This window comes from Pelecanus crispus, chromosome Z, assembly GCF_030463565.1.
Source record: "Pelecanus crispus isolate bPelCri1 chromosome Z, bPelCri1.pri, whole genome shotgun sequence".
In the NCBI taxonomy this organism is placed as follows: Eukaryota; Metazoa; Chordata; class Aves; order Pelecaniformes; family Pelecanidae; genus Pelecanus; species Pelecanus crispus.
The window spans coordinates 30,549,261-30,691,673 of NC_134676.1; the positions used below are offsets into that span (position 1 = coordinate 30,549,261).

Below are 142,413 nucleotides of genomic sequence, written 5' to 3' on the forward strand. Positions count from 1 at the left end.
CGGCTCCCACGCCTCGCCTTTTCAAAACGAACCAGAGCGCTAAATTCGCTTCCAGCCAGGGGAGCAGCCCCGCAGCTGGGGCGGGCGGGGGGCCCGGGGCTGCCCGGGGCGGGGGGCGGCGGGGCCGGGGCCGGGGCCGGGGCCGGGGCCGGCCGGGGCTGCGCGGCTGCGGGCGGCTCTTCCTTACGGGGTGGAGAAGCGGAGAGCCGGGAGGGAGGCAGGGCTTCGCCGTCTGACACATGAAGCTGGGGCAGCCATACGTGGCTGGAAAATTTGGAGTGTGGGGGCCAGAGGCATGTGGCTAATTCAGGTAACCGGAAAGCTGGCTTTTATTATTCCTCCAGCTCATAACTCGCAGCAGTTGTTTTTCCCTTTTCTTTTCTTCTCTTTTTTTTTTTTTTTGTTTCCTTCCCCCCCCCCCCCCCACCCTCAAGTGGGATGGGAGGAGCAGGTTGTATAGCAGCACTGCGTATAAATACTCAGCCCAAGGAAGCCCAGCAGATCTGGTGAAGTTTTATTTAAATTGCTTTGGCGACAGGCGAGTCCTGTGTCTGGAGGGCAGCGGGGTTTTCCTGACGTGCGAGGCGACAGTCCCCCTCAGTGGTGGGATTCGGGACCTGGCTGGAAGGGGGTCCTGCTGCCTGTCTTGGTGCTGGGGGCTTCACGCAGTTTAAAATGAAAGAGCAGAGGTGCTGGTGGAAGTAACATGAGCTGAAGCGAGGGCGAAGCGGTATCGCTGCTCTTGCGGCAGTTCCCAAAGCCGTAAAACAGCTGCAGGTCTGTGTAAAGTCTAATGGCATCGGTTGCGTAAGGAGCGGGGTCAGAGTTCCCATCGCCTGCTCCAATGCACCCTCTAGAGAAGTCAGTCTCCAGATGATCCGTGCGGTACGTTGTCATCCTGTGGTCTTTACGTGACAGTGTAGCGCGTGTGAAGGCTTGGTGTGACATGGGAAGGCTGGAGGGATTCGGGGAAGGACGGCTTTGAGCTACTAGCTGTGCCACTTCTGTGCCCCTTTGTTAACAGACGTTATCCGTGTGTGTGCATGTGTGCACATCGACGTGGGTATGCGCTTCTCAGCATTTGAAAACCTACTGATTAACTTTTTAAAAGTTAATCGGGATTTAGTGTTGAGGGTCAGTCAGCGGAAAGCTGGTCTGCTCGCTGAGCTGCAGCAGCAGTTTCTGCTTCCGGCGTGCTGTGAGCACCCATCTTTCTGCGCTTGTGTTTCAGCGCGTAGTTTACTGAGGCATAGCTCCTTTTCCAGTGCTGATTTTGTTTTTTCTTTTCCAGAAAAAGAGGAAGTTATCATAAATGGAGAAGATGAAAAAGAACGGAAAGACCCCTATTTTGTGGAAACACCTTACGGCTACCAGCTCGACTTGGATTTTCTGAAGTACGTGGATGATATACAAAAGGGGAATACCATTAAGAAACTGAACATCCGAAAGAAGAGGAAAGCCGTGCCAGCCTCGGCGGGTACCAAGAACTCTGGTGGCCAGTGCAGTGGCTGGACCTCCACAGAGTCTCTCTCTTCGTCCAACAGTGATGAGAACAAGCAGTCTTGTCTGGCAGCGAGGAGTCAAGTAGCCTCATCCATTGCTGCGAGACCTTCGGTTTCCTTTGAAGCATCTCCTTCCTACTTAACTGTCCCTGAGACCAGGCAGCTTCCTCCTCCCTCCCCGCAGCCTCCTCGGCACAACCTCCATGTAACAAAAACCCTCATGGAAACGCGGAGGCGACTCGAGCAGGAGAGGATGATGCAGGTCACACCTGGAGATGTCCGCAGGCCCCGGCTTTCCAGCTTTGGAGGCATGGGCTCCACCAGCTCCCTCCCCTCTTTCGTGGGATCCAGCGGGTACGGTCACATGTCTCAGCAGCTGCAGAACGGGTATCAGGGGAACGGCGACTACGGTGCCTGCTTCAGCCCCTCCTTGGGCAGTTCCATTCGTCACAGCCCCATGAGCTCGGGGATATCCACACCGGTCACCAACGTGAGCCCGGTGCATCTGCAGCACATCAGGGAGCAAATGGCCGTTGCCCTCAAGCGTCTCAAGGAGCTCGAGGAGCAAGTCAAGACCATTCCCGTGCTGCAGGTCAAAATTTCAGTGTTACAGGAGGAGAAGAGGCACATGATGGCTGAACTCAAAAACCAGAGGAAAGCCACTCAAAATGACACGTACGGTTTCAGAAAGCGATCCTACAGTGCGGGAAACGCAGAGCAGTGGGAACACATGTCTCAGGTGAGAAGAGGCGGGGAACTGTATATAGATTGTGAGGAAGAGGTGGAGAGCGTGGAGCAGAGCTCTCAGAGGATAGAGGAGTTCAGGCAGCTGACTGCTGAGATGCAAGCCCTGGAGAAAAAAATCCAGGATAGCAACTATGACAGTCCAGCAAACCTCCGGGTAAACAGAGAAAGCCTGACAAAAGAAACCAGATCTGTTGCTGTAGGTGCTGATGAGAACATGAACGATGTGATTATATACAACAGATCTGCAAGGCAACACAGAGAAGTAGCTGTGGGGACGGAGAAAGAAGTGAGAGAGGCTGGGGTTGGGGTGACAGAAGCCATGCTTGGCTTGTCTACGGAGGTTGAGAAGGAGATAGAGCTTCAGCAGCAGACCATCGAAGCCCTTAAGGAGAAGATTTACAGGCTAGAGGTTCAGTTAAAGGAAACAACCCATGACAGGGAAATGACCAAATTAAAACAGGAGCTGCAGGCGGCTGGTTCTAGGAAAAAAGTGGATAAAGCCGTGATGGCTCAGCCCCATGTCATCAGCAGGATGGTGGAGGCTGTCGTGCAAATGAGAGACCAAATGGTGGGAGACCATGTGGATGTTGCCGATTCGTCGGTGGGAAACCACCTGCAGACGAGCAGCGTCGGCACCTCCTGCAGACCTGCGGTGCAGAGCGCGGCGGCAGGCCCCGAGCTGCTGATGAGCCGGTGGCTGGTGAGGGAGCGGGCGGAGGTGCGAGACCAGGGCACGGGGCGCTCTGTTGAGCTGCGCAACAAGGCGGTGGGCGCAGCGACGAGCGTCTGTGAGACAGGCGTCAACACGGAGGAGCCGGCAGGCGCTGCCAGCCCCGCCCGGGCGGCGCAGGCGGTCGGAGCGGTGCGGTCTGTGGGCTGTGGAGATTGCTCGGTGGATGTGGTGGTTTGCACCCCCAAGGCGTGCGTGTCCCGTGAGACGGCCACGGAGGCTGTGCCCAGGGCAGAGGCGACGGTGATGGCCGTGCCTTCTATGGCTAGCCGGCAAACCAGCACCGCTTTGGAGATGGTGAGCCAGTGCACCGGCACGGAGATGCCCTCCCTGGCAGAGTGTGGGACGAACACTTGTCTGAGCAGCTGCGACAAACAGACCAACACGGAGAGCGTGGAGACGCGGAGCGTGGCGGTGGGAGATGGCCGGGTGAAGGACGTACACACGGCTGCTAAAACACGCTCGGTTGGAGTGGGCACCTTGCTCTCCAGCCACCCTGGCTTTGAAAAGCCCTCGGCAATAAAAACCAAAGACTGTGGCGTTGGGCAGATAGACGTTCATGAGAACTACCTGGTTGGTCTTAAAATGAGGAGCATTGCCTGCGGACCCCCTCCGTTGCCGGTTGTGCCGGCTGGCACCAGGAGCATCGGTGTTGGTGGAGAGTCTGTGTGCGAGCCGGTGAGTGGTCTTTTGGAGAGCCCTCTGCCTCCGCCGGAGCTGAGGACGGGCTTGGATCACTACATCGAGCGTGTGCAGAAGCTGCTGCAGGAACAGCAGACGCTGCTTGCTGAAAATTACAGTGAATTGGCAGAAGCCTTTGGGGAGCCCCACTCCCAGATTGGATCTCTCAATTCGCAGCTCATCAGCACCCTCACCTCCATCAACTCTGTCATGAAGTACGCCAGCACGGAGGAGCTGCGGAGCCTGGACCTTCAGAAGCCGTGCGTGGAGAGAAGCGCGGCGTCAGGTAAGCCCAGCGTCCGGGCACGCGTGCGGTCCGCTCCCTGCCAGCACCGCGGGTCAGTCCCCTGCTAGGCTCTCGCTTAGTCGGGAAGCAAGCGCGTAATGCTCCCCGGCCACACGCGGAACGTGACGTTGTTGCTGGACGTGCCCGCTGGGTATTCCCTCCAGCCCACCTCTGGTAACTGAAGAACCAGAGGTGGTTTTACCTCTCCCAGTCCAGCAGCCTCTGAAGGGCGTGATGGTGGTGACTGACCATGCAAGAGGGGTATCGAAAAGTATGCAGGGTTTGAGCACCGTGCAAGGTGTTGACTCCATTTTATAACTTCAAGAGTATTCAAGGTTAATGCCTGTGGGTTTGGAATTTTGTCCTTCCTTTAAACTTGGCATGCAATTTTTAAAAACTTCAGCGTCAGATTTGACAGAGTTGAAGGTCACATTCAACGTCTGTATCAAACTGACTTACCTCCACAGCCGTTTCCCTGGATTTTGTAGTGTTTCTTCCACTGCCTTCGTTACTTGTGCCTCTCCCCATTCCAGCAGGGCTGATGGCTTTATAATAGACAACTCCAGAGCGCTTCACAGAAACCACATCTTGCATCTTCTCTGTTCCAATAACTGTTTGTCCTAATCCCTAATTACAGCCTCATGTTTGAAAGGCATAAGCTGTAATTACCGCTGGAGGTTTTGGTGACACTCAGGAAAGGCAAGAATTGAGATTTAAATACTCCTTGCATCTTATTTATTAATTTTAAAGTCTATACAATTAATTTGAGGGATTTCTTTATTCCCTGGGGTAAAGTTGCTTACTTTTTTATTATGATTATTATTATTATTCTTGGGTGTCTGATAGTCTAGTTTAAAACATAGCCATTTTTTCCAATGCCTTATTGGTGAATCCAACCCCATTACTATTAAATTTGTAAACGTTGGCTTACTGGAAACCAATATGTAATGCCTAGCAGTGACTGTTAGATACCGTATTCTTGGTCCTGCCATGCAGTGACTGAAACAAGAGGTTAAGGAAATGGGAAGAACTTGTGCAAATTCTTCTGTATCGTGGGTGCTGAATTGGAAAAAAAAAAATCCTAAGTAAATACCATTTTATGTCAGGATAATATTATTGGCTAATGCACTGCTATATAAAGCTCTTGCAGCTTATTTACTCTCTTAAAATTTACCTATTTTTGTTAAAAGGCAGCTTGGTAAATCTGATTCTCTTCAATGTTCATGCACTAAATGGAACCATCCATTAAATGAGCTGAAGTAAAAATTTTAGCTTCCCATAGTAAAGCAATAAGCAACATTTATGTAGTGGTAAAGAAAACGTATGATATCCTGTCTGCATACATGCAATATGATACTATATATGCAATATTGCTGTCTTTCTCATATGCACTTTATATTTTGGGCTTCTTATAAATAATGATACTATAATAATAAGAGTATCTAGCAGACACCAGAAGTGTCCTTAAAACAGTGAACCAGAATTTTTACTAGCTGTAAATCCTCAATTCCTTTTCCTGCTTTCACTGCACAGTATCAGATGTGTAGTCTAGAGACTTGAAAGTATTTAGACACAGGTGGAGCAATGGATCATGTTTTGCTCAAGATGTTCTTACTCGGATTCAGATTTCACATTCTTGATAAAATCATTTTGGAATAATTTTATTTTAACTTGTAATGCCATTATCTTTAGCTGTGCATGCTGAGTGTAAAATCTCTTTATTTTTAGTCCCTGGTGAGAACTACATGCCAGGACTGTGTGCATAAACCAGGCTCTGGGCTATAACAGTTTAGACCCGTGGAGACTTGGAGTGGGAAGGAGGTCATAAGCCTGAGATGTTTCCTCTTCTTTTTCTATTAATTTTGAAAATATTGTCTTTACTACATTTATCTGCTGGTCTTGCTGCCTGTTCCTGTGGTTTTACAGATCATGTGTTACTTTTTTCTGTAAAAGGATTTTTGCTGAATGAAGCACGAACTTAAATAATTCTGTAGGCACTGGAACAAATAAAGCCTTTTTTTTTTCCATGCATCAGCATCTCATGATAGCTTGTGAGCTCTTAGTAAATCTTTCCTCACATTTAGGTCTCTTGGATGTAGCTTTTCGGGTGTGTTGTGTGTGAACTCAACCAGCACCCCTTTATCCAAGCCTGGCATCTCAGCCTGATTTCTCTAAAGCTTGTATAAATATAAAAATCCTTCAGAGCACTGAGTCTCTAGGCCGGTTTGGTTAAAATGAGCAATTGGGTTTAAGTTACGGAAAGAAGCATGACCTTGCAAGCCTTGGTTTCTTAGAAAAAACAGGCTGAAAATAGAGGCAGAAGCGTCTGGTTTCAGATTAGCAGCAGTAGTGTCATCTTTAATATTTTATTCAAAGAGCATCCTTAGGAAACGCCTCTTAGAGGCCAGGTCCTTTTAGGGCAAAAACGCCTGAGCTGGCTTTGTGGCCTGTGATTTGGGTACCAGTTTGCCACGTTCAAGGGTTGGCGGTCCGTACTGCCTCTGATAGCTGAGGTAGCACATCAGTCAAACTCTCAGCTTCACAGATTTTTCTCCCTGGGGGGATGGTGGCGTGCTGCAGGGGTGCCTGCCCTCGGACAGCCCCGACACGGCTTGTGCCGGCGATGGAGACGCAGGCGTGCGAGCCGGAGCCAGCCGAGCGGGACGCGGGCCGGCTCTGCAGCTGGCATCCCGAGGCGCACGCCAAGCGGGCGCCTGAGATGATTGCTGAACCGGGTCTGTTAGCAAATAGTATTGCTTGTTGCAAAATAAACACCTTCGCTTCCGTAACTCAGCAGCTCCTATTCACATACGCACTGTCTTTCAGAAGCCCTACTCGTCTCAGGGAGATCAAACCCGCTGGCCAGACAAGCCAATTTCCACTCTGCAAGGTCATGTCAGGCAGCATTGGCACCCTGTCTGTGGCCAGCTGGATTGTATGGATGTGGGCTGCAAACTTAGATGGTAACAGATCCTTATTCTTCGACCAGACAGCATATACAAGGACTAAGAGAGGGGAGCGCGTTCAGGTTCTCTGTTTATTGTCTCAGAATTTTTGAGAAGTTTCGGGAAGTTACATTTGAGTGCGGGTGTGATGCGTTTTGCAAAATATCAGCCGGAAGCCTGCTGTCACTTGTAGGGGTTTTAATTACATGGGCTTTTCACGAGTCTGGTAGATGGATGGATTTCACAGGCAAGGAGTTTGCAAGGGTGGTATTTAAAAAAACCTGCCCTACCATTGCCCTGAAAAATTAACGGAGCACATTTGACCTGAAAATGCATGGTTATTTTGCCTCAGTGATCTTTGGAGTACCAGTTTTATGGTCTATTTTTGGACCAATCCTGAGTGAGCACCCCAGTGGAAGCATTATGCTAATCATCATGAAGAAGGAGGCAACTTCTTGAATTTTGACTTGAGGGAGCGAAAGGAAGTAGGAAGCAAGTGGTGTCGGAAAGTCTCAGGGGTTAGGAAAACATGATGTGCCATCTGGTGGAAAGATCTTTCAAGGTTTTCAACCCTAGCTTTCACCCAGAGCTGGGGAGGCAGGCTGAGAGACCATGGGAAGACCGAAGGATTGATGGTGGTGCGAGAAGCCTCTGGTTGCCCAAAGCTGGTATGTAGGACTAATGAGGTGTCGTGACCATGGTTGTCTCTCTTTGTCATCATTAGTAATGCAAAACCAGCAGGGAGCTGGAGAAAGGTGATTTCATTTTACAGCTCTTCTGTTTGACAAAGTTTGTAGCCTTTTCTCTCAAAGACTGTGTAGCTCGATGGGTTGGTAGCCCCCGTCCTGGCAGCATGGACCATGCTAGCGTGGCTGGAAGACCTGAGGCTTGCCTGAGGCTCAGAAGCCAGTGCTGTTTGAGGCGCAGGCAGGCGTGTCAGTGGACCCTGCAAAGCTGTGCGCCGCTACAAATCGCACTGGTTGTCTACATCTAGGCAAGTGAATGAAGCCCTCAGCTTCCACTCTGCTGCAGATGCACGCCTTAATCACCAGGTTAAGTTTCTGTACAGATGTGCTTGTTTGTGTAACACACAGGATCCATCCGTCTCTCTGCTGGGGAGAGGGTGACTGAAACGTTTTTAATATTCCCTGGAAGGTAGTGTGATGCAAAACAGCCATGCAGATGGTCCCATCTGTGTGCCAGTTGAGTACCATTTATTCATTTGTATCTGGCTGGCATGTCAAAGAATACGGTGCCTCTTCTGTGTTTTTCGTGTGGCAGGTGGTATCTATTGACCTGCTAGTTGTGACAACATAAAGCTCAAATGCCTGTCATTCAAAAATGGTAGCGACCTCTGTAGTAGGAGCTGAGGCGTTCAGCTGAGGTTTTTTCTGTTTTAAATACCCACTGAGTTCTATCAGAAGAGAAGCAGAGACTGGGTCAGTAATTGTCCTATAAAGACATTACTCAAGTGAAAATCCATAAACCTCTTTAAAGAGGTTTGACGTACCTTCCTTGGCTATGCGTTAACACAAGGTTATTAGAAGGAACTATTACCATTATTACCATTATTATCATTAGACTATTTGCTGTTTTCATTCTGTGGCAGCACTACATGGAGTGTTTGAACTTGAAAGCTGCTGTATCTCCTCATTTCTGCTTCAGTTTAAAAACAGTGCAATTTGCCACAGTAAAAATATTTTTTTCTTTCAAATCTATTGCTGCTTAAAGAGCAATAGGCTTGCTAGCCTGCCTGAGTGACTTTGGTAAAACCCCAGTTCCCTCCCTGCACTGTGGCACAGGGACATGATGTTCAGGCACTGAGCTTTGTTCAGAGTTCAACTCCCATGGTAACAGGCACGCCTATGAATATTTAATGGCAGGAGATTCCCATTTTTCCAAGGAAGTGTTGCCTTATTTCAGCAACAGTAAAGCATCAGCTGAGAAGATCAGCTCCTCATAAATGAGAAATAAGAACAGCTCTGAGATCACCTTCGTGCTGTGCCCAGCATCATGAGACGCTTTGATCCACCACTCATCAGGGAAATTAAGGATGGCTTTCACCAAGCTTCACACGCAGTTGTCTTGGAAAAGAGAGCATTTCATAAATAAGATGATTAGCTGCTTCACAGACATGTAATTTTTTGTGTTCAGTCTTGTTCAATTAAAGGAATTGGTTTTGACTTCCAGTTTCAGCAGACTGGCTTCACAGTCTAGTTTGGGGATGGAAAGCAGCTTCTCAACACAGAGAAAATGGTTAAAGCGAGAGTGAAAATGAAATTTAGATTGTTCTTGCAATCCTATTAATGGCGCCGTCCTGTTAGAAGGAGGATTTTCCCTGAAGCCAAATGGTAGTTGCAACATTTACCTATGCCTGGGCCCCAAGTGAATCTGGCTTCTGTTGGTTTATCATATAAAAAATTCATCTGTGGCAATTTTTTGTTCTGAAATTTTAAATTCACTGACTTTTAACCTGGGATGGCGCAAAAGTACCTTTTAAGATGGAACTACGCTTAGTCTTCTGAAGGTAACACATTTATCAGGTGTATTGGTTAATATCAGTCATTGTAAATGTTTAAACGTAGCATGTTTGCTCATCACTGCTTTTTTATTTACCTTAGTGGAATGAGTTTTTTTCTCTTCAGTAGTTCTGATGTGTAGACCAAATGGAAAGTGGATTAAAAACTATTTATATTAAAAAATAACTTTTTAAGGATAAAGCAAGTTAGTAAGATTTAAGACCACTGGAGAAGACTTTGTGTTCTTCAGTTACCGTAATTTCGTAGGGAGCTTATTGCTACTGTGAAGAAATTGTGCAGTGTGAAAGTGAAGTATTTCCTTGCTGTACATGCTCCAGACAACATTTATGCGCTGTCTTTAACAGGGAGTATGTAAGTTGTATCATTGGCTGTTATAAACATATTGTGCAAAAAAATGCTTGCACTGCTCAACAGGTTAAAAATAAAATCTCTGTGCAGCTACCACACAGGCAGCAAGCTTGTGCCCTTTTTTTAGCTAGAAGCCTGTGATGTTCCAGCCAGAGAGCTAGGTTCTCATCCTGATGGTATTTAATTCCCCTGGCCTCATTTGCACTTCTCTTGATTTCCAGTGGTATAAAAGTATTGTCAGGCTAAATCGTTTTTATAGTAATACTTAGGCTTGCTTCTATCAGACTAAATGGAATTTTTCAAAAGCAGGTGAAGAATAGACTTCCATTACCATGAGTTCAGCACAAATTCAGGGGAAAAAGTACTGTTCAAGACTCACCCAGTGAGTTCCCTGAACCAGCTTACTACATGACTACTCATGCTCTCATAAATGGGAGGGAAGGCCTGCAGTTAGGAAAGCAAGTAGCATCTTAATAACAATAAATGGATTTTATAGGTGCAAGAAATTGCATGGGTAGTGTGCTGCTGACATATAGTAGGTTTGCTGTAACCCTGGTTTAAATTGGTGAGATTTTCAAAAAGAAGCGCAAGTGATTTAGGAGAGGAGGTTCCTTCTAAAAAGTTAAAAACAGGTGCCCTCATTCCCTCAAACCACTGAGGCTAAATGACTGAAGATGCTTCAGTCGCTTGTTTCCCTCTGAAATTGATGAGAGTACCTTTCTGCATAAGGGTTCATGAACAGTTGAAGTCTGTAAGTTTTTTGTTTTGTCTTATCATACCTTCAGAAATTCCTGGCAGCTCCATGCTGTGGTTAGCTGTGCCATATCAGTACACAGAAGCACACATCAAGTTTGTGTTATTTGCCTGCAGCTGACAAAACTAACAAAAATCAGCAGGGTGCATCTACCCGAGTGGCTCTGTCGGGAGGCAGCGGCTGGCTAAGTGCGGAACCTGCTGGCTGATTCACTGTCAGTGTTGTGCGCCGCAGCCCGGTGTCACTGAGAGGAATTCTGTGCAAGCATACTTGAGATCTGGGAGAGGTGAGGTGAAGAGTCTATTTTAAGGTCTGTGTAGACTGGTGGTGATCTTCAGCCAGGGTTTCGGTTCCACGCTTGAGAAGCACGCGGTGCCTCCTGACAGCCCCGCAGCCTCGTTGGAGGAAGAGGGAACTGGTCTCATCCAGCTTTTTGGTTTAGGCAGCAGTTGATTGATCTGTTAAACCATTGACCATAGTCAATGGCTAGCACAGCTGCTTCCGTCATCCATTTTTCGAAGTGATTTGCACTAGGTTGCTGCTGTCCAAGCAGCTTTATGTTGGCTGTCTTGTGAAGGGGAAGGCCTGAGAGTTGATGTTAGGTGCTAATTAATGGCTTGAAGCGTTAATGCTGTGTTGGGTCCAAAGCTGCCTTTCCTTGAACCTTGGGTACCGTAGACGCAGTAAGTGTAAACATCTCACAGCTGTGTTGGGAGAATGAGCGTACCGGCCAGTTTGTCTAATGCACGCTGCTTTGTTGCGTGCTTGACCTCGAGCCTTGATGTCATCGTCTTTTGTCAGGTGCTGGGGGGTGAGCAGGACGCTTCGTCTGAAGGCACGGACAACATGCCCCAGATCCTGAACTCAGTGTGGTGCTTCTCAGCCACTGAGGGATGAACCAGAAGAGGGAACCTCCTGAGATCTTGTTGCGTGGGTGGCAGGTTTAGCTGGGGGAGAGGCTGTGAGGCAGGGGAGAAGAGTCTGCTGCCGTCCTCCTTTCTCTTTGTCCTGCCCTGCAGCTCCCTGCCCAGTGTCGTGGTTCAGCCCCAGCCAGCAGCTAAGCACCACGCAGCCGCTCGCTCACTGCCCCTGTCCCGATGGGATGGGGGAAAGAATCGGAGGAGTAAGAGTGAGAAACACTCCTGGGTTGAGATAAGAACAGTTTCATAATTGAAATAAAATAAAGCTGAACATGAGCCAGCAGTGTGCCCGGGTGGCCAAGAAGGCCAACAGCATCCTGGCTTGTATCAGGAACAGTGTGGCCAGCAGGAGCAGGGAGGTGATTGTCCCCCTGTACTCGGTGCTGGTGAGGCCGCACCTGGAATACTGTGTCCAGTGTTGGGCCCCTCAATACAAGAAAGACATTGAGGTGCTGGAGTGTGTCCACAGAAGGGCAACAAGGCTGGTGAAGGGTCTGGAGCACCGGCCTTATGAGGAGCAGCTGAGGGAACTGGGGTTGTTTAGCCTGGAAAAGAGGAGGCTGAGGGGAGCCCTTATCGCTCTCTACAACTACCTGACAGGAGGTTGTAGTGAGGTGGGTGTTGGTCTCTTCTCCCAAATAACAAGTGATAGGATGAGAGGAAATGGGCTCAAGCTGTGTCAGGGGAGGTTTAGGTTGGAAATTAGGAAAAAATTTCTTTACGGAAAGGGTGGTCAAGCATTGGAACAGGCTGCCCAGAGAGGTGGTGGAGTCAGCATCCCTGGAAGTGTTCAAAAAACGGGTAGACGTGGCACTCTGGGACATGGTTTAGTCTGGTCTACCCTTGATTGGTTTAGAGTAGACTTGGTAGTGTAGGTTAATGGTTGGACTGGATGATCTTAAAGGTCTTTTCCAACCTAAACGATTCTATGATTCTATGATTCTAAAATAATAATAATAACAATATAATAATAATAGTAATAATAATATACAAAGCAAGTGATGCACAATGAAATTGCTCACCACCCGCTGACCGATACCCAGACAGTTCCCGAGCAGCGATCGCTGCTCCCCAGCCAACCCCCCCCAGTTTCTATACTGAGCATGACGTCACATGGTATGGAATAGCCCTTTGGCCAGTTTGGGTCAACTATTCTGGCTGTGCCCCCTCCCAGTTTCTTGTGCACCTGGCAGAGCATGGGAAGCTGAAAAGTCCTTGACTAGCACAAGCAGTACTCAGCAAGAACTAAAACATCAGTGTGTTATCAACACTCCTCTCCTAAATCCAAAACACAGCACTGTGCCTGCTACTAGGAAGAAAATTAAGTCTGTCCCAGCCAAAACCAGGACAGCCAGCCATGTCCCAGGGCAGAAGGGAGACACCTGAGGGAGTGCAGAGTCTGGCTTGGGGGGGCTGTGCGTTGCTGAGGGGGGATGACGGGCCGCACCGAGGTGCCCTTGGTTCACGTCAGGCAGGACCCCCGCTCTGCCCTGCCGGCTCTCCTCAGCCCTGCGCGCACAGGCCCACCCCCGTCCCCAGGACGCGCTGCGGCTGTCGCAGCTGCCTTCGGAGGAGGACTGTGAAGAGACAGAGAGCCTTCAGCTGACGGTGGAGCCGGGCAGCTTTGGGGGCCTTGCACATCTCCACCGCTTCACAGCAGGCCCCCTCCGCTCCCTCCCCATGGCCGGGGTGGTGGGGCTGGAGCAGAAGGGGTGGCCTGGTGCAACCAGCTGAGGCAGCCACCGCCAGCTGCAGATGGAAGTGGTTACTCCGCTCGGTACTCTCTAATTGTAGCAGTCACCGCTCCAAGCAAGTGGAGGGAGAGGCTGTTTCCCTGTTTTTCAGCTAAGGGAGTTTAAAAATCACTGGTTTTGGCTCAGCAGTCCATCGCCTTGGCAGCCCTCTTCTCCTTGGCTGGCAGATGGGGGACGGTGCTCGCTGCCGGGAGGAAACCCGACCGAAGTCGGTCACCGCTGCGAAGCAGTCAGAGGTGGGGGAGCGAGGGCAGCGCTTCCCTGTTGATTTGCACGGGTGCCCATTTCGTCCTGAGCGCACAGGCCTGTCTCTAGGAGGGGTGCTCCTGTACGGGGAGCAGTGGGGTGGCTGCTGCCGTCACCCCACACGCGCTTCCCTGGGAGGGCAGAAGCTTTTCGGCTATACCTGTAGCGACGTGTCTGCCAGTACACTGCTGCGTGCCATTCCCAGCAGGTGGCTTCCCCCGGCAGCTTGGAGAAACTATAAGCACTGGTGGAAGTGGGCAGTAGGTCTCATTGCTGGAGAAGGTGCCTTCAAAATGCGCGTGGGGTGAGGCTCGGCTGGCAGCTCGGAGCCTTGGGTGGCAACAGGAGCAAAGAGGAGGAAGCTGCTAGGAAGTGACAATGTTTGGAAAAATCAGCTTCATTACGTCCTGTTATAGGAAAAAAAAAAAAAAAAACAAAACTGAGGTGAGGTAAGAAGGGGGATAAGGCAGTCTAGGAAGAGCAATAAAGATGTCAGCTGTATTTCTAAAATTGAATATTTGGACTTTACGTTACCACAGTATGTCAGCATCCTGTGCAATGGCACTCATCTATTTGAATGAGGAGGCTGTGGTTTAATTTTTGATAAATACAAAGGAAAAAAAAACCTGTGGAGGCAGAACTGATTGAAGCAAGCTTTGAAAGAAAGAAGTGATAGTGTTTAAAGTAAATTAAACACTATCTTTTTTTTTCCTTTAAATGCTAGCAAGATTACTTAAGGAAGAATGTGTGTTTAAAAAACCAGTGCGTTCCACAAACAAAAGCATTTGTGCAGCTTTGTATAACAGTCGTAATAGCACAGCTGGAGGAACTCCAGGGGAATCTGTAAAAGTCTGTGCGTAATTAGCTCTGCCTTTTAAACACACAAAGGGAAAAAATGAGTGGATGCCAGCAAATCAGGAAAAAAAAATGTGTAACCCAAACATTTGGAATTTGATTTGAGTACAACTACTAGTTTGGTACCATCCTGAAAAGGGAAAAAAATAGGAAGAAATGCAGTGGGTGGGAGTTTATTGCAGTTGTCTCAGTAACTGGATAAAGTATGTAACTTTCAGAATTAGCGGCGTGATGGCAAAAAGGAAAGTTTCCTGAAAAGTTTCTGCTTTCATGGAAAATGCCATTTCTCAAAAAAAGGTAAGATAAGAAGGGCACCGCTGTCGCAGAAGGAACCTGTGGAGTTCATGAAGGTGCTCTTCAGGCATGTCAGCAAGGAGCAGCTCAGCAGGTCCGCCCTGGGCCAGGGTGGCGGAGCTGGGGTCGCTGTGCGTACTGAAAGAGAAGGAAAAGGAAGGAGCACTCCTTTCATCCCTTTTAAAGCCAGTATAGTTATACTTCGTATTGTATTGTTTTCATGGAAACAAAAACTCACAGCTGTTTTTTTTCGTATTTTTTGGAAGCGATCACACCCTTTTCCTATTGGATCCTCAGAAAAGAGTATTGCAGAGCACAAGTGTTGCCCTTTTTTTTTCCAATTTGTTTTTTTCCCCCCTGTCCATCACAGTGTTGACGGAAGTGTTTTGGTCTGACTCCTCCGTGATGCCTACTGTCTCCTCTGGCAGGTGCTACTTTGGAGTACATCCCTCACGGTCAACTTGCAAACGCCCACTTAACTTCAAATTTGCGAACGCTGAAATTGGAGCAAGACATTGTGCCTGCTCAGGAGGAGAGGAAGACTCCCCTGGTGGAAGCTGTTCGGGGAAGGAAGTCCTTTTCTTCTCAGGACAAAACTCTCGCTCCAATTAACCTGACAGATGACCAGCTTGCCTCTGGCCTCTATGGTAATAACTGGCTCACATTCGCCTTTCATCGTGCAGATGGAGTTTGAATACGAAATACAGTTAAAGGAGGTTTTCAGGGTTCTCAAAATTGTGAAAGCAGGGAAAGATGCCGCTACAGGGAAAGCCACAGTGTGAGACCCTGTGTCTGCAGATAGGGGTTAGTTTTTAAATGGCAGATTGTAGCACATCGGTGAAATGCCATTTAGTGTCTTCATAAGAAAAATGTATGGTGAGAGAAAGGGTTAGTAATTTTTTTTTTTTTAAACTTAAATTTGTATGAATGTTTTACCTGTCTTATGCCTCGAGATTGGTTTGAAAGTTGTTTCAGTGAATACTAAAATCTAAAGAAACAGCCTCGATTGAACCTCCCCACCCTGTTGAATAGGTTATTGTTAAATGCGCTGTCTGTAATAATGTGTTAGTTCTGGCAAATGACCTGCTGTCATCTGACGCCAAGATTTAGATTTTTCTTAACAGAGCAGAGTAACCCATTTCAATGTTAGAAGTCTTTCACAAATAGCAAAGAAAAAAAAAAAAAGAGTGTCTTTTCTTAAAGTTTTCTAAAGCATCATAAAGATTAGCAGCGTGTTGGAAGATGGGAAAGTTAGGCTAAACTAGTTTTCTGTTTCCAGAGTAATTTTTGGAAGTGTTCTTCGATATTTCCAGTGGGCATCTCACACCATGACTGTATGTATAAAAAGATTAGAAAGCCCAGCTTCAGTTGGTAAATTAAACAGAAAGGTGTTTGTTTGTTTTGAAGAATTGTCTAAAGCTGCTGCAGTTGAAGCTGGCCACAGCTTTGTACTGATACGTGTGCTTTTGTCTCCCTTTTCAACAGTATGTACTAATAATGAAAACACACTCAAATCTATCATGAAGAAAAGGGACGGGAAAAAGGATTTGAGCAACACCAAGAAGAACCTGCAGTTTGTTGGCATTAATGGCGGGTAAGAGACCTGTCTCCAAAAATTCTGTCACTGTAGCACTGTCACAATGGGAAGGAAAGGAGGAGCCCAGGAGCTTATGCGTAGCTTTGGCCTGTCCTTCAGGCTGAGGTGCGTCTGCTGAGTTTAAGGGTCAGAGGGAAGAACAAAACAGCTGAGCTCATCTTAATCCTCTGTAAACCGTTTGTGCTTGCAAGTCATACGTGGCATCAGTCTCAAGTACCTGTAGATTAGATTGCTGCCAAATTTAACACAGGAAAATGAAACAAAGAGCCATGGGAAAGTTTCTCAGGCAATACTTTAGTAAGGAAAATTTCAATATGTATTTGGCAGCTGACAAGCGCAGCATTGTGTTATTGAACAATACAGCAAGAGATGGCATTGCCTAAAAATTAACTTTTCTGGCTTTGCGCTAGATAAATACATAAACTTTGCTACACAAATACAGAAAACAGTATGGAAAATTCTTTTCTTTTAAAATATTACTTACCCTTGCAGAATGTTGCAAAGATCTTCAAAATGGTTTCACCAAGTTGTTTTTATATAGGTTTTCTAGCCCTTTCCTCAGATAGTTTTTCTTTAGTACAAATGCCTTGTGCAGTATGTAGCCTAAATATCGCAGTTAACTTCATTTCATACACATTGGCTAAAAGTGTTATTACTTATAGTGGGGGAATGTTATCACTCATAAATCACTGTTGTACATTAGAAGAATAGGCTTAGTATATTAATTCGTCAGCTGTTGAGGTGACGTAATAGTTCATTACAATCAGCATTATAATTGTCCAGATCACTTATATTTCACCTAAAATAGCAAAATGTTTTGGATTGTCACAGGAAAAAATGTTAAAATTGTGGCTGTTGTCTTTAGATAGCTTTGTTAGCTTCCCTGCTTATATCTGCCTAGTAAGGTAACAATGCAGTTTACTCTGAACAAAGTAATATCATTTTGGGGCTAAGGCAAGGTCTGACAGAGTGTTAAGACTTCTGTTTAAAAAAGGTCATTCTTCTTCCATTACACCCTGTACACATAATAATCACAGTGTCAGTTGGCAGTGACACTGAGTTCAGTGAGTAGAAGAGGTCTCTGAGTAGACGAAGGAGGACTAAGCCTTTGCAAGACATTTTTCAACTTGCAGCAGTGCAGACAGGTACTGACTGCTGCTGAATGGCACTGAGCAAGCACTCCTGCCCTTGCCCCTGCCCGTTCTCCCCCCAGGTATGAGACGACATCCAGCGACGACTCCAGCTCTGAGGAGAGCTCCTCCTCAGATTCGGAGGAGGAGTGCGAGGGCCATGAGTACCCCGGTGGCCAGTGCACGGAGGAGGGGCAGCCCTTGCCCTGTGCCCCGGAGGTCTGCGCCGTGGGGGCCGAGAAGGACAGCAACCCGTTGGACTGCGAGGCTGAGGAGGTGGAAATCAGAGAGAGGTAGGCTGCTCGCCCTCTCCCGAGCACCTCTGAGGAGGTTACCACCGCCTTGTTGCATGCTCTGAGCCTCAGGCGTGCCCGTGCTGGTGGAGAAAGCGCCAGCCCCCATTGCTGTTTGACTGCTGCCCGCTTCCCTCCTCCTTGAGTGGGTAACCAGAGGCGGTTTCATGGCAAAATGACTGTGTGTGAGCAGGGAGGAGGTCTTGGAGGGTGTCCTTTCCAGTGGCTGACCCCAGCGGCTTTAAATGGTCCATTTATAGTGAGACCCAGGTGGCTCCCCGCCAGCAGAGGCTCTACCAGGTCACAAACAGCACTTGTTTGGGAGCAGGCAATGCCTTGTTAACAACCTGGTCTGTAGAACAGTAAGTAAGCAAGCAAATGAGTCTTGAACCATGCACACCACGTCAGCAGCCTGCTGGGAGCACATCTTCCATTTGCACCTTCCACAGCATCTTGGCCATGGCTGGTACTCCTTGGTAACATGATAGGATACAGCAGCAAGGAGGTCATCCAGCTTCATATGCATCATACACTATCATATACTTTAAGGCTGCCATCATGCACTTGTTCAGCATTTCATGTTGAAGTTACTCTTCCAATTGCTGGTAATGAGCTGTGTAAGGTAGCATTTGACAGGCAAGGCTTGGTTTTTTTGGCACACAGAAAGCAGTAGTGTGGTGAGTTTTTACTGATTCTTGATTAGTGAATGGACAAAAGGAACTATAAACATAGATAGTGAAGGGATATTTTACAGATACTGGGTTTGGCAGATGTTTACAAGCGTGCTAGCTTGGAAAGTTGTGTAAGTTGAATAATAACAGTAAAAGAGCTAAGACAGAATTATTATGTCATGTTTCACTGGAGATATAGCTTAGCATCAAACTTACCTGTAATTATCAACTGCTAAATAAAAGAGATGCAGAAAGTCATAATTAAGGGCTATTCGTAGCCCTTGGAGATGGGAGTTTTAAAGTGCCGTGAGCTTTATTTATACGGTACTGTAGCCTGTTATTTCACAGGTTGCACAAAACGACGGGCAGTTTCTCAAAGGAGCTCTCTAATTTATACTTACCCTAGCAAGGGGTGATGGTGAAGAGGGGCAGCAGAACAGCTTAGGTAGCCATGTGGACTTGAGGAGCATGTTCTTTGCAAGCTGGCTGCCGTGGCAGTGCCCTTCAAGGGGAGGGGCAGGGCACATGGCCACACGGGACCGAGCGTGGTCCCTGTGATGGTAGAGCATTTCATTGCTCTGGAAGCACCAGTAGCTGGCTTGTAGCCCTGAAGGGCTAAAATGCCTACCTTACACACATGAGGCTGCTAGCCTCTCTGCTTTTTTGGAGATTTTTCCTGGGAAATTGCCATTATCCTCTGTGGCAGGTTGTAGGCAGAGATGGTTGGCCACAGCCTGGTGTGCCATGTGGCACGGGCATGGGCCTTCTTATTTTCAGCTGTTCCCTGAGTTTTGAAATTTTTGATGGAAAGGGGGCAGAAGTGAAATCATGAAGGGGGACTGGAGAAAGAGAGTAAATTTCCAGAGTGGACGGGATGAGAAAGTTTGGTTCTGGTGAGCAGGATAAAACAGGAGCCGGCAGGGAGGCACCGCCTGTGCCCTTCCCCACCCATTAACTCCGCTTCCGTCAACAACTATCGGCATTTCCTCTTGTTAATCAAGTAATCAAAGCACGGAGTGTGTGATACATGCTCTGCAGTCGTACAGCAGTAGGTGAGATTTTCCACTGGAAGGGTTGCCAAGTCTAAAGCACAGAAGTGATGCATCGCCTGCTCTCCGATCCCGCTGCTCCTCCCGCGTACATCTGGGAAACACATTTTCCTCCTTGCGGAGGTCCACAGCCCCACCAGTGGCTCTGCTTGCCGTGGAGGGAGTCCCCGCAGAGAAGAGCTGCCAAAGCGGCTTCTGTGTTGCAGCAGCTGATGGCTTGCCTGGAAACGTTCATTCTCGCACGACTTTCAGAAAGGTAAATGTTTCTGTGCTGGAACATTGAGAGAAAAATTTAAATGTGCCATGTATTCTGCTGTCTCCCTTAGATACGAACTAAGTGAAAAGATGCTTTCTGCCTGTCACCTGCTGAGAAACAACATTGATGACCCCAAGGCATTGACCAACAAAGATGTGGTAAGCAATGCAGGGCAAAATTCTCTCCGAGCTGCAACAGAAGAACTTCAGGGAGGGATAACTTCTGGTTTTGCACGACCAGCACCGCAGTGGCTAGGCAAAAGTGGATTTCGTCTTTCCTGGAAGAGTCACAAAGTGCTTTTTCTATCAGGAGACTTCTGTTCAGAGCATGTACTTGTGCTTTGTGTGCTGGGGTGTTGTCGTCCCCAGGCACACGCATAAAAATAGTAACATGAAAGCGCAGTTTCAACGCATCCATGCATTCCTGTGTTATTTTTGTAAGTGTTGCTTTAGCACTGCTGTGAACGTCTCTCAGGCCTCACATTAAGAGACCGCAGGGGGTGAGGAGCCTGTTTCTTTCCATGACAAAAGCTCAGAGTCTGTTCTGAAACTGAATGTGCTCTGCCTCCTTCTAAGCGTAGGGATACTGCTGCTGCCTCGCTTACGGTGCTGGTAGCTTTTATCAGTGCAGCAGGGAGTAAGGAAGATTCATTGTTAATACTCAGTCTCAGGAGATAAGGTTGTATTTGCTTCATATAGGAATTGCCTATATTCCTCATAAAAGACTTGCCTATGCTACTTTGTGGGGGCAATCTGAAGGCAAAGGAACACTGCTTAGTGATACAAAATTGAATTTTGTGTTTGTTACAGTTATGTGGTGATGTAAAAGGCAACAGTCCAGTGCCAGTCTCCTCCACTGTAGAGCATCTGCAGCTTCTTAAAGACAGTAATGTTGTCTGTAAGACACAGACACAAATATTGTCTGTGTTCAGTTCTGACATTTTGTGGTCCAGGGAATGTTTTGAAAGGTTGTTCAATACAGTTGTGACGGGTAGTTTTTAATCCTGTGTCAGTCCTTCAGGAGTAGTTTAGGCATTCAAACAACAAATGCTTCAGGCTCAGTCAGGGTTGTAAGTGTCAAAAATGGCATAGCCAGGTGATAATCTCTGCCTTGGAAGTGTAATTTGAATTTACATGTTTCTTTCTCATGCTTGAAGTGTTTGCCAGCACAAGTGGTGCTTTGTATCTGGAAACTGCAGACTAATCAGCTCTTGTTCTCTGTCTGTCTGCTGATAAAGAAGTCTTGTCCAAAAAGGGTAAACTTCAGTACAGCTAGGGATCCATATAAATTATCCCAACCTCTTCCAACATACTCCGATCTTGTAGCTGCTGTTTATGCCAGAAACAGCTGCGGACTGCTCCTTTTGGGATGTGATGGATTACTTGAATAAAAAAAGTTGTACCATTCACTTAATAATTCATGTGAATGTAAAAATAATTTGTTAGTGGTATTTGCACTCAGTAGTGGCTAAAATAAAAAAAAATACTTACATTGTGTCACTTTATGACCGCTTTTGTGTTTCAACTCTGTATGTTCACAATACATGTGATCTCTTAACTCAAAAGGTTGGACCTTGTAAGTTTTTATTATGGTAGTACTGATGTAGAATATCGTGTATATATGTGTATGTAGTACAGATATATACGTAGTACTGACGTGTGTAGAATATTCCCCCTTAACCAGACATGGGCCCTGTCTGGAACTGCTGGTACAGGTCCTCTGTGTTTTCCCTCGAGGCTAGAGAAGTGTGCTGTGTGTCTTCTCTGCAAAACTGGCCTTGAACTTACTGGCCACCGTGCAGGTGGGGGTTTATGAGAAGAGAAGAGATGAAGGACATGGTAGTCCTTCCAGGTTAGAGAAATTGTCTCAGAAAGTCAGAGCTGGTGGTGATGGCAGGAGCCTCAGCTCACAGCTAGATCTGCCCTGCCTGCACTGTTCCCAACAGACAGTTATCTGGCCTAAGAGGCTCCTACCCCTCCACCCTCAGTCCATACCGATGGGAAAGTTTATCCTGAATGTCTAACCTGCATCTTCTCATTGCAGCTAAAATCCCTTACTGCTACAGCCATCCATCCTGCAGGTGAAGAACAGGGTCTTTTCTTTCTCACTGCAACAGCCTTTTGCACTGTGAAAATGTTATGGTGTTCCTTTCCCCAGCTGTTCTTTGGGCAGTCCGGTCCTTCAAGTCTGTCCCATAGGTCAGATTTCCTTGACTTCTAATTGTTCTCACCACTGACCTTTGAAACCGTTTCAGCCGAATCTCTCTTGTCATTCAATGATAGGACCAGACAAGGTAGTCCAGCTATTGCCTTCACAGTGCTCGGTGGAGAGAAGGGACTGCATCACATGCCGTGCAAGCTACAAATCTGTTTATTCACCCCAAAACACTATTTGCCTTTTTCTTTACATTGTGATGTTGTTGACTCAGGTTCAGCTTGTGATCCTTTGTAATGCCGAGCTCTTCTTCAGCAGAACTGCTGTCCAGCCAGTTCTTCTATACCTTGTGCATTTGGTAATTCATGCCCTGGGATTGGGCCTAATTGACTTAGCATGCTGTTGCTTTAAGTCCGTGAGAAACGTGCATTCCCACTGCTCCTAGCCTTGGGTTCATCAGTGATTTATGAACTTAGTTAACTATTTAATGGAAATGCTTACTCCAAGTCTTTTTTTCTGTTCACCAGTATTTGATACCCATTAATTCTGGGGGTAATCTTATCCTAAAATTCTGTGCCCTCAGAGGTGAACCATTCCTGAAAATTAGATTAAATGAGAGGAGGTAAACAACTGGTGTTTTAAAGAGGCATTTAGTCAGAGGAGAAGCTTCAGTCCGTACATCTTGTTTGTGAGCTGAATACTTTCTTCCCACATTTGACTAAAAAAGGCTTGACCTCCTGCATCGCTGACTTGTGGGATGGAAAATCCTTTAAATAGATTGCCCATATGTAAATTTTTCTGTCTTGGTTTTGGCAGAGGTTTTGTTTAAATACCATCCAGCACGAGTGGTTTCGTGTCTCAAGTCAGAAATCAGCTGTCCCTGAAATGGTTGGAGACTACATAACTGCTTTTGAAGAGATTTCTCCTGCTGTCCTCAGACATATCATCAATATGGCGGATGGAAATGGAAACACAGCTCTGCATTACAGCGTCTCACATTCTAACTTTGAAATTGTAAAGCTTCTTCTGGATGCAAGTAGGTTGACTTGTTTGCCTTTTTTTTTTAATTATTTTTGGTTTTTGCAATCCTCAATGGGTGGAATTCTTGATGAACAAGAAGTCAAGTTTGGGCTTTCCCAGTAGCTGTTTTAACTGTTAACAATTATATGGTGGTTCTCTTGGGTAGTCTAGAATCCTTGTTTCTAGTGCTAGCTTTGGAGGTGATGGTGATGGCTCTTGAAAAAGTTACGGAAACACTCAAGTAAATTATATACAGTGTTTGGGACAGACAGGTAGATCCCTGACTCTTGGACTGTAGTCCAAGTTCAGCAGCACCAGCCTCCCAACAGTTTTCTCTGGAGGCAGCACAGCTGCTGCTCAGCCAAAGGTAGGGTGCTGGTGGAGGAAGATGCATTCAGGTATAAACATCAATGTCAAACACTCAAATTAGTCTACTTTATCTTACTAGAGTCATACAGAACCTTTTTCTGGCCACTACCTTGCCACGTCTATACTGCTCTCCTGAGAAACTGGAGCAATACGGCATTCTGCTGTATAGGAGCATTTCCCTGATCCACAAGCAATGTGATGAGGCTTCAGTTAGTTGCTTTTGTTGTTGCTTCCTTCTCTCAATCCCTGTGCCACACACATGCAGAGAGGGTAGTGGCAGAGGGGAGACCCCAGAGCATCTGCTCCCTACATGCACTAAGCCAGAAAGCAGTCAGCAGAAGATGTCACACATTGGAGCTGGTCCCAGGCAGGATGCAATCTTTTTAAGCCTAGTTTTGCTCCCTGACTGAAGTTCCTTTCCCTAAACTAGTTATAAAACCTGCCACAGTTAGTTGTGAAGCTTAACTAGACCAATGACATGGCTGGAGTGTAAGCCTAGCAATATTTATAAATCCAGAAGGGTAACATCAGATAAACAATTATATTAATGATACAAATCTCAGCTTTGATAACCCAGCATGTCTGTCACTGCAAAGACTTCCTCAGCAGGAAAGCGAGCTCTTTGAAATCTCTGGTCCTGTTTGAAGGCAGCTTGTTGGCAAGAGTGTGTCATGACGAGGGAATGCAGGGAATGTCAGGAGCATGGTGAAGTGCAGCAGGCTGGCTTTGCAGCACATGGTGGGAGGAACCTGCCCCTCTGCTTCCCTGGGTATCTTGGGATAGCATGAGCATGCTCATCTGTTGCTGGAAGTCAGGACTGCTGTAGGTTACAGCAGCTGGTGTATTCCCATGAAGACAGCGGGTTTTAACTGTAAAATCCACCAACGGTGACTAGTGCCAGGTGTGTGCACGTGCCAGCACTTGGAAGATATTTGTGAACAGGCACATTCCTTCAGGTTTCAACAGTCTCCCTCTGGACTGTGTCTAAATGGTCACTACAGTCAGCTTTGCAATGTGGTTACATCACAGGCAGATTCTTGGTCCAAGAACTCCGTGTGTTTGTTGGGAAGAGCAGATGAGACAAGAGACTCCTCTGTATCCTCATGCAGTGTTACCGAGAGGATAAATAGGGAAAACAGCTCTGCTCAGTAGCTGTATAGAAAAGGAGCTGAAATGTGACCTCAGAAGACACACACCTCTGCTGAAAGTAGTCTAGCCAGGGTACGAGAGCGTCACTTCCAATAACTATTCATTGCTCATGAAGTAATGCATGTAGCAGAATGTCATGTTCTGTGGCTTCAGTGGCTTCCCAGAAAGTTACGTTGGGCTACTCGTTATAAGGTAGCACAGCTGATGTCTATGGAACATGAAAAAAATCGCATTTTCTTACATCTGCACTTGCATTGCTTCTGCAATGTTCTTTTCACTTGAAGAAAAAAAAAAGCCTTTGGCAATAAATCTGAAGAATTTCCTGAAACATTTTTGCTTGTGAAGATATCTGTGGTGCAATTTAACCCCAAGTCTAGAGATACTGTTTATGTAAGTCTGAGTCCTTGCTTTCCAATATGGTAAGTGTACTGAAAGCCTTGCTGCCTGGTAAACTAATAAGCCCTGCTGAATTTCTGCAGAATTTTAGGAACAGAGACAGACTGGAGGTTAGACTTGAATGAAAAGGAGAACTATTGTCCGCTGCTGGCACTGTTCAGAGGACTTGACTGTATTTGTTCCCAGAGTACTTTTGTTCACAGTGAAATACTCTGTAGAGCTGGAAACAGTCTTTAATTGGAAGTTTTTTTCTGCAGCTCCAAAACATGTCAAAGTACACTTGCTGGTCTTCACAATTACACCAATTACAGGAAAGTGTTTGTGCTGAGGAGAAACAGCTTTTCCACTGACCATGTTGCTGGGCCATTTTTGTTTTGCAATGTGGAGCCCCCCCAGGAGAGGAGCCTAAAGGCTCTCCTAATGGTATTCCTGTGATTCGGACCCATAACCCTGATGGTCATGTCAAATTTCAGACCACTTGCTTTTACAGAAGAAAAAAGTGCATGAAGAAAACCCTAAATGGTGACATATTAAATGGCTTTGTGCTCTCCCTTGTGTTGCATGCATAGTAGAAGAGAATCCTTTCTTTCTCAGGCTCAAGAGCACCCCTGTTTATTTTTTTCTTCTCCATTTTCCCTTGAATTGCTTCCATTATGAGAGCAATTGCTGCCTTTTCTTTTATAGGCTGCTCTACTAACAGTTTATTCAGTTCATTAGCACAATTGCTGCTTTTTGGGTTCGTGCTCTCCAAAGAAATTATCTCATCCTTCTGCAGATGTCTGTAACGTAAATCATCAGAACAAGGCCGGCTATACCCCCATCATGCTTGCTGCACTTGCAGCTGTGGAAGCAGAGAAGGACATGAGGATAGTAGAGGAACTGTTCAGCTGTGGGGATGTGAATGCTAAAGCCAGCCAGGTCAGTCAAGCGGTTCACGAGACACTGTTCCTACTCCTGTGGCTTTTTAGCTTCCCTTCCACGCTCCCATGCCTGCTCCATTGGTTCAGTTTTTGCACTTGTTCACTCTCACCCTCTGCAGTCTTTGATGTTTGTATGTTTTTGATTGCTGTATACAAAATGGAGCCGTGGAAGAACAGTTGAGCCTCAGGTCTGGATGTCTTCTAAAAATGAAGATTGAATATTATATGAAAGAACCATTACTGAATTTTAGGAGGCATTTACAAATTCTGCACCATTTAGTTCCTTTCAAGGAACTCCACATGTCCAGAAATAGGTCCGATATCTTCCTTTAATTTAATAAATAGCTATGTGAATGCAAGATATGTTATGCATACAAGGTATTTAAATGGCAAACAGAGCCTTGAGAGTGCTGTCTAAAATAACACTCTTCCCCCCGCCCCCCGCCCCGAGGAAGCACTGTGCCAAAAAAATAAGTATGCATGATTTGTGACTGATTGTGTGGTGATTTAGGTTTTCCTCTTCTTTCCATGCAGGCTGGTCAGACCGCACTGATGCTAGCTGTGAGTCATGGGAGGATAGACATGGTTAAAGCTTTACTGGCCTGTGGTGCAGACGTCAATATCCAGGATGACGAAGGCTCTACAGCTCTGATGTGTGCTAGTGAACATGGACATGTAGAGATTGTCAAACTTCTGCTGGCTCAGCCTGGGTGTAACGGCACCCTGGAGGACAATGTGAGTTGCCTTTCCAGATAGTGTTTCATCAGATAGCTTCTCCACTCTGGAATGTTTTTCTAATTCAGTTTTTTTGATGCAGTGGAGAGCCGCTGAAATCTGCTTATGTGAATCTCTGACAAAAAAATCTCTTAACGGCGCCAGAGTCCCAAATGCATGAACCTGCGTGAACCCTCTGCTTAGTGATAGCAAGTGCTGTGATTATTTGGCTAGTATGTCTGCTTTTCTAACAGACCTACCCAGTAGCTACTTCTGTGGTTAGCTGTAGGTGTGCAGTGGCCAGAAGAGATAATCCATATGTGCTAGCTCATGGTAAAATATCTCCCCTTCTCACATTCCTTCCTCCTTTCCCAGGAGTCTTCCATTTTCCAGTAGGGACCTTATCTGGTGACTTAACGGCCTTGCTGTGTTGATTTCTGTGTCTGTGGCAAACATCAGTCCTACGGTTCTTTTCACGGGATGTTCACACAGTATCTACACCATGGCTTTTGAGAGTATAGTTTTGGTCTTAGTCATGAAGCTAAATTGTCCTGACAATAAACAGATACAGTCTGTGACTTCAGTGCCAAGTGAGACACTTGCATATTTCTTGTTTGCAAGGATCATTGCAGCCTACAGTGTCAGCAGACAATTTGATCTGTAGACTTCTCAAGCTTCAAAATGTTGACTTAGCTGGTTTCTTGCCAGTACCGTGTTATTGTTAACAACATCACTCTCTGGGTCCGTTTCCATTCTTCCTATTGCTTTCACCTGCTGAGCACTGAAATGGAGCCTGGGTTTGGGATTTGGAAGGGCAGTGGGTGGTTATTTGTTGAAGCTGTTGCAGAAAGGCAGAGACATCATTTCTGTTCATTCACTCACCAGCTGCAGGAGCCGGCTCGGTTGCCCGATGGTGCCGGCAGTGTGTAACAGCTGGCCTGAGGGGAAAATGTAAGAAGGCCTCAGTGTAAGAAAACCCTTTTGGGGGCAATCTAGGTTACTGCAGCCTGGATGCTGTTGGCACTATTAATCACCAAGTCAATAATTAAAAGTCTTTATGGGGACATGACACTTAACTATTCCTGTAGACAGTTTGATAATGTTTCCCAAGCACAGCTTGTCTGCTGCTTATTCATTTTATAATAGGTTTGTCTGTGCTGAGAGATGATGAGATTGTTAATGTTCCCCTAGCTATTCTGAATGTGACAGTGATGCTTTTCCAGTCAGCGTAATCAGTAGTAAACTGAGCTTCATCCTACTGATGTGTGCCACTCTGACAGTGATTCAGCATCTCTCTTTTAAGAACTTGGCTTTTCCTGGTGTTGACTGTGGAGTATTTGTTGTGCATTTGTGGTGCATTATAGTGCACTGTAGTGGACAGCTCTTCTAGCTCCCTCTCTGCTCAGGACAATTAGGTTTATGTATAATCCCCCCCTCTAGTCTTTTAAGAAGACTTTCCACTTGGATGGTCTCCATCATGTCCCATGCTGGAAAAGGGGTTTACAGTTTCCTTAAACTGGTGCCAACTCTAATACTGGTGCTATGGCAGTGGATGGAAAACGTGCTCCATTCAGAGAGCCAACATAAGAGGCAGTCCCTATGAGAGGACATATCAAATACTGGTGGTGGTGTGGAAACTTACGTGCACAAGAGCCAAAAGCCAGGTGGTGGAACAGCAAGCCACTGTGAGATTTGTGCTGAGGTTGTAGCTGCCTGCCTTGTAATTGAAACACCGTTGGAGAGCCAGGGGTTGTAGCCATGTGATACACCAGTTTCAGGAAGGGAAGGAAGCAAGGAAGGCAGAATTGAGGATGTGGCAGCTTCGTACAAGTGTGCCCCTCTGACTGCTCAGAGGTTCACATCACAGATTTGGCTGACATCCGCTTCTTCCTGGACCAAACATGGCAGCAGGTCAATGTATTACCCTTTAGGCAAAAGTAGTCTTTGCTTCTAGCAGCCTCAACAACTGTGGTTTCTGCAAGCAGTATCTTCTGAGAAATGGAGGTGTCAGCGTTCGACCAGGAAAGTCCATTTGTTTGTAGTTAGACTTCCATCAAGGAGCATTTGGAATTATGAATGCAACTGCTTTTAGTGTTAATGGGAGCTATAACACAACAATTATCATTATAACACAGCAATTATCATGATATTTGATAAGCATTTATCCCTCCCTTATCTTCTCTTCCACCCCTCACTGACATTGTAGTTTCTCTCAGACAGACCAATCTTCCGAAATCACTGGTCTTACACAGCACTACATGTAACGTTATTGTGATAATGGTGTGTTCATTCTTCCTCAGCAATAATCGAGACTCCTCATTGAGAGAAATTATGAGGCCTCTGACAATTGGACTGCTTCATAAAACAGCAGTGCAAGGCTTATTGTCACTTAATTATAATAAAAGAAATTAAACAAGACTTTAAATTAACCCAGCTGTCTGTGTGAGCCGTGGGCCCTCCACTTTGTAACTTCCCTTCTCAGTGGGCTGATGGGGCTTTTAAGAGGTCTGTTAGTGCACACAAGCGCTAATGCTCTTATTTCTTCCTTTCTCCTCTCAGGATGGCAGCACAGCACTTTCAATAGCCCTGGAAGCTGGACATAAGGACATCGCGGTTCTCCTTTATGCCCATGTCAACTTTTCCAAAACCCAGTCACCGGTTAGTACACAACCTCCTGCAGTTTACATTTTAACTTGCTGCTCCTGAACATAATAGTAAAACATAAACAAAAAATGACACCACCACCACCACCACCAGCTGTACAGCACATGAATTTTCAAGTTTATTCACAGGGTAGTTTTTATGCTGGTAAGTGAAATGTACATTTTTAAGTACAGGTTGTCTGCAGAAGGCTGAACCCTGGTTGAAGGATACCTCCTCCTCCCTTTTATCTGGGGGTGAAGATAGCACACTAGCAAGGTTCACTGACTCTGACTAGTGTGCAGAGGTGCTGTTGCATCATTGTAATGCTAATTATTGACCTGATCACCAAAACACAGCTATTTCTGGAGTTACAACTGTCCTAGGTGTTTTGGCAAATATCCACCTGCTCTGAGCCCCAACTCACCCTCCTGATAAACTGCTGCTAAATGTTTCACTGTCTAAACAACACGTACTCTCAGTTAGTAGGCTGTATGATAGCTGGCACTGTTCTTCCTAAAATAAAAAAAAAGAGAAAGATTAATCTGTGCAATTAAAGGCAAGGGATTGAACAGAGTGTTTGTGACTGTCGTGTTCTCATTTGGCTGGCTGGAATAATTTATCTTTGATTAATTGTTCTTTCCTCTTTTCTAGGGCACTCCTAGACTTAGCAGAAAGACATCTCCTGGTCCCACCCACAGAGCCACATTTGAGTAGTAGTGCATGAATACCTGTAAAAATCTGTATGCCGTCTTTAAGCTGCTAAACGTTACTGTTTTACTGAGACAGATACTGAATGTAATTGTCTTGTGCCTGAACTCACCAGCAAAGTGAAAGCAGAGATCTAGTGCTAAAGATAGAAAACTGTAAACTTGAAGCAAGCATATAGTTAAGTAGTGCTCAGCTGAGAACCTTAGCCGGAACTGTTCTTTTGCTCACCTACTCAACTTCCCATACACTGGCATACATCCCGTTTTTCTTTGCTATAGATTATCCTTTCCTATGTTATGTGCAGCCTAAGACTTCTAAAGCTATCCGTGCAGGGGTGTCCCAGTGGCTCGTTTTTAATCATTCTAAAACACATTTACTGTGCCTAGACTTTACCACAGTAACCTTTTCATAAATTTCATTCCAACATGATTTTGATGTTTTTAATTACTTTGAAAATCAGAAGTTGCAGTTGCTTATACAGTCAGCTCCGTGGATCTTGAGCTGGTGGGTGAGTGGGTAAGTATTGGGGATAGAGCCTCTAGTCAGGTCTGAGGTCACTAAGTAAGTTGTTGCTAATTGGGGATAATGTATAACTTTTTATATGAAAGATACTAGTATCTATAAAATTAACTCGCACAGTATTTTCAACATTTTATATTCCTTAATAATTAAACACTACATGAAGAATTACATGTCCTGTTACCATATTTTTATTAACTGTGTCAGTCTATAAGCTCCATACGTGTTTATTGGAGAGTAAAATTAGAGGTACCAGCTGTATATTCCCCTTGAGTGGAACTGAGCATAGTTCTCGGTGCATATTTATGGAATGCTATTACCTTGTCACATTCACTTTAGTCATGTGTATTGAAATGTTTGAAGTGCCTTAGACTCTTGCCATATTTTCAGAATAAAATTTCATTATGCTGTTTTACTCCTCTCCTGTTTTACGTGTGATTTGTCATCATCCAGATACACTGCAAATTACAATTGCAGAGGCAAACCAGGATAGATTGGTAAGTCAAGGCAGGGAGGACTGGATAGCTCAACCCTTGGGAGTTGCTGATGTGAACAGCATCAGTGCAGTCGCCTCTCTCCTGGCCATGTGCAGCATCATGGGGAGACACCAAAGGATGGTGTTCAAGCAGTTTGACCTCACTCTCTGCAAAGTAGTTACCAGGTGAAATACAAGCCTTTGAGCTTTATCTTCCAAACATTCCTGGCAGCTTGGTGAAGGGGATGGTTTTTAGATGGCACTGGAGCAAGCCCTAAGCTAGTGCCTCTGTATCCTTGTCAGTTCAGACCTACCTGATGAGACAGAGAAACACACTTCAATGCCTTCCTTCAAGGGACCCACACACTTCTGTTCCTCTGTGTCCTTCCTCCCTCGCTACCAAAGTCCTTATCAAACAGCTTTTCTTACATAGTCCCTTTGAAGGAGGGACCCACTGAAGTCATCTTCATCCCCCTTGGCCTACATGGACTTGGTGACTTGGACTACATGAAGTTTCTGTGGGTACTGTGTGATACCAGTGCCAGGCTGGCACCCCCGTGCTAGGGAGTGTCCCCTGAGCAAAGGGCAGGTGAGGTCTCTCTGCTGGGGGGGGGGACACATGTCTTAACATAGCAGTTCCAAACAAGACCCCCCCCACCTTGAGGTCAGTCAGTTTTCACTATTGCACACCTCTGGCCAACTTTTCTTCTCAGCCTTCACTTAGCATCTAATTTTGTGTGGATGCTGTCTCACCTCGGTCCTACCTGCTAGTTAAAGAGGTATGTCACCAACTTGCCAAATCACTGTGAAAATAAGGTCTTCCCTCTGACACTAGACTGACGGCAAACAGCAGCAACAGCTGTAAAAAATTAGAAAGAAATGTCCCTAGCTTTGCCAGCCACGCTCAGAGACAGTGGGTGCAGGCTGCGTATCCTGTGTAGCAGGGAGCTGAGCTGTGCCCCACACATGCATCCACCCGACGACCTGAGACTTGGTCACACACAGTGCATGACACCAGTGCAGGCTTCCCAATAAATTCCTTGTTCACTTAGGAGCCAGGTGGGTTTCTTGTTCAGCAGAATTAGTGCAAGTTGGATCTCCCCACCTTGGGCATGGCAAAAGTGGCTTTTGTTTCATTTTTGGATCTGTTGATCTGCTGCCTCTTGCCACAGTTGGAACAACTGTCTGGAAAGCAGTGTCAAGATAATCTGTTCTTGTTTTCATTAGTTTAAAATGCACATGCTGCTGGAGTTAAACAAATCAAGCTGATGAAGTGGAGAAAAAGGATAACTGCTTTACTCTCTTTCCAGAACTTGCTCTAATTTTACAGAAAATCCAGTTCACTTATTATACATGCTTGCCTGTATCTAATGGATTAAATTCTTGTCTAGTGGAGAGACATTTTATTGCCAGGACAGAATTTGGACCAGGGACAGGTTTCTCTTAGCACTGGTTTGACCAAAAGCAGTCTAGTTGTCCTTTTTTAAGGAAGTTAGTAATCATACCTTAAACTCTGGCTTGTATCTCATGACAGTGGTTTCAGGTACTCCCGTGAGGAGCAGGGAGTTGTACTTGATGATCCTTATGGGTCCCTTCCAACTTGAGATATTCTGTGATTCTGATTCTGTGATTCTGTGACAGCAGTTTTAAAGCCTGTAGATTATGCTCCAAAGTCTGACTTTTTGTTAACGAGTATGCTGAGCTGTCTGATGTTTTCTTCAGTAGTGCCACTGTATTGCTGTAGAAGATATCTTAATTAGTAGCATGTCCAATAGATCTTTGCTGCAAAAACAGTTTTTTAAATTATGATCTTTGTTGCTGCACTACTACCTTGCTACTGTGCTTCATTTGCACACGTGTGTATTTGTACACACTGTAGCCTGAGGGTAAAAAAAAAAAAAATTTGAAATGCCTATGAATTTAGCTGTTCAGAGCAGAGGGCCATGACTGTTATTTTCTGGGTTGGCACAGGTCCCTGTGTCTCCACAAATCAATGGGAGTCCTGGAGTCCTGGGCATGATGGGATCAGGGGCACGCAACGATCATAAAAGGGTTTAAAACAAATGGTCCAGTGATTTAGGTGACTAATGACACAGGGAGAGTCACCAAATCTGCTTTAATACTTTTAATACTTTCTTTTTTACCTGGAAAAAAGCATAGGAAGAGGAATGTGGAAATTAACATTCCTTCCTCCCCCCACCCCCCACCCCCACCCCGGTAGAGAATTGGTATATCAGAAACCAACACATTAGGGGTTAAAATTTTCTAAGTGATTGCTTTGCTTTCTAATGGCCTTGACTGGCAGAAGTCTGGGGAGGAATCTGACCCTTCGAACAGCATGCAAGAGTCAGGTTATACAATTCAGAGTTCCTGGATTTATTTAGGTGCCATTTTCCTGGTAAGCAAAAAGGTTGACCCAGAACTGGCCTCCTAGAGATTTAGAAAATGTTAGATGAAGCTGTGGACTTGGCATTTCTGTGCAATGTTCAGTTTCTTCCCAAAAGCTCATTGTCTAGGGTTAAAATGCCTTGTAAAGCAAAGTGCCCCCAATTTTAGCTGTATGGTGAAGTAGGCTATTATGGTATCCCATGTCAGGAGGATTGCCAAAAGCAACCAAAACTTTGGGTGTGTTAGTGGATATAGGTGAAAAGTAGAGAATAAACTGACTATTTTACCAAAGTCAGTGAATGTCATTTCTGGCCTAAAATCCTATTAGGGAAGACTTCCTGGAATGAGCAGTTTAAAAAAAAAGGGGGGGGGGGGGAATAAAGAATAATTAATTCCCTTAGCATTTTGTTCTCTTGGATGGCCCTGCTGTCTCCAAGAGGTTGACACCTGAAGGAGTTCACACTGTGGAAGTCAGGCCCTTCCCAAGGAAATAGTGAAGAGGTTCCCGAAAGCATTTGTATCCACCGATGTCCCCTGCCAGTCAAGTTTAATTCCACCTGCTAATGCTGGATAGCATTTATCACAGGTGCTGGGATTAAGGGGTTTACCATGCATACTAGCTCTGAACCGAGCTCCCTCTGCACACTCCCCGGCATTTGTTTTTCAGTTCAGATCAGATGATGATTGACTCTCAGTATATCCAAGCATGATGTTGTCATCACCTTTGAACTCCAACTGTCAGTGAATATATAAAAGCTCTGGCACTTGATTCAAGACTGTAAAATACGTCACTGTCTTTTTCCAGTTATACTGTCATACATTAAGTGAAGCTGCCACTTGTAATCATCCTAAAAGATACAGAGGCAAGGATTACTTGGTACCAAGTTTTAAAATGATGGAAATTAGCCAACAAAATATGGATCTAAATGCAATGACTGAAGAAGACATTTTTGCAAGATGCACTTTCAGGGGTTTTATCTTATTGATACAGCTGGAAGAACTCAAGTTATTCTAGAAATAGCTTTTATGTCTGTTTCTCCTGGTGTTTCATACTTTTGGCTGAGAAGTCTGGCTGCTCTGGGTCCAGTTCAGCCATGGTGTGAATAATGCAAGGCTTGGCGTCGATCCCTGACACACAGGACTGGCTCTGTTCGCTGTGATGGAAGCAGCCCAAAGGCTACAGACGTCCTCCCGCCTTTGAAAGGCAGCAGCAGAGCTGGCCAAAACAGCGTTCACGTTCTTACTGCAGCTGCGAGCACCCCTCTTCACTGGGCTCTCTGTCTGCATGTGGGTCTGTAAACTTTATCCCTTCCTTCCCTTGTGCCTGCATCCAGGTCCATCGAAGGAAACCTTAACTACAAGCATTTCTTTGCTAAAAAGAGAGGCTTTCAGATGTTCAGTTCACATGGGGATGCATGGGCCTGCGTCCGAGCGCCTGATGTGGGACAAAGGACACAGGTAGGAGGTCAAGGACCCATGCTGGAAAACATGCAAGGAGGATTTTGCATTAAGCACTCTCAGAAATGGTGGCAATGAGATTAGAGGAAAGGCGCACCCAGATTCAGGTTTGCTTAATTTTTCAGTTGGGAGCTGTGAAAGTATTAGCTTTCACTACTCACAGCCTAATGCAATGACGAGGGAAGTCAATTAAAAAATTCTGGCTGTTTCACTTCACTTTGGCTGTTGTGGCTCTGTGCATGCATATGCTGAATGGAAGTGCCTGCTTAGAGCCAAGCTACCTGGTTGCTGTCTTTTCCATCAGTTGCTCCACTTTCTGTTTGGTTGGCATGGCATCATCCAACATACCAGTACCTCATCTCTTCTCAGCAAGTACCACTGGACAGCAAAGTGCTGTTAAGGAGCTGCAGAATAGCATGCTACCTGCAAGAATATTTGGGAACCTCTGTATAAGATACCATGCAGAAAATACTATAACAATTTTTTTTTTTTTGCAAAGATGACTGTAACAACTTCTTAAAGTTGTTTGTAAAATGGCACATCTGTTTTCCTGCCAGTTTTTTTAGGCAATGGGAACAAAGCACATGAGTAAATCATGCTGGAAGCAGTACTGCCTTACGGCTGTATACATACATTGGTCAATATATCAGATGGTCCTTTATTACAGGTGATTAATTAATTCAGTGCCTCAAAACCTCTGTTGTAAATGTTCTGCTTCCTTAATGATACACACTTTCAGCTTTTCCTGCTAAAAGAAAAAGGTAAGCGTGTTTCCTCACATCCACGCACCGACCCCATGCATGATCCCTGAAAAGATCTCAGGAATGAGAAGATCATCAGGGAAAACAGGAGCCTTCAGGCAGTTGGTACCTGCTGTGAGTGCTTCTGCTGGGGCCTTAAAGGGCGGGGGGAAGGGGGAGCACAGGAGACAAGCTTGATGGACAGTTTTTTTCCCCTCTATCACTTTACCCACCTGCACTTTGTTCCTTTGCCCTGTGCCACTCAGCGAGTGGTAGTCTTTCCCCTTGGCCACTTCTCATTGGGAACCACGTCTGCGCATTTTCTGTTTGGTTAGCCAACACAACTAGCACCAGCAAAGATAAATTGCCTTTTAAATAATTGTTGCTATACAAAACTGCCCTTCAAAGACCTCTACAGTAGAGACTGTAAATAACGACATCATTATACTTTTAAGCAGAGTATTGTTAACTACATTCAGCCATGAATAGCAGAAGTCAATCCTCTAAACACCACTACAGCCATTTGCAGTATTATTATCTAGATAACATACAGGCTAATATTTTTTCAAAGTAGTGCACATGCTTTTGTATGATCTGTAAGTGCCGATTTGAATGGAAGTAGCAAAGAGGTATTTCTAGAAGATATGCTGGTAATTTTTTTCTTCAGCTTTTCACTTAATGGCTTTAGCCACTGTTGTAGAAACAGCCCTTGCTGTGTTCTGCTAGCTGCAGAGTTTGAAAGAGTAGCTGATGCTCCCTCAGTAATACTGTCCTTCCCCACTCAGCCTCATTAACTTCACTGAGATGAAGATAACGCCATTTCTTTTGCATGCCGTGGCAAAGAGGCAGATTAATACCTCCTGGCCATGGTATCACCCTTTTCTCTGAGGCATGAAAAGCCACCTGCTGTCTCTGGCAGTCATCCTGTGGTGCCCCTGTGTTGCTCTTGGGCATTTTCTGGGGCCAGAAGAGCAACTTTTCTCCAGTCCCAGGGGTTAGTGAGACTTAGAGCCAGCCAGTTACAACCCCTTGGTACCATGGAGGTATGAGCAGGCAGGGGTTGGCCCAGAAAATGGCTCCCCCCCTGCCCGTGCACTCATTCTTGCAAATATATCATGAGAATTTTCCAGTCCAACCACATATATCTGCTCAGAGGCCCTTTATTGTGGTGGTTTAATCTGCATCACTAGCCTAGCAGGAGGAGCAAGAAGCATGTTAATGCCTTCTGCAGTGGATGCTGATATGGGAGGAGTGTGAGCAGAACAGCTGTACAAAGAGATTGAGAGAGATTAGAAACACAGGATGATAATAAGATTTGGTTTAGGAAAATCAGACTGAAACAACTGAGGGTAAATAATATAAGTTTGTGGGAGTGAGAGAAAATTAGAAATCTGTAACACTGAAAGACAACTTGCCAGAGAGTGAATTAAACAATAATTGGCAGTGCAATGAAAGCAAAAATGGACCAGAGTTGGCAGCGTGATGAGAGCAAAAAATGGTCCATGCATTTTTTTGCCCACTTCAAATAGAGCAGAGAGGCACCTGACCCTGGAAGCTGTAATGCAACTCAACACCATTCATGGTCAGTGTGTCCCCGGGGAGACAGCTCCAAAGGCTGCCACGGTCAACCCCACAAGCAACAGCTTTCAACAAGTTGGAAGCTGAAAATAAGGAAGAAGTTTAAAAGGACAGTCTTGTTTTGCAATGAGACAAATGCCATAACTAAGGAGCTTAAAACACCCCACAGTATGTGACTGCTGAAATAATAAGCCATCCAGATGATTTGCAAAGGGCCAGTAAAGCAAAAAGATACAGCTGAAGGAGAAAAAGTTCTTCAGGTTTAGTTCAGGTTTTGGTTCTTGGGAAGCCTGTGTGAGTTTTCAAATGGATATGAGCTTGTCACCATCTCTGTCTGTTGTGTCACAAGATAATAGCCTATTCGGGCCTTCGTACAACAACTCATATTTGGTCAGAATTGGGTCAATAATTGGAGACAAAGGAGACACATGTAGATACATGAAAATGGGTAAGTATGTGTGTGAATTTCTGAAAACATGCTGCAGATAAGACTGTAAATCCCTCCTGCAAGCTGTGTGAACACAATCATCCAGTGCCTTCCTGATGTGCCCCGTTGATCTGCTGGAGCACCCAGCTGCACCCCAGCAGGATGCTGGCTGTCCTCCCTCCGCCGCCCCGACCTCCCCAGTGACTTCTCTGTGGAACAGGGAGACCTCTACAGCCGGGATAAATCCAACACTGCTGCAAGCATGCAGGGGAAAATAACCAGACTCTGACAGAGCAGTTAGTTACCGGGTTTTGTTTTGGGTTTGGTTTTTCTTTTTAGTATTCTGTATTGTTTCATTCATTTTCTTCCTCTGTTAATAACCCCCTTTCAACTGCTGATATTTCAGGGCCTGCATGTCAAGCCAACATACCCAAGTCTTATCTTGGTCTTATTATCTTGGTCTTAGATAATTTTTTTCTCTAACTAACTTAACATTAAATTAGTAGCCCACTGCTTTCTAGCCAAGTTTTGTGCTTACAAGGAGGCCCAACAGTATTTTCCTAAGATCTGGGGTCAGGAGATGGAAAAATGCCATGGTCTGTGCCCTAGCATTGCCTTTGGAAGAAGTGATGAGCAAAACAACTGCTAACAGAAATGTTAGCTCCATAGACAGAGAAAGGAACATTGCCACGTAACCCTGTGCTACACCGCAAACCCTCTACAGCTCTTCTACCAACTCAGTAGGAAGAAGTTCAGGAGCCTGACATTACCTTCTAGGAAATCTCTAGGGGTAGCATTTTTTGGCTTGTGAGGAACCCATCTACCCAAGAGCAAGAGGTGTTAGGATGGCTACCCAAGGCTCTGAGATCTACCTCTTCTCCAGGTATTAAAGTTTCCCTCAAATTACAGGATGATTTTCTTGAGGATGCTAACAAAATCACCTGCTGTGCAACCTGCTGCAGGAGACATATTTCTGGTATCCAGGTGTGCCTCTTTCAGCTAAAGCGTGACAAACACATAAACATGTCACCCCCCTACCACTCACCAGCAGCCAGATCAAAAGGGACACTTGCCCTAAATTAAGGCAGCTGAGGATCAAGGCCAAAACTCTCTTCCATCTGCAGAAAGGTGTGTATTATTTCCTTCAAGCCTGAAAGAAAAAGGTTCTTCTATGGCAGGTACAAAGCTGGAAAATAGGCTATCATCTACCATGGGCCTGCCCAGGGGGCCCCATGGGGGTTGCTGACACACATTATTACTGAAGGGCATGAAAATGAGCTGGGTTGGACGTGCTGCTCCAACACAGAAATGCTTGAGCTGAGGAACTAGCTACCCCAAAGACTTTCTCACCTGAAATGTAACACAGGCTGCCTGAAAGTACCTGAAATAGCTGATTGCCTTCCACAGGCAGCAAACCTGATCCTCTTCTGTGGCTGAGCAGAGCTGAGTGTGTCATTCTCAATGTTAAACAAAAACACAGCACAAGGATGCCTAAGTTGCCGTCCTGAACTGCCACATGTCTTCTCCTTGAGATACTGGTGGGGCAAAGATGGAGAGGAGGCTGCATGTGGAAATTTAGCTTTGCCTTTAAATCAAGCTTTGGGGAAAACATGAGTCCAGATTTGCAGGGAAAACATGTAACTGCTATCCCTGCCTCCTATACTCCTCTCCAGTGTTGCTGATTGTTTAAGTCCCTCATCATAATGAGGTTGTCTTTCCCACTGGTTTGATTAAACCAAAACACAACGCAGTTTGTGAAAGTCACTCCTGCCCCCTGCCAGAAGGAGGGTTGTATTAACCAGCATTTTGAGGCCAGGTCACTCCTGAATTCCAGTGCTAGAACTAACTCTGTCTCCCTCTATCACCATCACCAGTCCACTTATAAAATACTGTTAACAGTGCAATCTCATACAACTTGGTCCGGGGCAATAAGATATTTTGACCATCTTTCATGAGTGGTCAAGTGGTGCCCCTTAGAACTTAATGTTGATAATAGCAATGATTTTAGAGACCTTCTTTGAATAGGAAGAAAAGGTAAGTGCAAGATATTCCTTGTAACAACATTGCCAGACTCCATAACAGCTTGTATTTTAACAAAGGGGATGTCACAATGTGACCAGGTGAGTAGTCTCTTTTTTTTTTTAAATGGGGGGTGTGTGTGTGCGCGTGTAATTTTCATTTTATTCCTAAAGTTTGCTTTGAAAAAGTGATAGGAGGGATCTCACTGGAGCATGTAAGAATAAATAGCTACTGGAAGTTGGTTAAGGCATGTGTTCTTCACCCATTGGACCAGAACATCATCAGACTGATGGGCTATCAGGTAAGTGAGCATCCAGGCAGCTATTTAAGGTACATATCATTCAGCTGATAGAGCACACCGAGTCCTACAGAGAGGAGGTATGGGCTAGTGTGTTAATCAATACCTGGGGAATTTCACAGTACAATAGAGATGCACCCTACTTATCTTCAGGTTTCTAATGAACAATCTTCTAAGACATCATTATTGTGAAGTCATAGAAGCTGCCTTCCAGCAGTGAAAAGGCAATCTCCATACCTCAGTTTCTTAAAAACAGGTAAGAGAAAATAATAGCTGGAACAGCCATGCAGTGAAGCTATTCTTTGTTCTCAACCTTACTGTGTGTTATCTGTTACAATTTCAGACTCTGAGGGTATTTAAAAAGATTTTACTCAGGCAATGTGAACACTTGCATGCACTTAGCTGGGATGGCTGAGCTGGGCTCAGAACACCTTTATTCTGTCATCTGCAAGAGACACTGTTTGCATAGGGATGACAGAAAATTAAGAAGTCTGACTAATTAGTTTCCACACAATGTTCCCATCACCTAACAAGGCATCTCCATGTCTAGACAAAGCCAGCCTAATTAAAATTAATAGCCAACAGTTGAAATAATTTGTAACATGTCACATTCCTTAGCACCTTCTAGCCAATAGAATTAGAGAAACTCTATTACTCCTAATTAGCCAATGTGCATATAAGACGTACAGAGATCATCAACCTGACACTGCTGACTGACATGCAAGTGATAGAAGAAAACTGTTTCCTAAGGAAGCCAACTAAGTAAGTGCTCTGATTATCTGTATCTTGATAGCGTTAAGCAAAGCCTTACTTGAGAGGTGCAGATCTCCTGGGATCCAGATTTCCCGGGCCCTTCCTCTGAATGGGATTCCTGGCATGGAGGAGGGATGAGCCCATCAGCCCCTGAAGATGGGAAGACCCAGTACTCTGTCTGCAGCATTTGGGGGCCACTCTGAACTGCCCAATTGCTCTGGGGCACTGAGGGGAGACAGGAGAGGCTGCAGGGGAAGAGAGTCAGGCCGACAAGGAAGAAGAAACACTCCTTCTCAGCCTAGGAGATGTGACAGGTCAGCGTCTCACATCAAGTCATTTCACAGCTTGGCTGATTAAGTAATAGTCATTTGACTTTAATTAAAATATTTGGAAGAGCTGAGCTGTGTCTGGAGACAATTCTGACATCCCCCACCTCCCTTGCCCTGCACCTCCTCAGTGGATTTGAAAGACTTCATGTGGGAAGGGGGAAGAAACGGGGTGAGAGCACCATGAAACTGCTCTTAGACATGTGTCCTACCCTGACTGGTTTTAATGGGAAGTCCCACAAAATGAAATGTGCTTTCCTGAGAGCAGAATATTATGTGAAAAAGATACTTTCTATTTATTTAGGCTTAAAGAAAAAAGAAGAAACTAAATTCAGAAGGAGCTATCGTAACAATACTTTTGCATGCATCTATCAAGCATCGGAATTAGGAGCAACAAATATTAATGCACAAATAACTAAATAAATTGGACAGCCAATAAATCAACACAGCAAAAACTGCCCCTTCAGTTACCTCAGTAAACCAACCCTCACAATTATAGAGCTCTAGCATTTTTAGGTTACTGAAGATCAAGAATGTAGAATAATCAAAACTTGCACAATTGAAAAGAAAGCATAGGTAATAAAGCAAGTGCTTTATAATTTGAAATGATCTATTTGTTCCTTTAAATACCAATGGGCTTGCTCAATGAAGTGGGAATTTAACTGTATCCATTAAAAGATTAAAGACCATAAATAAAAAAGTAGCAATTAATTGTGTTGCCTATTTTTTAAGAGGTTGGAGCTTAGTTTTTCACACTCTAGCAGTCTATCAAACTCAGCTCCATTACAGATGTCTTAGAGCTGAATTGATGATGATATTCAAAACTAAGGGCATTCTCTGCAGTAGTCCTACCCTGATAAAGGAGCTTGAACGTATAGATGGCTTATGTGATTCTATCATTCTCACAGTGTGAATTACAAATGTTAGAAATGTCAGCTTAATGAGTCATGCAAGAGTCTTCAATGTTCTAAGTCACTGGATCCAATTAATTTTTAAGTGTGCCTAAAATGAACAATGAAGACTGGAAGAAGCAATGCAGTAGTTTCTGTATACTCACTTTTTTACTTCTATTTTCTAAGTCGGACCTAATAATGCTTCCCAATAGTTATCCAAGTCAATTATTAATAATGATTGAAATTTCTGAGGAACTGACAGCGTGTAAAATCTGCATTCAGCCTTTAAATCTGCAATGAAATGATTCCAACTTGCACGAACAAATGAGAAAATGGAAAATGTAGATGTTAGTGAAAAAAAAAGGCATTTTTTCCTTTTCTTTATCCCTGTTACTAGCAAAACTACTCAGTGGTGACATGACAAACATATGCATTTTTTTAAATATCTCCACGCTATTTGCTTCATTGTACTTGAAAACAGCTTTGTTTTTGTACTGTACTTGGCACGATGTATCAGAGTGAATTTTGTTTCCAGTGAATTGTGTTTTTATTGAGCACTGTAGGCCAGCATCATTGGCTGGGCTCACAGCTATGAAGGGGAAGAGCCATCCATTGTTACAGGTAGGCTTTTCTTGATTTTTACGTAAGTAATTTTTACCATAACCCAGACATTTGGACCATTAAATTCTAGATGATGACTATCTGGTGGCTTTTCTCAGCTGTAGCTCATCTGAAGTTACTGATGTGGAGGCTCCCTTTCCATCTGTCAGGAGAACACCAGCAAGCAGAGTGTCAATGAAACTCCCACTTCAATGGCCATTAAGGCATGTTACCTCCTGTGGCAGGCCTGTTCCCTAATTTGGAATACAGCTGATGCTGTTCCCCGCCACCTGCCAACATCCCTTCTTACACCCTTTGGAGAAGGCTCCCCTGGATTAGTGTCACACCTTATCTTCTGGATTTGCACCAAGAGAAGAGAACGTGAACTGAGCATGTTGAAGAGCATACACATTTTGGTCAACCTTGCCAACAACCAGTGGTCTTTGCAAGTGGAGCTGGGCACAGCAGCTTTTCAGACTGATGAAGAAAGATGTCTCTGAGCTGACTGGTGAGAGGCTATGGACACCCTCCCCAGGGACTCTCCTAACTCTCACTGAGGAAAAGCAGCAAATAGCCCAGTGGTGGCAGCACTATAAACTGCTTCAGTTGTTCACCCAGTGAACATGAGCTCCTGGACCAAGACGGCAAAGGAGAAAGGAGCTTGAGGAGAAGAGGACCAAGTACCACGTTGGTGCTCCCAACACCTGAAGACTGAATGCCCTAGAAACATTTTTTGGAGCAAGGCAGAACGAAGCACTTGAAATCTTACACCTGAAGGAAAGAGCCAGCTTGACTGGATGGCCTTTTGGCAAAAGCCATCAGTGGTTTATCAGATTTCATTGATCTTGAGTAATGCTGCTGGTGCCAACACTCTTATCACAGATAAGTGTCTGAGACGGCAACTCTAGGGCTGATTTTAAACTCTTGTAAATATTGGGCATTTCAAGGCAAGGTTTGGGTTTGGATCTGCCTGTCCTAAGAAGAAACCCTTACCTTTTGTTGTGGTGCAGGCAGTTCTAGATGTAAAACCTGCAAACAGAAAGTGTCAAAACATGAATACAGAAAGAGACAAAAAAAAAAAAAAAGCTGTATGAAAAGTGTCAAGAAAATTCTCCACCTGGAATACAAAACTTTGCCTGGGGGTTATATTTTAAGAGCCAGAGGATAGAACTTCAGCTTTCCTGTAAGTTAAAGGAGATTTAAAATGAGGAATGAATGAATAAAAGAGAACAGAGCAAGTATACAGGTGAAACTGCAAAAAATGCATGGCTTATTTATGCCACCTACTGGATTTTCCCTGAAATATCTTTTCAGTCAGTTTAGTTGCCATGATCATGTCTGTCACTCCAGCAAATACTTACGTTTGCATGGGAGGCTACTCACACAAGTAGGCCAGCTGATATCAAGCCACTGACTCACATAAGTAAATAACATGTGTGGACTAACACAGCTCCAGGACTGGTGATGGGGGTAGCTGTACACTTGTTTATTCTGCTAACCTGATGGCTGTAGGGCAGCCAAGACACCCAAAGCTGCGCGCAAGCACTGAAGTCCAGCACTGAGGAGTTTCCCAGCCCCTGTCAGTGCCTCAGGGGAACGTGCTGGCACCGTTTCCCTCTTTTGCTTGATGCCCTCTGGCTGTCTTCGATATTTTGTCCTAAATGTGCAGAGTGTTTATGGACACACTGAAGTTTTCAAACAATGCAGACAGGCAGTGTGAATGCTTTATCTTCTATCCCTCACCACTCCTGCAGCTGAGGCGCTGTTGGGAATCCACAGCCAGCCCTGATGATACGGTCTATAAAATGACCTGGGAGAGTCAAAAAGATCTGCTGTGAACAGAGGGGCAAACCCCTCTGGACTGACCCACTGATAGCAAAAAAAAAAAAAAAAAAAAAAAAACCACCACCAGAATCAGATCTAGCAGATTTCTAAGATGGACTTAATATATGCACTCAACCCTGCTGACTTCTGTGAAACTAAAGGTCTTCCCTTACCAGGCAATGGTGTCAGAACCGAGTCCTCTTTAATTTGTGACCACTCTACCGAGATGCTCAGTCATGCCAAATGCGGTGGTGGGGACATGGCTTGTTCACATCTGTCCCTCAAAATGACAATCTTGTTAGCAAATAAAACATTTTTGCAAGGTTCAAGGGATGAGACAAAGGCATGCATCAGCAAAGGCCAGACTGTCACTAACATGATATTTTGTACTTTAAAGACTTATGCAAAAAAGTTAAATCTAAGGGATAACCATCAGCTACCTAGAAAAAAAAAGAAAAAATGTCATTTGATTCTTCTTTGTTTTTTTTTTCCCACCAGAAATATTAATTACAGTTATTTCCAAAGGTGCCAGCAAACTGCAGTAATGTTTAGTCACTGACGACATTGCTGGATTCAAATCAGAGACGCCCAGACTTATATTAAATGAATGACTACGATTTCCTGAAGACTTGCAGTGAGAGTGCTCTGATTCGTGTTAGAACTGCTGGCAGTTTATAACCATCCAATAGGAATTCCTTCATGACTCCAGTGGATGTCAAATCCAGTAATGTGTTGTCATCCTCAACAAACGCCCATTAAAAAAATTTGAGACAAACATTACACACTAAAACCATACTCAAAGTGCAACTTCAGCTAGCAAAACCAAAGCAATTCATCGTTAAAGGATCGACTGTGTACTTGTATTCTTCGGGCATCTAGGTATTTTGGCAGTATTCATCCCGAACACAAAATACTAGACAGGTATTAACATTAATATTTTGCTCCTCACCAATTTGTTCTGTAACATTATGGATAATACAGACCTGTACAGTTAGCCTGAAAAGCAGGAGTAGAAAATACTAGTTATGTGAAAGACAGCTGAATTAATGTTCGCCTTGGAACTGTTGCATTTTTTGCATCTTGTGATTCATCCCTGAGCTTGGCTGTCCCACTTAGTTCCTAGTGCAAAGTCATATATAAGCAGCTGGTGACTGCTATTATTTCTCCTTTGTCTGTCTTTGCCTGCTTTATGCACTGTGCTTCTCTTTTCTCTTTTTTCACTCCTTCCTCTTTTTGTCTTCTGCCTCCGTCATTTCTGATGTGCTTTTTCTTCTCCTACCTTTTCATACCTCAGTTTGTTAATTTTTATTTTATTTTGCCTTTCTTGTTCTTTTGATTTAGCCTCCTTTCATCTCCTTTTTAATTTGCATTTTCAATTGACTTCAAGACAATTTGCATTCAAGTGCCTGAAAACATCCCTGTGGTGTACTCAACCACACGCAGAACTTCACAAACTGGAGTTTCAGTTTCAAGACTTGCTCCTAGACAGCACCTTCGGAGCCTGATTAATGCCCCTACGAGTTGAGAAGATCTCAACTGATTTCGTACAGGGAAGAATTTCACATTTCAATATAGGAGGCTAAGCATGCTTGTCTGCACTGTTCACCTCCTTAAATATTAGCGATGTACGCAATTAGGTGTATACACAAATCACATTGTTGTTCCACTAAACGTTGTATCATCTTCTCTTTTGCAGGAAAATGTGCAGCTATTGACATCAGAAATGTCAATCCCAGCAAAGCGACGCAAGGGAAAAGTTTCAGTTTCTGCGGGCTGAACGCTTGTCGCACGCCCGTGCCGAGCCCATGCGCCTTCTGCTGGCGTCTCACTTGAGGACCACCTGACTGCTCGAGACTGGGGCTTAACAGGAGCGTTTTGACGTGGTCTCTCTGGAGGATGGAAAGTGCCATAAAGGTTGTACCACGAAGGAAAAAGTTCTTTAAATGTAATTTTAGTGAACGCTAATGGAAAGCAGCAAGCAGCAAGGATCTGGGGCTTTCTTCAGGCTGGGATAGGCACTGATTGTTTCCGGCAGGGAGGCTCAGTCTGAGCGGAATTAGCTGGGAGATAGCTGATCTGGAAGAGAGAGAAGCTTTCCTTGGCTTCTTCTAGCAGAAATAAATTTCTACCTACTGTAACTTATTACCATCTGATATGCTGAGTCATGAAGCTGGGGTTATAGAAATCTTTATGCAATCTTTATAAATCAGCCTCACATAATCTCAGGCGCTTTCTGCTTCATCTGTTGAGTCACTCATTTGACAGTTGTCATTCATCTTAGATTGCGATGTAATTTAATAGTTTCATTTCAGCATGAAGATAGCGTCATCTAAAGTTGAGCCCCGAAAGATTTAAAGGTGTAACAGAGGAAATATTAATACTGTAAATAATATCTGTAGAGCTGCATGGGTCTATAAATCACATAGTGCCAAGTCGGAAGGGGAGCCTATGTAAAGAAGAAAAGAAAAAGCATCTTCTCCTGCCGTCCTCTGCAGAGGATACCCGCTCTAGCCACCCACGCCTGCTCCAGAGGTGCTGGTTACTGAGCTGTCACCGCCGTCGGTCTGCGTTTGCTGGCATCACCCGCCCGCACAGATAGCGATCACCGTGTTTATCAGTGTCCCCATTTAGGGACACGGCTGTAGGGTAACCCCCCAACAGGAGATGCAGTCCAGCGAAGAGCCGGTAGCCCGGCTACTGGCGGAGAGCAGCCGAGCTGCGGCAAGGCGGGTGTTTTATTTGGGGGGCACACCTCTCCCTGGGCCAGGCCGTGCCGGTGGCCTAACCAAGCCCGGCCTACCCAACCCAAGGGAACAGAGGGCTTCATCATGGCCTCCCCGCATCCCGCTTCTCCCTTACGCCTCGGCCGGCGTGACCGCCGCTGGCGCGGCCTGCGCCGGCCCTGCGCGGCGGGAAGGGCGGCGCGGCCGCAGGGCTGCGGGGAGGCCGCAGGGCTGCGGGGAGGCCGCGGAGCCTCCAGCACCCGGCCGGGGCTTCGGGGCCGCCCGGCCCGGCGCCCACCGCCCCGCTGCGCACCCGACGGCCGGCCGCCTGGCCGGGGCGGGGGCCGCCGCTCCCCGCCGTGCGGCCGCCGCAGGCCGGGCTGTGCGGGAGGGAGGAGCGGGCAGGGAGGGGAGGCCGCTCCCCCGCCCCCGGCGCCTGCCCCGCGGGGGAGAGAGGGCTCCGCGGCCGCACGGGCCGGCCGGGGGGGGCCGCGGCGGGAGGGGCGAGGCCGGGCTGCCGCCGCCCGCCAAAACGCGCGGGGCGACGGGACGGGGCAGGGCAGAGCCGCGCCGACCCCTCGCCCGGCTGCCCCCAACCCGCCGCGATGCCCAGTGACTCCCCGGCCTTCAGCAAGCCCCCGGACGCCGCGGGGCCGGGGGACAAGGCGGGCGGCTTCGGGAAGGCGGCTGCCCTCATGGCGGCCGCCCCGGCCGACGGGGTCGTGGCCGCCGCCGCCGCCGCCGCCGCGGCGAAGAAGCCGCCGCGTCTGCCCAAGTGTGCCCGCTGCCGCAACCACGGCTACTCCTCGCCGCTGAAGGGGCACAAGCGGTTCTGCATGTGGCGGGACTGCCAGTGCAAGAAGTGCAGCCTGATCGCCGAGCGGCAGCGGGTGATGGCAGCGCAGGTGAGCCCTGCGGGGCGGCCCGCCGCCGCCGCCGTCGCCGCCGCCTCGGCGGGCTCTGCCCGGGCGGGTGGGCTGTCGTCTGTCTGTCTGTCTGCCCGCCCGCCCGGCGTGCTGCCGGCGGCGGGGTCGTTGCTCCGCGCCCGCAGGGGTTTGGTGCCCGCAGGAGCCGAGCGGGCGGCGCGGCCGCGGGGGAGCCTCGCCCCGGGCTGGAGCTGCGCCGCCGTCTGCCTAAATTAGTGAGGTTTTTCGCTGGTTTATGTTTTGGGGGTTTTTGGGGGGTTAGGGTGTTTTTTTTGTTTGGTTGGGTTTTTTTTTTTTTTTTGCATAAAGCCAGGAGATGCCCCGAGGGCGCGTAGGGTGTCGGTCGGGCTGCGCGGAGCGCTGGCGGCTGGCGGCGGGGCCCGCCTGGCTGCGCCCCCCTCCAAAACGGGCACAGCCGAAACGTGGGGCAGCCCCGGGGGGCGCGCACCGCCTCTGAGACCTGCGGAGGGGGGCACTTCCCCGTTAACGTCAACGTGCCGCTTGGTCAGCTTGTCTTTAACGGGATCAAGAATCGTCTAGCCGACTAATTGGTTAGCGAGCATGTTTTCCGCCGGTGGTTTTCAGATTGGGTGTATCTGCTTGGACTGGTGCGAGGTGGCTTTAGCTGCGCGCAATGCTAAAAAGACTTCAACGGCGTTGCTGCCGATTTTGCACAGAGCGGCTCTGTACATCGCTGTGTAGCTGGGTCGCCTTAAATCTAAACGAGGGCTCAGCAGGATTCGCTAAGAAACGAAGCGGCAGCCAGTTCTGTGTAGGAATAACTTTTTTCGTTAGGTAGTCCCTCTGAAGTCACAACTCTTCGGCAATGTCAATGACTGCTGTATTAGTCCTTGTGATCCTTACCTTGCAAACTGCATTAAGAGGAGCCCCGGGAGCGTAGCGGCTGCCAGCCTGCTGGAGCTCTGAGTGGGGTTCCACCTTCTCATTCCTGCAAACAGAGCCTTGCAGACAATTTAGTTGGAAGGCGTTGGGACTGCTGGTGCAAGTAAAGGCAGTGGTATCAGACCCACCGACCCACTTTGCAGCTAACAGCGTGTGCTTAGAGCCTCGTGATCCCGCATGAAATGAATGTCCCACTGACAGATTTAAAAAACCTTAGCAGCCCTGGATTACATCTTTCCCCACTTTTTTATTTAATTATCCAGCACACGTATACTAAATGTCCTCTGAACCCCCTGGGAGCTTTCATTTGTTTAAATAATTCCTCCTTGTCAGTAGCATGGCAGTCCAGAAATTGTTATTATGCCCAAGTTAGTGCGCTTTCTCTGCCTGGTGTAAACCACGGAATAATAAATGTGGATCCCTTTGCTGCCTGCCTCGGGGGAGGGAGCGCGAAATGGGGTGTTGCCCATGCAAGTGTCCCCTTCTGCACAGACTGTTCTTCTGCTGTCCAGCACCTTCTAGCAGGCAGGGAATGCCTCCTGCTAGCGGGTCCTGGTGGTGGCCCTCCTGGGGGGTTTCTTTTCCCTGCCTAGTGTTTGGAACTGGCTTTGAAAGCCTCCCTAACTGAACCTTATCTGTGTAGGAGTTACACATTGAAAGTCTGTCTTTCCCCGTTTTGATATATTTCTGCAATAAACCCCTTGGCGCTGGTGGAATTTTGCAGGTCAAGGTTATTGGCTTGTGAAGTCAAAGTTACCCATGGTGTTTGCAAGTCTACACCCCCTGTTTCGGACGTCTCTAATTGCAAGAACTATTATTATTTTCTCTAATGGTATTACACATCTTTATTAGAAAAATGTCGCTGTTGAACATGGAAATGGAGGGAAATCCTGTCCAAGTTACCCAGGAGAATTTCCAGCAAGAAAAGCCCATAATCCTAGTCAGTAATCTGGGACAGATTTCCAAGGTTCAAATACAGATGCGAATCAGTCACCTGTGGAGTTGCAGGGTGGATAGCTGTAAAGCCCCCAGCGTTGTGTTTACTGCCTGGACAACGTGTCATATTTGGCACTGGAGGATGGCTGTGCAAAACTGATCTGCCAGTTCAGGTGAAGCAGAAAGGGTCCTCTGTATCTTCAGTAAGCAGGGACTGTGGTTTGTCTACACCCATGTCCAGACTGCATAGTGCCTGTGGGCTTTGCTAGTGCTAGCTAAGCTATGGAATAACGTCAGTGTTGGGAAAGAAACGGGGAGCTCCCGCTGTTCCGTGCCTGGCCAGCTGTCTGCTGTGTGTGACACTGGCTGAGATGCTCGCAGGACGGTTCCCTACATTTGCCGTGCTTCTGCCACGATAGCTCTCCGTCTGCAGTGTACTGTGCACTGCAATTCCCTTGAAGGGATAGATTTCCAGCAAAGAGACAGCAAGGGAGACCGGCAAGCTTGGACAGAGTAGCAGATTGCAGGTATAAGCCCTCATGAAGAGATGCTTTATATTGATGAAGAGATGCAGCAGAACCTTGCAAGCAGATGAATTTCTTATCCCCAGCAGCTGTGTGTATCATCGGAGAGGAGGGTAGTGACTCTGTGCTTTTCACAGTATGTTATGGTCAGGGGCAGCTGTGGTGGGTGAATACAGTCAGCTTTAATGTCTTCATGTGGCCTTGTTGGAGGGAGACATATATAGCACCAGCATGTCATAGGTTTGTTCATATATGTTTGGACAGAAGTTGGTTTTAAATAGCTTTATAACCTCATTTATATCTTCTTCTACCCACTGGCTGGATCATGACATCAACACCATAGAGAGTACCAAGAGGACAAAACAGCCTTGAATTTGAGTCTTTCATTGTTGCCCTTATAAATTGTGCTCAAGCCAGGGAGCATGCCCTACGTCTGTCTTCTCGTTCCCAGGTTGCACTGAGAAGGCAGCAAGCTCAGGAAGAGGAACTGGGCATCAGCCACCCGGTGCCCCTGCCCAGTGCCCCCGAGACGTTCGTTAAGAAGAACAGTGGTGGCAGCTCTTGTCTCTTGTTGGAAAACAGCAGCCCTACGCACTCGACAAGTACAGCCACGACGGCAGCTAGCGCACCATCAGGTAAAGTGCTGGGAGAGCGGTGCTCACTGCTTCGGGCGAGGGTGACGTTGCTTACGCCTGCCTGCTGTGGCACCTCTTGCTGTGCCTGCAGCGGCGGGGTGGTGGAGAGTCCCCTCTCCAAGAATGGTGTTGCACTGTTGGTACGGTTAGCAAAAGGGAAGAACCCAGCATCAGTCTTTCATATTTTGATTATTTTTACTTGAAAATCAAAATGAGTTTGGTATGGCACTGTAATTGAACTCAATAGGGTGTATACCTGCAAGATTTATGAGGAACAAAAGTTCTCCTTTCTCCCAAAATATGTGTTCCTGCCACAGCCCTGGCAACTGCGTGTTCGCTGGCTGTGTATCTTCAAAATTGGAGAGTTTTCAGCATTGTATAGGAGCCAACTATGTAGGTAATGTTACTGACCGCAGCAGCAGAGAGCTGCCCACCTTATGTGACTTGATGTGGTGGTACATCTGTTCTGTGTGGCCAGGTGTGATGAACTACGAAAGACTGACGCAGTCCTTCCACTCTGCTACACCTTACTGTATTGCATTTAACCCTCGTAAAACAAAACAAAAAAACGTAAAAAAAAAGCAGTATTTATCTGTAGATTCAGTATAACTAAACACAACTGGGACTTAAAGGCACCGAAGTGAAGATTCTAGGCAAAATGCTTTTTCCTGTGCAGAGGTTATGCCTGACAGATACAGCAATTGAGTATGTATAAAAATGAAACTGATGTAATTGACTTCTGCTGTATAGCCAGAAAAAAGAAAAAAGCAAACAAACATAGAGGAAAGGAAAAGAAAATTTCATTGATTTATAATAATCTGTGCTGATGTCAATAATAGAGGTGAATATAATTTGCGGTTAAAAAGATGCTTCTAAAGTAGACAATGCCTTGCATTAACTAATAAAAGGACAGCACATATGTGTGTCTGTCAAACGACATCACTCTGTTTTGCAGGCCATTTAAAGCCTTGTCAGGTGGATTTGTTGCATCCATTGCAGACAGGCAGTTTCAGACCAATGTGGAGGAATTTCTTCAGGAAGCTTTTAGAAGAACTGGTTGATAAAACAATAAATAGCTTTTTATTAGCTTTTTTGTTTTCATTATTGCAGTCATGTTAGTGTCACCTTTGAATCGATGCAATTACTCCTTTCATATTTGGATTACTGCATGCTTTGTCTCTAGATACGGAAAAAGGTGGCTAAAAATTAAAGTAGTATATTCAGTAATGTATAGAGATTGTCTGTTACTCAGGAGAACAAGAAAACCCTTGCTTATACAGAAAGGCCAAAAAGTGAAATTGTCTTACTGTCAACAAAATTTGCGTAAGCTTTGGTCTTAATGTTTTTAAAATGTCAGTGGAGGTATTTAATTCATTAATCCCACTTTAATAATTTCTTATTAATTGAATTAAATTATGGTCTTTTAATGAAAAACATTCATTAAACAAGCTTAAGGCAATTCACGTGCTTGTATAAAGACTTGAAAACATGAAAATGCCTAATTTTAAAGTAATTGGAATTGTTTGAAAAGTTTTAGTCAAAGCAATTGTAAATGGTTTGCAGTCATCTCTCACAGTGGATTTTTCTTTGTGAGTGATTCAAATACATTGTTTCTCAAGCATTTTACTAAATAACTGCGTGAGGGTGACAACATTTAAAATACACAGCTTCATCTCCGGAGAGAAGATGTGATTCCAGCTAAGGATCGTGTCAGGGTCAGCTTTGTGTACCAGAAATGTAAGAATCTGGGAATGAATAGGAAATTGGGTTCGGAATTTTGGTTTTGGGCACCTAAGTAGCAACAGAAATTCATGCTTAGCTCAAAAGCAACTGTACTGCATAAAGTTCTGTCCCAAATAATTTTGGTAGGTTCGTCTGTTGAAAGCAGCGTTAAGTACTCGTGGGTATGGATTTAACACCACCCTGACTGCGTGCTGGCTCTGAAGCTGCAGAAGGTGCTCTGTGTTCAGCCAGTTCTGTAGGGTGGCTTCATCAGATGTCAGGGTACAGGCTTCACCCTGGAAACTGATCTTTCAGTGGGGAATACTCTTAAATACTCTGATGCTTTCTTTTTTTAGCATATAAAGATCTTTTGTTAGATAAGAAACTGCCAGGTGTGATGTGACATGAAATTCTTGGTTTAGGTGTCAGGTTGTTTCAGGACCAGGTACTCGGAGAATTCTTGCATTGCTGTTTTGTCATTTTACTGGTACCCTCAACTGCAAGCAAGATGAGAGACGCTGTCGGAGCAAGTGCACAGTGTCTCAGTTTGGTAGGCTGAGATACTGATTTTGCAAGAATTTACAGTGAAACCCTTTGTGGCAGGGGAAGTCAGCAGCTCCCTGCAAGCCCCAGGGGAACCGGTGGCTCCTGGGAGTGCGGCGTGCCCTGTACGACACGCATTAGACTGGGCAAGAGATGGTTTTGACAGTTGGAATTCTGTTCCTCCTGTAAGTTTTTGGCTTCACAAGAACAGTTTTTCTTTTGGACTCCCATCACACAGAGCGTTGTTTGCCAGCAGAGGAGTAATGTGTGAAGGAGTCACACAAATCAGACATAGTGCCAGAGAGAGAGTCTTTCCTCGCTGTATCCCTTTTATCGACAGATCAGAAATATTGTGACACCTGGAGAGACCAGAGACAATTTTTCAGATTCCTTCATGACACGCTGTTTTTGAAAAGGGGAAAAATGAATTATCATGGTCATAGCATATGGGTTTGTGCATTTACCATCTCAACCTCGGAAGCCGTGTTTACTTTGGATGGAGCGTATCTTCCCCACTAAAAAGCAAGGGAATTTGCAGGGTAGTTGGAAGGGAGCAGACTGTGGTCACAGGGCATTAGCAAAACCTCTTGCAAACAGATTTTGTCGTTTCTGTGCATTTTCCCTTAAAGAGTTGCAGGTTGCTGAGCGCAAAGGCCATTTAATTGTACAGAGCAGCAAAAAGTCATGATCCCAGGGCATCTAAAGTAATTGTCCTTCCTTCTGTAGGGTAAATACATCTTGTTAGGTTAACTAGTGTGCAGAAGTCAGGAAAAGACTATGGTAAGGCATTTAGAACATGCCTTTCAGACATACTCAGTTTTTTAAAACCTGGCTTCATCCCTGTTCCATGTCAGGGGGGAGGGTGCGGAGCGTGATCATGTAACAGCTTTGAGTGCGAGCTGCTCATAGTAAAGGAAGGAGACAGTGCATTTCACCTTTCCTCTATTTTATTTGGTCCTCATCACAGACTAAGGGTCATGTTTGGCATTTGGTGGATGAGGTGGTGTGGCTGCAACATACCTCACCGGATGACTGGAAACACCCCATTCTGCTGCTCTGTGTTCGTGTTGGCCTAAGTTAGAAGCATCCAATATGGATGAGATTACTGTGTGATGCTAAATGCCAGCTCCTGCTCCTGTGCTCTGCGGTGGTCGATTACCCGTTGGCTTTGTAATGACCATTAATAACAGCATTGTTCAGGTGCCTTTGTAGTGTCACTGGTTGACAAGTTAAACATGTCATTGTCAACAATTGTGAGTAATAAGCTTTCGCTTGTTAATTCCCTTTGCTACATTTATTATGTGTGATGGAAACAAAATACTGTTCTTCTTACATTTCTCTAAGTAGGTGCTGCCTTGACTTTGAAACTCTTTGAGGAATAGATGGGAGTTTTATCTGCTCATAAATACAGACTGTGGTGGGGTCAGCAGTAATACGATGCCTAACGAATGATGGTACTGAGATCCTTTTGAACTTGCAGTGCCCTAGGTGCCTCTGAAAACCCTACCTTGCCGTCTTTCCTCTTCCTTTGCCTTTTTGATGTTATCTTTTGCATTGACCTTTTCTATGACACTATTGTGATTCCGAAAATTGATGCCATGATGTTGCAGATGTTGTGCTGCATAGGTAGTTAGGTAAAAAAATAAGTTACTATAATTGGAAGATAACATGGCCTCGTTTTAAAAAAAGTGAGAAATTTTCTTTTTGAAAGAAAATCCTTTTAAGTCTTTACAGCATAGAGTTATATGCTGCCAGAATTTTGGTTTTGTCAAAAAAGTCTCATTCTAGTCAACTGATGGGCAACATGAGGAAGCTGCCTTGGACATTTTACTGTGAGAGCGCTTAAACACTGGAACAGGTTTGCCAGAGAGGTTGTGGAGCCTCTGTCCTTGGGGAGACTCAAAACTCAGCTGGATGGTGCCTGAGCAACATGATCCAACTGTGAAGCTGGCCCTGCTTTGAGCAGAGTTTGGGCCAGCTGGCCTCCAGAGGTCCTTTCCAAACTAAACTATGCTGTGAATCTATGAAATGTCTACCTCTTTGTATTGACATTAAGTCAATGTATTGAAATTTGAAATTCAGCCAGCCTCAATGCTGATCAGCATTTGCAAGCCTGGGAAAGAAATCCTGACTCTTTTGACCTAAAACCACTCCATGACTGAATCTATGTATATTTCAACAGAAAATCAGCATCATGGCGGTTGGCAGTGGTGGAGAGGATTGCTACTTCAAGTGGCAGCAGCCTCAGCAGGGCCGAGCAGTAAGGAGAAGGAGGCATTAGCTGCTTTGCCTGCCTGTGCCATGGCTAACATAATGGCAGCATGTCCTCAGAGGTCTTGGTGGGTCTGCAGTGGTTACTGGTCCATCATCCTGCTTTTTCCTTTTGTCTTTGTCTCATCATTACTTTCTAAGGATGAAATTCTCCTGCTGCACCCACTATTACTTCTTCACCAGTTTTAGTTGCTGGCTGCCTCCTGGTCCTGCCAACTCTCCTCTGATACCAAGAGCCAAGCAGCCCGATCCATTGCTTCCTGGTGCTTTTCCCCAGCTTCTCCCACAGCCAACAAATCTCTGTTCAAAAGAAGAGAGTATAGTTGAACATGATGTGTCTTTACTGGATTGTAACAGCTGGCAAACAAACAAGTTCTGCATCCTTCACCTGTGAATAACTAATACTGTTCCATCCATAATCATCTGTTTTTCTCCAGTTGGTTGCACTTGAGAGAAAAAGAATCACTTTCACATGTGTCTCTTCCAAGAGTTTGTGAACTGTCTTACCTGTCTTACCTCTCTTGCATTGGCATTATTTCCACAGCACGAGTTAGACTTTGTCTTGGGAAGCAGTTGCTGGAGATGGTCTTCTGCCTGTATGGTGGTTTTCTTAGTTGCTAAATCTCTTTCAAGCTGGACTAAGTAGATATTCAGGGAGTGTTTTGCTTTGAACAATCTTTCCTTGGTTTAGGATAAAACTTTCCTCTAGTAGGCTTTTTTAGTTTGTGACTGATAAAACTATGTGATGAACAAAGCACTCTCCAGTGCGGTGGCCATGGCTTTGTAATTTTCAGTTCCTACCAAAATCACATGCATTTTGCTTGGAGTTGTTTAAAAAGGTATTGCTTGTGAAGTGAGGGGGGCGTTTCTGCCTCTCTCTGCTGCTTTGGTTTCACTGTACTTGGGAATGCTGCAAAGGAGTTTTGAGCATCTCATTATAAAAGGACATAGATAAATCTGAAAGGATAGAGAGAAGGGTGACAAAAATGATGTATGGCTTGTAGAAAAGGAGACTAAGGGTGGATATAACAGTCTATAAATATTTGAGAGGTAATAATATGGAGGAGGGGGAGGGATTATTTACAGTGCTTGAGACAGCATAACAAGGAGCAACGGCTTGAAACTAAAAAAGACAAAATTAAATTAGACAGTAGACACTTTTTCTCCTAACTAGAAGTGCAATTAGCAATGGAGTGACCTGCATAAGGACAAGGGGGTAAGTGAAGCATAATCAGGAGACGTGTTTAAGAGTGTGTTAGATTACAATCTCAAGTGATTAATATGGGGGTAAACTCTGATCAATGTGCAGGTTAAACTAGATGATGGAAATCTCCTGCAGCTTTGTCATCTCTTATATGATTCATTGCCTCTGGCCATTGTTTGACTGTGTTAAATAAATCATAAATGTTACAGGGTTCTGCATCCCTGAGTAGATGTTTCCAGTTAATTCTCCAGTTCTGGAGCTTGCAGCTTGCAAAGCTTGCACTTTCCCTGCTCCTCCTTTCAAGCAATATTCGTTCGTTGTCTTTGCAGCTTCGTGTGTGTGTAAGTGCCTGTGTTTTATCTGAGTTACTGTCTGAAGTGCCGTACATGTTTATTCAGTGAGGCACAGACTCTGTCAAAAGTGTGGTATTTCTGTCACGTTGGTGAAACAGGTGGAAGTAGCGGCAATTTTCAGAGTTACGTGTCTAAATGAAGAAGTTTCAATTTTCCTTTCAGGCTTTCAATCCCATCTGAAGCCTCAGTGGAAGTGTAAAAATAAATAGTAGCGTAAAAAGATGTGGAAAACCTCAGAGAAGATTGCTTTTCTTTTTCTGTGCAAGTGGTACTGCGGGGCTTGCCCAGGGCTGTCTTCACCAGAGGCAGGGGCTGTGGAGAGCCTTCTGCAGCATGTCAGGGAAGCAGGGGTGCCGGGGGACCAGCTGTGACCTACCCAGACCCTCTCACTTCGGGAGAGAAGGGCTGCTCGGCCCCAGGGCTTCTGTGACCACCTTTTGGCTGGAGGGGTAGAGGTGAAAACCCACAGGCAGGTCAGCAGCTATTCCCATCCTTCTTTCACATTTCAGAAGAATTTTTTTCCCCTAAAGAAGTGGGAGTAGATTTTTTTTTTTTTCCCATTTTCCAAAATCTTTCACCCTGTGGCTTTCTGTGCTTGTAGCATCTTTCTGTCCGACTTTTCTCACACCAGGTGAGGTTTCCAGACATAGAGGTACTGGTTAGAGCAAGGTCCCTGCCGAGCGGCGTTTGCTGTGTGCTGAATGGACTTCACCGTGTACACTGTCCTAGCGCCCGGGTGCTCAGGGTTTCTCTTCTCACGGAAGGCCAGCGGGGCTGGTGGGCAGCCCCTATTGTTCTTTGTACCTTGGAAGCTCTTCCTCTGTCACGCTGGCATTTGCATATGTGCATTCACGTTTAGAGAGTTATCTGTGCTGGCTTGTGCTTTCCATTTGTCAGATAAGGAGTGGAGCAGGAGGAGAAGATGTACTAAGAATTTTCTATCCGTGGGCACATTATTACACTATCTGCAGCTAACCTCTTGTTCCTTTCTGTGTCCTTGAAACAGTTATTATGACTTATCTCAATGTGTGGGGCTTTCTTTTTGTTTTTAGAAAAGATATAAGTGGGGAGTGAAGGAGTACTGCATGCTTCCTTAACTGAGCACTGGTGTGATTTCTTGCCTTTTCTTTTTTTTCACATGCTTTCTTATACCTTGAAGGCTGCTTTCATTCTCTTTATTTATCAACTAACTTCCTAACACAGCCTGTTGGCCCATTTTCCATTTTCAGTAGATTTGACACTTAATGACATGGGGACTAAAATGCAGTTTTGAACGTTTCTTTTGTAGGAACACTTTTTCATATCCTTCCTCATTTCCTTCATATGCTTCCTCTTTTTTTTTTCTTTTTCTGAACTTTGCTAAACTTTCTTCTGAGTACCTGCTAGTCTTAATCAGAGTTGTGAATAGCTCAGTTACTTCAGTGCAAACATCATTCATGCACTTCTGTCCTGTGTTTTCTTGAAGAGCTTGCGGACAGTCAGTTAGGCACTGAGCTTCTGTTCCTTTGCAGTGAGATTGGATGCCTAATTATTTTATGATTTTTTTTTTCCCCAGTTCCTGTCTCAGTCTCTATTCATACTATTTCTGTTGCTTACAGCGTAGGCCACCGTTTGCTGACTTGGATGCCTATAATCATGGGCACAACTGAACCTCAGCTGATGTAAGCCACTGTAGTTCCAGTTACTCTGTGTTTCTCTCTGAGTTGTGCGTGAACAAAATTAACTAGTGGTCAATTTACATTTGCACAGAAGCAGATTTTATGAGTACAAATGTTGTTGCATCCATGCAACACTGGTGATTGTGTATGAAATTGATGCATGTGCATGTGATTTTTGCTGACTTGCCCAGGCCCAGTGGGTGTCTACAGTGGTTCTTTACCACTCCTGATATTAGTTTTTCCATCACGTATTAGGTAGACAGAGTGAAAAAGCCCTCCTGTTATTTCTAGTTGGTGTTTTTTAGAAACCTTTTGGGTTTCTGTCATCATATAGCTTATAACCAAGCATGGACTCCAGCTAATTCCAACCATCGTCCTACTCCCTTTATTATTTTTAGTGTGAGCCATAATGATTTTATCCCGGTCATATTTCCTCCAAGGTCTCCTATCTCAGACACTTGTAAAGCCTTCCCTCCCTTCTAATGTTCTCTTTGATCTCTTGTTAATGACTTAAATCCCTTTACATTTAATCCACACTGAGTTTCTTTCTCCTCCTCTCAATTTGCTTCTTTGCGCCTGCAGGTGTCTGGGCTGTTTTCCATCACTGTCTAGAAATCTGTTTTTCTTTCCTAATTTCCTTTCTCTTTTAATTTCTTCCTTTTTTTTTTTTAAAGTTGATGTTTGTAAATTTCTTCCTCAGATCGGGTATCTCAAGATGAATAATAACATATGTACATGTATATGCACACATAGTAGTCATACTCCCAGCTGTTATACTGAAGATTGAAAATGGCACTTGTTTCTCATGCTCCTAATTTTCTGAAGCACTAATTTTATTGGTCCTGATCCTGTTAGCTGTCATGCATGCTAATACTTTTAGATATGTAAATAATCCTGCTGTCTCAGTTTAGCGTGAACAAACATATGCTGGAGCATTAAAATAGCGCCTAGCATCTTGCAGATTCAAAGCCATGTTCAAAGATTTTTAATGCTCTTTCTTTAGTAGAGCCATCCTTTTTTGCCGATAAAGATTTGAATATGATCACTATAGTTGTCTTTTAAAGACCAAAAGTGCAAGTAAGGAAAGAACAAGCACTGCAGCCCAGCTCACATCAAAAGGTCAACTACTCTGCTCTGGTCACTGGCAGAAGATGTTGAAAGTGGAATTTGCTGCTGTAGACATCTTATTGAGGGCCTTACTGCATTAAGTGTGGAAATAAAAATTATTTTCTGTAGGTTTTATTTCTTCAGCTGTATTAGGAGGATTTTTAAGTTGCATGCTAAATGTTTGCAGCAGATCATTTTTATTAAGTGTATGCTAAATGAGAACAAAATGTGCTCTCTCCGGTTCTACTGAAATCAGTGGTGGTATTTCAGCTTCTCTTAGCTGGAGCTGGGTTGGGGCTGTGTGTATGACTGGGAAACTTACTATGCCAAGCTGCAGTCTTCTGCCTGGGATTTCTCCTTCCTTGTTTTTTTCTCCCAAATCACATTTTCCTTTGAAAAAAATTTGTTTTGTCTTAAGTTTAAAATTAAGTAAAAATCTTAAATTTGGGAGGTTTGTTTAGTTGTATTTAGGAATGCACACACACAGAGTTAACAGTCATTTGACCCATTATGGGGTAATAATTTTGTATGTGCAAGAGAGGAAGAAATGCTCAATAATTTTTTCTGATCTTTGCTTTGAAGAAAGGCAGATGATACTGCTGTATATGGAGATGGTGACATTCTGCTTTCATTTCCAGCAGTAACTGAAATCAGCAGGATTGGATTACTTGCATGCAGTATTTTAAAAAAACAAACAAAAAACAACAGAAAACTTGGCTGATGATCTCTCTGGTCCACTAATGCTGGTTTCCGGTAAGTCTTTTAACATTGGGGAAATTCCTAAGGCCTGGAAGAAAGCTGATGTCATGCCAGTGTTTTAAGGAAAGTGAGTGTGGTAGGATGGGTGGCTACAAATCCGTCAGCTTGACATCAGTTTTTGTGAAAACAGCAGAACAGTCCACAGCAGGCTGAAATGTGTGAGAGGGGAAGAAATGGAACTGTTAAAGGATGCTCACGCAACATGAATTAACACAGGTTTATGGGTAAAAGATTCTGTCAGTTTAGTAGTCTTTTATCATTACAAAATTGCTTGACAAAGTGACATATTGATGCAATCAAATTCTGCAAAGCATTTGATTTTTGTATCCCCTGACGTCTTGATTAGGAAATGGAATTGACAGAAAATCAATATTTATGTGTTACATCGTTTTAAGAAAGATTATCCTATCAGTCTGAAAATGTAGGTCTGAGTGGGGAATCTGATGCAGTGGTGTTTCTGGACAAGTCTCACAGGGACCTGCTCTTGGCTGTAAGCTGTGTGGTCTTTCCATTGGTACCTTGGAAGCAAGCCTGGAATCGCCACAGGTTGTCTGGGTAGGTGATGGAAAGATGCATAGCCTGGCAAGCAGTGAAAGCAGAAGTGCACTGCGGGAGGGCTTTGCTAGGTGGTTGGTCATGTGCAAGCCAGAGCCGTTTTAACCCATGCCAGAAGTAAAAAATGGAGGAGTCCGTCCCTGAGAAACGTCACTGCAGAGGAGCTGGTGGCCACGAGGGTGCTGCGCTTGATGTTAGTGGTTCCCGGTGGAAAACGATGATGAAGGACTGGTACAGCCCTTTCAGACAGACCTGTGATGATGGGAAGGAGGCTTGGTGTCTTCTGTGCCTGAAACTGGTGAGGTGCCTGTGGGACTAGTGGGACGCCTTCCCTGGTGACATTGTACATGCAGGAAAGTGAGCTCTCAATGGATATTGGATGGGAGATCCTTGGTGGTTATTAAGTAAGCGTACCACGCCAGGCTCAGGAGTGTCACTGAGCCAAAAACAATGGGAGGCTGGGAGAGGGGGCGAGGGAGGTATCGCGTTTGTTTGCCCTGTTCTTACTGTTCCCTAGGTTTCTCTTTAGAGCTGGTGGTGGGGTATAGCCGCGGTCTGAACCAGCACACCTGGGCTTGAACTTGGAAGGGCTCGGGCAGGAGACGCAGGAGTGATTAGAAGACCAGAAAACACATCCTGAGAGACAGCAGTTTATTTTGCCCTTTAGTGACCCCCTCATTTAAGATTTAATTAATCCCCATATGATTGTTCCAGGTCGCTTGTGCCTTTGCCAGACTAGACCAGCTCAAGTTGAAGTTTTATGTGTCATTTCACGGGATGGGTTTTGACGTTGTGAACAGAAGCATCATGTGGATGCAAAATCCCATGAAAAACTTGTGCGTTGGGTGCGTCCACTGCAGGGCTGAAGCAAGACAATAATGGACAGCCTTAATTCTAGGACCTCCCAGATTTCCTTGAAATGTGCTGTCCTTGCTGCTTAACTTTTATCCTAGAGTGCCTCTTTCTGGCGAATGTTATTCTTGGTAAGATGTGCTGTCCCACTTAGGACTGGTTTAGCCCTTTATAGGTGGAACTGGGAAAGCTTATTCCGCTTTGCTCAAATGATGACTCCAGCATTATTCCGAGAGAGAAGAAAAAAGTAATCCATATTCCTTCAGGATGAAAATGAGTGTTGTTCAGGCAGTTGAGTAAGTCTTGAGAAGCAGGGGGGTGCAGCCATTGACATCTTCACGGATAAAGCCATCTCCTGCCCCCAGACACATGCCCTGTGTCTGCAGACACTGCTTCCATTATGCCCACTCCTCGCCGATAACGCTGGCTGAACTCGTCGTCCGGCTGCTTCATCTGGCGAGGGGTGCTGCGGGACACCCCGACTCTGCCCTAGCTGCCAGAGAGCCGCTGCAGGAAAGGAAAGGTGCAATAACTGGTTCTTTTGTCTTGGGGCGGTGGGAGGAGGTGAAAAGTGTGGTAGGAGTTGGCAGGCGATAAGTACCTGGGTGAGGCATAGCTGTGATAAGGAGATGGGGTAGATCAGTCCATGTGCACTTCACCTCTGGGGAAGAGGCCAGGAGCCTACAAGAGGCTCAGAGTTGTTGGACCATGCATTGTTTCTTTTTTTTTTAAATGTGTATTTCTGCTTTGAGAAGAACGGCTGCTGAGCAACTGTGTTCCCTGGGTATGGTTGGAGAGGTACCTATGGACTGCGATGGCAATAAGCTGTTTTGGCTGTGATTTATTCTCTTTAGCCTGGAGACACAGCTGCTTTTAGCCCACGCGTCTGATACGGCTGATAACAGTTTTTTTGACCTCTCCCTCTAATAGATTTTAGACAGAGCACAGCTGGGCATCCAATCCCAAACAACGAAGAAAAAGAACCGCTGGATTTAGCGTTTGAGCTTGAGATGGGGTTTTAGTGGTGTTGGCAATTGGGGGATTGATGAAGACACATGCTTTTCTCAAAAGCTTTCTAGTCAAAATAACTGGGAGGACTGCAGATGTGGTTTTCCATAGGTGAATGAGAGTAGGACAGCCCTGTACTTCTCAGAAACGGCGCTGCAGGACAGGGATACGAGCGCGAGCTCCCCTGCTGATCTTCAGACCCTGCTCTTTGCCTGTGTTTGCTGGCTCGTCTGGCACGCAGGGTGACTCTCTCTTCCTTGTACCGCTCTTAAGGTCTCCACCTCCCGGCTGCCTGAGAGCCAACGCAGACTGTGGGGAAACATGGAGAAGGGTTTTGTCTTCACATAAGTGGCTCAGGTGGCCATCTCTTAGGGCCTGAATTCAGGGATGCTTTCAGGAATCCAGGGTCCCTGTTTTTTCACTCTGTTTTTGGGGAGAAGGCTTTCACTGGCAGATCTGAAAGGCCTGATTCTGCATACCTTGTGCTACAGTAATTTATACTGTGCACTTTTAGTCCAAAGTGAGTACCTGATCCTTGATGTTTCCTTTTATTTGTCGTGATGGTAGAAAAGTATCTCGGATTTTCTTGTATTTGGGAAGTTTTTTTAATGACACAGTTCAAAAGCATCAAAATTCTTTTTTTACTAGAATTTGCTAAATGATAATTTCTTAAGTATCTCTTTTCAGATAGGGATGTGGGTTGAGAGTTTTATACATATAAGCACATGAAAAGAGAGATTTTAAGACTAAGCACCCTCTGGAGTATATTGATAAAAAGAGAACTAAGGGGAAGACAAAAATCACAATGGAGGGAGTCAGCTCTCTTGGTTTCTTGAGAGCCCTGCTTCTGATTCCAGTGCCCTTACGAAGAAGAGGGACATAGTGTGTGGACTCATAGTGCAGTGAGGCTGTTAGCTGAAGCTAAATAGTACTGGGATGCAGGTCAGTGTCTGGTCCTTCTCTGGGAGCTTTGAGAGCAGTGGAGATGAAAACCTGCTGCTTTGCGCACTCATGCCAATGTCCATAAAGGACAGTCCCTGTGAATCTCATATTGGACCAAGTTTGTCTCTTAGGAACCTGTAACTGCATTGACAGAAGCTGTAAATTAGGGGGGAGTGGGGTGTTTAAAGCCCCCTCTCTGCTTACTGAAGGAGCAGTAAATGAGTTTCTGTGTGAAAGAGTAGGGCTCAGCAGTGTTACACAAGTGTGAAAAGAAGCTGCAATGGCGGAAAAGACTCTGGGGAGGGAGAGGAGAGGGAGAAAAGGTGGCACTGGAGAGGAGAGCAGCTGGGACCTTCTCCAGAGCGTGATGTTCAGGCTTAGCCATGTGTTGCTGTTGTGTTCCTCAAATTCCCATTAAGAGATCCCAGCCTCTTCATGTTCCCTTCCTTCTCTTACTTACTCTTCTCATTTTAGCTAAGACAGGGAGTGGGAATTGGGAAGGTGTGAGTGTGTAATATTTTGTATGGTATCACTATGCAGGGTACAAATAATAAATCACACTACATGCTTAGAAAATTTACTGCCGGCTTTTGTATGTGCTGTGACAAGTGCTCAAAAGGTCAAAAAAGCTTCCTTAACAAATTTGATAAGATAATGCAGTGAGCTGTAACAGCATAAAGTCCTGGGGGCCATAGACCAGAATAGAAGAAATAATTATGCATGGTAATGGGTAATTACAGATAATGGCCTTTTTTGGGGGGTGGCAGAAAATACACAGCCCCACAGCCTTGGCTGGAATGAACGTTGTCTAGCACATTAACTTTATAGCAAGCTAAAAGTTCAATGCTGGAACCAAAGATAATCCGCAACTTCTAATGGGAAGAGAACAGAAATACTCCTCTCAAAGGCAGAACGAGCGTGTGGGTTTTGTTCCCCGGGAGTCAGAGTGCCTCAGCAGAAAGTAAGTAATGGTGCCAGCTTTCTTTGACATCTGAAATAGCTCTGTCATGATTGTCTGGTGGGAGAAACATATTGTTCCAGCGTTTCTGATTATGATGTTAGGGAGTGATTTCACGCCGGCCTCATTCAAGGCTACTGTCCGACCTCAAAGCCAGCTATGAATTGAACTAAAGCGTTGTGAGACTTAATATTGCCAAACTGGTTAATAGAAGTGTACTGATGCTTTATATAGTGGGCAAGGCAAAATTGGCAGATGCGGATCCAAGATTCTTTTGAGGTCTGAAGGCAAGTGTTTCCTGACTGAATAATTAATTTTTGGCATTTTAATGGCATAGCTGTCTCCTGCTGCAGAGGCTGGATTGCAGGAAGATACACTGCAGTGATGAAAACAGTCACTCTGAATTGAAAACTACAGGAAATGTAAACTACCAGAAGCTGAACTCTGCTCACTGGACAATGGCTATGCCTTACTGCTCCTTGAGTAAATATGTTACTTGAGTAGTCATATTTCTTCTGCATTTTCAGTGGCATGTCTGTGTATGTCTAGAGTCTTTGTACGCATGGAAGAAATAAAAACTGCTAACCATAGGTGTGTATAAGAACTCATGTCACTAAATGTGGGCACTGAAATTCTCTTAATTGCCACACTGCATATACAGAATTCCTTTTCTGAAATATACAATCAGATGGAGACTAATCAGGTGTTATGGCCACGAGTGAATTGAACCATGCCACTGCATGCTTCCAGACATTGAAACATCACTGTATGTGCTATCCTGATTTTTAAAACAGTTCCTGGTGTGTGTCCATCCCAAGCTGGGTAATATGCTCCCCCAGATTCCCGAGTGTGGTCCAGTACCCATTCCTAGTAGGCAATTTGGTGCTACCACCCTATTTTAGACACTGAGAAGGTCTAATAGTATGGACTCTATGCCATTTGACCTCATCATCAGAGGCTTGTCCAGGCATGCTTGAATTACTGTTAGCAGTGTAAATATAAAGATGTGTAACTGGCCCTTAACAGTACCGGTAAGAATACAAAATACTCCATGCTTACATGCAGAATGAGTGAATGTCACAGACAGAACTTCAGTGTTTGCACTTCTCAATGTGTAGGCTTAAAACCACGTTTGCATCTGTGAGATGATGATAGAAATTTCTGTAAATTCCCTGACATTTCTCTTCGCTCCTCCCAAAAAGTAAGAAGGGAAAGAATGATCTATATACAGGCTTCTGCGTTGATTTTGCCATGCATATCCGCAACTCATGTAAATCGCCACAGCTTTATTGAAGTAAATGGTCTGAGACTGGTTTACATTAACTGAGGACTGGACCACTGTTTTTCACCATGCTCTGCTGAGCGAAGGCCAGAGCCCCTCATAGGTTACTGAATGTGTAAGACCCATATGTGTAACTGACCCCGAGAACTCACCTTCCTTATAAGAAAATCCCAGCCGACCTAAAATGAATTACTGGTTAACTACTATTAATATGCCATTGAGCTGGAGAGTCGTCTACAACACTGCAAGATCAATAACAGTATTTATCGTGCATCATATTGATCTTGTATGAAAGAGTGGGCCATATTTCACACTGTGTACATAGTGCAAAAAAAGTAGCATCAGTTCTCTACAGGAATTAATAAAGACATAGAAAGGAGCTTAGAGATCCAAGGGCACAACTGCATGAAGGGATACTGTTGTCTCAGTGCAAGAGCGCTGCTTGCGCCTGGAGAGCCTGACAGCCCTGCACTGTAGATTTGGTGTTCCAAAACCTGACAATTTTAACCACTCCGTTTTTGGTTTGCTCTTCTAATTTCTGTTCCTTCTTGCACACATTCAGTTAATCGTGTCTTGTTTGCAACTTGCAAAATGTTAAAATTTGTGGCTAGTGGCAGGGGGAAGACCCAGGAGCCCTTCCCAGTTTTTCCATGTAGAGGGTGAAGACAGCCAAGGCATGCGGCCAGCTCCTGCAGCAGCTCTCTTATTTTAAAGGGCAGGTGGAGGGGCAGAGTGGGAGTCTGACGTGCAGCAGCAGTTGCCTTGTTGAGAGCTTAATTCCTCTCGAAAATTGCTCCCCTTAGAGCAATGAACCTCAGGGCTGCCCCTCATGTGCAGGTGTTGTAAATGCGGCAAACTCTGAGGCAGGGGAGGAGCCTCTCCTTGCCAGCAGAGCCATTCAGCTGTGTTGAATTACATTTGGAAAAAAAACCCAAACAGCTGAAAGCTGCTTTCTTAACCTTGGTATTCTCTCCTTGCTTGTGGAAAATGCAGCCACAGGCTGAGAGCCTCCCTTGAGGGGGGAACCTTGCTTATTGAGTTGCCAGAGGCAAGGCTCTGGGAAAGTTCAACCTGTAGGTAGGAGTCAAGAATTACAGGTACAGGCCGAAGACCAACCAGAGGAACCCCAGTTAAAGTTCAGTTATAGCCAGGGCTTCCAATAGATCTGCCCTGTTCTGCAAGTGGTGGCTGTGCCTGAGGATGCCACAGCCCAGAAGCAGTGTGCTTGCCCGCTAGCAGACTTCAGGTGGAGAAAACTGGCATGGATAGGGCAAAAACTCCCTTGGGCATACGATAAACATGAAATCTTCTCTGGGCAGATCTTGGAGTGCCTTGTTTTATCCCTAAGACAGTTTAGCAGAGTTCTTTGGCCTTTAATTCTGCTCCCCTTGGCACTTAGCACTTCTTTGAAGGTACCCCATGTAGATGCTGGCTGGTCTGACCTGCTTTTCTTCCTGAGCTTTCATCGCTCAGAAAAAAGTCAAGACTTTCAGGGTTTTCTCCATTAATAGCAAAACTCTTTCCCCTTAATGTATTTACAGTTGTGTATGTTCTGTAAGTGTTGTATATGTATGTATGATGTATTCATTAGTAGTAGGAGATGACATAATTCAGCCAGGCTGGATGGGGTAAGAGCATAGAGCTGGACCACAGACCTGCCCTTGACCCAATGCATGCCAGCGTTGCTGAAGATCTGCAACAACTCAGCTCCCCAGCGGCATCCTTCCTTCAAGCTGGCTGGTTCAAGACTGTGAGGAGTTCAGAGTAACCCCTGGGATGCTTTGACCTGGTCTGACATGACATCCGCCCACAGTCTGGATGGCACTAAACTATGTCTTGTATGAGATGTCTCCCTTCTCCTGGGTGAAGCACTGAATCACCTCCAGATGCTAAAGGAAAAAAAAAAACAGAGACTTGTCCCAAAGTGTGACATCAAAGAAAAACTAATCTCCTAAGTTTGGAGGAAAGTGTGAGTTGAAGCATGTGACAGCTTTCTCCTGGTCTTTGCCAGATGTTGCCAGTCCTTCCATCTTCAGGAGCATGATGTGGCTTGGGATTTAGGAAAAATTAACTCTACGGGCCATCTTTCCAGCGCCGTTGGGTGTGTCTGTCCCTTCACTCGAACTTTTACCTTTCCCATGGCTCCTGCTTTTTCTGCTAATCCTCTGGGGCACATTCCTGTGGTGCAGCTATGGCTCAGAAGGGTTGTCAGGGCTGTTGACGTCTGGGGATTTATGTGCGTGGGTGCATGGGTGGGTGAATGAGCAGGTGACTGGCTCAGCATTGAGTCTTAAGAGCACAGCTGGTAGTACTGTAGAGGCTATTGGAGAGTGGAAGGACAGCAGAAAGAAAGGAGAGTACCATGGTGGATTCGTAACAGCCCTGAGCACTGAACCACTGGCAGCTGTTGTGCAGCTAGAGAAAGGAAAATGGGTGGCAGCAAGTCAACCCTTTTACACCTCCAGTGGCAAATGATGGTGGCCCCAACAACCTACATAGGAGGTAGAAAGAGAGAAGAAAGGGCAAAAAGCATGTCTGTCTCCTACTTAATGCAGCAGAAGACTGCCATGGCTGCTGTTTCTTCAGGAAGGAGCTGTAGCACTACCAGCTACTTGAACGTAACAGAGACATCAAGGATGCTTGTATGGTTTTGGGAATGACTGCCAGCAGGTCGCTGTTCTAGTCTAGCCCATTACATGTTAGGAAGCGTAGTGCATGAGACCTTTCCAAAAGTTGCAGCAAAGCCTGCTACTTTCTCCCCTCTTTCCTTTTAGCTGCTGACATCTCAGGGTGGCTCTCCTTCCTGTGTGGGTATAACAAGGCCCCATTTTCCTGGTGCTGGTATTCTTAGCAGAAAGTATTATCCCTTCTTATGATACACTGCAAGTGGAAAGACACTGCAGAGATTTCAGAAGAAATTGCACATCTGTGCAGCATAGCATAGCCCTGCCAGAATTTAAGTGGCCGGCTGCCTTGCATATCTCGTCTCATGTGAAATCTGTATCCCAGCAGGGAACGTGTTGGAGGATTTTGCTTTTGGCTCTAATTTTCAGCATGAAAAGCAGAACAATTGGACCGTAGCATTATTTGGGAGCTAAGTTTGGGGAGGGGAGTCGGGCTCATGCTGTGATTTAACAGAACTGTTGGCCCTTCAGTGTCAGTGGTCTAAGTTCTGATTTTGTCAAAGACACAGACAAAAGGACTTTGCAGAGAGGCCTGCCCAGCAGCGGAATGATAGCAATACTAAAATTTCATTAAAATATGAAAGTGCGAAAACTGTGAAGGGTCTTTTGTGGCACTGCAGACTTCTCTGTTCTGTGTGCAAATTTGAGAGGTACTCCCAATGAAAAGGCCAGCTGGCTAGTTCTTGCTTGCATAGGGCTGAGGGGCAGAAAAATCAGATACAGGAGGCATAAAATGCTCTGTTTGCTAATAAATGGGTATAGTTCATTGATGTCAACAAAATGTCAGCAAGAGCTGAATGGGGGCACTGTATAATTTAGTGACCTGGAAGGAGACTATCCATGATTGCAGAGAGCTTTCATTACAGCTGACGAAGTGAAACAGAATTGCATTGTAAATGGCAATAATTGGTAAAACTGATCATTGGATCTAGTGTGCAATTAAAACACAGTACAGTGAAAGGTGTTACTGTGACTGTGAGAGGCTGGTGAATACCACCGTATTCATTTTGCAGGTGAGTAATCAAGGTACAGATATACCAAGAGAAAGGCGCAAAATAAACTGGGCAACGCCTGCCTGATATCTTTCTTAGACTTGTTATTTCGTACATGCCTATTGTCTGTGCTGCTTCATCTCCATACTGATAGCCCTTGAGAGCTCATTAGTATGCTTTAAGTCGCATCCTTTTCTCCTCAATGGTGGAGTTAGACAACATCATGGGAAGAGCAGGAGCTTCTTGCAGAAGGGAGGGTTGTGCTGCAAACACCCTTAAGGGTTGTTGCAGGGCAAGGGTTACAAGGACGCAAGCTAGAACCAGGGCTGCATCGATGGTGGGATTTATGGTTGCTCTCTCGTTTAATATATAAATGTATATTCACTGTGCAGTTAGACTGCCTAAGGTTGTGGCAGTTTTTTGCTGTGCCTGGCTCAGCCAGGTACGTGATGCAGCGTGTTGGAGAGAGCTTGGCTATAAAACAGTACTGACACGAGCCTTGCTTTTTCATCTTTGCAAGTATCGCAAAGCACCGGTTGGCACTAGAGTGAGGAAAATGGGACCCTAAAACAGCCTCTGAGAAGCCCCCCATCTTTGGGAACGACACGGGAGGCAGACCTTTGCAGGGGCAGCCTGCAGGGAGTGCAGCTGTCTGGCCTCCGGTCTGGAGGCACCCGAGAGCGCAGGCAGCAAGTCATGAACAATCCCCTCCTCCTCCTCTTTTGCCAGTGGTGTAGGAGCTTGTTCTGCTCTGTGATTCTGTAGGTGAACATGTGGTAAATTTGAGTTGGGAGGTTGGGCAGGGATTGAGGGTCTCGCTGCTCAGAGTTAGCACCTGAGACACCTTGGCTGATCGTGTGGTGCTTTCTCTACTGCAGCTTCCTCTTGGTCTTGTGGCTGTTTGCCCGTTCTGGAGGCATGTTGAAAAAGTCGTCTGCAGGGCAATGGTGTCATCCTGTAGCTAGAGCCTTTCTGCTTCCAAGGAGCTAGGAGAAACTTGGCACATGGTTACAATTTAAAAATAATAGCAGGCTGCATCCTTAGATGGTGTAAATCATCATCAGATCAACTGATGCTGCTTGAGGACTCAGAGCACTGTCCTAACCTGCAGTTGGTTTTGTCTCCTGTTTTGCAGTCTGCGGTGTCTGTAGGTGGTCTTGAGCTTTGAGTGAACATCTGTCTGCTTGAGTTTCCACCAAACCTCCAGCCATGTTTCCCTTTCAGCTCCCATCTCTTCCTATTTATGACCTTCAGTCCAGCCTTCAGGAGAAGTGATAGCTCATCAGAAGGTGAGTGGTCTTCATGGAGCCTCTTGTTTCATAATGGCTTGTTTTTTTCTTTTCCAGAGGGACGGATGCTCATTCAGGACATCCCTTCCATCCCCAGCAGAGGGCACTTGGAGAGCACGTCTGATTTGGTTGTGGACTCCACCTACTACAGCAGTTTTTACCAGCCGTCCCTGTATCCTTACTATAACAACCTGTACAACTACTCCCCATACCAAATGGCAGTGGCCAGTGAGCCTTCCTCAAGTGAGACGGGGGGTACGATTGTAGGGTCAGCCATGAAAAACAGCCTTCGAAGCCTCCCAGCGACATACATGCCAAGCCAGTCGGGAAAACAGTGGCAGGTATGATGTTACAGAGGTATTACACAGAAGAGTGAGGTGGACAATAAGCTGTTTCTTGGGCCTGATTCTGACCGCCTGTTTGCTGGTTTCATGGCAATGCAAAACCAGAACAAGATTCCAGGGTGGGATTAGGACCCATGTTAGGAAAGTTAGCCAAAATGGGTGGTTATGATGCAGCACAATGAAAGCAATGATACAGGTGTGAGTAGGTTGCCACAAGCACAGATAAAGGGCACCCACTTGATTTTATCTTCTGATTTATGTCATAGTAGATTATGGACTGTTTTCTGGAAAAGAGTCCCAATTACCCAACATAGCATCCTGGGCGCTTCAGGTGTCATTTCTGAGAGGCTTTGCTCTTCAGGAGTCTGTTCTTTTCTCTTCCATCTTTTCACATCCAAGGCACTGAAGTGACCCAGGAGGCCATGCTGTTGTGCAGTGCGTTGGTGGCAGTCAGTTGAATATGACATGGTGTGTTGTTAATTGTGTGTTCTGGCAGTGTCAGCTCTGGGGCTTGTGATTTTGACTTGAGTAGCTCAAGTTACAGGCTGTGCCCAAGAGGTTCGCACTAGAGCTCTGTGTACCTCATTAGTTAGGGTATAAAGCCAGCCAAGCCCTCTCACTTTAGAACTTGATAGTTATAGCCTGCAACTCAGTACCGGTCAGAGACTGGAAAAAGGGGAAATCTGCCAAGGCAGGGAATTCTTGGCAAAGTAAATGGAGCCATTTCAGTGACCCTGAGGCTGTTTGGTCTTGGGCTGCAGTGGTGCTTTTCTGTCTGAGATTGAATTTGCAAGGCTGCACCCTCTGAGTCTGTGTATGGCTGTGTCCCTTGTCCAAGGGCAGGAGAGGACTGAACTCTTCTGTAGAGCATCAAGAGAGGGCAGGCTGACTTCTGCAAAGGCTCTGTTGTGAAACCACTCAACAACAAAAGATTACATGTCCACCACAACCTCCTTTCTGAAGGGAACAGATAGGTCTTCCCCTTTGCTGACAGAGAATTCCTCTAGCAAATCTGGCGCAGGGACCAACTCTGAAAGGGCATTTTAACTTCTGATATCGAGGAGCTGGAACTAAGACCAGGGTAATTACAATTACTGTAGCAGTCCATATCGCCTTCAGTGAGGCTTTCCTATCATTAGATGCTTTTGTCATGGAAAGGCCCTTCTGAAAATGCAGGGGCCTCCTGGGGCAACATCTGACAGGTCCATGAATTTTAAGATATGCCTTTACAGTAGTCTGCATTTAGTAGTATTCCATGTCCCTCTTTTGCCATAAGTACAGCTGTGTGGGGAAAAGAGCTGTTTACCTTCTGCTGTGTGAGCCCACACCACGAGAGCTTTCTTCTCTCAGTATGTTTATAGGCTTCACTGCAATCACCTTCAAATACGTGCAGGTATGCCTTTTCAGTTAGGTGAGTTGGTACCATCCTCTCCAGCTGCTGAATTTGATCACTAGACCAGGGGGAGAATTAGCCAAGGCAAGCTGGGGATAGGATTTTGTGCATGGTAATGAGGTGAGGTGCCAGTGCTTTTTTAGCTTTTTCGTTTTGGTTGATTGGCACATCATAGAGTATTTCAGATAGGAAGTTACTTCTTCTGAAGCTTCTGCAGTACCTAGCTTGTAAGAGCCTGCTGCAGAGCTGGTGCTTGGTCACACCATCACAAAACAAATGAGGGGCAGCAACATTTGTCTTGTGACCTTAATGTTCTTGCAGGCTTCACCATTCCTCCAGCCAGTAGGGACTTCTTGGGGTAGGGGGAGTGAGTGAGCGGCTGCGTGGTGCTTAGTTGCTGGCTGGGGCTAAACCACGACACCTTGGAGTGAAGATGGTGTCCTCTTGGTCCTGTTGTTGTGTACTGTGATTTGAAACTAGACTGTATGTGTAAGAAGTCTTGGCCTAGAGGGTCCATTGTCTCGCTGTGTGATTGGCTGTTTCTTGTGGGACCTTTGCCACCCCTTAAGGAAATGAAAGAAATAGTGTGTTTTCTGTGCATTTTCCTCTTGGGGCCCTGCAGAATCTGTAGCTAACTTCTGCTTAAGTGCCACTCACGTTAGTGAGATACCGAAGAGGTGGTTAAGGAAAAAAAGAGGTGGTGGTTGTGGAAAAGGACCATTTTCCTTCCACCAGCAGGCTCCAAGTGTTGGGTGTTCATTCCCACTTTGTGGGACGTATCACATGGTTCCATGTGAATTTAGTGATTTACCTCACCTAAGATTTTAATTTTCCCTGGCCAAGCCTTTTGGGATCTCTCAGTGCTGTTCTGGTGAAATGTTTGTGCAGAGAGACTAGAGGTAGTGCTTTCTGCCTGCAAGAAGTGACATCTCCCCAGTTTCTACATGGCCTAAAACAAGGACCCACCTCTCCTGTTCAGCAGGGTAGAGTGTAATTCAAGGTCAGTGTCATGTAACTTGCAAGCTGTTTCTCAGATGCTGATCTGCAAGAAAGATTGTTATTGCTGGAAGAGTTACAAATCATGGGGTTTGCATACTGTTATGACAGCACAGCATTGCACACATAATCATAAAAAGTTTTACAGTGAGAGCTAGGCTAGATAATGCTTGATGGCAGTAGATGCGGTGATGCCGAGGTTGTAAAACACTGAAGGTGGTTTGTTGTAAGCAGAACAAGCTCTCAGCTGCTGCACGTGGTTAAACATTGATTCTGCACATGGAAGGTTACCAGCAAGGGAAGATCACAGAAATACAGTGTTAAATGGAGAAGGATGAATGAGTTTCTCTGTCAGGCACAGTAAGGAGTTACAGGAGAGTTTCTAAGCATGATCTACAAAGAGAGGTCAGATCTTGCTTGCACCTTCAGGGGGTTTTGCTGGCAAACCTATGCAGGTCGGTTCTCTCTAGAGGAAATGTGACTGTATCTACCCAGGGATTTTTGCTGGACTGCCTGTACTGACTGGGCTTATTTTTTTACATGCACAGGCTTTCTTAACCAGTCTTCCTGTAGAAGTGAGTCTGCTCATGTAACTGGTAGTGCTATAATGGTTTTGATCAAGGTTTTTGATTTTTGCTTCTTTACCAAAATGATAGCTGTGCAATGCCTGCTGTGACCAAATCAGGGTACCTTGCTAAGCTGTGAGCCCACAGGTATAAGCCTGTGTATATTGTATTTTGTATATTGTTGGTATAAGCCACCGTTGTGCTCACCGGAAGGTATCCTAGTTTAAACAGTGTAGACAAGACCCTTGCCTTTTCCAGGCTCTGTTGGTGGAGGCTTGCGTGTCCTGGAATAACTGTAACCACACAAGGAGAATTGCATACTTAAAGTAAGATAACTTCTGGATTCAGACAAGGCCTTGAGCAGCCCAGCTGTCTGCTGTTTCAGAATTTAGGGAGCAAGGGAGAAAAGCCGGGGAGGAAACGTGTGAGTGTGTGTGGGATGGGATGAGGATTAATGCATCATTGAGCCTTGGCAAATAAACTGAATCACTGAATCTTTAATGTAGATTAATGTCAGATTTCATTAGTCTTTGTTCTTTGCAGAGGCTCGCGTACTTGAGTGGATTCATAGAGGTGCAATTGTTTTACATATTTCTGTGTAGGTTTTGTTCATTTGTATATAATTATCCCAGAAGCTGTATCCATCATGATTTAATAGGCATAATGAAGATGATACTTTTGGTCGAGACCCCTTCAGTCATTTATATTCTGCTGCTTTTGTCAGCTCTAAGGCAGAAAATCAGATATGTCTGGTGTTACACCTGAAGAAAAGACAAGCTTAGTTCGGAGAGGAAATGTAGGAGATGTGGTGGTTACTGTGCATCTCCTTGCACTCCAGTCCTGTGTGAGCATCTGGACCCTCCCTTGAAGCTCTCGTAATTGTTCATTACAACAGGAATTTATGTGCATTCAAGCCAATTAACAGTTAAATGAGTTCACCAGCACCAGTACTGCAAGTCAGAGCATGCTGGTATGCACTGGAAGTTGGTGCTTCTGAAACTGATCTCACTGCAAACCACTTAGGGACAGTAACTGAAAAATGATGGCGTGACTGCAGTCTTTTCTACCACAACAAAAGTAAAACCTGGATGGACACATCCAAATCTAATCAGGTTTAATTCTCCAAGCTGGCAATGAAACTGCTGGTGTGTGACCCACAGCGTAAGGATAATCAGGACTCCTTGCAAGTCAGCGTCCTCCCCAAAAAGTGTTAAAAATCTTCTGGTTCATACAGCTGTGCCATTAAAAATCTGCAAGATGCAGAATGTGCCCCCACACCTGGGGACCAGTGGCTGAGTTTTGTTTCTTACTCTGGTAACTCCAGGGATCCTGCTTCAGAGAAAGGTTAAGACTGGCCCCAGGAGGTTTTCGACAAATTTCAGAATTTCATGTCATTTTTGTCTCATGCTAGGAGGCCCTCCCTTCCCCCCTTCCCCCCCTTCCCCCCCTTCCCCCCCTTCCCCCCTTCCCCCCTTCCTCCCTTCCCCCCTTCCCCCCTTCCCCCCTTCCTCCCTTCCTCCCTTCCTCGTTCCCTCCTTCCCTCCTTCCCTCCTTCTCTCCTTCCCTCCTTCCCTCCTTCCCTCCCTCCCTCCCTCCCTCTTCCTTTCTTTTCCTTCTTTTCCTTCTCTTTTCTTTCTTTCTTCTTTTTTTTAATGCAGCTTGGCGAACCAGTATTCTCACTTCCAAAACCTCAACTTCTTTGTTCTTCCCTTAAACCAGAGCAAAAACCTGAAATAAGTATTGGTGAGACTCAGACTGAGAAATTTAAACTCATTTTCTAATATGGGAATTACATTTACCATTTGGAAGTGAAATATTTAGCATTGCTGAGGTAGGAAACCATTCTTTAAGGATTTCTTTAAAAATAGCAAACATAGAAAACTGTCTTATACTAAATGCAGAAAAGTGTGGCTGTGATAGGGCAGCGAGCGGTTTGAACTCTGAAGAATAGCTGCGTGCTAGTAAAAAGACTGCTATTTTCAACTTCCACAACCTGTTTCTAGTTTCTGGCACAGTTTCTTTCCTCCAGTAAGCCTGGCTTTCTTGCAGAAATATGCGGTCTAACTCTCCAGAAATAGGTGTAAAATGTGTAAAGTAATTGTGTGTGTGTGTAAATATACACACATTGTGCAAGTCACCCAATACAATCCCAATTTTATGTGTAAGCAGTGTATTATATACTGTATTCATAACATACCCTTCACAGTACAGATTTATGCTAAAAGTATCCTAATGTTTCTGACAGCTCATGTGTGACATGAATGCAATCCATATTTCTTGGAGGAGCTAATCTAAGCGGTTTATTTTCCGATACTGCTGATAGGGCTATATCTCTAGGTGTCACCGCAGTTGAGATTCTGATGGTAACATATTGTTTATGGGTCACTGCCTTTGTCTAAAAGAATAGGTTGGAACAGAATAGCAAAGGTTAATTAAGTTTGTCTATCAAGGAGGGACAGATATAGATGTCTCTTGTATTTTCTGTGCTAGAATTAAAGTAAGTCAAGGCAGGGTATCATAGACTCGTTTTTTCCCCATGTTGGAAAATATGCTTAGCTGGTTTTAGGAACGAAACAAAGCCACCTTGGGCAGCACAACTACTGCAGCAGTTGTGAGGGGTCAGCTCATAGGCAGTAGCATTGCAAGGTGGGAGAGTAGTGGCAACCCTGGTTTACAGCTGGGGAAACTGAGGCAGGAAAATGTTAAATAACTTGCCCATGGTCATGCAGCCTGCAGGTGACAGAGTGGAGGTTCCTGATGTCTGGGTTTCTACTCCGGTGCCCAGCAGATGCCTTCTCACCTCATGCCAAAAACCAACCTGTGAATTCTGTTGTTTGCAGACAATGACACATAAATGCAAAATGCAATTTTAGGCCCCCTAGAACTGGCTTGATTTTTAAGTTCAAGGCAGAAGGAGGAGGCTGTGTTAAAACTTTTAACAGTTTCTCTGGCATTTCCAGAATTACTGGTTTTGTTTTAAGGCAGCAGTTGAAGAGTCATGGGTGAGACAGAAGGATGGAAAGCCTGGGTGAAGTGATTTGGCAGAGATCATGTGGCACACCAGTGGCAGAGCCACAGGATCTCTTTGATCTCTTCTGTTGCCCTGAATCTTTTGCAGCCCTTGTCACCCAGGATTAGCATCTGTGACTTCCTCCTACTTGTCCTTCTTGGGAATAAGCCCCACAGTCAGGATCAACTGCAAAATGTGAAGGTGCTGTTAAGAGTGACACTGGCTTGCTCGCAAGGAGATAGTGGCTGGCAGCTTCTGCATGTCAAAGAATTAACCTGGGCAATGTTCGGTCTAAATAAATCATCTGGGAAGGGCAGGACCATTTTCTAGTCTCTGAGGCTGGAAGAAGTGAGCCACCACCTGTGCCTACCTTGTCTCTTCTCTGTCTGTGGTCTGGCCACCTCCTCTCCTTGGCTCTTACTCTACAAAGAATATGTATAGAGGTGATGCAGATGCTGCCAGGAGCTTGGAAGGAGGAGCTGGGCTTTATGTTGCTCTTCCACCAGCTGTTGAGAAAGCTTTTTTGCAGGAATGGTCTGGACTGATGGAAGAGCATTTTCTTTATGCTTCCCTGGCTTTTGCTACATATTCTGTCACTGCTGGGCACTGCTGTAGGGCTGCACTGTTGTGCCCAGTGACAGACAGATCCCGCTTCCAGCTTGCCTGTTTGTGGACGAGCTGTAGCTGCCTCTTGATTCCCCATATTGGCTTTACAAGGGAACAGGGAAAGAATTTCCACTGTGTGCATGGTCTTTTAATCAGGCCATATTTATTTGTTCATGAGTTATAAGCACCTCAATGTTGCTTGCAGTACATCCTTTAAAAAGTTACTGAGTGTGTGCTGTGCTGTACAATTTAGGGGAACCTGTAAATGCTGAATAGGCCAAATGTGCTTCTCCAGTGATCTGTGTCTCCCACTGAAGTCAGTGAGGTACTTGGTGAATTGATCCTGCAGATAGGGCAGGGCACGAGCCATGTGTGGCTGGGAGGGGATGCACTGTAAGCAAGCAACTCAGGGGTTCAACTCAGGAGCTCATCTTGCTCTCTGCAAAGAGCAAGTGCATGCCCTTCCCTTCCACAGCACTTCCTCACATAAAACATGCCTTGTTCTTACAGTGCATACCTTGCGGTGATACAAGTCAGAGTGGCTTGTGGGACCATCCCAGCCCTTGTCTGTCTTGGCCTCACTGTAGGGCTGGAAGGTGCAAGGGAGGCAGGAGGAGACACCAAAGGGCCAGGCATCTCCTCCTGTCATCCCTGCATGGCTCCAGCATTCCCCCAGGGCAGGACCCAGGGAAGGATCCCAAACCTGGCACCTGGCTGCAGAGTTTGGAACGCCGGACTGCCCTGGATTAGAAATAATCTGAATATTCCAGGGCCTCCCCAGGGCTGTGTTTATCACCCTTTCTGGCACCCAAAAATGTGCAAGGACTCTCCAGAGCTGCAGGAGTTAATACAGAGCAAATGCCCCTTCTCATTGGGGTAATGATCTTCTAAGCCCCCTTTTTAATGCAGTGCTAAGGTCAAGAATTTTTATGACTGGTTGTTTTTTATTGTTACTGTAAAATAGGATTGCTAAGCACTATAAAAAGGAAACCTTATGGTTCAGATTTACTGCGGTGTGTATTCTAAACAGTTTAATAAAACAAAACCAAAAGCTTTTAGATTTTCTTCAGTGGTTAATACACAGCAAATTCTTTGCAGAGCCAAGCCTCTGGCTGTCGGTCGAACTGTGGTTCATAGACTTGGTGTGGGTAATAAGATTATAAAACATGTCTCTTGCTAGCCAGCTACCACACACTAATAATAATAGTAGTAATAATTCATTGCATCCAGAGGTTTTAGGTGAGTTGTTTTTTTAAGAAATGGAGAAAAACCCTAAAAAAAGGTTTGAAAGGAAACAGGTCGCTGCATCCACTCTACAGGGAGAGGAAACATGCACGTGATCGTTTCAGTGCCAGGGAGTGATCCCTCCATTTTGTTACAGCTGAAATAATGCTATCTCCTGCAGGCGACCTTTTCTCAATTATACGCGTGCACACGTGCGCTTGCACAAGGGAGAGGTGGAGATGTGAGGACTGTGGATGCTGCCCACAGCCCTGCCCTACTGATGGAAGGAAGAGTGTGTGTGCAAAACGGCAGGCAGAGAGGAGTTTGCTGACTTTTTTTTCCGCGAGTACTTCTAGAGCTGTTGAGCATTGCGGATGCACAGATTCCAAATGGCCTTTGGACTGAGCTTTTGGGTAGTTTGTATTGCCAATGCATAATTTCAGGGCAGAGGCAGCCTGGGTTTTGTTGAGGGAGTCTGTGCAAAGCACAGATGTCTTGTTTCCAAGAGGAGACTGCCCTTTTGCAGAACAGCAGAGGAGATGTCAGTGGCTCTTTGGAGTGCAGGCTTCCTAGGGATGACACATCAAATGTTTTTAAGAGCAGTTTACTATTTCTCATGGATGAAACTTCGGTGTGTGTTGAACTTTCTCTGCATGCATAGGGTACAGATGGTAGAAAAATCACCTTTTAAGTATTGCTTTAATTTATAATAGAGGAACTCTTACATTCACAGACTAAAGCTGTGTCCTGCCAATCCCTCAGTACACGTGCAAATACATGCAACTGTGCTGCTGTTGGAAGACGGGCAGAGGTGCGCTTTGCTTCCTGTAAACAGCCACTGCTTGCTCTCTCGGCACTTAATCTCACTGCAAACCCATCTCCACATGGAAAGTGGGATGTTGCCCTCTGTCTCAGAGAGCAGCAGCAGGATTTTACGTCACTCCAGCCACATTATTTCCAGCTAGGCATACTACAATTAATATTGAATTATCAAGGGGACCCGTGGAAAACAAGGGGTGACTGCATTCTGGCTGCTTCACTGGGAAGTGCCAGTGGCTCCTTCTGCCAGCACCAGACCCTGGGAGTCTGCTGGTGTCGGGCTGCCGTCTGGGACAGCAGGTTCACCCGCTGCTCCCTGGGTCTGAGATTTGCAGCCTGGGAAGGGCTGAGGAGCAAGGCTCCATGTGTGGCTGGCTGGGACCCGAGGGAAGAGGTCCTCTAACCAAGGTGAGATGCAGCTAAATAGGCTGCCAAGCACTTCTGCTTGCGAAGATGACATCTAATGGCATAGCTGAATGTATGTTACTTTGGCACTGCTACCTTTATACCTGGTACAAAACTGCGATGTTTTTATTCTGCCTCGAAGCTTCCCATCTTACAATCATTCACTGCCCAGCAGGCTTAGGGAGACCAGGTAGCGTTGCCTTTCCTGTTTAAAATCCTAGTCTTATGAAGTGTTTGGCTGCATTTTTTGGAGCACTGTAGTCACGTTACATTGTAGGGCTTTGGCACAAATAATAGTGGATGGTAGTTCTTTCATAAAACAAAAATTTAAAAAAGCTTTACTGCCTCTCTGAGGAGATCAGTTTGGATGATTTCAGGGCATTGGAGTGGGATAAACTGATTTCTGAGTGCTGCCAACTTTGCTCCAGGCTGTGGGAGGGACAAGGGGCTGTCTAGTGGACATCGTATTGACATAGTGGGCCTGCTGACTGGTGTCCAGCTGTGGCTCTGCTACAGCCTTCTCGTGTAGTCTGTCCGCAACTTGGTTTCTCTGGGTAAATCAGGGAAACATTTTTCCATCTCACTGGGCTGTAAGAAAAGCAGTGTGTCTATGTGCACGTGTCACTGCTCAGATGCCATGGAGCGTGTCCCGAGTGAGTTGGTGGGTAGGGCTGTCCTCTGCAGCCACCCCGTAGGTCCCTGGCAGAGCAGTTACCACCAGCCTTGAGATGGGCTGGTCCCTGGGGAGATGTAGGGCCGGATGGGCACTTCACCTCTGATGCTGGCTGGGTGTGTGCAGTTGAAGGGCTGTGGAAAGCTTCCCGTGGTGGTGTCTGTGCTGTAAGCAGGGGACTTGACAGGAAGCTCCTTGCACACACGCTGGTGTGCCAGACGCAGCTTCACCTGAGGTAAGATAAACCAGACGCAGGTATGCTGGTGCTGTGGCTGCTAGGTCACGTCCCGCACCATGCCAATTCACTTACAGCTGAGCGGTGTGGGCCCACTGTGAACCAACCAAAGCAAAAACCCAAGGCCAGCCTGTCAGGGTTTTACTTCCCATCCACCCCCTGTGACTTCCTTCAGAGCCGTGTGCGTGTGGGACAGTGGGCTGCCCCCACGGTGCCGGGGCTCAGCTTTCACAGGCTGCTGTTGCGCTTCTCTCTCTGACAGGTGAAGGGCATGGAGAGCCGCCACGCCGTCAGCTCCCAGTACCGAATGTGCTCCTACTACCCACCAGCTTCCTACCTGGGACAGGGGGTTGGTGCTCCCACGTGCCTCCCCCAAATCCTGACCTCTGAGGACATCCCCTCCTACTCAGAGTCGAAAGCAAGAGGTAAGTGCACCGCCCGGGGTGGGTCTGGGACCGCCTTGCCTTGGGGCTGACGCCCAGGAGGTGTGGGTTGCTGCTGGGAAGGAAGCTAGGCATCAGAAAGTAGGTGTTTACAAGATAGCGGCTGTGTTCTGGAAGGCTTGTAGTGTGGTGGCAACGTAGGGCTGTTACTGTACAGTAGTGCAAGCTTGTACTTCAGAAGTCTTACGGTTCAGGAGCGCGGTTAGTCATATCTTTCTGCTCCTGTGTATGTCTCAGAGTTGTAGAAAGAGTCACTTGAGGTGCTGTCTTTGGTGCTCGCCACCTGGCTCCCTTACAGGAACAAACAATTATCTTTGCCTCAACCACAGAATTATCTTTCCTCTCTTTTTCTCAGAAATCCTGTCCGTGATTTTTTCCACAGGCCTCCCACTGAGCCTTTGCTGTCCTCTTCTTTCTGAACCACGTGTGGGAACTATTCCTGCATCCCAATCATGTCATGAAGCCCTTTGCAGACTTGCTTCCTTGTTTGCTTTCAAACTCATCACACCATGTTAGTTCATTTAAAACTACTGCAGATAAATTTTTCTTTTCATATCCAGTGTTTCGTGCCTGTCCTGAGGATTATTTAATCTGCGATCATTTTCAGAAAAGCGTGGGTGAATTTACACTGTGGTTTTGACAACGTTTCTCTTGCTTCCTTGTTCCCTTGCTCCGGTAGCAGGTAGAGTGCACGCCCAGGCGTTAACAGGGCCCTGCTGGAGTAGACCAACTGCATGGAGCTGCTTCCCTGTCCCTGGAACAGGACAGTAACTGATGCTAGAGAAACAAGAAGAGAAACAGAGAAAGAGTAGGGTGGTCCTACTTCATATGTCCAAAATCCTCACGCTCCTGCAGCATTCAAAGGTGTTCTGAGCTGTTGATTGCCTCTGAACCATAGTTTCAGTTACTAGCAGCAGACCTGCACTCTGTGAATTGAGCTAACCCTTCCATAAGCTTTTCACACTTCTTGTCTCTCTGTAGCAATCAATGAATTTGTCAGTCTAATTTTGTATGGTCTGCGGGAAGTATTTCTTTTCGTTTGCTTTATACCTGCCAAATTTTTGTCTGGGATGATTTTTTTTTTTTTACACAGTCACACCACTGGCAACAGCATCCATCCTTGTTTGCTTCTTTGATGCACTTATACATCGACATTAATCTTCTCCTCTTTATATCTGATGGAAGGATGTATGCTGTGTAGGTTCCATAATTGTTTTCGGTCATGGCCTTTCCATGGCCAATGTCCTGGTGTCTGTTGCATTTGGTTGTGAAAAATATGGTGGTTGTGTCATGACAGGACCTTAAGGACTCAAATGTTAAGTTTTGGAAGGTGAGGTGTGTGTAAAGTCATACCTGTGGGTGGTGTAAATCAGCGCTGAGCCCTTGAATTCAGTAACTCCAAATGATTTATGCTGAAGAGGTAGCTGCTCTTTCAGAATGGATGTTTTCTGAAAGTCTTCCAACTAACTGTGACTTATCAGATAGATGAAGAAACAACACGTGGTGTGACGAAACCTTAGACTTTTCCTCCTTCTCCAGTAGTTTTAAATGGCTTAGAGAAATCAGTGATCCTTGGTTCATTTTCCTTCTCTTTTCTTCAATTTTATTTTCTTCCCTCTTCTCTGACCACCATTGAGCAGTGACGTCTTCCTTTCTGCCTATTGGTCGGAGAAGCAGTTGGCTTTATGCTCAACTGCAGTTGACGCTTTTTCTTGCATCCATCACTACTAACTCACTAAGAAGTCTTACCAGTCGAGTGTTCTTACAAATAGACAAAAGACCTTATACCCTTTGTTCCCAAATGCACTTCAGTAATTTTTCATCACTCCAGAAAAAAGTTGTGCCTAATGTGCCACTGATTTTTAAACTGCATAAATACTGTATTTTCAATAATCCCTGACTGCTTCTCCAGACAGTATTCCACACACAGATATTGTTCCCTAAGTTACACCATCAATCAGAAACCGACAAGCAGTGAGATGTAATTTACTGAGATCAAACAGCATTTTCCAGACTCTGAAGAAGTGTTTTTCCATAGCAGGGAGCTAGTGGGTGAAAGAGGCACCAATATTTTTGTGAGAAACTTGAGCATGTGAGTAGGACCATACACATTCAATGGGCGTCTTAGAAGCACCTTCTTTTTTGTTATCTTCTTGGAGGAGATGATGGCTTTTACTTTTTCCACCTACAGACAAAATAATATTCTCAGGCTGTTAGTCAGTGATTTACACTCCCATGACGTTTTTCTTCTGGTGCCTTTCACAGTCCTCAGGGGGTTTGAGTTTTTTTGCCTCTTTATTGTCATCTGTGTGAGTGCTGAGTCAGCCAGTAGGCTGTGACCGGTGGATCGTGCATATTAAAGAGAGTGGTCCATTCCCCCAAAGTACTGACTGCCCATGCTGCCAGTGTTGTCTCAGACAAAAGACACATTCTTACGCATTTCTCCATTGATTGTTGGGCTGAACTTTCTGTACAATGCCTGACTGCTTTGTATGAAGGCTGGTGACGTGTTTCTGCAGGGTTAGTGGTTGCTACTTGCTGAAGACAACTGTAGTGCATGTTTTAAATAAAAAAATCATGTCTTACTCCTTCCTTTTCTGCGGTTAAAGTGGTAACCATGCTCAGAGACTTCTTTTCTTTCTAAGAATACATGTTCATAGATTTTAGGTCCAGAAGGGAACATTAGCATCATCTAATCTCACTTGCTGTATCATGCAGACTGTAAAACTTCACCTAATAACTCCTGCCTGCAGCAAGCCCATAACTAATTTTTTAAAGATCTATGTGAAGTCTTATGTATTGTTAATCCAGAAATTTTTGAGGAATGTAACAATGCATATAGAAGAGCAGCAGATCAAAATAAAAACCTCATTTTGCAGCCAAATTTTCAAAACATCAGAAACGTGTATCTTTAGCAAAAACGGTTGTTAAATTCCCAAGCACAAATCTGAGATGGTCTTTCACATGCAGTCTATTACCCACACCTCAATTGTAACTTCAGCTTTATAGAGGTTTTGCCAGTTCATGTATTATCTCAGTTAGTATTTCAGTCAGAGTATTTCATTAATTTTGTTCTGCTAAGTTAACTGCCTGCTTAGACCAGTTATATTGAGAGGGCGGAGAGATGAGCTAGCAGACCACTGATTTACACTTTCTTTGTTTTTATGAATGATGCGAAGTTCTCAGGAAGCTTCTGACATTTGTACATGAGGTCATACCATGTTACAGTGTGTTGCATATAGTAATGGGCTGACATTTGCTGAATGGCGAAACACCATCAGTCAACCTCCTTGCAATTTGAAGTGGTTCTAAGTAAAATGGGTTTGCTTCCAACTATGCACAGCTGCTGCCCTTCCAGCTGAAAATGGAAATGATGGGGAGAAGAAGAAGATAAACCAGTGACAGATGGTATAAGGATGTTTTCAGAGGGCTCTCTTAGATCACCAGGTTGTAAGTTTTATATAATGATTTCTAGATAGGAGAAGGATTTTGTACTCTGTACTTTCAAAAGACTTTTCCTGTCCTTTTTTCTGCAAGAGCAATGAGAGGAAAAGATGTATGAGAGGTTGTTATCAATCCTTGTGTATGCAAAGCATACTTTAAAACATGTCTTTTGGAAGAAGCCAAGCTGAGAGATCCTTGTGCAATAAGTGGAGGAATTAGAATGGGCCACAACAGAGTATTTCATCTCCAAAAGCCAAGTGCCTTATTCCCATTGATTTCTGTGGGACAGTTGCTTTTTTCTTTTTTGTGTTTCTTTTTTTTTTTTTAAATAGGGCTTTTCCAGGATTGAATCACTGCCCAAAGTTGGATAGCACCTTACACTGATTTTGAATCAGCCCCTCCTGCACTTAGATTTGTGAAATAACCTGCACAAGACCTTGGTTTGAGAGGGCAGGAAAGCACATGCTTGGATCAGGACTGGGTGCCTCACTCTGGGTCCTGTTTCCACTAAGTAAAAGCTGAGCATTTGCTTATCTGTATGGGAGTGTTTTCCAGGTTTGGGACAGTGGCAGAAAAATTCAACGTTAAAATAGAAGGATGTAAAGGAGAAACGTCACTGTATTTGCAGACACCTTTGATTTGAAAGTAGTTGCCTTGTCTTACAGTTGGCATGGAATAAAAAATCCTCTTTGTCATTATCATGTGAAATGTTGAGATAATTATTCTATGTGTCTGTGCCTGTGGTGAAGGAGATGGCTTGCATTTAAAATGTTGCTCTAGCTGCTGAATGGATTTGAACTTTTACTTTCCCGTCTAAGTTTCAGGATAGTCGGAAACACAAGTAATGAAGCACTGGAGTAGTGCTGTATTTGCAGCTTGAACATAAAGCAGGAGCATGAAACTCATACCAAACAGAAATAAGAAAAACTGATATAAAGTGTTCCTTTTGATACAGGAAAGGCCAACAGTTTTTGTGTAAATCAGCAAACACGGTTTTATGAAGGAGCACATTTCTGGTAACGGGGTTTTTTTTGTCAGCAGAACAGCTTCCAACACTTTCAAAACACTTTTTCATAGTCCTTTCTGGAAGTTAAATAACTGTTACCCTGGTTTTACAGTTGTGGAAATGAAGGCACACAGACTTTTTCCAAAGTCTGCATTTACAGACTCACCCTTGCATCTCTCTGGTTGGATGCTCTATGGAGAACAGTGCTGAGCCACTGGAGAAGCCCGCCCAAACCAGAGCAGCTCTGTAGAGAGCCTCTTCCAGTGGTTTCACAGTCAAGGGCACGTTGGAAACAGTCTCCCTGCTTAAGACAAAAAGTTTCATTTTGGCAAAAGCATCACTGGAATGCAAGGAATGCTGTGTGCGCCAGAAACATGCACGAGGGGTTGGATGTTTCTTTCGGACTGGGTTACTGTGCGCCAAAGTTATGCCCCTTTTTTGAGGTTTCCTATGTATTGTATTTTTGCATGAACCTGTGCCCTTGAAATGCCATGCGAGATTAGAGTAACACTCCAGAGCCACAGGTGGCACCTGGCTGTAGGATCAGAGAGGTCAAGGAGTCCTGGTATGCAGAAGGTCCTTGAGACCATGTCCTTGAACCCGAACGCCTATCTGCAAGCATTCAGGCTACATAGATGGCACTGCAACAAAGCAGGCTGGTTTGGTGTGGCTAAGAAATTACCCCCAAGAGTGGAAAAAAGCTTTGCATCTATCTGCTCTATATTTGCAGTCAGCTGACAAGATGCACTGGCAAGGCTATGCTAATAAAGCATTTAAGGAAATGGGGTACAACAGCAGAAAATAGCCCAAATTTTCCTCCATCACCGTAAGCTGAAGAGTAGCTGTTGCAGTCCCTCGGGGTCTGGGTATTGTAAAGCCTGAGAGGTACCAGTTCTACTACTCCTTTTCTAGGCACCTCTTCAGCAGAGCACCAGCAGAAATACGTCTTGAATTTGGAGGGGTTTCAGCAGCAGAATATGTGGGGAGCATATAATTTTGCTCCTAGAACTGATACAGTTCAGCAATATTTAGCTTGTGTGCTTTGTGTGTGGCTATCTGCATCTTTTGCTTAAAAAGTGACCTCTGTTCAAGAGTATGCTATCCTTAGTGACAAAGGAGCAAGCAGTGTTTGCTGAAACTCCAGATGGTGTTTTGCACTATCCATCGTACATAAAACTTTCACAAATAAATTTTGAAATAAGACAAAAGAAGAAAGGAAGGGATAAACATCTAAGTCTGGAGATATTGAACAGTCAGTTCAAGTAGGTCGCTTGATCTTTGCACAACTGTTTATCTTTTTTTGTCCATTCTCATTGCTGCTACTTACAGTCCCTGATGGCTATGCTGTGTGCAGCTTCCCTTAGGCACTTACTACACGGACGGTGAGCAGATTTTAAACTCTGTTTCTCCAGGCCTTGGTTTACACTGCCAGTTGTGCATGTGCTTTGCAACATTTTACAGACCTTTTTAGGCAGATGACCTTTTAACATGCCATTTTCATTTTCAGTAAAAAGTTTAATTTTGGGCTTAGCTGACTAGACAGTTGTTGGGTTTAGGGATTTTTTATCTGTTAAGCCAAGCAAGTTGCTAACCCTGATTTGTGACATTCTTACTCATTCTTCATCATTTCATTAGCTGTAACAGCAGCTATCAAAATACATTTGAGAACGTGAGGCATATTCAATATAAGCTCTGGCAATTAGTTTTTCTGTGTGTTGAAGCCTTTTTGTAAATTATTGGTCTGTGTTCTAAATGAGGTTGGACTTGTGAAGGTTTGACCAGTGTTAAAGTAACTTTATAAGGTCTGATTGATAGAGAAGGGGATTCCTGAAAAGAAATTAATGTAAGCATTTGCTTACATCCCATTTTGCTTCCATTTATTCCTGATTAAAAGGCTTATTTTCATAGGTTCTTCTCTAAATGCAACCTTTATGTTATGCTCACTCAAAAGCACACAGAAATAAAATAAGATGTGCAGCAAAGCAACTTGTCATTGGGCAATTGCAGAATTACAGATTTGATTTATGAGTTGTGCTGATTCATGCCAGGGCGGCTGATGAGCCCTTGCTGTTTGCTCCGGGAGAAGCTGCTGGTCCTGCTGCAGGAGCTGAACAAGCTGTGTTTTTGCTGGTTTTCCCCCAAGCCTGTTTTTGTAAAAATGCAGATGTTTTTCGAGTGAGGCTTTAGCATCGTTTAGGAGGAATGGTAAGCTCTCATGAAAACTACTTGTGAATGTTTTCGTTTGTCAGCGCCCTAGCAAGAGAGAGTGGGGCAGCCTGAAGCCTTGGGAGATGCTGGTGGGACCCCATCCACCCACGCCAACAAAACCGCATCCACCCAGAAGGGGGTCAGCCCGGACAGCTGTTGAGCAGTGGAAGGAAGATTTTTATCATGGCATGTGTTTATCCACGCTATAATACTTTGTGTGGATCAAAGGGTGCAGGGTTTTTAAAATTCAAGCCTGTGTTTCAGGCTTGCAGTCATTGGTTTGGTAAAACAGGGATTTAAGGAACGTCCTTCTATTCTGAGGGAAATCAAACCAGCGATACAGTGGGCCACAGCAGGTGTGCGGATCCAAGACAATAAATTTAAGCCTACTGTCAAAATCTCTACTTTTCTTAGTTTTCTTCTATGAAAAGAAGTACCCGGTGTCCCATCAACCCCAGTCTGAAAACGATGGGTTTTGGCGCGCGCCCTTGGCTCTCGCTGGCCCTCGCTGAGGGTGCAGCAGAGGGCAGGCACCGCGGCAAGTGATGCCACTGTGGCGGGCGCTGCAGGGCGCAGGCGGCGCTGGCTCCCACGCCGGGCGTCAGCATCTCTCTGCAAGCCCCTGCCGGAGTCCTGTCCTGCAGTAAGTAATGGCTCTGTTCGATTGCTTTCCCCGGACAACTTCCCTCTTTTCCTTTTTTTTACAGAGAGAGGTTTCTTCTCAGCACCTTTTGCAGTTAGGAGCATTTTAGAGCCACGTGTCAGAGACTAGTGGTTTATACGCACTGCAACCCTCGACTTATTTTCTGCCTGTTTGAGCTGTTTTTTGTGTGGGATGGAGTATGTTACTGTAGCTGGTGAGGCTGTGTGGGTTTTTTCCTCACACTTTAAAGAATGTTGGATACTTCACTGAAAAAATCCACACCACCAGTTGAGCTGCTTTCTTGTGTGCGTTTGGCACTTCGATTTTATTACCTCTGGATACAGAACTTTTCCCACTGCAAGCAGAAGTTGATAGAAATCATTAATAGTAAAACAAACTTTACCATAAAGTGATAAAACAAATGAAGACATCTTGTCAGGACGGTGGTGATAACTGTGCTTACCCAGGCATGATTTGTAATTGTAAAAACGAGCAGTACTGCTCACTGCTTTGCTTTGCTTTAATGTGCAGTTGCATCCTCATAGCTTGACTGGTTAAGAGAAGAGAGAACTCACTCTATATTCAGCATATTCTGTGCGTGAGGGTCTGCGTAGAGCATCTTGCAGTTCACACCAGCTTTGCAGCCTAGGTGAGAGTCTCCAGCAGAGCTAATGCTTCTGCAGCCTCTTCTGCTTATAAAGGCATTCCCATTAGCAACCCTTTGCAGATTGTGAGAAACTCTAGCAAAAGAAGAATTTGCTACTATCTCTAAAGAAAAGAGAGGAGAAATGAGAAAGGCAGTATTTCTAAGGCTCTGTAGCGTAGAGCGGTGTAGACTGGCTTCACTGCTAGTGGGGAGGCGATGAGCCGAATTGTGACTCTTGGCAAGAGGTTGTTGCAGTCCATGGCGCTGCTCCCACACCAGAATGATCTCAGGGAAAACAAAAGAAGGGTGTCTCTCCCCACTGCCATGCTTGCATACCATGAGCAGACTGCTTTTTCTGTGCATTATACCCTGTTGCAAGGGTAAACTTTTGACAGAACAGAAGTAGCTTTCCTACAAGCAATGGGCAAAGGAGCTGGAGGACAGTTGAGCGCTGTGTGTAACTGCACAAGATACAGAGGAACTGTGGTGTGTGAGCAGGCAGCCCATCATTCATTCTGCCGGTTTTATAAATATGCATATTTATATTGCATGTGTAAATAATACCAGGGTATGTTGCCTGCGCATGATGTATGTAACCCTGCGGGGCAGGGTGGGGGGTGGATACCAAGGCTACTTAATGGGCTTTCTTAATTTAGCAACCATTAGTGTGCCTGCCCGTCAAATGTTTTTAATTCTACGCTTCAGTGTAACCGATGAGTTTATTTCCAGTGCTCCTCGCAGGCATAGCTTAGGCCAAGTACAAGTTGAATAACCTTCAGGAAAGCTGTGCTGTCCTTCTGTCGGCCGCTGTCTTTGAAAATTGCCTGCAGAGTTAGTGAGCAGGAACAGTTAAGATTTACAAACAATGATGAAGCTTGTCATGCATCTTTCACCATTCATCATCTGGGTGCCGTGGCTGGGCGGTGAAGTGTTCTTCATAAAAACCAGCTCAGTGTGAAATACACCTCGCAGCAATGTTTACTGCTCTGAAACTCGTCAGCAGCCCTTTATAGTAAATCCAGATTGCGATGTGACATTACAGTATATCATTGCAGAGCGCGCTGGGGTTTACACTAGGAATGAGTGCAGTTCACACCAGATGAGATGTCGAAATTGAGTTATGTAGGAATTTGGCTGTTATATGGGGATAGCTTTTGTTTTCTGAGGACTGAAAGTTAGCTTTATATATATAATATATATAATCTACACATACCTGTACTTGTGTGTGGGTGCCTATATCGATAGAGAGATATATATACATGGATATATGGATACACACATGCTATGCGCACATTCTATATACAAACACTGTGTATGGTCAAATACAGATTTCTCTGATGGGACCCTGTCTTATTTTTTATGCTCTTTCTTAAAAGTATTTCAGTATTTCGTTGAAGTGCTGCATTTTAGCGTTAGCTTTTCAGCGAAGTAGCCTTTTATTTTCAAAAAATACTGTTGGAAATACAGTTCTTTGAATATCGTGGGTTTATGATTCCTGGCTAGAAATACGGAGTGGGAATTTTCCTAAGGGATTTTTGGTTTATGTTAATTGGGGTTTTTTTGTAGGGTTGCTATAGCAGATGCTAACAATGAATTTCTCAGTAGCAAAGCCAGGGGACCTGTGAGATGAGTGTGTTACACGCAGCTGCTGTGCTGCCTTTGGGAGAACAGGGCTGTGTGTGGGTGCACCCTACGGGCAGCCAAGCTCCGGTGAGGCAGAGTGCTGCGGGAGCAGCTCAGCTGGAGGAGGTTGCCTCTGAGATGTAGAGACGATGCAGTTGGCGGGTAACACCAAAACAGAGCTAAGGCCCATTGCTGGTTTTTTTTTGTTTGGGTGGTTTTTTGTTGTTTTTTTGTGCAAATGCCCACTGAGCTTGGGAGATGCAACTTTGAGCAGAAGATTTGGGGGAAATTTACCCAGAAACCTTAAAATACAGAAACTACGAAAGTTACTGGTACATCTGGCGGTGTGCTGGAATGACAGATGCTCTCCCTGCTTGTTTTAGTCCATTCAACTGCAGTGTGGACATGAGGTCATTGAGAATAAGATAAAATGGTAGATGCCTTTGTCCAATTGCATAAGTAGGAAGTCGGTGCAAAATAGAACCAAGACATTTTGTGTCTGAGCAAATTGAGGCTGAGTCTTTGGACATAAATCTGCTGTCTTGGGGATCTGGTAGTCTGAGAAATGTCCCCAGAGTTAAAACAGTAATAGCCGCATGAAGTGGAAAGCACACTGTGTTGGTTGGCCTACAGACAAGGACAGTAACTTGCTTTAGTGAAAGTTAGGTACTTTGGTGGCAGTTAACTGATTGAAAAGAAATGAAAGAAAAGGTTGGAGATAGACCAGCCAAGTTTTTAAGTGCTTCCTGTGATGTTGTTATTTCAGTGCTATACTGCAAAACCTGGAAATTAAGTTATATTTCACTGTCTTCAGTGCTGTGACTGCTTTGCCCTCTGTGTTTGAAACAGAGCTGGCATGTTCTGGGCTCTTCACCGAAGTCTTCTGGTTTTATTGCTGCCTGCCTTTTCAACCAGAGGGAGAGATGGGATGTTTGAAATACTGTTATATTTAATTTTATATTTCTGAGAGCCATGCTTGGGTATTAAATATAGTTCAGAAGTGGAAAAAGGAGTGGGACTGCAGTTGGTACTACCAGAAAGGAGAGAGAACTATACTTCATTTGTCCTCCTCAGCTGTTTTCAGGTCCTGTAGTTGGTTTTGCTTTGAGTGCTGCAGTGAAATCATACTTTTCTAGCTCAGAACAGTTTCCACAAATGTGTTTATTGTTACTGATTTTATTTACTTGATTTATTGTGTTTTTCTAAAAAAAACAACACTGTAAAGTTTATCTTTCAGTCTGCTGCAGGCAGTGTGAAGGTAAAGCTTCAGATCCACTAATCATGTAAATACGGAGGCTTCCAGGCATAGCAGTAGCATTCTAGACTTGTTCATATTCAGAGTTAGCTTAATGATACAGTATTAATCTCATTTGCTTCTTTACCAGAGGCTTTAAGGGATCCAGTGAGGTTCCTTAGGGATGATGGGGGAGTGAGAAGGTAGAAGTGTTAAGCGTTATTTACAAAAATTTATTTTCTCCTTTTATTTTGAGAGGGGAAAGTTTGGACATCTTTTATGTTACTCTTGTGGCTTGAATTAGAGGGGTGGAGAGTAAAGCTGTCACTTATAATGTAGTGGCTTCAGGCGCCAGAATGTTGCATATAAAATCAAAGAAGGGACGTATTTCTTCACAACCTTGACTGCTTTATGTACCTGTTCAGTTTCTAGTAACTTTACTAAGCTGCAGTCTTCAGATATATGTAGTAAGCGGTGCCTTGACATAGGGATGCTGTAATAGCCTTAGGAAGCTTGAGGTCTTTATGAATACATACTCAGACCACTATTGTAGAGCTTGTAATTTAATTTCCCATTCTTGCAGGTGATTTGTTCCTCTTGCAGTGTCTGTTGTACATAGATTGAAAGAGAATTCTGGGAGATGGGGCAGGAATTGGGAAAAATACTCCAGAAAGGTGCCACATTAACAGTATTTAGTGCAGCACTAGCATCCAATTGTTGCTGTTCATACAGCTCCAAATTTGAGTTAAATGGGTAAGTGCTAGCCTGGACCAAGGGAGAAAAAAGTATCTTGTATGCCAAGTTAAGTTACTTAATTTTATGTTGCTTTCCCACACACATACAAAGGTGGGGGTGGCATTTTGTTACAGTGACCCTGCAGGGAATCAAAGCTAACATGTTTATAGAGCACAGTAAAAATAATCCAGGAGGAAATTGCTCAGAACAGGCGGGAAAAAAAACCACCACAAATAAGCTAACAGTATGTTGGCTGATTATAATGACTGTCTTACAACATCCAGGAGTTGTCAATCATACCTTAATGTTTATAGAAGTGAAAAGTCAATGTGTAGTTGTTTAATTTGACATGACTCTCAGGTTGAGAAAGTGTAATCGCTGGAGGGGACAGTTAAGTAGCTGTGCTCCGTGTCAGCCTGTCTCGCTCCGACTACTGCACTAAACGCTTTCCTGATGAGCGATAGATTTGGTTAAATACCAGGATAATTGCTAGCTACAGCATCCAGCACTCTTTTAATGCCTTGTACTACATCTGTATTAGCTCTTGCCTGAGGCTGTTTGAGGTTTCTGCAGGGAAGAAGGCATGTACGTTCAATTACATTGTTCGCCTTTGGGTTTTGAAGGGCAATTGTTGCAGAGCTAAATAGGATATAATAAATTATATTTTGTTTCTCCCAAACCTGTTGAAGTACATCAGACATGCAAGTGTTATAGCTGCTTTCTGCTTGTGACATTTTCTGTCGTGCAGAGAGCACACTAAGAAGTATTTAGACAAAGTGTTTTTTCACTTGAAAAATGGAAAAATACCAGACTCGTCTTGCTACGCTGGTGCAAAGCCAGTGAACTTGTTTCGCATACTATAAAAGTATTCACTTCCCCTCGCTGCTTCCACACATGTAAATAAGATCATGGTACAAATGCATACTCATGCTCATGGTGCATAGTCAGAATAGGAGAGGGACTCCGCTCTCCCGCTGTAATTAGGAGGGTGTCAGCATTTTCATTAACCTTTTAGTGCTGTTGGTGTTTTAAGGAGAAGGCTTGAGGTGGCTTGGTAGTTTCCATCAGGGTAGTTGCCCATGGATTCCTGTGAGCGGTTGTACCACCTGCATGCAGTGACGCTGTCTTGCCCCGGTGTAGCTTTTGCTTGCAGACCATGTTCCTGTGGCATCACAGCACATGCATGCCGGTGCGACCGTGAAGGACATGCCAACAGATTCCTAGAATTTCTCTGCAGTGTACCCCACCTCTGCTACAAAAGGGGCTACCCTGCTTGGCACCTGCAGGTTGGACAAGACGTGAGAAAAGCAGAAAGCATCTGAGTGCAGATGAGCGTATTTACAGCTCACTAAAAATGTTGGAAAGGGATTGGGGGAGGGGGCGTTTGTTTTTTAAACAAGCTTGTCTTAAAAGTCTGAAAAGATCTGGAGATTCATTTTGAAGTATCTTCAGAACTGAACACTTCGTTTGTTGGGATTCATTTTAGTATGTGATCCGGAAAGAGTGGGAGCCAAGTTAACCACATAGGACTCCCTGTGGTTCATTTTGAAATAACCAAACAATTGTGATTTGTTTCTTCTTTAAGACCAGCATTTAGCCTCTTTGCATTTATTTCCTGTTTTGTTACAATTTTACAATGCCAGTTTTAAAGCTCTATGCCTGATGTTTATCTCACAGTATCAGTAAATCAGTGACATTTCAGAAGTATAAAGGCTTATATAAGGTCTGAATCATACCCCTTGTGCTGTGGGTAATACGTTTATTTACCCCAAACATGGCACTAATCATGTCTTAGACTGCTGAAAGTAAAAGAATGGTTTTAGTCCAGTTTGTCACTAGTTTTGTTTCCTTTCTGGACATGAAGGAAAAAGAAAAATCAATGAGCTCTCTCTGCTGTTCATTTATAAATCATTTTCCCTTTCAAATTCTGTCTCAGAGCAGTTGCAGACACTGCAAGGAGTGTTTTATTTTCCCACCCTGAAACAACTGTTTACATTAGATTTTCTTAGCAGATTTTTGTATTGGCTTTTGGCTATATAAAACACATTTTGATAAATTTCCATCTGACCCAGATTTGAGCTACCTGTGTACCCTTAATTACAGTTTAAAATCTCCTAAATACTCTAAATCAAAGCTATGCTCGTCTCAGTTTTTGCTGTCTCTTCTCTTGGATAAATACAAATTTTTAGTTCATAAAGCTGTCTCTACCAGCTGTGTCAAACGCATCTTGCCCGTGCTCTTCCCTGAGTCGCAGGTGTTTCTAGGGACTTTAATGTTGTGGATTGAGTCTCTTCATTTTTCCAAGGTATAAATGCAACACTTGGGTTTGTGCAAACTGAGCCTTCATCAGAGTGACTGGCTTGTAGAGAGGGGTCTGCCTGTATTCCTGTTACATGGATACTTTTGCAGGGACTAACCCAAATGAAGCTGTAACTGCCTAAAATGTAGTTAGAAAGGAGTGAGGAGAGAGGAACGTGGGTCAGCCCCTAGTCTGAAAGTAATTACCCCTCCTCAGCCGTGGGGCTGACCTCTGTACCTCTTGACTCTCACTGTCCAGCTTGGATCACTTCATCTGCTCTTCTTGCTGCATTCAACTGTTGTGCCTGTCAGCTAGCTACATGTGTGGTGGGAGACAGAGATGCTTGCCTGCCCCATCCTCCAAGAGAGGGAAAAAGCCTGCCTTGACCCTGAACAGCACCGGGTACTGAGTTATTCTGCATGGTGCAAGCTCCTGCAGCCCCTGCCCTCTCCGCGCACCACCGCCCCATGTCTGCGGTGGGTTGCAGCAGGGCTGTATGATGCAGCAGAGGATGAGCTCCACTTTTGGCTCCCCTTCTCTTCTCCCTGCCTTGCCCTTACAGCATAGAATCAGTTTTGTATTGACCAGAGAGGCATTCAGCGCTGTTGAAATTAACTGAGGTGTAGCGTTGGAGTGGTCCTCTTGAAGGCAGGCAGTCTTCGACACAGCCACCAGTGTCTGGATTGGCCTGTGAGACCCAAGGAACCTGCCTTAAAATTTTCTCTACAACAGATGACAATAATAAAATTCTGATTTTTCTATTTAGTTTTTATTTATTTTAGAACTTTTCTGCCACTTAAACATGATTTAAGGTTCACCTTCCTGACTTCAGACTGTGGCAAGCAAGGGTAAGGGAAGCACAGGTTGAAAATCGGTGAGAGGCACTCAAGCCCTTTTCAGTAACCTTAGTAAGGGAAGATGGCCAAGAGCACTGAAGTGGCCTAGTACCCTTGTAGGAAACTAAAACGACTGAGGTTTTTAGGCCCTGTTGACCCACAGATTGTAGTCAGTTAACTGTGATCTCAAGTGAGTTTGGCCCTTCCTAGCAAGGCTGCTGCTGTCAGGATCCTGAATAAAGTGCCGGACACTGGTGGGTTGACCGTCCCACCAGATCTGCATCGCCACGGCTGTAGGAAGTCAGCAGGACCTCCTGGGCCTGGGGAGATGCCGCTGGCAGCACCATCAGCATCGTTAGGTGCAGCCCATGCCCTCCGGCTGATGGCACGCGGTCAGGCAGAGGCTGGCCCTTCACCTCAGAGCAGGACCAGCCGCTGCGCCGCACCAGCGTTTCACAGTCTGCATTTAATACTGCTGTTGTGTTTGTGGAAATAAATATAAATATAACACAGCGGGTCTGTCTTAAGCCTAATGTTGTGTGAAACTTCATTTAACTTCTTTGACTACCTCAAAAATGTTTTGTGTTCGGTTTTTGTCCCTATTTTCTCAAGTATTGTGACTTATTGCAGCAAGGTTCCTAAACTTCGGAGGGCATAAATCTCACTTTAAAATAAGTAGCAACATTTTTTCTCTGTTCATGCATATACCCATCTTGTGCAGCATATTTCATCAATGCTTGTTGAACCATTTTACTGCAAATCTGCTTGACTTGCTTCCAAATTGAAGTTAATATTAAAAATAGTAATGCCATGGTAATATTAAGTCACTTTAAAGCCTTCTGGGCTTTTTAAACTGCAGATTCACTTAAATTGTAAGCTGTAAATGACAAGGCTTCTTTCTTCCCTCTTGTTCAATTTTGAGCACAGTTGTTGTTAAGTACAGTCTTGCTCATGCTGAAGTCAGTGACAAACCTCCTGCTGCTTTTGTTAGTGTAGTATGAGTTGCAGATCCTTGTTTTCTCCCTTCCCAGCAGAGAAGCTTGCATTATAAGAGCATTAAAAAAAAAAAAATCTATTCTTTGCAAGTGAAAAATCTATTGTATCTACCATAACAGATCACTTTCATTAGACTTAGCATTTTTTCTGATTGTTTAGTAAACTCTTGATTTCCAAAAGCTTGCAAATCATGTCCAAAAAAATCTTTTAAGCTGTATAATATGGCATTTTTGCACTGAGCCAGTATTTTCTAAAATTAAGACTGTCATTAAACATGAAAGAGCTGAGGCCATCATTACTAGCTATTTGGTTACTCTTTGAGCATTATGACTGATGACAATGGGCATGGATTTCATCCTTCTTTTATAGATTGAATGTGACATTGTCAACCATAAAAATGTAAAGAGGGTGACCAGAATTAACATTTACATTTATACGGCTAGTCCTGGTGTTGCGCAAACTGTGATATCCTCCTTTTTTTTTCCTGATATGCTAGTGAAGATTAACAGCCTTTCTGACCCAAGAATGGAGAGACATTCAGGCAAGATAGTGTTATGTTTGGATTTCTGTGCTGAACACCAAAAAGTTATATGTGATTATTAAAGCTCTTAGGATCCTATTTCCTTCCTTTAGTATAGCTGCACAAGGGAGAAACCTTGTGCCTTTTTTTTGTCTCCACAAATTCTGCTGCTTGATAACATTATCCTGAGCTTTGAGTGCACTCCTTCCTTCAAAATTACCATTGCTTTTCAAAAAAACATTTTCTTGCCACAGCTATTGCGAATGGCAATGCATTTTCTAGGTATTGATTGATGCTTCTAGATTGATGCTTCTAGAGGTAATTATTCACAAAGAACTTCTTGTTTAGACAGGTTTTAAATACATATACCAAGCAAAACAAAGGCAGCTATATTGTAGTGATGCCCAGAAGCAGCTGAGGAGTCAGGAGTCACTAGCTGTCTCCTGTGGTGCACTAGGATGCAGTAGCACTGCACTAGATGTAGTGTGTGAGGTCTTTCCTTGAAACAGGGAGCAGCCCCCACATCTGTCCATCTGCACCCTGCAGTGTCAGCAGGCATCCCACAAAGAAGCAGCATTTTGCCCATTCCTTCTCAAGCGCTGCTGCGCGACAGCCGTGATAAGCGTGCGCAACTATATTGCCACTAGCTAACAGCAGCTGGGAACGTCCATTTCAGTCACCTCTGTGTGGCATTATCTGTGGGTCAGAAGGTGTTGGGGATGTATGGAAAAGCCTGTCTCATCAGCATAGACAAAGAGGCAGACCCCAAAGGAGATGGACAGTAAGCAGTCGCCATAAAATTAGCATGAGGTCCCCAAATTATGCCTGAGGGGACTGTAGGGTGCAGGGAGATCACACCGTGTTCTCTTCTTTAGAGCTGGCTGGAAATTGTTCTGATAAAAAATTTGCTTTGGAAAAAAATCCAGCCCACTCGTTGATTTTGCTGAAATCACGTTTCTGCAAACTCACAGCGGGACAAGCTGATGACATTCAGCTGGACACCTGCCTTCAACAGGCTCACGTGGATGGTGAGTCCATTTGTTCAGCCTGGAGAAGAGAAGGCTCTGAGGAGACCGTATTGCAGCCTTTCAGTACTTAAAGGGGGCTCATAGGAAAGATGGGGACAGACTTTTTAGTAGGTCCTCTTGCAATAGGACTAGGGGTAATGGTTTTAAACTAAAAGAGAGTAGATTCAGAGTAGATCTATGGAAGAAATTTTTTACCGTGAGGGTGATGAAGCCCTGGAACAGGTTGCCCAGAGAGGTTTTAGATGCCCCATCCCTGGAAACATTCAAGGTCAGGTTGGACAGGGCTCTGAGCAACCTGATCTAGTTCAAGATGTCCCTGCTCATTGCAGAGGGGTTGGACTAGACCTTTCAAGGTCCTTTCCAAGCCAAACCATTCTATGATTCCTGTCCCTAGATTTGGAGTTGAAGGCAGTCTGTTGCTGTTTTTGCCTTGCCACCGGAGGTTGCCACCTGTTTACATGGTTGTTGTGACCTCTTCTGACGCGGATCTGTGGAATGGTTTGTTTTCTTTTTCCCAGGAAAAAAAGGCTGCTTCTTCAAAAAACACAGTTCATTTAATGGATCTGGCTTCAAAGGTGGCTGCACAGGAGGAGTATATGGGGGGCTGAGATCCCTGCCTTGCTGCTGCGCCCAGCAGTGGGAGAGCCTAGGGAGTCCCAAGGCTTATGGCCCCACAGCACAGCAATTTTGTGCAAAACCAGTCCTGGCCAGATAAAATGCCCAGAATAGATGTTTGGGCATGTGCACCAGCAGCTGGCAAGAAAATTGGATAGTTCTGATGAGAAATTATGGATATGTGTTCTAATCTTGTTAGAACAGTTTTTAATTACTACAGGAATAAGAAAAACAGTCAAAAAAGTGGATTTGAATCCCATTTTTTTCTCAGAGCTGCCTCTGTCTTTTGCCAGTCTTCTGAATACAACACACCAGAGACATCTCTTTTTTGATGGACAATCAGTCTCCCGTGTTGTGTGTGGAATAGAGGAGTAGTATCTGACCTCCAGGAATAAAGAGATGAAAGGTCTCAGCTTTGTCATAGCCTTGTTACGTGATGAAGCAAATTGCTTCATTCCTCTGAGATTCCTTGCTGCTCCTCAGCTGGTGGCAGATCTCCAAATACCCCCATCCCTCACAGCCACTTTTTTACATGCCTTTCCTGGAAATCGATGCCTCCTCATATGTTTCTGTGGCTGCTCTCTAATCTTGAATCTTGAAATGGTTTGCTGGGATTTTTTTTTTTTCCCAAAAGCATTGTCTCTCTGTTGGCCTCTGGTTTAGAGCACAGCCATGCAAACCATTGGGTTTGCCCTGCCATGGTGGACTGTGAATGTATGAGGGAAGTAGGGATTTCCAAAAGTAGGCAGTCATAACACAGAGCCACAGCCTGAAGGAGAGGTATGTGCATCTTTCCAGTACTGGCAATACAAACCCAAAGGGTCTGCATGTTCAGCAGCGGAATTGGTTCTCCAATGTAATTCCCCATGTTGCTGCGCAAATGCGTGCACAGGACAGTGCAGGGTTTAAGTAAGTGACTGGAGAATGGTAGGGAAGGAAAAGGGAGATGCCTTTGGTATTTTATTGTGATGCTCTTTTCTTTGTAGTGTTACTACTAGGTTAAAAATACCTCAAGTCTGTGACCTCGTCTCACCTCTTTTGTGATGTGGAGATTGTCATGCTTCTTGTGTAATCGCGCAGAGTGTTTATACTTAGAGATGACCCAAAAAAACCTCTACAGAAGTGCATGTTTTACCTTGTTACCCAGCAGTGGGAAACGTCTGCTTTATGTTGAGATGTCCTGTTCCTGGAGAACGTTTTGCTTCATGTCTTCCAAAACAGAAAATGTCTGTGTGAAACCTTTAAAATCGTGTCTCCTTATTGAGAGAACTAGCCATCAGGGTGCCTGGCAGTGGAATATAAACTGGGGAGCTTTCTGCAGAGTTGTACTGATTCATACCTTGCTGAGACCTGGCTCAGGCAGCGTGAGCATTTCTGGTGAAAACCTTGCGCAAGAGGCAAGTAACCATTCACTTCTGCCAACCCAAAAGCAGTCTTTTACCAGCTGAATTCTGCACATTGCCTTTCAGTCATTCAAAGGAAGGGTACTCATCTCAGCACACCTGATCCTCCTGAAGTTTTTCTGAGATGGTTCACCCTCTGCCTTTCCTAGCCTGCAGCAGTAGCTTAGTGACATCAAGTTAGCCACAGAATGTAACACTGGTGATGGCAGAGAGTGTTGGTCCATCAATACTGCTCTGCTCTGGATTGTCTGCAAGCGTGTAGGGCAGTTGCTTTGTAATGGATTGGTATAGTTTCAAGGTAGGTTTTGGAGTCCCAGAAAAAAAGCCTGTGCTTCCTGAATGTCGTCTTTGCGTCCTCCTTGTCTAACCGGTCGTGGGTGAGAAGTGGAAAGCCTTGTTTGATTGTTTCACCTATTATTGTAAGAGAATTTAAAGCCAGAGGTGAGGGAGTCAACAGGAGGATATTTTCTTCAGCTTCTGGTTTCTAATTACATCAGTTACAGCCCTGCCTTCTTAGTTGCTAAAAGTACAAGCATGAACTGGAAAAAAATGAGATAATCTGTGGTAAAGCATGCTGAATAAAGATCGTCATTCAGATCTTTACCTTTTATCCCAAGTTCCTAATGCCAAGAATTAATGCTATTTGAAAATACACAATGAATGTGCCCTACTGTGCGCATCCAAGATAATCCTAATTGCTTTAAATGTTAGTGAGAAGGGTAGGTGTTTGAGAAAGGGGAAAGGGCTCTACTGTGAAATAGTATATCCGTGTTAAGAGACACAGGCAGGACGTGTTTTCGGTTCCAGATCCTTAAGCTTGTTTTTATTTTTGCATTGAAAAGCAGCTCTGCTTGTTGCTCTTGAAGCTTCTTGTCAGCAGGAAGATATCCACGGAGATATGTTCCTAGAACTGAACTGGTTGCCCTTGTCTTAATAACATGCAAAGCAGATAAGGAACACCACTCCCATTTTCTCCTAAGTTGGTCCACATTACGGTCAGCACAGAAGAGTCCACAACTTACTGATGAAAGCAAAAATCGCAAAGACATTTCAGCTGGTGTATATATGTAATACATAGAGTTCAGTTTTAAGGCAGATCCATAGCTGAATTTTCCATAGCCCTTTGTAACTATTCGGTGTGGGCCTCCTGTTAGACTAACGTCTCATCTTACTCTCTGCTGTGTGTAACGCTGCTTCTAAGAAGCCTGCATCGTGCTGTGTTGTGGTGACCAGCTGCAGTGAGCAGAAAGCCTTGGCTTCTGGTAGGCTTCCAAGAATTTGTCCCCGTGGGAGCCGTCACCTGGTTCGGGTCTGTGATCAGGCCTGAGGGATGGGAGGAGAAGGACAGTGAGTACAAAACATTTTTAGCACATTTATGCACTTGCAGATGTTGGCAAGAATTCTCAGTCAGTAAGAACCATTTAATCCCAGCATTCATCCTGAGCAAGAGGGATGTGAGGAAGAAGACAGCAATGTTTTTTTTAAGTTAGTTCACACAGAATAGAGGCAAAAGAATTAAAAGATATTGGGGGTTCACCCAAGTGTGAATGTCCTTCAGAAACATGAGTTATTGCAGCTTTACAAAATATGAATCTTTGTGTTCAAAGGAGATCTTGAAAACACAGCTGATGAAAGTTTGTCTCTTAATTTTCTTAAGGTTTTGCTGCTTCTCTGTGGCCTTCTAGCAGGAACCCATCGAGCTATAGGCTCCTGACTCCTGGCGTCTTAGATCTGCGCAGAGAAGAATACCAGAGTATGACACTGATCCCCTTGCATGGCTGGTCTATAAAAAACAGCCTGTCACTAGCACTGGTTTCTTCACCCTAGTGTAAGTCAGTAGTCCTCCATCTTTTCAAATAGTGCATTTGCACAGGAATGAATCGCATGAGAGATTCAGTGGAGAAATGCTTTGGCTACAGAGGAGAAGGTACCGTGAAAGCAGTTCCTGTCCACACTCAAGCCGAAAACCCAGGCACACTTCAGTGATGATGCGGTGCCCTTGAGCTGCCAGCGGCAGTCTGGTTCCACTTCCTTTATCTGGCACGCGTGGCTGTGCTCACAGACGTATGTGTGCGCACTAGGAAGAAGTGCGTGGGCCTTAGCAGCATGTGGGACTGGCATACATATTTTTTTTCCTTTTCCCTGAAAAAGAAGGTGAAAGAGTTTTAAAAAATGGATTGTACCTCTCAACTTTAAATCTTTAAAAATTGCTCCTTATTGAGAGTTTAATAGTTTTTTAAATGTAAACTCGGGAAAATATTTACTTTTCAAGCATGAATATCCTTCTGCTTTCTCACATCATTGAAAGTGTATTATTCTTTTCAGTCCATTGAATTCTAGGGATCACTCATGTTAAAAGTCAATGTGGTTTCCAGTGTCAGAAGATGTAAGGTTTTGTGTTTATGGTTGGAATCCCTTCTCCCTTCTTTTCCTGTGTGATATTAGCCGAAAATTTTTCAGAATCGTATGGCTCAAAAGTATTCAGGTGCTTTCCCAAGGGTAAAAGGTAATTAGATCAAGGAATGGTCTTTAAAAACTGTCACAGACCCAATTCTGGTACTGTTATTTACACAGATAGCGCCTGTGTAACAACAGTGGGAGGATCAGCTGCAAGCCTCAAACAGATGAAACTCATAGACTTAAATCAAAAAGAACATGGGTTTTGTTTCTTTGAGCTTGGAACTTCTACATTTTACTGCTGTGTGATTAAAACACTGGAACAGAATTGCTCATTTCCTTTTTGCTGCCTTTTTATAGCTACAAGTCCCAATCCGAGTATCTTGCTCTTATTATCAGCATTGCACCTACCCGCTGCTCCTTGCTTGAAGTGGAAGTCTATCTGAGTAAGCAGTGCAGGTTTGGATAGGGGAGTAGCACTGTCATCTACTAGAGATAGTATCTTGGTAGTGCCAGGTTGTTTTTAAAATCTATGTGGCTGTAGTTACATACCCCTGTACGCATTCAGAGACCAGCATATATAGCCCAAATTGCCTAACCATCAAAACTGTGATCAATTTAGAGGTCAGTGGAAAAACAACCCATGTTATTTAGACCAGTGCTTCAGACCCTGAGATGGTTTGTGAGACCAACCAGTTGGTGATTGGAACTGTTCCTATGTCATGACACTTTCCATTTGAAGTTTGGCTGGGATGTGTGATGCCCCATGAGAAATGTGGGAAGACTGGTGGAGCTCCAGTGGTCCAGAAGGCTTAGGAGCAACCACTTGAGGTGCTGAGAAACAGATGTGGGTGTCTGTCAACCAAAAAAGTTGCCCTCTGTGTCATTCCCCAGGTTTATAATGAATTAATGTAGAGTTGCTGGAAAAATAGATCTTCAAAACGAAGCGGCAGTTTTACTGTGGCAGAGTTTTAACATCCGTGTTGTAGCGTGTTGGGTGGGTTTTCTGCTGGATTCTTTCAATTTAGAAAAAAAACTTTCTGTAAGTTTGTCGCAGAGATTTGTAGGTGTCAGTATTTAAAAATGGTCCTTTCCAACACTGCAGGCACATGCACACTAAAAATATTAACAAATCCTTTAAAATCAATAAGCCTTTTGCCCATTTGGCTACTCAGGAGTAAAGAAAAAATTGTCCCCTTTCAACCCCAATCGCTTCCTTCATACTTCTGCCCCGGAGCCTGGGAACACAAGAGATTCCTTACAGCATGTCCTAAATCTTAATACATTGGACTTCGCTAGATCAGAGCAGAATGAGGTTTCAGAGTCAGAGAGCTGAGTCCTTGAGCCAGCCAGCCCTGTTGAAGCCATGCTACTGCTTGTTTACTGCATAATGCGAGGTACCTCATGGAGAAGGAGACGATTTCCTGATGCCAGACATGGCCAGATCCAACCGCAGCTTGTGTTGTTGGCAGGCAAAAGCTAAGCCCCTGAATGACCTTTGAGGAGCTAGTCTTTAGCACACGTCAGGAGAGGTGCCGATTGCTGCATTTTCTGTAGGTGATTTCCCCTTTGACACTGGGATGTGTGGACCTACAGAGCATCTCTGGTCTGTCATTTTGTAGTAGTCGAAGTGTGAACCACTCCAACAAGGTACTCACCTGAAATAATGCATGCTGTGTGCTTCAGATCATGGGAGTGTGGTGCAGACTGGGCCACCCAATGAGTATGTTTGTGCTGTGAGCCTGCCTCACCAGGTGAGCCAGATTCCCTTCCAGAGGAGCGGAAATGTTCCTCTCTTCCTCCACTTCCTTCCTCTTTGCCTCCGAAGAGGCAAACCTGCCTTTCTGCATCTGGTTCAAGTCCTAGGAGCTCTTAGGCAGTGATGAAATCTCAAGCACAGACTTAGCAGAGGAAGTGAAGTGGAAAGACAAATTGCATCCTCATCTGGACACTGAAGAGATGTGACTTCTTGGACTCCACCATCAACCCCGCTTACACACTGAAAAGGGGAGGTAGGAAACACAGCATCAGGAATGGCCTGGTATGATCTCATGGACAGGAGAGCTTGGCTCTTGCACCCTGCAAGGAGCGTTTCTCATCCTGCAGCACTTCTGGGCTTCAGGATTGGTGGGCAAGAAAAAGAAAAATCTACAAAGTTGTTCCTGACTGCAGGTCGCCCCAATGCTATTCTAGCCTGCTCGAGGTGCAAATCAGTGCCCTCCTCCAGCAGCCCAATGGTTATTCAGGCACGGAGATGTGGGAGACCTGTTTGGCTGTTTTGTGCGAGGAATAAATGATGCTCCAGACCCAGATTGCTCTTTCTGTGTCATTAAACCATTAGCAGCATTCATGGGATGTCTAAAAAAACTGCTGGAAGTTGCCTTGAGTACTTTGTCACTCCCTCATATCTAAGCACTGAATTCTTTTCTTTGTCTTTTAGCTAGGAGAAAATGTAGTATGTGGGAAATATCCCATTCATCACGTTAAAAAAAAAAAAAAGTTTTATGTCAGATCTAAAAGACAATAGTAGAGTCTGCTTTGGCAGGGTGATGTTGGAGCCTTACTTACTTGTCCCTTACATGCATCAAAGGAGAGACTTGCATGAAATCAAGGAACTGGGTTCTGCAATGTCAAAAATGGGCAAAACTCCCTGAAAGTAACAGAAATTGCCATGTTACCTCATCACAGGAAAAGGAGGTGAAAATGATACATGAGACCTCAACTCCAGAATGTCTTTTCCATCTCTTGGTAACACGGTTCATGTTTAAAATAAGGACAAATCAGGAAGCTGAGCTGCAAATGGAAGTTACTGCAGAAACATACAATACTACAGAAATGGGCTGTTGGGTTTTTTTTTTTAGAAGAGTGTTTCTCATTTTCCCAGTGATAGGGTAAACCCAGATGGCTGCTGTTTACTTCTCCTTGAATCCCGCTGGATTTGCATGGCTGTGAAAGCCAAGCCTAATCTTTTCTTTTTCATTGAACTTCAGACCCCGCACCCAGGCCGCGAGCGTGGAGGAGCTGCTCGCTTAGGCACAGCGGTGCTGCTCGGGGACAGAGTTTAAGCCTCAACTCCGTGTTCCTTGTTCTCCCGCAGTTGTACTAGATTCATCACGGCTTCTAAAAAACACGCAATGGTTGTAAACAATATTCTCTTTTAAAAGATCACAGCCTGGTAATATTCTCCACTAAACAGTAAAATCCAGAACATAGTAAGTATTGATGATTAAGGTGTCAGGGGCCCACGGAGCTCCCGCTGTGATTTAGTTCCCTCCGTTGACTGCCTCAACTACCGATGCATTTTGCTAATTACCTCATAGATTTTCGTATTGATGAACAGAATCTGAATTAACACGGGAAGCACTAATGTTACCCTTTCACTATTATTGTTGTACAAGAAGCCGTGGCAGATGCTGGCAGTTAGTTACACAAACATTAGTATTAACGATTGGCCATTTGGAATTGGTGACAAACTGCCGCCCGCCGGAATCCTGAGCCTGAAACCAATCAGGAAGTTAATGAGGAGAGAAATTACCACTGCAGCTTCCCCTTAATTATATTCACGGTAGGCAGGAAGGGAGTGTTGGGGGTGGATCTCAACTCATCTAAGGTTAGGAAGGTCAGAGACCCTTTTACTTGTTTTTTGTATCTACTGCAAATTGCAATGTTGCAAGCGTTCCTAGCACTATCTTAGTTTTAAATTCTTTAATATTTGGCCTTAGCCTCCGGCTGCCCGAGCCAGGGCCTTGGGTCCGCAGACAGGTTAGTTTCTGGGGGTGGAGGGGTTGCTTCCCCCTGCCTTCACCTTGGCCGGAGGAGGGAGGCCGGCACCCCGCCGTGCAGGGGGGACACCCCCTCGCCCCTCTTCCCGGGGAGGGGAGACCCGCCTGGGTCCCCTCTGGTCTCGGGGGGGGGGGGGGGGCGGGCGGGGGGTCCTCAGGCGCTGTGTTTTTTCTCTCTCTTCCCCCCACTCGCAGTGTTTTCGCCGCCCAGCAGCCAGGACTCCGGCCTGGGGTGCCTGTCCAGCAGCGAGAGCACCAAGGGGGACCTGGAGTGCGAGCCGCCCCCGGAGCCCGGCGCCTTCGCGGTGAGCCCGGTCCTGGAGGGCGGCGAGTAGGCGCGGCGGCCCCGGCCCGGGGCAGGGCGGTGCAGCAGCGTTCACGGTTTGCTTGTTATGCTGGGGGGAGGACGGGGGGCGACGGGGCGGAGGGTGGTTTGGGTTCTCCTCTGCCGGCGCGGGGCGGGATGCCGGCTTCCCTGCGGCCGTCGGGGCGGCCCCGGGGCGCTCCCCGCCGCCGCCCGGGCCGGGGGCCGCCGTCGAGGCGGAGGGAGCGCCGAAAGGCGGGCAGGGGCTCGGGGGAGCGGGAGCCGAGGTGGCCGAGTGTCCCGCGGCCGCCCCTCTCCGCGCAGGGGGGCCGGCAACCCGTCTCCGGGAAACATCACCCCGTTACGTATTTTTTAATGGTTCCTCATCGGCTGATGCTGCTGCTCGGCTCCGGGCGCTTTCTTCTCACGTCGCCAAATTAACATATTTTGCATATTACAGTTGAGTGCCTTGCCTTAGATTGCAATCTAAACTGCGAGTAAATAAGTCTCTAAAAAGTTACTGCGAATTTCCGTGTTCGTTATTTTGTTAAAGATGGCTTACGGTGTTCTTTCTTGCGTTACAGAAGCCGACCCGAAATGAAACTAGTCTAGAAAAATTCATTGTTCTCTGTAGTTGCGGCTGTACCTGAAATAAAAATGTTATTGATGACTGAATTTTCTTGTGTGTATATTTGGTGAGCTGTATTAAAACAGAAAAAAAGAAATTACTTGTATTTTCTTCGCTCTGTGCTTTGAAAACATCTATTTGATTTCACCCCCATCTGTTGTAATCAATAACCTGACCATCTTGTTTTTTATTAAATGCACTTACTCTTAATTTCATCCACCAGTGGTTTTAGAGAGAATAATGTGGAGTTACCTATATAGGTTTGACATTATAAATCACTTCTTGAGGCTGAATCGTATAGCGGTATCGATTGATCCTGATATATCACAGAAATTTACTGTCACTTCTGTTTTCAATTAAAGATACAATCAGTCAGATAATGACTTAATTGGATTTTACAGAAGATTGAGTTTTATTGCCCAGTGCTTTACGAGTTTAGTTAAGGAAGATCATTTTATCACACTTGTCAGCCCGCTCCCGCGGCTCCGTGCCCTTCTGCCTCTGCTGCTGCCGCCGTGCCGGCGGCTCGGCTCCCCCCGGGCCGCGGGGGGACGGCCTGGGACGGAGGCGGGGGGCCGGGGGGTGCCCTCCTTCACCCCCGTCCCCGCCAGCCCGCGGCCGCTGCTAAAATCCGCTTTCTTAATGGACGGGGGGCGTTTCGCGGCGGCCGGCCCCTCTCCCGGGCGCAGGGGGATGCCGGGGGCCGCACCGCCGCGGCGGGGACCCGCTCGCCCGCCGCGGGGACCCGCTCGCCCGCCGCGGGGGCACCGCCGCCCCCCGCTGCTCGCAGCCTCCCCGGGGGATGCTCCGGCTGCAGGGCACGGCACGGCACGGCGAGCGGGGCCGCTGCCGTCCCCGGCGCAGCCCGGGCAGCGGGGGGGCCGCCTCTCCGCCCCGTCCCCCGGGGCCGGAGGGGTGGGCGAGCGGGGGGCTCCTCGCCCCTCGGGAGGGGCTCACGCCGGCTGAGCTCGGCTTACCTCAGCCCGCTTCTGTCCGCCGGGCCGCGGGGGGAGGGACGAGCGGGGCGGGTTTTGCCCCGCTGCGGGTCCCGCGGGGTGGGTGGGTGGGGGGGAGTGGGACAAAAAAGGTGATGCGCGTCCCGCTGCGGCTTTATGTAGACCAGCGCGGCGGCCGGTGGGTGGCCGGGGCGGGGGGAATAAGTTGTGGCGAGGGCAAACGGCTTCCTTCGGGTGACGGGCGAGTAAATCCCCACCTGCCCGGAGCGCCAAGTTTTGGGGGAAAATTCAGATTCAGCGTAGAGGGCACTGGCGGGGGGTGGGGGGGTCGCCGAGGGGCACATGCCCGCGTGCCCCGCCAGGAGCGGGGAGACGTGGGGTGCTCCCCCCCCCCCGGAATCCTGGGGCTCTCTCCTTCGGGAAGGCAGCGGCTCCAGCCGGGAGCGCCGGCCCGAAGTGGGGGGGGGGGGGGGGGGGGCGGCCCCGCGGGGGCGGGTGGGTGGCTGTCGCACATTGCCCTGCACGGCCGTGGGAGCTCTCTGCTCGCCCGCCGGGGGACGTTCAGCCTTTTCCCCCCTGGGGATCCTCCGAGTGGGGCTGGCGAGGCGTGCAGGGAGCCGGGGCGAGTTTTCACCGTTGTTTTTTTGTTGCTGTTTTTTGTTTGTTTGTTTTTTTGTTTGTTTTTCTTGTTTCTTTTCCACCGCACTGCAACTCGCCCTCTTCCCAAGTATCTCTAGCTGGCTGGTAACCAGTGACCTTTATTAATGCAATTCCTCTCAAAAAGCGCGTTCCTCGCCACTCGCCGGGCAGCTTTGACGGATGGTCTGCGTGACCCTGTGCGGAATTCGCATTTTCCCCGAAGTCTGCCGCGAAGTTTCTGCCCCCTCCAGCGCGACGCCCTGCCACGCAGCCCAGCACGGCTGGCATGTGCTCCTCTCCCTCTTTATTACGCGGGCGTTCGGAGCCACCCGGGCGAACTCTCCGAGTGGCAAAATCGTGGATAAGTTGCTCCTCTGCCTTTTCGCGGGCATTGCCCAAAAGCCGTTTTGGCGAGGTGCGTAACCGAAACCGATCCTGCCGCCCGCACCCCCGCCACGGCAGCCCAGCTTCCCGCCAACGCCCCCTCCCCAAATGCTTATTTTAGGGCAGCGCAAGCACTAGCCAGCCCTCGCACACCCCCGCCCGCGGGGCTCGGGGAGCGGCCCGGGGCTCCCCGGGGCGGCCGCTGCTCCCCGCCCGTCCGGGACGCGGGTCCCCGCCGGTCCCGGCGGCTGGGCGGCAGCGGCGTCTCCCCAAAAGGGCTCCGCATCGAAAAGTAGCGAAACGCCAGCGGATTCGGGACGGTTTTCAACTTCCCAGCCCGCCCCCCGCCTCTGCCCGGTCCGTCGGCGTTTCTCGCTCGGAAAGCCCGGCTCTTGAGCGGAGCCAGGCCCTTTCCGCTAAATGTTATTCGGAGCATATGTTTCGCACGTTCACTCTCTTTCAGTCCATTCTTCTGGGCGCTAACTGCTAACACGTTATAGTCACCTTGAAATTTCCTCTGCTATTTTCCAATTAAAAGCTTAATAGCCCTGGAAACGGAGTTCATGTGGTGCAGTTTACCACAGCCCCTTCTTCTGAAAAGCTTTCTGCTGGGATCCCATTATGTGCTTGAATAAACCTTTTCTGCGAGCAGAAATGGGAACCGGGGTTGTCAGGTGTTGGGTTACAATAGACTTTCAGGCAGGGGACGTTTTGCTAACATAAATACGAACCCGGCCCTACGGGGAGATGTTGTCAAATACTGCGACACGGAAAACATTCCCATCAAATATGAGAAAAGGATTACGGCACTATATCAAACGAGTGCTTCAGCCTAAACGCCCGGTGTGCAGCCAAGCGAGAGAGGGGCCCCCGGCCCCCAGCCAGCCCCGGGGCAGCCCGGCCCGGGAGCAGGCAGCCGCCCGCCCGGCCGCGGCGGCGGAGGCGACCCGCGGGCCGCTCTCCTGCTGGCGGCGGAGGAGGGGGTTCCACCCCTCCACCCCCCACCGCCGCCACTTGCACCCCGCTTCTTCGTTTTGGGGGAGAGGATTCCCAAGGGCGCCTGCCCCATCGTCTTTTACGCGCCCCTTGCAACTTCGAGGTAGTCGAATCGTTACTTGGTCCGCCGAGGAGGCGCCGCTGGCTTATTTTGCTCCCCCCGACGGGGACCCACGAGGGTGCAAGACGCCCCGCGGGGGAGGCCAGTGGGCGGCACGGCGGGGTGGCAGGGCTCTCCCGGTGCAGTGCACGCACCCCGGCAGCAAAGAGGGGGAGATCCCACCGGCGCTGCGGGGAAAGGGACTGTTCCCGCACCGGATCCGATCCCCCTCCCCGCCTCGGTGCGGCTGACCGGCCGCAGAGCGTGTTTCCGATGGGGCCCTCATCCCCCCCTCACAACCCGCACACAGCCCTGGGGAGAAAGGTCCCCCTGAGTCGCTCTTCCCCGAGAAGGAGAAAAGTAATTCGGGAAGAGCCAAGCAATGAAATATCACGCAAATACCTTCACAGCACACGCCGTGCTTTTTTATTCTCTCCGGCGAGATACTTCCCGAGCTTTAAATCTGATTTTCTAATTACGTACCCTCGTTAAATGGTTTATTTCGTGTGGCGGTTACAGCGGAGAGGTGCCTGGGGAGAGCAGGGAGACCCTGGGGCAGCGAAACGGGTTGAAGTCCAAGCAGCAGCCCCCAGGCAGCAGCCCCTGCCTACCCGCGGACCCTGTGCCGCCAAGTACCGGTGCGCGGGCAGATAAACGCTTGCGGTGCATCTGTTTCCCCCCTCCCAGCCGATATTCCCATACCTTCTTTCACTGATATACTACATCTGGATTTAAACTTCTCGCTGCCGTATTGGAAATGCCCGTGGTTCAGCGAGAAACCGCCCCGCGGCCGGAGACACAGAAAATTAGCGCCCCGGCGCACCAGGACACATCAAATAGATTACAAGCGATCTGGCTTGCCCTGAATTGCACGTGCCTTTCTACAGCCACCGTTTGCATTTCAGCAGCTGCCTCGGCGAGGGACACGGGAGAGGCCGCCGATAGCGCGGGGGCAGGCGGCCGCCCGCAGCTCCCCGCCTTCGCGCAGCTGCTCCCGGGCAGCTCCTGCTCCTGGGAGGCTTCAAAACTTCGATAAAACTTTGGGCTCAACACCCCCCCACCCCCCCCCCCCCAGCGCCGCTCGCAGTGTCCCGTGGACTTCCGAGGGGCTCCCGCGCGGGGTCCAAACTTTGAGACCCGCACCCGCGGGGCCGGTCCGGAGCCCGGGGAAACCTCCCAGGCCCCGCTCGCCCTCAGCCCCGGGGCGCTTTCGCGGGGCGAGCCGTGCGGGGGGGGGCGGTGGGTGGGTGGCATCAGCCCCGGTCCTGGCCCGCTGGGGGACGGACCCCTCTGCACGGCGTCGCCGCCGCCCCCGACGGCGGGGCAGAGGGCCCCCCCCAGCCTCCCTCCTCCCTCCCCCCCTCCCTCTCTCTCTCCCTCCCTCCTTCTCTCCCTCCATCCCCCCGGCGGCGGCGGGGAAGGAGGGGGGCGGGCGGGGGGCGGGCGGAGGGGCGCTGGGCTCGGCGGGGCGGCGCGGGCAGCGGCAGTGTCGCTCCGGCCGGCGGCAGCGCTCTGCCCGCCGGTGCCACCGCGGCGGGCGGCGGCTTCCCCCGCCGGCCCGGGGCCGCGCCCCCCGCGGAGCCCGCGGGCAGAGCCGCCCGCCCGCCCGCCCGCTCTCCTCTCCTCTCCTCTCCTCTCCTCTCCTCTCCTCTCCTCTCCTCTCCCGGCCTCCGCCGCCCCGGCCTCCGCCCGCCCCCGCTGCCCCCTTCTCCGCCCCGGAGCCGGCCGGGCTCCTCCCGCGGGCATGAACGGCTACGGCTCCCCGTACCTCTACATGGGCGGCCCGGTGTCGCAGCCGCCGCGGGCTCCGCTGCAGCGGACGCCCAAGTGCGCCCGGTGCCGCAACCACGGCGTGCTGTCCTGGCTGAAGGGCCACAAGCGCTACTGCCGCTTCAAGGACTGCACCTGCGAGAAGTGCATCCTCATCATCGAGCGGCAGCGGGTGATGGCCGCGCAGGTGGCGCTCCGCCGGCAGCAGGCCAACGAGAGCCTGGAGAGCCTCCTGCCGGACTCCCTCCGCGCCCTGCCGGGGCCGCCGGGCAGCGCCGAGCCCCCCGCCCTGACGCCGGGGCCGCCGCCCTGCGCCGCGCCGCCGCGGGCCCCCGCCGAGCTGGCCGCCGCCGCCGCCGCCCTGCGCTGGGCCGCCGAGCCGCCCCCCGCGCTGCCGGGGCCGCTCCCCAAGGCAGGTGAGGCCGGGCCGGGCGCCGCGGGGTGCGCGGGGAGGAGGGGAAGGGAGGGCAGCGCCCGGGCTCTGCCGTCCTCCCGACGGCCGCCCTGGGCAGGGGAAGGCGGGAACGCCCCGACTCCTTCCTCCATCCCGGCGAGCGCGCTGCGGCGTTCCCAAAAAGCAAGGGGAGGGAGCCGCACGGTGCCGGGCCCGCTCCTTAGCCGGGCGGGCAGCCGCCGAGACCCGCGGGGGGACCGGCAAACGCCGCCGCTGCCCGCCGGCCGGCGCGTCTGGGCCCGTCCCCTCGGGCCGGCCGGGCGCCGCTCCTGGCTTTCCGCACCCGGCGGGCTGCGGGACCCCAGCCGGGCCAAACCTCCGCGGGCAGCTGAGCAGCGAGGCCCGGGGGGGCGGCAGGGGATGGTCGGGGCCACCCGGTTGTTTCGGCTTCCCCCCCCCCCCCCCCGCCCCCGCTCTCTGGCGTATCCCGCCGGGGCGGCTTTTCGGCGGCTGGGGGACGCTGAGCCCGAAACCGCCGCCCGCAGCCGGCACCTCGTGCGCGCGACCCACCGGTAACGGGCGCTTCTGGCCGCGAGAGCAACGCCCCGGAGCCGACCGCCCTCCCCGCCGGGGCCGCCCGGCAGCCCCCGGGCAGCCCGCCCCGCCGGCCAGCCGCCGCTGCCACGAGATTTACCCGGTGCCCCGGGCGGGGAATGGCAAACGCCGGGGGCTCCTGCGGGGCTGGGCTCCGGAGCCCCCCGAGGACGCGGGCAGGGAGCCGGCCCGGCCCCGGAGGCGTCGGCCGGGCCCCCGGCACGGAGCTCTGCTCCTCCGCCCTTCCTCTGGGGAAGACGCAGCCCCGGGGCCCGCCGGCGTGGCGAGGTCGCCGGCGGTCTGTGAGCCACTTGTCCGGCCCTCGGCACCACCGCCTGCCCGCCCTCCGTCCCTCCCCGTGCCCCGCACCTCCGCCCGATTCCGCCGGCCCTTCCCCGGGACTGGGGCTTTGGGGTCACCTCCGCTCCCCAAATTTCCTCCCGGCGGCGCGGACACCCCCCTCCCCTTCCCCCCCCCCCCCCGCCGCCCCCGCGGCGGCGCTTGGCCGGGGCAGAGACCGCGCGGAGTGGGGGGAAAGGCCGGGGGGGGGAGAGGAAAAAAAGCCGCCTTGGCTCCTTCCAGAAAGTGAAACAAATAAACTTCGCCAGCAGGACATAAATCTGGCGGATAGGAACGGTATTGACTTGCACGCCCAACTTTTCTTCCCCCTGATATATGAACTTCCCAGCTTAAAAGATTACAGTAATCACGGGAGGACAGTGTAAATCGAATCTGATAGCAATAACTTTTGGGGAAGGTCAGGCTCAAGTGAAATGTTACCAAGCAACAGGCATTTTGTTTGCAAAATACAATCAAAGTGTATTGATGAGAAATTCTTCCTTGCCAGCCAGTCAGCACTTTCTGCTAACAGCTTTGCGGGGTGGGGGGGGAGTCACGGAGGAGATCGGCATCGATCAGGGCCCGGGCGGGGGGATCCTCCTGTCATCCGCCACCAGACGCTGTTCAACCAAATAACCTGTTTATTTCCAACCATCCTGCGTGCTCTGGACGGCAGGGCTTCCTCTTCCCTCTCCCCCCGCTACCTGTATTAAAACCGTCGTCGGAATAAAGGATGTATTTGCTCCTCCAGTCCCCCCCGTTTCTAGCCCTGTCCCCCTCGACATTCATCTCCTGGAAAGTTTGGGTTTTTTTTTTTTTTTTCGGTACGGAGGAGGTATTTTCCGATGTACGGTAGAATCAGATCCGTTTATTTTTATTCCTGCCAGAATCGGTCACTTCAGTGGGACAGTTGCAAAGTTCTGTTCTGTGCAAATAACGCGCTTAGAAACTACCCCGGTTGCATCTGCCTGTGCTAACCCGGAATAATTCCTCCTCCTGATACTGTGCTCATGAACTTCCATCTCCCACATGAGCGCGCGTTACATTTCTCTGTCGTAGTAATAGTTATCAAGTCTTGTAAACAATTAACATAACGCTACATCGAGTCTTGTATTCATTTCAGAGCCAGCTTCTTAATGCAACACAGCAGTCTTTGTGTTAATTTGGGAACAGTGATTAGTCTCCTACAAAGTACCTTAGACCTTTGAAGATAGGGAAGAAAGTGTGGAGTGAAAGTAATTTTAAAACAAACAAACAAACAGCAAAACGAACAAACAAAAAACCCCAAACCAACCAACCAAAAAAAAAAAAAAAAAAGAAAGAAACAAACCCCACAAATCGATCCCCTCCCCAAAACCAAAAAAACAAACCCCCCAAAAGCCCTGTAAGTTTTACACGACCTTGGCTTTATGTGGCGTTATGCTAGTTCTGGTGTCAGTCAATTCTAATAACAGAAACAGGGAAAACAGCAGATGTTTTTGGGATCCAAGAAAATCTGTGTTGCAGAAAGAGCTGTCCTAACAATTAAAGTGCAAGCTGTTTTAACAGAGAGTCAGCAGTGGGAATATCAAGGAAGCAATTTTGGTTCCAAAGTATTAGACCAAGTTTTCCAGACAAGTTATTAACTTGAGGAGAACAGCTTCTCTCTCTCACCCATTTTACTTTTATTTGGCCCCTTTACAATATTTGCCTCATAATCCTTAATGTATAAATAGGCAAGGGAAAATTGGAGTATACGCTGCTCCAAATTCGTAGCAGCTTTATTTATTAATGTAGATTCTACCGTGAATACATGCATGGCTCTCCCACTGTACTGTGTTTCACGTGTATCTGTATTTGCACTGCATCTCTGTCGATCTGGATCCGTATCAGTCTCTGCACGCATATTATTTGATGAATACTCCCTATCGTTTATATCGATAAGAAAACAATTTCCCTAGTTTCCCCTCGGCTGGCAAAGTGAATACTTGAACGTAGGCAATTTGAAATAGAACGTGTGGGGGAAAACAAACCAACCAACCACCCCAAACCCACAAACATAAAAAATATCTGCAGACGACATTTCTTTCTTAACGCCTAGAACATCCTCATGTGAAGCTTACGAGTGGTGCAAAAAAAAAAATACCTCTGGCTAAGAGCAGCGGGTTGTCTATTTGTATATATCTGAACACAAAATTAACGTTTTTGTACCTGAAAATGTAGATCTTTGGGATTAATACGAGCATGCAATATTCCTACAATTCAGTACCCACATAAGGACGTTTATAATGCGTCTCCTCAACTCCTCGTTTGTTTAACGGTTGCTGCTTTGTGCCCATTTTAAACCAACGAAAAACCCGATCTCGGCAATTCCCATGAGGAGGCGGGGGCAGCTTTCGGCCGGGCCCTCCCCGCGCCCGTAGCGGGGTGGGGAAGGGGCCTTCAGATGAGCAAAAAGCACAGTGGAAACACGACCTGCCGTGCAGGAGGGAACCTCCGGCACCCCTCCGGGGGAGCAGGCAGTGGCCATCCGACCCCAGCCTGGGGCACCCGGGGCGAGTGGCACGGCGCACAGCCGCAGCCCGGCGCTGGGGAACGCCGAGAAAAATCCGCCCGGCACCGGCGGCGAGAAATGCTCTTAAAAAGGTAGAGGGGGGAAAGGGGAAAAAAAAAAAAAAAAGAATAGCATCCAAGCTCAACGTTTACCAGCCTTATGTTAATAGCAGCATTTGATGTAAGTCGACAAAATATCGTTTTACGGGTCTGACCCTGCGGGTCTAACAGTCTGCTGAGATGCACCGCTATGACCTGTGCTGTACGAGGAGAATGTACCTGTGCAAGGCTAAGAGTAGGGATCTGGGCAGTCTGCTGCTGCTGAAGATACAAACCTGAGTGGGATGGGTCTTCAGGATTTGAAGAAAATTTTTAGCCAAGCCTCATAAGGATACTTCTAGAGATACTGAAAACTAAACAAACCTGAAATATCTTGAAAATAATTATTATTCAGGATTAGGGAGTGTATTAGGGAGATCTAATCTTTTTTTTTTTTCTTTTTTTTTTTTTTTTGTTTAAGCATATATTTGCTCCCCAGTGATGCTTGCTGTCAGCCCATAAAGATACACTGGAAAAGTGCATTAGTTCTGAAATGCGATTGCCTGCCTGTGGTCTGTTTGGTAATATTGAGTACCACTATGCAACCTGTTTCTAGGGAAATTAGGACCATCATCTCCCTTAAATGCCTCTCTACCTCTGGCAAGACAGGGACAGAGATAATTAGCTGTCCTCAGGCTGCCCGGTGAGCCTTCAGTGTATAAATTGCCCATTCACTCGGATGTGAATTATTCTTAACATCCTGTCCTTTGTAATAAATGCATCATTATGAATATGTGAAGGGATTAGGAGGGAAAGGTAGCGTCAGCTTCGTGTTTTTTTGAAATAATGGATGAGCTATGCCGAGGTCTTACCACATCCTCAAAAGGACACACGTTGCCAGTTTGATACCAGCAAACATTTCCTGCATTCCCCTCTGCCTGCTAAGGCGAGGCTGATGCACTGAGCATGTAACGAAGAGTGTGCATACATTGCCTTCTCTGTAACGTACCTACGTGAAGGGATATTGCTTCTCCATTTGCACTGGACAGGGAGCATAACTGATATAAAAATGGGTACCCAAACCAGGTTACCCTGCTAAAAGAGAAGGGCAAGATCTTCAGAATTGCATCTGTATTGCTCAGCTCCACTCCCATGCTCATCTTCTGCAGCTCAAACCAGCAGCATCCCACAGCTCTGTAGGATGGCCCATCATTTCTACCTGGCACGCCATCCTCGTGAGGAGATCCTCCCTTTGCCACGCTGACTGCCAGGCTGTGCTCTGCCAGCATCTCCTATTTATTTACAGCTCTCATTCTGGCGAGCATAGTGGCTTCTCGCTCACTGCAGGCTTGCTCAGACCCTGACTCCTTTCTCAAGGTGGGTAAATTGCACTAACAGGGTTTGTCTCGAGCTGATCTGTTCAACAGTAAACTTAGCTCGCTGCATGGGGAAATGCCCTGCCCATTCCTGGGGTGAGAGGGGGGCAGGACTGTCAGTGGCGAGCGGCGAGGCTCAGGCGCTTGCACGCCTTTAACTTGTTCCATCTCAACTGGGCAGGGGTGGTCATCAGCACAACTTGGGAGACTTTGCTTGCTTGTCATAGCTGCTTTATCTAGTTGGGCTGATCACCAGGGGCTTAGAATCATAGAATCATAGAATCGTTTAGGTTGGAAAAGACCTTTAAGATCATCCAGTCCAACCATTAGCCTAACACTACCAAGTCCACCACTAAACCAGTTAAGGGTAGAGTAGCAGTTTCATGTTTCCTGGCTTGGTGGCTGGATTATTTATAATGAAAGTAAAAACTAGGAATCATTAAGATTGGAAAGGACCTCTAAGATCATCATTCCAATCATCAACCCAACACCACCATGCCCACTAAACCATGTCACAAAGCCCAAGGAAATAGTTGTAGGAAATAGTTGTTAGGAAACTAAGCAAATAGTTGTATTCGCTTCTGCAGGTAGTCTTTCATGTGTGTGTGTTCAAAAGCGCTGCTCTGCGCAGTTAAAGCAGGCTCTGTCAGCTGCAGCTTGGACAACCACCCTTTCCCCAGACATTGATGCTTCCCAGGGAGATCATCACTGTGCTGTATGAGGGAGGCCGGCAGAACAGCATCCTTGGGAAATGGCTGTCAACAGTCTCAAGCAAATACATTGCCCCCCTTGTGCATAAACTGTGAAAGCTGCCAGCCTTTCTTCTTCTTCTCCTTTCTGACAAGCAGTCTTATTTCAAAGGTTTCCATACTCTGGCCAGGCATTACCAAAGTGACCAGAGACTTGGGGCATCCCCATTTTTGAGTGTCCACCCGGAGACAGCGTGGTCAAGAGGCTTGCTTATTTTAGCACACAAAAAGGAAGGTACCTGGAACAAGTGCTGAGAGAGGTTGTGGATGGAGTCTCCATCCTTGGAATTATTTAAAACTCAGATGAGCAGGGATATGAGAAACCTGCTCTGTATTTTAGTTTACTCGTGCTTTGAACAGGAGGTTGGACCAGAGGTCCTCTCCAAACCAGATTTTTCTAGATTCTATGCTCTAATAGGCCAAAGCATCAGCTGTGCTCCAGGGTTTGGAGGAACAGCCTGTGATTCTTGCTGGGGAAGGAAACAGTTTCTGCAGAGCCAGAACTGGAATACACCATTTTATTTGAAGACTTCTTTAACCCTCAGCCAGTAGTCATGACGGAGTGGTTCCACCAATACTGTTGGACCTGCAGAGGGAATTTTGGTCTCTCAAGTTCCCTCTGGATATCTTCAGCTCACAGTCAGTGAGATGGTGCTAGTGAGGAGTTATGATGTGAAAATGCTGAAGTTCCTCTGAAAAAACTTGCGCTTGGGTGGCGTGTTGCTGCCTTGTAACCAGTGAGAGAGGATTGATATAGCATATTTGACACAGCAGAAAAATGACCATTGCTTCTTTTCTTGTACATAGGAGAATGAGACAGATATCTATAATGCAGCATAAAATGCCTAGACCAGGTCACTCTTTTGCAGTTTTGTTCCCATGAGATGTTGCAAATAGACCTTACTTTTAGCAGGATCTCTGTGCAGAATGGTGGGGTTTTCTTTCCCCCTAGGATCCTGTTCTGTTCAATTTAAGCACACTGTATCCTCAAAAATCTGTAAAAGCTTTTGGCCTCAGTTTTTCGTTAACTTCTCTGCCTTCTTTTTGCAGACATAAATGAGGAGCGGTTGGGTGATGCCAGTGGAGCAGACAATGCTGAGACCTACAGTGACAAAGACACAGACCAAAGGAGTTCCCCAGACATGACTAAAGCCAAAAGTTGCTTCACCCCTGAAAGCCCTGAAATTGTTTCGGTGGATGAGGTTGGTTTTGCAGTTCAGAAAAATGGTGGGAGCACAGAAAGCCGTCCAGACAGCCCCAAGTACCACCCAGAGCAGAACCACCTCCTGATAGAAGGTCCTTCCGGGACAGTTTCTTTACCTTTCAGTTTGAAAGCCAACAGACCTCCACTTGAAGTCTTGAAAAAGATCTTCCCCAACCAAAAGCCAACTGTGCTGGAGTTGATCCTGAAGGGGTGTGGTGGTGATCTTGTGAGTGCTGTAGAGGTTCTTCTGTCCAGTAGGTCTTCGGTGGCCAGTGGGGAGAGAACTTCTGCAGAATCTGATGGTCTTGTTTTGCCTTCCAATGGGCACATTTTTGAACACACGCTGAGTTCGTACCCTATTTCCTCTTCCAAGTGGTCCGTAGGCTCAGCATTTAGGGTTCCGGACACACTGAGGTTCTCTGCTGATTCCAGTAATGTTGTGCCAAATCCTTTGGCTGTACCTTTGCAGCACCCTTTCCCTCAGCCACCACGCTACCCGCTGATGTTGAGGAACACTTTGGCAAGAAACCAGTCCAGCCCGTTCCTGCCCAACGACGTCACCCTGTGGAACACCATGACGCTACAGCAGCAGTACCAGCTGCGGTCCCAGTATGTCAGTCCTTTCTCTAGCAACTCAGCCAGCGTTTTCCGAAGCTCGCCTGTCCTTCCTTCCCGCTCATCAGAAGATCCTAGGATCTCAATCCCTGATGATGGGTGTCCTATTGTGTCTAAGCAACCGATTTACACAGAAGATGAGTATGATGAAAGGTCTGATTCTTCAGACTCAAGAATACTCAACACATCTTCTTAGACTGACATTCGACACGTGATAGCTAAGTGATACTTGCAGTGCAGCTGAACTACTGGGCCCTAAGAGGAGGGACATGTACTCTATGAAACCCTTGCAACAGTATCAAAAAGTGACTTTGCTTGGTATTGTACTATAGCAATAAAGACATAACTTATTTAATTTCTTGCACTTCACTGGATAATGCCAAATAGCAATACTCTGGCTTTAGCACTGAGTGTGTGTTACAAAGGAAGACTTCATGGCTACCAGTTATGGGACTCTGGAAGACTCATAATGGAAACAGAAGCCCAAGGTCTACTTTGTTCCTTAACTCAGAAAAATGGGGATGTTAAACTAGAATACTTGAATGCTGTTTTATAAGAGAGAACTCCTCAGGACATAAGAAATCAAACAAACGTAGTTCAATTGCAAATGGACTAAAACAAGGACCTTAACAGTCTTATGCCAGTAATCATCCTTGCAGTGGAAGAAAAGGCAGAAGAAAGAAATATGCACATGAAACTAGCATGAGCTGCTGCTGTGCCGTTTGAGCTTGGACACTTTTCAGAGAAATAATATTAAGAGTTATTCTTTTCCCATGTCTAGGTCGAAATGTGTAATGTCAGTGTAAAACCAATTACAGCTGTGAATTGCATGAAGTGTATTGTGAAATGAACACAAGATTAAACATTGTCAGGTTAATGTAGCATGCTAAGGACTCTAGAAAAATAAACTAAGATGATGATCTTGGTTTATGTCATTTATACTGGGCAAATAACATTTCTGAAGATAGAGAGCTGATTAATCCTCAGCCAGGGTTAAAATGTCCAGCTCCAGCAACTGCAGTCAAGGGAAGCCTCTTTTTCTAAGGCCAAGTTCTGCTTCCCTGCCTTGTAGCTTGCAATTGAGATTAGGCTAATGTTGTAATCAGGGAAGCTGAGGTCTCTTGAGTGTGTACTGCAGGCACTTCCAAGCTCAGCTGAAAAAAGCAGAGCTTGCTACAGTCACAGCAAGCAGAAAAAAAACCAAAAACGGTCTCCCGATGCTTCAGAAGCGTCTTTTTTTTCCTATACTATAGAAGTAGAAAAAAGGAGATAGGATGTAATAGCAGGTATTTCTTTAAAATAATGTTTAGCCAAATGGCAGCTTCCCTAATTCTAGAAGAGTAATGGTTTGAACAATTTATTGCATGTTTGCATGCACTGATTGCACTGCATATCTTAGAGTAACATTAGGAATTGCTTCTGATGAGGAATGCCACTAAATTAATTGTCCACTTAGAAGTTTGTTAAGGTTTTAGTGCCATTTTTTCAACTGTTCACAAGTGACCGCATCTGCTTGACAGTTAGCTTTTCCAAAACACACCTCTGAATGCAGATGAAATGCCTGTCAGGCCTGTCAGGTGTATGGATTAGTCCCACACCTCAAAACCAATTGAGGCTTCCCTGAATTTGGAGTCTAAAGCAGATGGGCTTTAAAAATATAATATATATCAGGTGTGTTATCTGGTGTCATCGCTGATACAAATGCCTGTGTTCTCATTTGGTATTTCATATTTTGTAAGGTTTGTACACCCAGTGAATCTTGCATTTTATAAGAGTACCGAACATGCACAAAAAGGAGAATAAAATAAATCGTTATTTTATTTTCCTTAGGGGATAAATGAACAGAAATATACTTTTTCTTGCATAATTTTCCAACCTGTTCAGAAAAGCAATTTGTTGATAATGCTACAGAGCAAAGACATAAAGGCAGGGGAAGGGAGGAAAGAAAATAAATAGCTTCCCTTACGGAAGTGTAAATATGAAAACATCCAGAATTTTCATAAACGCAGAATTACAGTTTTGTATTGACAGATTTGCCTGTACTCGCATGGCACTTGTAAACAAATCCGTCTTCCAGGCACTCCAGAGAGAAAAGTAATAGGCAAAATAGGCTTGATCTTTCAAACAGAAAGGGATGAGGTAGTGAAATGCTGTGCTCCAACATCATGGAGAAATTAAGTGTCAAAGGCTAGATAGGAGCAGATATGTCCGGGAGGTCTGGTTTTGAGCTCACACACCAGGTAGATTTCCCTCCAGCAGAAACCTTTGTATAGGTATCCCTGTAATTGAACTTTTTTTTTTTTTTTCTCGCTACAGAGGGCAAATCATCTCCAGCACAAAGACCAGATAGCGGCACCTGTGACAGCTCATAGTACTCATAGTGACCCTACACGGCTATGGCCTGTGGGTTTTCAGAGAACAGAATTTTGGCATCTTGGAATTGGGACACATCTTTCAAAGAAAGGTGACCCTTGGCTAAACTGGAGTGAACTTAATATCACTCTAAATACTTGTGGTGAAAAATGTAGATCCAGCAGCATGATTTTTTAATTAGATCTCTTTTGATAAACTGTTTTCTGAAAAAAACAAGCAAGTTAAAATAATCCTTGTCCTGTGTTATAAAATATCTTTTGACTCAATTCATAATTACCCTTTTTTTTTTTTTTTTAAATAAAGTAAACCTAAATGTGTTCAAAATAAAAAATGCAAGTTTTGGTATTAAGCAACGTTTTTTTGTTTGACCACACAATATTTTGGCTATCCAGAATATTAATTTTTTTAAAAAGATATGGATTGGCCTGCAATGATATCTCTGAGCGATTACTTTATTCACCCGGCTGTATTTTCCAGGCTGGCACTCCAGGCAAACATAGTTTTTAACTAATAGCCTCCACACAGCCAGGATGCCTTGGCACTTTGGCAGGGCATCTTTCTGCCCTCACAGCTCTGGGACCTGTTCCTCAGACCCTTGCTGTGCTGGTGGGAGAAGCCCACCCACTCCCAGCCTCGCAGCGTGGGCAGCTGAGGGGCGAGGGAGCCCCTCTTTTGCAGGAGCCCGGGGTGCCTCCTCCAGCCGGGGCCCGCGGCGGCCGCCCCAAAGCTGGCGGGCCCCACTCCGGCTCGGGCCGTGCCGCTCCCGGGGGGGTGCCAGATGTGCCACGGCAGCTGGCAGCAGCAGCAGCAGCGGCGCTCTGCCCTCGGCCCGCCCAGCGCCCGCGGCCGTGCAGCGCCCTTCCCACCGCCGCCGGGGGCCGCGGGAAGGGCTGCGGGTGCGGCACCCAAACCCTGCGTTTTCCAGCTCCATCTTGTGGTAAAAAAGGGTATTTCCATGTCGGAGCAAACACTTGATCCTGCGGAAGGGAGAAGACGTGTGGGTGAGGAGAGGTGAAGCTGGAGGCATTGATCCTCAGAAACCCCTAGTGGAAAAAATTAATTTAAGCATCAGGAAACGTGGCTTGAGCCTCCGAGGTCTTTTCTTTTTCTTTTTTTTTTTTTTTTTTTTGGCTGCTGGAGCACCTGTGGCTTTCTTGGAGCAAGAGAGCTTCACCCCTTGCCCTCTCTGTACAGTCCCCGCTCCTGGCTGAGCAGCTGCCTGGGTGCCTCTCTGGGGTGCCCCGGGGCTGCTTTTTCTCCTGCCAGGCAGGTGATTTCACTGTCAGCTCTTCGTGGATGCACACAAAACCAACTGGCAATGCCACGGGAAGCTGTCTCTGCCCATGGCTCTGCTTGCCACCTGCAGCAGTGCCAGCCCACCAGACCGGAGCAGTGCACTCTGCAGAGGTTGGCTGCTGCCTCAGAGGCAAGCTGCTTGATCCCTGCTCGTTAACCTCTAGCTGTGACAAGGTGGATAAGGCCAGCAGTGAGGTAAACAATAACAATAATAATTTCTCCCTCAGACAAGTGCTGTGGAGAGCCCCAATGTGATGCTCACATTCTCCAGTGGCTTACATATCTGTAGATAAGGGAAGAATCAGAGTGCAGGGCAAGCATGGTGCAATGAGTCTGTCCTGTCCCAAATTCCTCCCTGCCTTGCCTTTGCCAGCGGTTGTGCTGCTCCCCCCGGGGGTCCCCAACTTGTCCTCCTTATGGGCCTGAAGGGCCACCCCTACAACATTTGTTGGAAGCTTGGTGAACAGGCTCACCTCACATTTGTGCTGACACCTTTGAAAAATGACTTTGATTCTCTCAGTATACTGTTTCAGTGATTCATTCTTTATGTGCATTTACTCAGCGGACGTGAGTGGGGAAATAAGATTGATGCTAAATTTATATGTTAATTTTAATATTGAAGCTATCCTGTATTTGAAGAATAAGATCAATTCTTCAATTTCATTTCTTACGTGATATTGCATATTGTCATTACCAGAAAATAAAATTATTTCTGAATGCATACTATCCAAACTTCAATTTTAGTGGACATATAACTCTGAAGCATCATTCTTCTCCCTTCCCTATAACAACTAATTTAATACACTATTTTAACATTCCGGCACTAGTCTGCCACTGGAAGATAACAAAGACAAGTCTTTTCACCCTAAATGGTGTTTCGTTAATGTGCTCCCTGCAGTGTTCTGCACTGTCACAGGCAGATTTGGTGCATGACTCAGCAACTCCCTGTAGGCTGTTGCATGTATGACACAAAAGGAATCTCAGTTCAGAGTTGTGTCCCTCACTAAAGACTTAATTCCATCCGTTTCCACAATAGCAGCGGTACTTGAGAGCCATAGCCACAGCTATACGCCAAGCATGCCTGCATACAGGATGAATCCTGACCTTAAGTGGAAGACCAAACCCTTAGAGCACTACCAGGAAGCAGATCCTGTCGAGGATGGATACAGACCATCACATGCACAGAAAGATCTGGCACCTACAGAGGGAGATGTACTTTAAGGAGTTCTGCTGCCAGAGACCAGGATCTCCTGAAGCTGCAACAGAAATAAAATATTTACAGTATCTTTGGGAGTGTAGTTTGCTATCTTTTGTCTTTGCAAGTTGTGCAGGAGATTTAGCTGAGGGACAGATAGCAAGAACCTTTGCAAGGTTACATCCTTGCTCTGCCCACTAACCTCAGGAAGACCACACAGGTCAGTTTAAATTTCAGGTGTCTCTTTTTCCCTCTCCATGAAATAAATATAACTGCTACAAGGATTTAACAATTATTATCTGAAAATTCTTCAAAAATTTGAATGCTCTGTAAATATGAGAGCAGAGCATAGTATTTACTAGAGCACTTAGTATAAGGTTTTGTTTCTAATTTTTTTCTCTCCCGGAGAGAGATGCTCTAGCTTTTTGACAGCTGAAGAGTGCATACCTTCAGCAAGAGAGTTCCCCTGAAAAGCTGAGGTTGGTGTAATCCTGAGATAATTCTGAATTGGCCACTGTCATATAATGGCTAAAAGTTGTGAGACATAAGGTAAGCATTGCTGGGGTTCTTCCCACCTGTCATATTTCTGAGCCTATAGACTTCACACATTCCAACTTTCTCCTCTGTGACACCCAAATGAAACCAGAAATCTTGTGATAAAATTATACTAATTGCCCTTCTTTTCCCTAAAGGCAGTGAATACATGAGTCAGCAAAAGGTTGAGGAAAAGTGAGAAAGCAGAACTTAAGACACGAGAAAGTCTACTTTTTCTTCTAAACCTCTACAGCCCCACTTGTGTGGCTTAGGCAGGGAGGTCTGCAGGCTCAGGAGGAGCTGGTCTCCTCCTGGTTTCTCCAGGGGAGGTGAGCATGCACTGGCACTTCTCCCAGCAGTGTGCATCTCAGCTTGGGGCTGCAGGCCTCTCGGGAGTGGGTGCATGTTGCAGGAGAAAGGCAGTGTGAGAGTAGTATGGCAGCAGCATGACTGTGAAGAGGCTTGTGGTAACTAATGGAAGAAGTTACTTTCCTGCTTTATTGCATGTGGTGAAGCTTAAACCCCTTTCAAAAACATCTTTCTTTGGAGCTTAGTCCCCTTGCCTTGCCTGCACATTGCTGAGATTCCTTCTTGCCACAGTGCATATAAACCAGAAAGAGTGAGATAAAACTCAACATACACAGAGAAATAAAAAAGAGACACTGAAACACACAGAAATACAGAAAGACCTTCTTCCTTGTTACTTGTCAAATCTAGACGTTTTTATCATTCATAAGGGCTACATGACTGATGTGACAAGGGATGCAGAAGCAATCCTGACAGGGCATTATACCTGAGGGAGTGCTGCAGTAAAAATTTAGGTTCCTGTTCCTCTGCCTCTGCATGTTAATCTCTTGGCTCACTCACTGGAACCAGGCTCCTGGAGGGTGCTCCAAGCTGTTCACACAGCACAACTAGCATCTTCCCAGGGAACAGAAATTGATGGGTTCTCACCTTGAACCTGCCTTGTCGCCCAGTAAAATAAGGGCAATGCTTAATGTCTGGTACAGCTACATATTATACATACTGAATAGCAACACTTTCTCAAGAAGAACAGTTCCTAAGCTACAGGAAATTATTCTACATGGCTCCATACTTACTGCAAACCCCTTTCCAGGAAACTAACACCCTTTATAGATTTGGCCCAACTCACAGCTAGCTATCATATTTTAAACTACGTGGCTTAGTCCCTAGTACACTTATGGTCAGCTACGTGTAAGTTACAAATTTTCTTCCATGCTCATTCCTCTGTAATTGCTTTTTTTCTAAGAGTCCACAGAGGTATAAACAAGAGGAACATTTCACCACATGTATTTTGCTTCTTTTAGCTCCATTGCGAAATAATTCATAATCAGGGACAGGGGGATGCTGGGGAGAAGTAGTGAATTTATTTTGAATTTTTGCTGAAGAGATAAATACTTCAAAACATGGGTGATAATATTTATGAGGGTTGAAGTGGCGGAGGGGATTGGTTCCTTTTACCCAAACCTACCTCCTTCTGCTATCCTCACCTATGCTGGGTGAACACAGAACCCATCATCAATCACTGCGATCTTTGTGAGCGAGTGGGGATCAGGCTCGATTTAGGGTTGCTTTGCAGAACTTTGAAACAACTAAGGAACGAGGGAGGGGATCATTTCTGACCTTCAGTGGCTTCTGGGAAGCAGTGCTTTCCCAGGCCCAAGCCTGTACTATCAGAGTCCATGCCTGTGTTGCCATTGCCTTGAGAAGGGAACAGAGTGATCTATAGCAGGAGTCAGGAGGTGAGACCAGCTGGTCTCACTGCCTGGCTGTGCCCTCTCCTCCCTCCTCCCCCAGAAAGTTCACTGCATGAGGTTTTAGCAGACTTGCGTGATGTATGGATATGGAAAGCTATGGCTAATTCCCTAGGTAATTGGTATATGTTTAACACCTGAAATCTCAAGCAAACATCCTGCTTGTTGAATTATTGTCTGGCATTCATGTATTTCCTGATTTGGCCATCACTACTGGCTGCTGTTTTAACAGATTTTCACTTTTTCTGCTGTCCGGTTGGTCTGGCAGTAGGAGAAATAACTGTGGTTGTGGGTGTGGTGAGAGTCAATGCAATCACCGCCGTCCTGCTAGTAGTGGCTGTGCTCTAACTCCTCACCTCCTTTACAGCACTGCTTCTCTAGTTTTTTTACACACTTTCCAAGGACTGAAAGCACAGTTTTAATTCCTTTACAATGGATCAAAATGACTCCCTGAAGGAACTTCAACTGCTTTTTTGTTCCACCAGCACCCCAAAAAATCGCTGATGCTGAAGAAGTGGTCCATGACTCCAGTCCTCCAGCACAGGGCTCCCTCCTCCTCCTCAAATTGGCGAAGCACAAGTTGAGGTGAAAATGTGAACTGTGTGTACAAGATATTTGAGATCTCCTTGGGAAATGGGTTATATTTTTCCCTTCCAAATGTCTGGAATTGCAACTGCCTTTGAATGCATCCCTGGGCCAAGCTTAGAGGAGAAAGAGTCAGTCACAAACAACTGTAACGTATATTGGACAAACATATATCGAAGGTAAATGCTGTCTCGCGCATCTTGACGTGGACATCAAAGGCACGGCCTTGTCTTCACATGCAATAAGTCAGTCTGGAGGTGTTTCAGCCAAGTGCTGGATGGATTTGTACGAGCGAAGGAGTGTATTTCATCTGAGACGGGAACCAGGTAGAAAACGACTTCACGACGGCGGGCCCCCTCTGCCCGGGCTCCTTCCTTCTGGCCGACGGCCCCACCTGGTGCCAGCGCGGCCGCAGCGCGGCCCCCCGCACCCGCGCACCCCCGGCCCCCCCTCCGCGGCCGCAGGGTGCCCCCGCCACCTCGCTTGTGCTGAAGGGCCGTGTAGCTGGGTGACGTTACGGGACGACGTGAAAACGGATGGGGACTGGGCTGTCCTTCCCTAATTCTGCACGGCCCTGGCAGCTCGGCCAGGGGTGGGCTTGGTGTCTCCCAAAGGGAGGCAGCTCGGAGCGGTGAGGAGGACAGCGGCCAGGTGGGGGTCACCAGGACTCCCTCTCCCTTGCCGTGAGCCCCTGTTTGCACAAACCTGAAGGCAGGCACAAGGCAGCACCGCAAGCGATGGCCTATCAGCAGTCGCTGCCCTTTCACGGGCAGCACGGAGCTTCTGCTGCGTGGTGGGGAAGTCAAGCCAAGCATATTTCTGAAGCTCTGGTTACAAGACCAGCAGTTTCGCCACAGGAGGCCTCTGTGGAAGCAGATGTTTCCAGGAGGTCAGCGTCAGCGGCTCCCCTCGGCTGAGCTCCACTCCTCCCGGGGCTGGCTTGGTGGGACAGTGAGCACTGCCACGTAATCACTGCACCTACGTGAGGGGGCACGGCGAACAGGTGCGATAACCTCCTGTGTGTGAGGTGGCGGCTGCTTTGCAGAGTCTCAAGGAAGCATCAGTGCAGGCTGTGCACAGAAAACCCACTTCTCCTCCTGGGCTCCAGTACTGACAGCGCAACCATCCTGTGTTCACCAGCACACGGGTGAGAAAAACGAGTGGGTCTTGCAACACACTCTGAAAATCAATAAATGAGGATGGCACTGTCAGGTTTTGCTGGTTGAAAATGGCTGGTGGTCTGAACTCCTGGAAGAAGTACTCCGTAACAGTGAGCTGCCAAATGTTGCTCCCAGTTTCATTGCTGGCTAGATTTACTGTGTGGACTGATATAAAATGCATTACAATAGTCAAAGGCATGGATGACAATGGCTAGGTCCTCTGTCAAAAGAGAGGCAAGTCTTTTGGCAGTACGTAAAATAAAGCAAGCAGTTCTCAGGTAGCAACACAGAAAGACCCTTAGATTATGTACCTTCTTCATAATTTGTAAGCAAATTATGAAGCACAAATATGGGATGAAATTTCCCCATCATTTGTGTTGGGAGTGATTTAGCCTGTATTATTCTCTGAATACATCAACCTGGTGGAGAAGATGTGGCCTTTCCTGTCAAGCCTGAATGTAGTTCATATATGTGCCTGAGGTTTTATCTGGAAGTTACCTCAGCAGAGAAAGCTTCTCTGAGCAAGTGAATGGAGGCACCTGCAATCAGCAGATGCTACCTCCTTGCCCAGAAGAAGCTGGCTGGCTGGCTTCTTGAAGAGGAACACAGGCAGTTTGATGTGCTCCTTGTACAACAGTGAAGTAGACCTTGTCTTTTCCATGTACTAATAAAATAAGTCTTGTGCTAAAATTTTTCTTGTAGCACTCCAGTTACCTTCCTTCTTGCTTAACCCTACTGAAATTTCTGTATAAGCTAATGTAACCTGTGAAGCTGGAACTGTTCAAAAGGTTGTCAAGGAGGCCATTTCAACAGGTTAAGATCAAGAAAGATGTCATCTTGTGCTACTACTTTTTAAGCACTACAAGGAATTTGTCATTAGTGAAGAATTTAAAGATTTGTATTACAACACTACCTTAATCCTGCCCAGGATCAACAACAGTGGTGATGATGATGATGATGATGAAGAAGAAGAAGAAGACAAGAAGAAGAAGGAGGAGGAGGAAGAGAAGGGAAGCCGAAGGTGAAAGCAGGGCTGAATCAGGATAAAATTTTCCTTCTACAGTAAGGGGCATCTGTACCCTCTGCTTCCACTGATAAAAGAGTGGAGATGGGAGTAAATCAAGTCCTTGGGTTTGATCCCTAGGTTCAGTTTTCATTGATGAAATTAAGCAAATCAAAGATCCAAACTATACAGCCTTGGGGATTCTGCATATGAATCAGTATTATCTGCTGGCTGGAGCTACTGGCAGCTTTTACACTGAGGCAGAGGTAGGTTTGGTGTCATATTTGACATGAGACCCAGACTGTCATACTGTATTTTGGTTCCACTCCATATAATGTTTTAAGTTCTTCAAGAAACAAACTGCATATTTCGTATTTTCTAATGTCATCTTTTTTAAGATTAACATTAAAATGTTAGTTGCTGCTTACTGGCCTTTCCAGATATGTGACCTCAAAATCCCAAGGCAGCTTTTGAACAGATCCTCGAGTACCTATACCTTGCCTTCTCAGAGTATTGGGTCATTCTTGGCACATGTGTTTCACTATAGACAGGAGAATTAACTCATAACCAAACACAATCAGATTATTAATATCACTGTCATGCACACAGGCACATAACTGTTAGTAATGGCATTGGAACACAGCTGCAGTGGGAACTACCAAAGTCACCAAACTCCATCTAGTGGGAGAAAATCAGAAACAAAAAAAAAAAAGGAGATGCAGTAGTGTCCACTTGCTTATGCATACGCCTTGCATGCATATGCCATGCACACACATACAAATTTGCTTGGAACTCATATTTCACAGAAAGTTGAAGATGTCAAAGGTTTTTATTTTATCCTGTTTGACTGTGGAAGGGGCCCAACAAAATAAAGGAGGAAGGACTTGAAGAAGCCATGTGCCAAACCTTTGGCTCATCAAGTGTCTCAGGGTTTCAAGACACTTGATATTACCTTTCTCCCTTGTCACTCAAGAGACTCTTTTTCTCAGCTTGTACAATGTACATTGTCAAAACTTTTTTTGCTACTGTGCAGTGGAACAGTGACAGTGGGGGGAAGTTAACTAGCATCTGATCAGTCCAGAGATGTCTGGCAATGTCAGTGGTCTGTGATATTAAGTGGGTGATGTGTATGCCCTTTTAACTGAGGTCCTCGTGCACTGGATCGCTAGCTGTTAGCTGCTTTTTGATATGGAGGCAAGCCTTTTTCCCAGTTACCTCTGCCTTGGACATTTCAAGCCCTTCTTTTGATACTTTTAATCTTGACCTCTCTTGGTTATAGTCAATATTAGATTATTTCAGTGCTCTCTATCAGAGGATGAACTGTAAGTCTGCCTGGAAAGTGAAGCTAGTGCCAAATACAGCACTTTGTTTCACATTCTTAAATGATAAACATTTTGTAGTCAAAACAAAGTGTCTGTGTTAATGCCTAGTGTATCTAGTGGAATTAAGATTTTGCTAGGGTATCCTTCTCTTCAAGCCAAACAGTCCATGTTACACCCTGCCTGTGGAGCAGCCCTCTTGATGGGCTTGAAAGTCATCCTCTGTGCCTTAAAAATATCCTAACTGCGCTGCTATTTGGGACATGCTATGGTCTTGATTTTGAAGTGAGGTAGAGGTAGTGTGGGTTTGGTTTGCTGGTGGGATGTTTTCTGGTTTGTGAAAAACTGCTTTAAGCCTATTTCCCTGTTTGCTGTTTCTAACAGTAGAGCTGAATAGGTTTGCATGAAACAATAACTCATCCACCATGTCTAAATTAGCATTTGTGTTTAGAAATACATGTATTAATACAAGTTGTAGAAATCCAGTTTAGGCACTGCTGCTCTTCGTTGTGGACTTTTGATATGAGGTGCGCTTGGGTTTAAATATCATGCCAAATGTCTTGGGTGCACAGCAGCAAATGCAATCACATTACCCAACACGTTAGAATACAATCAGGAATGTAAGCTCTTTCATATCCAGTGGATGTCACAAGTGCTGGTACCAGTGAGCCAGGAGGGGACTGAGAAATTCTCAATGGAAGACAAGTAGTTACAGGGATGGGCTAAAGATGTCAGGACAGGAACAGCTAGGAGTTAGCCTGGGCTCTCTGTGACCCTTTTCCCCCCTCATAAATGATAGCATCTGGTGGAATAGGATGTAAGGAAATCTGCTGCATTTGGTTATATGCTGTACTTTTAACTGTCTCTGTGTCTGGAGCAAGTGTAGTGATTGCCCTGCCCAGAGGCGGGGAGCTGTGGGAGCATTCCTTGTACATCTCTCTTCAGCTAAGCCCTCCATTCAAAAAGCGCAGGAAATTCCTCTTGCCACCACTCTTCTGCTGATTCTTATTGTAACTCTAGGTACTGGAAGGAGAAGATTCAGCCAGTTCAGTAACCTTCCTGTAATTATGGGAAGAATATGCATTGAGACATTTTTCCCCCATTGAAGCAATTAATGTCATGCACTTTGACAGATCGCTAGTGTTGGGAGGGGTGTCATTAATGTCTAATATTTCTGTCTAATTTGCTCTGGCTCATGTGCTTTATCTTTAGGACATAGGCAGTAGAGGACACTCACAGCGGTCTGCTCTGGCCTTGCTGCCTTATTCTAGGGCCTTGATGAACCTCTTTTTGTTTGGACACTCAGGACTCCAGTGTTTTGGGAGAGAGTTTCTGCAGTGAAGCTTGTTGTCTGTCTCCAGCATGCAAGGATTTGGGGATCAGTAGGGCATGCAAATGGCTAGTGGTTTTCTAATCTCATATTTGGTTCCTTCTCAGTAGGTCCAAACAGTGCTCTTTCTGCATAGAGCTACCTTGCTGTGGTTTGTTTTGAGTTTGAGTAGGATCATCATTTTACTGAATGACTGCTTTGCTTTATGTTTGCCTCATTCTGAGGTCTTTGGCTAATCTGGAGACCCATCAAAGGTATATTTAATAAAACAGCATTGTGTTACAGTGAAGTGAGTTCACCATGTAACACTTTTCAGTGGTGCACATAAAACGAAGACTAAACCAAGGACACTAATACCTTGGATGTGGCCTCAAGTGAATTTCCTTATGGACTTCACTGCTGAGTGTGGTGTTTTCTGATTTTCCCATTAACAATAACATTTTTTGGAACACATCCTCTTTCTCATTCGGTAATGATATTGCACTAACATACAACACAGAGTGAAGTTTATGTTACCAAAACTCATTACTCGACATGAATGTCAGTAGGTTAATATTGTTGTAGGGGTTTTGTGGAGGACTCTAGTGCAGATTGTTTTACCACAAGAAACTTTTCTCAAAATTTTCCTTCATGCTGCTTAAAGTATTTATGTTCACACAAAATAAATCCCCTCACCTGTAAGTAAAACACTTTCTTCATAAACGGTGGCCTGTTCTCGAACTGTCTTTTCTGTGGCCTGATTTTTGACTCTCTGACACTTCCCTATAATGAAGCTGCTGCTTTATAATGCTCAAGGTACCTTAAAAGGATGGTGTTGTGTTTATGACTGAGCAGGGTTTGCACCAGTAAAAGTTCTGATCTTTGTCATGGGCAACTGAAAATAAAACACTGGAAAATGTAATAAACAGATGTTCTGCCTGCCACAGGAGTTCCCAATTTCTGCAGTATTTATATCCCAGAACTGTCCCTTTCTTTATATGATCAAGGGTTCTTTTTATTAGAGATGTGCCAAACCATAAAAACCATTTCAGCCTCTTTAGCTGTGTCTGTTACCTTTACATGTGAGAAGCAGGAAATGACTGCAGAGCACAGCATCCTGCAAAGGATTATGATTGGACTTGCCTGCTTGTAATTTGGCATTGCTCAGAGACTGCTGTCAGCTTTTAGGGTTGCAGTGTGCAAGGTTCAATACAAAATGCAAGTCTGTAGGGTTGCACTCCTGATGTTACAAAGCTGAAGGATCACTTCCCCGACTGTGCAAAAATGGCTTTGCCTGAGAGCAGACTGTAAGAAGTGGTCATTGCAGTCCTGATTTTGATCATTCTTGTCTGATGTACCAAGAGGTGGCAAAGTGATCTGCAGTGCTAAAGCGCCTTGCCACATGCTGATCTGCCTTCCCTGTAACAATAACAAATTGGTCACTCATACCAGCACATCTGGCTTGTCCTGGGTGTGTTATTTATGGTGGTTCAGATGCTGATATGGTCTGACAGCTGAAAGGTAGGCATGCTATGATGACATGCTGTGTATTGACATAGACCTGAAGAATATCCCTTTAGATGTTGCTGTTTTTTGATTATTCCAAATTGCCTCTTAGGTTTGTAGTTGCGGACAACAGCATTATTAACACTGCTTTCATTCACTAAAAAAATATAATTACAGCAGTCCTTAAAGTATGGTTGCAGTCAAAAGATGGTTAAATTAATATATTGAAAATAGTTTTGCACCCACCAAGGTACAGAGTGGCCGTCTTTAGCTTTCAAGTTGAAATAGGATTTCCTTTTGGCCACTGGTATGGCAAGAACAGCAAGACCATGCCTGCTTCACATGGCAGTTGAGAATGTGCTGGGCTTGCTTGAGACACTAAATTGACCACAGGAGAAAAAGGTTTTGTCCACAGATTAGGTGATATGACCAGGAAGACACACAAACAAATCCAGTTCATGGGTATGCATATTTAACCCAAATTGTCTCAGTCAGATAACAGAGACGTAAGTCACTATAAAAATATGGTCTCTAGAGTGAAAAAAATTCAGTGACAACCTGGAAGTTGTTTTGATGCTTCTTTTCTGATTGTAACCATCCATTTGAGTTCATACTTCTGGGGTTTGCAACACATATGCTTCAACACACAAGGCCAACTGAACTCATTGCAATTACATCAACTACTGCCGTTAGCATGCTTGGCTGCACAAATCAGTTGTGTTTCCAGCTACTCTAAACTGTGCTGAAAAACAAACAGGAGGAATATCAGGCCAGCATCATGTCCATGGCAATACCAGGGCCCGCTCTGCTAATTATTAATTGCTAACAACTGTAACTGGAATGCTGAAGGGTAATCCCAGGCACACCTTCAGGATGCAAACTTGTTGTAGGATATTTGCCAAAATCAGCACTACAGAACGGCTGCAGAATTGGTGGCTACTGAAGATGATCACAGGAAGCAAATGATTCAGTGGAAGGTGAAGATGGCATTTGTTTTTGCATTATTTATGTTGTCATGCTTGTGGATTTCTGTGATGGAATTTTTAAGACTAATAGTAAGAAGACAAATATTAGCCTATCAGGCCAGGTTTGAGGTATAGGAGACTGGGATGGGGAAGAAAGGTGTGTGCAAGGAAGACAACTGTTCCTGAAAGTCGTGAGGTTGCCAGGTAATGACAGAGGAAGCTTGCATGAAAAAAGGAAACAGAGCTGCTGTTGTCTCTTGGAGGTCCCAGTGGTTCCTTGAAAGAAGTCTGTGGGACAGGTGGCCTTCCCCCACACTGCTGAAGGGCAGGAAACTTCAAAGAATTTCTCCAGGGAGACACATAGTCAGGGAGCAGAGCTGAAGTTTTTATGTTATTTGGTGCATGGACGGATCAGTGCGTTGGATCTGGCTATGGAAAAATTGTATTCAGCCTCTCTTGCTACCATTTCTCCTTGGCTTGCTGAGAAGGGCTGTGGCTCTTTCAGAAGTTTGCCCCCCATGCTGACTTGCATCTCCAGTTTGCAGAGAGAGGAGTTTCCTTGCTGGCTGGTATGATAGCATTGCTTGGGGACAGGGGGCTGTCGGGGCCAGGGTCAGGAATCAGCCCTATCAGTTCATCTGCTTTCTCTTCTGCGGAGGAATTTCAACGAGAAATGTGTCTTACCCATCTCTCACCAAACTCCCTGCTCCTCTCTTCTCTACCAGAGAAAGCGCCTGCTTGTCCAGGCTGGTGCTTCTCCATCTCTTGCTCCCTCCCTGGAGAGCTGCCTCGGAGACACCTTTGATGTGGGACTCCCAGTGTGACCCGGGGCTGGGCTGGAGCATGGTCCAGCAGGGTCTGTACATGGGCCCGGTGTCCCCCACAGCCCCTATCAGGAATGAATTAGAACGTTTCGTTCTTGTAAGTGATACTTTTTTGAGTAAACATCCCTGGGTTCCTGTGATGTGTAACTAATGGAGTGCTAAACTCTCAGGGCTGGTTTAAGACTCAGAAAGTACACGTGTTGCCAATCCATCATGTTCCTAATACTAATTAACATAGCAGGGACACAATAAAGCCCCAGAACCTGCACACATTACCCAGCTCACATTACTACTCTGTAACAGTCTCTCTATTGACCTAACAAAAGCACACATTGGAAAAACGAGAGACGCAGTCTCTTCTGACTCAGCTAGACCTATTCAGCCAAAGAAGAGAGCTGAGGACTCTCATTTATTATTGTCCATTATTATTCTGGTATTTCATGGAATGGACTTCTCAAATCATGTACAACAGCATTTCTACCTTGCCAGCATTTGTGTGTGTTACACGCTGCTGGGCAGGCAGCCCTAATGCAGGCAGAGCAGCCACTGACTTATGGAGAGATGTGGTTGCATCGGAAGGCACGTTCTGCTCCCACACAAGTAAAAGGAAGACCTTATCTGTCAATTTACATCCTTGTTATTTACAATTTAGTTACATTGAAAATCTTATTGTTCTTAAACCTTTAGTAATATAATTGTCTTTTGTTCCCAGGCTTAAACTAGTTCCTGTGTAGACAAAGAAAAAAAAGGTAGCAATTTGAATAAAAATCATTCTTGGCTAGATGAACATTGCTTTTTAGGTCACAGAAAAATTTTCCTTGTATTGAAACACATGGACATCCCTGTAATACTCTCTTTTTAATGTATGGTAATTCCACTGATTTTAAGAGATGCATGATGTACAGCCAAAGAACAACTGGAAGGAATCTGGACAGCAAGAGATTAACACATTCATGTTGCAATGATCCCTAACTGGATGCAGTTTGGCTTTGTGGAAGTTGGGGGCGAGCCACCGTTTATTTCCACAATTTCATGGTTAGGATTTTATGGTGCCTCTGGCTGAAGTCAGTAGAGTTCACTCACCAGCACTTGAGGCTGGGGTGTATCTCCTGTTGCTGCACATCCTTCAGTGGGCTGATTATGGAGAGTACTAGTTTAATCATTACGGCATGAAATTCTGGTACCTTGTTGAAGTGATGGTAAGTTTTTAAGCCAGTACACCACTACAAATAGGCTAGGTCCTTGGGCACATTGTCGTGTTTCCTTACTTCTTGGTTAAAAATTTGGATGGTTTTTTTTTTTCCTGAACCAGCTGTTAGGGTGTGTCTTGCTATCATAAATGTGTTTTGAAAGAGTTTTCTCATCACTGTTTAGAAAAAGGAGCTAGTCATTTATAGCTATATATATATATCTATATCCCCTAAACTGTGTATCACCCAGGTCTCTAGCATCTGGTTAAACCAGATGGTATCAACTGGTTCGACATGCTGGCTGACGTGTTGGTGTTTCTGTGCTGCAGTCCGGTACAGGATAAAAAATGTTCCCTACAGACCAGGAAAGCAGGCCCTAAAGATAAAATCCTTCAGGTGGGAGTCACAGAGGAGGTGGAGATGTGCAGTGCTAGACCAATGTCAGCAAGGCGGTGTTGCCCCAGCCCTGTGGCACAGCAGCTCTTCTCACCTTTTCTCTGAGGTGAATAGTCAAAGAACCAGTAAGAAACTTGCAGCCCAGTGTTTTGTGGATCATACTGCCAGTGAACTGGTCATACAGGGCAGGCTGAGCCGCTGAACAGCGCGTTGCCTTCTCTTTTAAGTCAAAATGAAATAAATATGAGCCTTACCCAATTTCCCCTACAGTCGACACAGGAGGTTTTCTGTTGACTTCAGCAGAGCTGGTTACAGCCCTTTACTCCTAGAATCGGTTAATTTTATGCACTGAGTGGTTTGACACTTTGCGTAGTTGATATCACGTTGGATGGCCAAAGACCGCGAATTACCGAAGCGTCACAGATGTTAAATCATCAAGTAGATGACAGTGTGCTTGCTATGTCATATGATCTTAGCAGAGTTTTGTGGAATAGTCTTTTTTATTATTGCAAGTAATCATAAGTGCTGAAAAAATACCGTAAGTAAAATAGCATTTTTGAGTACAATGCATCCAATGTTCTTAATATATATACACATCTGCAATATGTTAAGCTCAGACTTATGCCCATTTAATCTCAAGGATTTCAATGGGGTGTCTGTATGGAATGAAGGGAAGAGTTTGATCCCAGGATACTGATCGGCTGCACCTTTCCGGAAGGCTTTATGCTTTAGATTTTCACTTAGATTTGTGTTTATAATAATAAACATAGCATTTATTAAATATATATTTATAATACGTTCCACACTAGCAATGGTCTAATGTAGGAATCATTTCAGGTATTGTTTGCTTTTTCTTTGATGATTTCAGAAAACAGCGTATCCAGATAAATCTGAGGTGTGGCCATGTGTTGAGCCACAGTGCTAAAAGCCTGGTCTGGATGAGCTCTGACATGACCAGGATATCTATTCCAACAGCCAAATTCAAGCCAGTCAATGAGCAGGTGCACTTGTGAGAGGAAAAGAGTTTGAAGCAGTTACGGTTCCCATGTTCCGCCTCACAGTTGCAAGTCAGAACAAAAATGGATACTTAAGTCCTGCTCCCTTCTGCTATGGGATAAATTCACAAGATGGGGCAGAGGCACCTCTGTCCAACAAGAGTGTTTGCAAAACCCCACTGCTTAGCACTGCAAGCAAGAGTGCATCAAGGGCAGGGCAAGAGAAGCAGCAAACAAGATGCTCCTACACGTCCCTTAGCACACATGTGCTGTGTCCAAACAGGGCACCAGCTTCTCTCCTGCAGTGGCAATGCTATCCCTTCAGAAGGTGACCCTGATGTCGCCCCTCCATTTATATTGACTCTGAGGGGAGTCAGAGGTCCTGGTGATGGCAGCTGAGACAAAGAGACAAAGGCTGGCAGCAGCCACACTCATCCCACCTACAAAATACTTGGTAGGAGTGATGTGTGCAGTGGAAAATTCCCTGGATATCAAAAATTTTGCCAGGCTGTTGGGTGTACTTAAAATACCTCCAGTGCAAGGATTCTACTTCCAGGGTCCTAAAGATACCTGTTTCTATCGCTGTGCTCCATGCACTTTTTGATTCTCCCAGTTTTGTCTCTGAATCTAGCCTCAACAAACCAAAACAGAAGATATACAGAAGTACTAGCTGAAAATAAAAAAAGCAAAACAAAACAAAATCCCAAACTGCAAAATAAGGTCAGATTTTGTTTGTATAGCTGCAGAAATCTCTTCCACCTCAAACATCACCTAAAAACTTCTGGAAGGGGGCCCTGCACGCGTAATGCTTCCTTTTAAGTATGGGAGGAGTCTGAGATGCATCAGCATCACACTTGCTGTATTGGGAGTTCATCCCTTGCTTTCCTGTTTCCTCAACTGATGTCCAAGAACCAAGCAAGTGGGAGTTCACAGTACCTGCACGTGTCCACGTGCCACATGGACAGATCTCCTGCTCCATGGAATTACAGCAAAGGCTCATCTGATTTTCAAGGTAGGTTCTCAGAAGGGTAGATGGCAAAATCAGCTTCAGTGGAAATGTCACAGGTGGGGATGTACTACACTGTGTTTTCTGCACAGTTTTCAGAGAGCCAAAATGTCTCACATTGACTCTGACATGCTGTTGAGTGCTGAGCAGATCCCCCTTGCCTATTCCACCTCTACCACCTCAGATGTCTGCATGCTCCATAGTGGACCCATAGTGAGCCGAAGTCTGATACTTGTATTTGCATGGTGCAATACCACAGTCTGTAAATGGTTCTACAAACTTTCTTGCTAGCAGGAGTATAGCAAGCAGCCTTTAGTATGGCCTAGATACCTGCATGTATCAATATGACCTGAGGCTGTCTGGCTTATTTTAACTGATATATTGCCACGTTCTGATGCTATTTTTCATGCTGACTAATACCTCAGGTCATCCTATTAATTTCAGTAAGGCTACTCAGAGACTGCAATGCTACCTAGTAAATGAGAACACAGTCTGACTAGTTACAGTTATGTGATTGAATTTTTACTGCTAAGCACAGCACAGCCTACCCAACTTATTTGATTTAGCAGGTGTCTTATTGGCATTTTGAATATTTTGCATATGATTATAATGTCTCCTGAGGGGGAAAAAAAACACCCACCACAAAACAGTTTATTAGTAAGACTTCTTGCTGTTCCGCTAAAATATGGCAATCAAAAAGACAATTTACATTGCAGAGACTTGACCTTTACTTTCCAGGATTGTAAAATAAAACCCCAAACCCCACACTTTCTGCATCTGGTTGACATTTGAATAAAACTGCCAGAGTGCAAACAAGTTTTGAGACAACATCTCCAGCAAACTCTGCAGTGACTCTAAAAATATTCTTGGCTAAGTTACTTTTTAAGGCCATATGTTGAAAAAAAAAAAAAAAAAAACCAACCCAAAACTTCACTAGAATTTATTGCAACAAGAGATTTGCCAAACTACTTAAGACGTTTGGGAAGATTATAGTGAAGTACATTAGTTGCTGACTTGACAATTTGCTATGCTCACGGCTTGTATATTGGATTTTTGATATTCACGCTGAGAGTTGGTCCAACTTTCTAGTACATTTTAGCAAAAGACCTGCCAAATGTCTACTGGCTTATTAAACGCTGGCAAACCAAAGGTCAGCCTTGTTTATGAGCCACAGCAAAGCTGCCGCGGACAGCACACCAAGCCCTCTTCATGGCATTTTTCTTGTTTAAATTGAAAATTCCAGCACAGGATTGGATAAGGACTGGTTTGGACTTGTTTTGACCTGGAGTCTCTCTAGGTCTGCCCCAAAGTCCCCTGGCCATGAACCTGGTGGCTGCAGAAGAGGGAGATCTAGTTCCTCTGAGCTATGTTTCTTCCTTTCTTCGTCTAATGATCACCATGCCTGCATGGTCCCATTTGCAGAGGCACGGGTCAGAATGTGCCTCCCTGGAGCCGCCCCAATGAGCGGGGAGAGCCCCCAGCCGCAGAGGGCAAACCTGCCCTTCCTTTCTGGCCTACCCCTTCCTCCTCTTCAGGAGCTCATCCCTTCCTCCAGGCAGCTGCCAGGGTGAGAAGGGCTGCTGCACCCTGTGCCGGAACCAACACTGTCTGTGTCCATGGGAAACTTTCCGTCGATACCTCCGGACTTCCCATCAGGCTTTCCTGAACTGTGCCTGAAGTGGCAATTCTGCTCTGCTCACCATTACTGCTTTTGATATCAATCCAGTTTTATGTGACTGAAGATTATCCTGGTACGATACGCAAGTTTCCCTATAAAGGCTAACCCTTGCCCTCCTTGCCAAAGCAAACATTCCTACAAAGGCAGTGGAATCACTTTCACAGTCAATAAAATTCCCTTTCGTATCATGCCATAGTGAACATACTACCTCGACATTTCTCACATCCTTATTATATGTATTTATTACATTTATTTGACTGACAAGGAGGAATAACAGAAAATTCCCCCTCTGACTCTGTATCTGGCTGCTTTACAAATATGCTAGGTAGCGATGTATTAAAAAATAAACAATTTAATGCTTGTTTAAAACACAAACAAAAAATTTGAAACTTGCATGTTCAAAACGTTTTAAGGTACAATCAGTTCAGAAGGTCTGTGTCATGGATAAAAATCTCATCCAGGTTTACCTTACTGTAACCGCTGTTTACAAGAGACGCAGGGAGTCTGATGTAGGAAAGAAGTCCACGTTTATAGAAGACAACTGCAAAATAAATCACGGTTTTTACTGGTTGGATAAGATCGGAAATGGTGATTTCTTCCATTTTTTTTCCCCCTTCTTTTTCGTCCCGGCTCCCCACCCCCCCACCCGCCCCAATTGTTTTCACCTGGGAAATCTCCTCATCTTCGCTAGAGCAAATGTACGGTAACCATGTGTTCCGCGGAGGAGAAGCCTGCCTCAGAGGGCCCGGGTCCCGGGCTAA

At 46.0% G+C, this 142,413-nt stretch overlaps 3 protein-coding genes across 3 annotated transcripts; all 3 read left to right on the plus strand.

Annotated features, from left to right (window-relative positions):
- Positions 1–239: 239 nt before the first annotated feature.
- Positions 240–29,677, plus strand: KANK1 (KN motif and ankyrin repeat domains 1). Its single transcript, XM_075726271.1, has 11 exons — positions 240–310; positions 1,292–3,946; positions 15,031–15,249; positions 16,088–16,196; positions 17,413–17,622; positions 19,669–19,756; positions 22,569–22,788; positions 25,462–25,604; positions 26,141–26,341; positions 28,880–28,978; positions 29,615–29,677. The coding sequence occupies exons 2-11, from the start codon at positions 1,723–1,725 to the stop codon at positions 29,675–29,677; spliced, it is 3,576 nt and encodes a 1,191-aa protein (XP_075582386.1). The 5' UTR covers positions 240–310; positions 1,292–1,722.
- A 17,620-nt stretch (positions 29,678–47,297) lies between these two features.
- On the plus strand, positions 47,298–107,259 carry DMRT1 (doublesex and mab-3 related transcription factor 1). The gene is made up of 5 exons (XM_075726705.1): positions 47,298–47,597; positions 50,433–50,616; positions 70,853–71,136; positions 81,329–81,491; positions 107,120–107,259. The coding sequence occupies exons 1-5, from the start codon at positions 47,298–47,300 to the stop codon at positions 107,257–107,259; spliced, it is 1,071 nt and encodes a 356-aa protein (XP_075582820.1).
- Positions 107,260–112,675: 5,416 nt separating this feature from the next.
- Positions 112,676–120,739, plus strand: DMRT3 (doublesex and mab-3 related transcription factor 3). Its single transcript, XM_075727030.1, has 2 exons — positions 112,676–113,117; positions 119,775–120,739. The coding sequence occupies exons 1-2, from the start codon at positions 112,676–112,678 to the stop codon at positions 120,737–120,739; spliced, it is 1,407 nt and encodes a 468-aa protein (XP_075583145.1).
- The last annotated feature ends 21,674 nt before the right edge of the window (positions 120,740–142,413 follow it).

What these genes read in the sequence shown, in the direction of transcription:
- KANK1 (XM_075726271.1), top strand. Translation starts at nt 1,723, where the DNA reads ATGGAAACGCGGAGGCGACTCGAGCAGGAGAGGATGATGCAGGTCACA. An exon ending in GAGGTGGAAATCAGAGAGAG is followed by an intron (nt 17,623 to 19,668) that starts GTAGGCTGCTCG and finishes TGTCTCCCTTAG; the next exon opens with ATACGAACTAAGTGAAAAGA. An exon ending in ACGGCACCCTGGAGGACAAT is followed by an intron (nt 26,342 to 28,879) that starts GTGAGTTGCCTT and finishes TTCTCCTCTCAG; the next exon opens with GATGGCAGCACAGCACTTTC.
- DMRT3 (XM_075727030.1), top strand. Translation starts at nt 112,676, where the DNA reads ATGAACGGCTACGGCTCCCCGTACCTCTACATGGGCGGCCCGGTGTCG. An exon ending in GGGGCCGCTCCCCAAGGCAG is followed by an intron (nt 113,118 to 119,774) that starts GTGAGGCCGGGC and finishes TTCTTTTTGCAG; the next exon opens with ACATAAATGAGGAGCGGTTG.
- DMRT1 (XM_075726705.1), top strand. Translation starts at nt 47,298, where the DNA reads ATGCCCAGTGACTCCCCGGCCTTCAGCAAGCCCCCGGACGCCGCGGGG. An exon ending in GGCAGCTAGCGCACCATCAG is followed by an intron (nt 50,617 to 70,852) that starts GTAAAGTGCTGG and finishes TTTCTTTTCCAG; the next exon opens with AGGGACGGATGCTCATTCAG. An exon ending in AGTCGGGAAAACAGTGGCAG is followed by an intron (nt 71,137 to 81,328) that starts GTATGATGTTAC and finishes TCTCTCTGACAG; the next exon opens with GTGAAGGGCATGGAGAGCCG.